The following is a 128,429-nucleotide window of genomic DNA, read 5'->3' on the forward strand; positions in this document are numbered from 1 at the left end:
ACATTTTTCTAAAAATCATGGAGTGCATTTGTATTCATTCCCCTCTACTCTAAAACCATGAAATCTAGTGCAGCCGGGCGTCCCATAATGAGTAAATCAAGTCTAACCTTGCCTGCAAGCTGAATTCATAAATACTGGGCAATCCTAAAATAAAACCTATTTTAATCTCAAAAATCATGGCTGAACTACTGTGAAAAAATAAAATCGGCAACACCTTGGTTCCATCTGTGTTCAACCAGAACCGTTGAATTCCACTTAAGCAGAGCAACTCTCAGACGTCTCCTGAAGGTTTATTACTGAATGCTTTCAACCAGTGGAATCATTCCCCCGTGTGGTTGCAGTTAGTTGAGAAGGCCTGGGAATCAATTAGTTGTGCTCCAGTAGCAGATGTAAGGGATTACAGGCAACTGAATGTCAAATAGTGTGGACACAATTTTGACAGTTACTGTGCTTGTAAGTTGTAAGATCTCATTTTGAAAGATTTCGGCAATCTGAAAACTTGATGGAGCATGTCATAGCAGATCAGAGATTAGTTTCTGTTTACTTCAGAATCAACAAACTGAACTAAACCAACCTGTGGAGCCAGTGTGTGGAGCGTCTATAAAACACAAGTCTCATTCTACATAAAACCCTTCAGACATTACCTTGTTTTGCTGTTCTATTAACCACTTCTCTCCTCTGGTATTTCACACGTAGCAGGGAAAGTGGGCACACATCCAGCAATCTGCAGATGAACTTAGGAGTAATTAATATCTGTTATTTCGGTTCTCCCTTTAGCCCAAGGTGTGGCTGCAGAAAGAACTTCTGCTGCGCCTTCCCACATGTGTTGCAATCAGTCCTTTTTGTTTTGGCACACCTTAAATGCTGGGAAGGGATTTAGACTGATGTGTGTTTAAGACCGTGTGACAGCAGGTAACTTCATTACTCAGGGTTCAACCACACTGCTTGTAGTGGTCAAACAATACATTTAACAAAACATGAGAAGTGTTTATACTTGGTGTTTGGATCATGAGATGAGATTTTAGCGATATTTCTGGGGAAGATTAATAATTACTATTTGCTGTCTTAAAAAGGAAACTTTTTAAGACAGCATAATAATTAGTATAATTATCCACTTCAGGTTTGATTATTCCAAGTGATATTGATTTTTAACTAGACGAGAACAACGACAGGCGAGACACGCCTTTAGTTTACCAACAATAAAATCATTAAAGTTGCCGACATTTAAGTCGTCAGCAGCTTACAGTCAGAAAAGTCTTGATTTTCACAAACTGCTTACAAATAGTTTGGAACATGTTTACCTCTCTGTCAATGTTTCTGTTTGCAAGTAATCAAATATTAACAGTGTTATGCAATTAGACATGTTTTTTAAGTTATTTAATGTTTATCAAAAAAAATCTCTGTCTGTTAGGTATTGTCCGGTGAATATCAGCTCAATCAGCCGACGTTAGGACAATAGTTGAAAGAGTGATTCGAGCACTGGCATTCTTCTAACAAACTCTACACACATAAGTGACAACTTCTCTTCAAGTACAAGAATTTATTAACAGAAACAAATGCACATCCAGGGAGATTAAAGAAACTAAGGAACTATGTACACACAAAAGGTCAAAGGACAAATAAAGATAGTTAGAAACTATCATCATAAGAATGATTCAGTGAATCTTGGGTTCAGTGCAGATCTAAGTTACAGAACCAAAGTTCATCTTAAAGAATATAAAATAAGGTTAAATTAGCTTAACTAATATAGAACACTTTTCCATATGTGTTCAATCAATTCACAATGCAACTCCTAGTTAGATAAAACATTATTTGAGGAAATAATATTTTAAATAATTTACTAAATAAAAATCAATAACCTTTAGGACATTTGCTTTTTATTAAAGTAATTATTTCTTCAGAAATGATTAAGACTCAAATTGGTAACTTAGGAAGCTAGAGGGTGCGGTAGCCAGACGATCGATCAGAAATGATGGGTTGGCGCACATCAGGGCCATGTGACCATTAACTTGATGAGTTATTCTTAAAGTTAAACAAAACACCATTAAATTGACATTCCCTATTAATGCTGTACTAACGCTCTTAGCACTATCGGATGATGGCAGAGCAAAACCAAATCAAGCATTATGTTGAAAAAAACTGTTTTGTTTAACTAGCGTAGTCACAAGTTATTAAAGAGGCTAATAGCAGCTAATGCTAGCAGACGTTCTTAGCTTATCTGGATGGACTTTTAAATTATATATTGGTGAAATGAGCGGACTGGAAAACACAAACATTAATGTCCCATCAGTATTACAAAACCCTTATGGAACTAAACTTTGTCATAACCATTAAATACAACCCAAAACATATCAGCATAGCTTTGTTTCAAAGTTCGCTAGCAGGTCGCTTAGCCTGTTTGCTCCAGGTCTTAACCTCAGTCAAACCTTAAAAACACCTTAAAAGTGAACAATTTTAAATTATTAATCCCAACTTAACTGTACCTGCTCATCATATCTGCCAAGCCTCTGCTTTTGTGTCCATTCAGTTGACTTTGGGGCCAGCATCATTGAAAGCAGTTTGAGCTGGCAGCGAGGAAGTGGCTCGCTCAGGGTGAAGCCCTCGTTTGGGAACTAGGTCTGGATCTCGGCTGCGCTCGGCCTGTGGCATGTCGGGATCTCTGCACAGACTGCAAAAGTGTGGCTTGCTTCCCGGGTCAGCTTTCTCCTGCACATCTTATAGAGATCACTGCTGCTTTGACTTTACCTTTGTTGATTTCACAGAAAACAGACTTTACTCAGCTTGTCCAGCCTGCACATGTTGGCAGATCTCCGAACCCCATGGAGGTCCACGGTCACTTCGTCCCTCCTCGCTGGTGTGCCATGGTCCACGAAAGAGAGGTTGTCTTTCATGCAGCTAGGCATTATAGTTTCAGTAGGCACCATGCTGTGATTCCCTTGGGGAGGGAGTCTCTGCTGATTTAATGTTCCTGATTCGTTTTCCTGATGGAAGTGGGACTAGCAATGCATTGTCCAGTTTGGTGGGATGTGTAGCAATAAATCTGGTCCCTTTCTGGACTTAGGCAACAAAAAACTTGTCCAGATCTTGTAGACAGCATTCCACAATCCCCTGTGCTGATCTCACCACACGTGATACGTCTTTCCTCTCTTGTAACATCCAGCCTCCATACCACACTGTTATGCAGAGACACAAGATGCTTTCTATTGTATCTCTATCAAAAGTTTATTAGCAGTTGAGTAGAAAGTTTAATCCGTTTCAGTTTCCTGAGACAAAAAAAGCCGTTGTTGGGCCTTCTTCACCTGGGAGGAGGCATTCACAGTCCAAGAGAGGTCAGAGAAGATGTGTATACCGTGAACTTAATGATGTCCACACGCTCTGCCACCTCCCCATGTATGCAGAGAGGAGCTTGTTCAGTCTTCCTGGACCTCCTGTAGTCTATTATTACCTCCTTGGTCTTGCTGGTGTTCAGAATGAGGTTGTTTCTGAAGCACTACTGTGTCAGTTTGTGGACTTCCTTTCTGTAGTGGGTCTCATCATTGTTGGATATGAGACTCACCACAGAGGTGTTTTCCGCAAACTTCATAACCATTTTTGTGGGGTGGATACCAGAGCAATCGTGGGTGAAGAGAGCAGGGCTCAGGACACACCCGGCGGTGTTCCAGGGTTGAGGATTGGAGGGGGAGATGTGGGTTCTATCCTCACCACCTGAATCCTGCTGGGTGAGGAAGTCACTGATCCAGGAGCCAAGCAGTGGAGATAATCCCAGGTTGTGGAGCTTCAGGGCCAGAATGTCTGGGAGCACAGTGTTGAAGGCTGTGCTGAAGTCCACAAATAGCATCCTAACATAAGTGCTGGGATGCAGATGTGTTCGAGCCATGTCAAGTGCTAACGAGACAGCATCCTCTCTGGAGCAATTCTCCATATAGGGTAACTGCAGGCTGTCCAGGCGAGCACAGGCACAATGATGGAGGATTTCATGCAGACAGGGACCATGGTTAGCTGCAGGGAGAGGTTAAATATGTCCAAAAGAACTGCAGGTTTGTCCGCACATGATTTTAGTGTCCAACCTGACACTGTTTCTGAACCTGCAGCCTTGTTTATGTTTACCCCCTTTAAAGAGGAGGTCACTTGGTGCAGCTCCAGGATAAGAGGCTGATGCTGCACTTCTGGTTGAGAAGGATATTGTGACCTTCTGCTGCTTTGAGAGTCAAAGCTTGAGAAGAAGCTGTTTAAGGTATCCAGGAGAGCCGGGTCATTGCTGACCAGCTAGTCACTGTGCTTATAGTTTGATTGTCCTGATGCCTCTCCACATTTTGCATGTGTTGTTACTGTTGAAATGTTCATCAAAGCTCTGCTTGTATCTGTGCTTTACCTTCTAGGTGCCCTTTTTCAACTCACTGCTAGGCCTGCTGTAAGCCAGTCTGTCTCCTGATCTGAATGCTGCATTCGGGGGCATTCAGGAGGGACTGCACTGTGCTGTCTACACATTGTTTTCGGTTAGGAAACATTCTGATTGTCTTGTCTGTAGGTAGGACAGCATCAGTGCAGAAGTGAGAACAGGATAGCACAGATGTTGTGAATTCCTCCAGATCAGAACCCTCTTCAAACACCCCCCAGACTGTGTCTTCAAAGCAGTCCTGTAAAGCTGAGCAGGCCTCTTCAGTCCAAACCTGAACAGTTCTGATAACGACTCTTGTTCTGCAGATCAGTGGTTTGGGGGATCAGGTTCACAAAGATGTGATTTGAAAAATGAGGAGCTGCTGCAGCCTTATGTGCCCCTGGGATGTTGCAGTATACCTGATCTAATACACTATGGTCTCTGGTCGTAAACTTTATAAATTTATGGAGTTTGGGGAGGACAGCTTTTTGATGGTTGGGGGCAGAAAGGATCTCCTGTAGCTGTCTGTCTGTTACATCAGACCTGAAGAAGCCTCTGACTGAAGACAGTCTGTTGTTGTATGATAGTCTCGGTAAGAGGGGGCCTGTCTCTTTTTTGCAGACAGCTTCACTGTTTCATTTCCAGTCTAAGTCTGTTGTCCAGGTGAACACTGAGGTATTCATACTACTCCGCAACCTCCACTTTTTGTCCCTTGATGGAAACAGTTTTTGACATATCCCTATTTCTCCTGAACTAATCACGTTTAATCTGTTTACATTTAAAATAACATGATCAATCTGCCATACGTGCAACAACTACAGTCATCCAAGTATTTCTGCACATGACAGGATTCTGGGCTATACTTGAAGTACAGAGCAGAAAAGAATGGTGATAATAAAGTCTCCTATGGCTCTTCTTTGCTGATATATACCTAGTCAGTCTGAAACTGGAGTCTGACAGATAACATTGGTTGCTGGCCTCAGCCTCTGTCTGCTTGAGTTTCTGACAAAGAAAATCAAATGATTTGAATTTTGTTAAATGCACTGGAGAACTCCAAGAACATTATCCTCAAAGTGTGACCTGCTTTGTCCTCTTTGCAACTCAAAAAAGAGGAATAAGAGTTTTTTTGAAAAGATTAAATCAGAGGGAATGTGACGGAGCTACTCTAGGGGTGTGTATTCACACCACGAAAGTCCTTTGGTCTGCTTGTTTGGTCCAGACCAAAAGCTGCACTTTGATTTTGCGTTCTACATTTTGTAAGTCAACTATAACTTGTAATAGAGCCACACGGGATGATTGTTGTTTTCATTGGACAGACATGACTAGGGTGGGACACATTTTCATGGAAGTCCTGTGTGCTGTTATTACAGTGGCAACACCATTTTGAATGTATAGAGCACTTCGTTCAACGCTGATTATATGATGTTATATTTCTGATTTTGGAGTATTGTTGGCGGATGCTTGCCTCCAGGCCGTAGGAGACGAAGAGGTCTGTATTCCTTAACCCACTGTAGCTTTAGGGACACTAAGGGCTAATCTTTGGCAGATGTCCTGCAACGATGGCTCGTTAGGTTCAAAAAGGCATATGTTTCATCTAATAGGGTTGGACTGAGGCCTGGTTTGTGTTCAGATCAGAAGCAAGCCACAACAGAGTCTATTTGGAAGTAGACCGACACCATGTCAGAAATGTGGGTCTTGGTCCGGTTGTTAGGTCCGGATTGAGATAATTTCTGAACAATTTATATCTACAACTGATTTCTTCTTAATTTCGTCTTCATTCCATAAAATTATGATCTGGGAGTTTACAAGTGGTAGTAATCCTCTCACTAGACCGTGTCACCTAAGCTGCTGGAGGAGCTACAGAGCTCTCTATGGTCCTGTTATTTGCTTCTGTGATTAACGCTCTTCTCGCCCATCTTATTGTAAAGCAGCTTGTTTAGGACCTTCAAATGGTTCTACATAAATTCTGGTAATTTACTTACTTCTGTGAGATGTTAAAGTGTGAGTATTTGTGTTATAATCTAAACTTACTTTAAAATTCTCAACAATTTTATCCCTCAGCTATGTGCTATGTCCCTAAGTCTTCCTGATGCTGTCTGTTCGCTAATGCGTTTTTAATGTCTATTCCGTGTTTTTGATTAATTTGGTGTTTTAGTGGCTGTTACCATTGTTCTTTTGTTTGCTTTTAAAGCACTTTGAATTACCCTTTGTATGACTGTTTCTATACAATTGAACTTGCCTTGCTATGCATAATTTTCTCTAAGCTTTAAATAACAGTTTTATTCATATCAAGAATGGATTACACACACTCCGTTGGACTCTATTTATTAATTATCAAACTTTTCAAGGTCATTAGTTGGATTTTATTAAGGGTACAATGCGACCTGCACAATAGTTCACTTATGAGATTTGAATTTACATCCACTTCACAATTATGTGCGATTTTTTTTGCTGGTCTATTTAATAAAAGACATTTAATTTTTATTGAAATTTATGAATGCTTTGGCAAGTTACTGTATTAAAGTGGGTGTTTTTCTATTCTAAAACATCATTCACTTAATTCCATAAAAACAATAGTTACCTGGAGGATTCCTGAATCCTGCATTCCTTGTTATTGAAATCTCTGATCTTTAATTTAAATTTCAAAACAGGTGTCATGATGCTGATATATTTCAAGCGAGATGTTTTACTGAAAGAGCGAACCGAGCCTGGGCAAATTATTACTAAATAAAGGCAAAGATGGGCGCTGACAAGTCAAAATAGAAAGACACTTCAGAGGCAGATTGGGGTATGTCTTTGAACAACAGTAGTCAGGCAGGACCACTAAATCCACCTGGATTCAAACATAATACTGCAAGGGCTTTGAGAGGAATGGTCTGACTGACTTTAACACCCCTGCCTCAAAGTTGTTTTTTTGTTTTACACATTCTGTGGCAGACAGAGTGGAGCTAACAGGCTGCGCCAAGTGCTCCAAATGCAGTTGTGAAAACACGTAGACCTGGGTGCTGGTGATCTCCCAGGGCTTTTTTCAATCAAAACTAAGGAATTCTGGATGACACTGAGGCAGGAATAGGGGTGGTGGAGTGGTGAGAGTGAAGATGAGGGAGTTGATACTGGAGAAGATTATGGTCCAGGGCTTATCGGACCATCTGAAGTAAGACTTGGCGTCTTTAAAGGTTTAGGTGTGGAGTGCAGAACTCCTGTCCAAACAGACTATCGTGAGAATGGAAGGCCTAGCTATAAAAGGAAGAAGAAATTATGCTATAAGATTAGCGTTATTCACATAGAATAAAAATTAATTGATATTTAATACGGTTGAAACAGAAAAAACACAGATGAAGAGCACATTATAGTTTGCCTGCTTAGATGCATTGCTGGACAATTAATTCCACTCCTTTCCAAGCTAATATTTTTTATCTCTTGTGTATTTTGTAGTACATTATATGGAGATAATATTGTTTGTACTGGCTTGGAATCAACCAATAAAGTAAACTAAATTTATGACACACAAAAAGATCTTGAGCTCATTTGAGTCTGCCAGATAAAGCTGCATATATTGAACCAAGAACTTAAGCCTTTTACACATTTTCACATTTAAACTGATTCATTATTTTATTGTCAAGGAAACTGTTCAATTCTGGTCATTTATACAACTTCAATTCTGAACAAATATCATTTTAAGGCATGTTAGAAAATAAAAAAAAAGTCAATTCAATCCATTCACAAAGACAAATTCCAAGTCAATTCCATACATTTTAATTTGATCCTATATCAAACCATGTGGTTAAGGTTGCTTTATTTTTCAAACTGGATAAAATCCGTACAGCATGTATATGCTTTTCTAAGAGAACTCTGTGATCAACTTTTTGAAATATGGCTATAAAATTCAGCAGCACAAGTACACACTTAAGTCCATTTACTGAGGCCAAGAGAAATATTTAGAGTGACTTTCACCAGAGCTATTTCAGTGCTAGGATGAGCTCTGAAAACTGTCTGAAACTCTTCAAACAGTTCTTTACTGTGTAAATGTCCACACACTTCATTAGCAGATATTACTTCAAACATTTAAGATCAGAGATGAAGATTAGATATAGGTCTGTAATTTATTAAGTCATCTTGATTGAGAAGAGATCAATCAAGAAAAGGTTTAATTATAGGTACCTTAAAAACCTGTCGTACAAAAACGGAGTCGGTATAGTCAAAGGGAACACCTTCTTAAATAATTTATTTGGGATTGGGGTGTAAAACATAACTTGAAGGGTTTAGATGGAGCTCATATTTTCGATAACTCAGAAAGATTAACATCAACAAAATAAGAAAGCACACAACATTCCAAAGTTTAATCATCTGAATCTTTTTTTTTTTTTTTACGTGTTTTTCAGTGATATAAAACAGATTATCATACAGTCCAGAGTCTAAAGAAAAGCGGAGGCTTTCCGATCCCATTTTGCTTGGTTTCTGAAATACTGCAACCGGCGTTGTTCATCCAGAAGTGCTCTCAAAGCTCTTTCTATTAGTGTGTTAGTTGCGGTCTTCTATTTTGGATGGAGTCTATTTAAGCGTGCGTGCATGTATTTGCAGTCGCCCCCACAGAAACACTCAGGTTACTATGCCGCCATAATTACGCTCCCTTGCTTTTAGCTGTCATAACAGAAGATGGTTTGGCTCCAGGAGGACAGCAGAGGTGGTCACACTGAGCAAAACCGCTAAGCAGACATGGTGCAGCCATGTTTAACTAGAGCGACTGGCCAGGGCTGCAGTATGCCCTCACTAACAGCAGGAGGGAGCAAGAAATGGACTACTATAAACTCTTGAGAGACAATCAAACAGTTGCAGCGAGAAGATAAATATATCGGTATATAAGATGCACGCGGAGAGGGAGAGGAAGAAAAAGGAGGCCTGCAAAGGACTGACTTTGAACTTGCCCTCAAAGAACGCTTTTGAGCATTGTTTATCACTTTTAAGATTTCCAAAGGCAGACCGACAAACATGAGCGGAAAAAGAGAAAGGCAGCGAGACATAAAAGCAGGCAGAGACGTGAAGACGCATGGTTGGAATGAGAAACAGACAGCAGCGAGAGGACAGAGTTAACAGGAGCAAACGGGGGCAACAGAGCCGATCAGCACCAGTTCCACTCCAGCCAGATGCTTTTTTTTTTTTTTCCTGCAGCCCATCAGGCAGGGTCCGCTGAGGTGTTATTACTTTGTCAGGGCAGACTGGGTTGTTAGCTGATGATGGATGATGCTGAAGACATGCTGGTTCTGTCCCAGCTTTTAATCAGCAGAGCTGTGCCATTTGTGGGCAAGCAGAAATGTGTGTATTGACCCACAAAAAAAAAAAAAAAATGTGAAATGCAGTATCACTTTGCATTTCTGGATTTGAATTCAAAATGATACCACAAGTTTGGTTCTACATTATAGCAAGAGAAAATATGAATTAGCCTAAACATTAGAAGCTTTATAGTTTGTGCTCTGTCATACAGCTTCTTCTGGCAGAGCACAATGTAGCCTGCACTCGGGTGGGATCATACTGCTTACTTTGACAAAAGAAAATCAGTGTTCCCCTCCCTTATTCATCCCTATATATTTATATATTTAACTATCAGGTCATTAAATCTTGAAACCCAGGCAGCACAGGCAGTAAAAGGAAAATGTATGTATCGATACTTAGAAAGTTTTTCATCCTTGTTTAAAATGTTGAACCCTGTCTGACTTTTTCATCATGGAGGTTTTATCAAATTTGGTTTATGGATCCCAAATTAGAGACAAAAATCTGATGGATTAGAGCAGAGGGAACTGAATAGAAATACACAACTCACTTTTCAGATTTATATTCTTAAAACACTGAAAGCTGTGTCTACTTTTCCTTCCATTTCATATGCATGCTCTGCTTTGTACTGGTCCATCACATCCGTCCATCCATCCATCCATTCATCCATCCATTTTCTGACCCGCTTAATCCCTCATGGGGTCGCGGGGGTTGCTGGTGCCTATCTCCAGCGTTCACTGGGCGACAGGCAGGGTACACCCTGGACAGGTCGCCAGTCTGTCTCAGGGTCCATTACATAAAACTGCAATATAGCATAGGGGTACAGTGTCATGCTTCCTGGCTGTCTTTTGTGTTTTAGTTTTGTTTTGTCTTTTTGGGCTGACCGGATGTTCTCCACTCTCTGCGCTGCTCCACCCTGCTAATTAGTGGAAAAGATTCACCTGTGCTCATTATCTGTGAAGGTGTTCCACCTGTTACCCGACCTATAAATACCTGCCACTGACAGCCAGCCTCTGCCAGATTGTCTTATTGCCTTGTGTGAGCTACCTTCCAGTGTTTGTGGTCGGGTCCTGTTTTCCCGTGTTGGATTCTCTGTTCGCCCGGCCCTCACAGGATACCTGATCGGCTTCTGAATCTGGTCACCACCTGGACTGTTTTCTCAAGCACGAGTCCTGCTCTACCTGCTGGATCCGTCTGCTTTTCTGATGCTCCCCTTTCTGTTCATGACCCAGTTTGTCTATCGTACCTGCTTTCAGTCTCCAGCTCATTCAGCCTGTCCATCACCACTCTAAGTTTTTGTGTTTTATTTTACAATAAACATTTTAAGCACAACAGCATTTCCGGTTTGAATATGGGTCTCTCTGCTGATCAGAGCTTAACATACAGTATGTGGTAGTGAAAGGACAAAATGTAAACTATGTGGGTAAAAACCTAAGAGCTATTAATAATTAAGAAAGGTGCTGTAATTTGTTTTTACTTGCAAATACAGATCTAAAATTTGTTTTAAAAAATCCACTATGAATTGCTATTCTTTTAGATATGCTTGTATATTTTCTTTGTCTCCAGGCACATTAAAGTCCAATTTCCAGCCCATTAAAGAACCAATCCTTCTGTTTCCAAGGTAACCAGCAGCTGCCATCCAACAAAACCTCTAAAACAATGCAATATAAAGATTCTTACATGTTCTATATGGATTTCCAATTGAGGAAAATCCACCATTAATCACACTATCCCCCCTGGGAGTCCACGGAATTGGTTGTGATTATTGTTGTTGTGATTTTCTTAATGAGATGGGCTATCGGCTTACGAGGACTACTTGCTGAAGCATTCTGGAAATTCAAAATAATACATTGTTATTTAAACCCTGCTACTGAGTGGTAAAGGCCTTTTGAAGCACATGCTGTTTACAGATGTGCTGGCAGGAAATAGCGGAACAAAAATCACCACATTTATGGGGGAAGTCATTCTCCTGCGTGTTCAGATGGGTGAACTTTCTCTTGATTTGTCGTCACAGGGATCCAGGCAGCGTGTTGCCTGGGACAGAAAGAAAGCACATAAAGAATCTAAAGATTGTCACATATCCGGTTTATCTGTGAAGTAGTTCTCCACCTCTGCGAGACAAAAGGTCTTGGAATCCATACTATGATGCTTCTAATGTTAGATGCTGGCGTGGGAGGCTTGTTTATTTATGTTTGAATTGACAGGATATTTTGCTTTAAATATTTTTGGTACCCCAATCCTAATTAAAAGTCACATTTTTACAATGGCCGCTTCTTACAGCGCAAGTCATTTGTAGGACTGACTGGTTACAAAAAAAATATCAAGTTGTTAGTCAGAGTGTGACCCAATTTATATATAGGCCTACCACACACAAAGCTGCCCTTTAACTTTCTCTACCTCCTTCATTTCAATTCAACAAATTCTTCCTGAGGTGAAATTGATTTCATCGAGTTTTTAATGTGAGGACTACTGATCTGAGTGTTGCGCTCATTATTGCAAGAAAAGCCCTGACACGGTTTTGTGGGTCTGGAGCTATATTCACATAGACAATGTATATGATGCAGTCCAGGAATTTTCCTGAATCCACCCGTCTAACCCACAAACTAACAATCAAAGAAAATTTTGACCCTAACTATCCGTTAAGTATACACGAATTACTGTGTTTTGTAAGCGGGGGGAGATTCATTTTATAGCTTTTATTCATTTGTAACTATTATTTTTATTTCTTGTTGTTAATATGGTGCTTTTATTACTTTCATTTTTCTTGTCTGTTTTACTTATTAAAGGGCATTTCAAGGGCCTCTGTGAGCTCTAGTGGCATACTGAACCATACTGTGGCAAACATTGTTTTAAAGAATGAATTGTTGCCTCCCAGGTAAAATATCATAAAGTGTATTGAAAGGAAAAAATGCACAATGCCTTGCGAAAGCAGTGATACCCTTGAATTTTACCCATTTCTTGTGACACCAACTAGCTGAAGGAAAATATGCATGGTTTCTGGTATTTCTTACACACAAAATCTGAAAAGTGTGTATATAACCTTTTATCACCCAGCTCGTTGTAATTAAGTCAGAGCTTTTTAGTATAGGAACCCTCCAGACTCCAAACATCACTATGGTAAAAGTGACATACTGGTGTATGTAAACTGTGTCTAGGGTAAAATATGATCCTTACCAGTAAAATTGCAAAGTATTAAGCTTCCCAGAAATATTAATATTAGTAGAAATCAAAATATGTACCCTAAATAATAATCACCTTTTGAATTTTATTAAGAGTTAAGTATTACTGACAAAGAAAAAAGACACACACAGCAAACACTTTTTGTTCTTTGTATTGAAATTTTACATGTAATAAACACACACAAAAAATGATTATTCCCCCTGAGAGTCAAAAGTAGGCTTTACCACAAGTGCGCTCGGTTTTAGAAGCTAGCTTGCAAGGCTACGTTGAAGATCATATCCAAAGGAAGAGGCTTTGAATATTCCTACCAGGACAAAAAAACTCACAGTCCAAGCAGGCAAAGAGAGCAAAGATGAGCAGGCACCATGGATCCCCTCTGCTGAATCGTCCTCAATAGAGGTGAGTGCAGATCTCCAGAGGCCACACCGTCTCTCCCCCGTCTAAGTGTGAGTGTCAGTGCCCTGTGTCACAGTTGTGCGTGGTAGACACCAGTGCAAAGCTTTACTAAACAGCAGAGTTTTGCTTTCCTCTTTCTTTAGTATGTAACCCAACAGCGGATTTCTATCAACATTATGCAAAATGCAGAATCGTCACCGATTCTGTTCATAACTTTTATGGACAGAATTTCTAGGCGCAGCCAAGGTGTTAAGGGGATCCGTTTTGGTGGCCTTAGGATTGCGTCTCTGCTATTCGCGGATGACGTGGTCCTATTGGCTTCATCAGGGCGTGATCTACAACTTTCACTGGAGCGGTTCGCAGCCGAGTGCGAAGCGGCCGGGATGAAAATCAGTGCCTCCAAATCCAAGACCATGGTCTTGAGCCGGACAAGGGTAGAGTGCCTCCTCCGGGTTGGGGAAGATGTGCTGCCCCTAGTGGAGGAGTTCAAGTATCTTGTGGCCTTGTTCACGAATGAGGGGAAGATGGAGCGTGAGATCGACAGGCGGATTGGTGCAGCGTCTGCTGTGAAGCGGGCGCTGTACCGATCCGTTGTGGTAAAGAGAGAGCTGAGCCAAAAGGCGAAGCTCTCGATTTACCGGTCGATCTACGTTCCTACCCTCATCTATGGTCACGAATTTTGGGTCGTTACCGAAAGAACAAGATCCCAGATAAAAGCGTCTGAAATGAGTTTTCTCCATAGTGTGTCTGGGCTCTCCCTTAGAGATAGGGTGAGGAGCTCAGTCATCCGGGGAGGACTCAGAGTAGAGCCGCTGCTCCTCCACATAGAGAGGAGCCAGTTGAGGTGGCTCGGGCATCTGGTCAGGATGCCTCCTGGACGCCTCCCTGGTGAGGTGTTCCGGGCACGTCCCACCGGGAGGAGGCCCAGGGGAAGACCCAGGACACGCTGGAGGGACTATGTCTCTACCGGCTGGCCTGGGAACGCCTTGGGATTCCTCCTGAGGAGCTGGCCCAAGTGGCTGGGGAGAGGGATGTCTGGGCCTCCCTACTGAAGCTGCTACCCCCGCGACCCGACCCCGGAAGAGGATGGATGGATGGATGGATGGATGGATGGATGGATGGATGGATGGATGGATGGATGGATGGATGGATGGATGGATGGATGGATGGAAAATGCATATTTTAACATATCAAACCTTTTAACGGAATATACATTTCTCACAGAAAATGAAATTACAAATGCCTGAACATACCTTGACAACAAAATGAAAATTCTTGTTAGAAATTAAATAAAGACAAATATACTGATACGGTCAATAATCAGGTTATTACATGTATATTTATGTTCAGTCCCAAAACATTACCAACTTTTCTAATCACAGCAACAACTTGACCCAAACTCATTCATATCCCTGACAGACTTGGATTTAAAAGATTTAAAGTTTCTCAAAAGATTCAATTTGACAGATTATGATTATTAGGTTGAAAATGAATTTTACCCTTCTCAATAATCAAATGAAATCAATTAGGTCATACTGTCACTACAACAGTCAACCCCTTTTTATAATTGTTGAGCCGCTTTTTACATGTTTTACGTGTTACCATTCCCCACACTGTATTTAACTCTATTGACCAGTTCACGCGTGACGTCACGAGCTACATCCAGGTCCTGCGGGTAGGCAAAAACAGTACTGTTCTCGTCTACTACCATGACAAAACGGGTGAATTAGAGCGTGCTTTTAGTTCGTTTATTTTTGGAATCTAAACAATGCCTACGACTTGTTGTGTTCCCGGTTGCACACAGAGGCATTCCAAATCGTCGGATGTACGTTTCTTTTGTTTACCGAAAGACGAAGAAAGACGAAAGAAATGGATAATTTCAATGAAAAGGGCGCAGGCAGACAATCCCAATCGACTGTGGGAGCCATCATACCACGACAGAATTTGCAGTCTACACTTCATCTCTGGTAAATACAACTTAATTTTGCACTGGTCATTGTTCTACTTAAATAATTATATAAATAAAAAATTAGGATATATACTTAAGTCAAGACGTAAACGTTCCTTTCGTAATAATATACGTACATGTACAATGTATGCAAACCCTCTGGCATGAGTCTGTGAAAAGGATTAATAAGACAAAAACACCAAAATAATCCTTAGTGAACAATGTTGTTGTTTTTTTTAACCTACCGGTGGCGGGTCTTCCTCTCTGCTGAGGCGCTGTCTGTGTCCGACTCCGCTTTCATATGTTACCCAAACATGTCTGAACATCCATCCATCCATCCATCCATCCATCCATCCATCCATCCATCCATCCATCCATCCATTTTCTGACCCGCTTAATCCCCTCATGGGGTCACGGGGGTTGCTGGTGCCTATGTCCCGATATAAAATGATTGTAGCCGTCCAGTGGTTTCATGGCTTCCATGCTCTCTCGTCTGTACTGGCCTGCGTGTTTATAAGGCAGCTGTATATGTCGTGGTACGGAACACTTGGCCGGCATTTCACAGACTCGCTCCGTCCCTTCAGGCTTTTGCTGTGTGGATCTGGCAATCTGATACCATCAACCATCAACTTACTCTTATAATGATCTTGTGATACGTTATCTAAAGAAGAAAAATACTACGAGAACTCGTCGTTTCCTTTGTTTGCGTCCGCCTATTGTGTTCGCCTTTTGCCTACCAGTGCTGCGCGAAAAAATGGATCAAAACAATAACAATGAACTGGTCTATTCAACTCACCAGCAATGCCATACCACTGACCAACGTCTGCTCAGGTCGCTCCTGCTCTAGTTTGGTGGTATTCTCCATGTTGCTCACAGCCAGTGTCAAATGCATACTTTCCAGGTCCAGGAGGACTGTTGTTGAAAAAGTTGCCCTGGTATCTCTGATTAATGTAGATGTATTCCCCAGCCAACTCCATCTTGCCATGTACCCATGTGCCCATGAACTTTACTGCTGTTTCCCCTCTAGTGGTAAAGGTCCTGGCCATGTCTCATGTTGTGCAGCCATTCTCCATCATATGTGTCTCCACTGGGATAGGTGTAGACACTATGGCCTCTTAGGTACTCTACCCAAGATCCTACATATTTGGATCCATCTGGATGATACAACGTTCCCTCCACGCCTTTCTTGTTCTGAGAGTAATCTTGATTGGTTCTTGAAGTGGTATATCCAATGTCCATGTCTTGTTCCGTTCTCGTAGCCTCCTTGGTAAATGTCTCAGTTGGGTAAAAGAGCTTTGCTGGGAAGCAACACAGCATATACAAAAGTGAAATGGGAAAAACAGGCTAGAGGGTCGCTATCAGCATAGAACCGGGAGGAGATCTGTAGGCAACAGTGGCACCTATATGGTGCAGTCCCATATTGGCAGGATTTGAACAAAGAAAGTCTTGAGGGTAAATTTTCCATTGGCTTTTGACATTCTACATAAGGGAAGAGGGATCATAAGGTTAAAAAGTTCAGCTTATAAATGTATGTTTAGCGTCATGTTGGTAGCGAGCAAAAGAGCCATTACTAGGAAATGGCTGAAGACAGAGATCCCTAATAGGGAAGATTGGGTGGAAGTAATGCACGATATTTATTTGATGGAAAGGTTGACTTTTCCTGCCCGATTAGAATCTGGCAAATTTAAGAATTTTCTGGAAAAATTGGATGGATTTTGTAACACCACTTTGAGAAGAGATTGAACAGTTGAAAAGATCTCAAAAGAAAATGAAAGGAAGGAAGGAAATCCTCTTTTGTGTTTGTGGATTTGTAGATGATGAGAAATGTAAAGGATACCAAGGATCGAACTCATGTGCAAAGATTATATGTAGATTCTCTTGGATACAGGACAATTGATACGTGTAAGTGATGGATATGGATATTATAACATTAAGTTAAAATAAAAAAAATGTAATTTAAAATAAGATCTTTCAAGAATCTGTGTGCCTCCATGTGTTATTCCTTGCTTCTGTTCTTTGAGTTTTTCTGTTTCTCTCGAAGAGGAGTTAGTCTTGTCACCAGCTTATTTCCTCTCAGCTCACTCTGCGTACACTCTGTGCTTCCTTGGTTGAGATTGCCACCGGCTTCCACGTCAAGCTCTGCATTCTACCTACAACGCTCTCCACAACAGTGTTCTCCAGGAACGTATTCACTTCACGGTCATCTACTTCAGCTCCAAAATCCCCTGTCATTGTCTCCCTGCCTGCTCTTAAACACTCAACCTGCTCCCAAACCCAGGGGGGACGGTCCGACTTTTTCCAGTCGAGATCCCCGGCCTCAGGCATAGTGGAGCTGACCGTCATCCCATGTCCTACTGTGTGTACTTAGTTGATTTGGCTAAACACTAGATTGGTTGGAATAGCAGGGTGGGTTGCAAAGAATTGTATGTATATTTTATTATTTTCACTTTTCTCCTTGATCAGACCGTCCATATCATTTAGAAAACTACTGTAGACTGCCCACAAGTTCAACGTTCATTCTGAGTACTTTTTTCCAGGTACGCCAGCTTCTTACCACACATCTCCACCACATCCATCTCAGGCTAATATACAGTATATACCTTAGTTGTGAGTGGATGGTCGAGTGTTTCTTTGATGTCCTTGTAATGGGGCAAGATTGATTGGAAATTTTCCATTGGCAAATGAAGGAATCATGTATATTTATGTTTAGATAACTATAGTACACTATAATATTGTGTATAACACTGTGTTTTCTTAACCGTGTCAAGGTCAAAGTAGCTTTAACAGTTTGTTATTTTTCTTTCCCTCTCTGTCCCATTATTATTTCGTTCAAGTTAATCCATTAACCCAGCCTTCTCTGCCAGTCAACAACAGACAGCGAAAATCCTGTTATTATCCAAGTCAAAGTGGTGTTTTCAGCTGATGATAATAACTCTTTGTAAACTTCTCAGACGAAAAGTAATCTTCGCTTTAGAAAAGAAGTGTTTCATTTATCTAAGAGCACAATGGTAAGACTTCACTGAAGCACCCGATCTGTTTGACTGACATCTTAATAAAGCACAAAAAACATCACAGGGATTAGCTCTTAGCAACAAAGATGGAGACCAAACCAAACAGGAATACACAAAGTTTTACTAGACAATGAATTACCAGGAAACTTATGTGAATTTGGAACTATCAGTACATCATTAGCACTGGATACTGTATGTCAATCATTAAAATTGCATAAAAAAAGAGCCTTAAGAAGTTTGTTAATATATTTATTTACTGCATACCATGCAAAAACAGAAAGGAGCTGAATGCTTTGGTTGGTGTTACTGATCCTATTTTGCAATATTTACTCAATTGATTTTTTAGTAAAAAAATGCATTTATAATTTTGTATTTGGAGAAAGGTTCGAATGAATTCCCATCTGATCCTTATTTGATATTGACTCTCTCCAAGTAATACTGGTAGTTCTTCACTAAGCACACTTTCCCACAACATAGCTTATAAAGCTGAGAATGTGCCTAATCCTGTCCAGAGTTATGACATATGGTCAGTGGCTTAAGTGTTCTGGAGCCATCTTAAGATCTAAGTGAAAGGTCATTCCCAAAGGGCAGCTGGAAGGTAAATAAAGGAGACAATGCTCAGCAGATCTGCGAAAATATTGACATGGCTGACTTTATTGCTAAACTGATTAAGGCCAGTAACATCTCACAGATGTTTACCTACCAGAAGCCCACCTAGCCACCAACAGTGGGTTTTCTCAAAGATTTGGACCCTGGCTTTGAATTCTTCCAGCAGGTTTTAGAGAAAAGGTTGCAGGGAAAAAATGTCAATCAGAAAAGAAAGCTTTATTCATCCAGTAGTAATTAACAGGGGTATAACAATACATCCATCAGACTAGGTGAGATAATACACAATATTTGGTTGCAGAGAATGAGACAACATTTTAGCAATATATGGGGGGAAAGTAAAAATATTTTTCTGTTTTTCTAAACAAGGAAGCATTTTCAGACTAAACTTTTAGTTTAATTAATGTAATCTGCAAACAGTGTGGAATATTACAGTCCAGGTTTGGGTATTCCATAACCCTATATCCTGACTCCTGATCCTTGTGCTGTTTTCATGCCAGTGTATTGCTAATGTGGTCCTGATGCCCAGACAAACATTGCAAATGCATGTTCTTACAAGTAGAATACATTTTTCAAAAATTTCATTCTAAGTTTTAGGCCTGACCAAGTCTAAGTAAAAAGTGTTTCTGAACAGGATTACCAGCTACAGCTTTGAGTGATGGTGTATAAGACAAATCATTATCACTTTTCCACATGACACAGTGATCCCTAATGCTGAAACAAACCACAGAAGGTCACCAAAAACTGTACCTGGATTGTTAGGTAGTTTCTCTTGGAGGACACGTAGAGCCCACTCTTCTTTTAGGACAATGTTCTTGGGCTGAATTGTAAGAGACTGCTTCCCTCTGGAAGGAGAGTAGACTAAATGTCACTCCCACCTTATCTTCCATACACCAATGGGTTTACACTGTCCCAAACAATAAGAAAGGTGGATTATCAGTTTTCACCAGGTCGCTGCAAAGTTTTATGCTCACACAACATTAAAATGATTGTTGAGGATTTCTTTGTGCCAAGGCTAAAATACAAACAAAATTGAGTTTTGCCATACAACTTTTTTATGTAATGATCTTTGCTGTAAAGTAGTATGCATTTAAACTGCTCTGCAGAAACGCTGTGTTAGTCTTTGCTGCAAAAACTGAAGCTGCATGATTTGCAACATATATATTTGTTTAATTGCCAAAGTTTTGGGGCAAGATTGTAAGTTGCTTTGCAATCTAAGATTTTTAATTTTTTTATAGAGGTTTAAAACACAGACATAAGATAGCATAAAATCGAGAAGATAAAAAAAATGCTGTGTTTACGTGTGCTATTCGAGCAAGATGCTGTTGTTACTGGTCTGAGATAATGTTGAAGAAAATTCCAGACAACAGAACCAGGATCTAGAGTTGATTCTGGGTGTAGCAAGACCTTTACTTATAGACTTATAAGGTTTGTCTGGAACATATTCTGTAAGCATTTCAGAAACATAGGAAGGGATTGGATCATTACAAATGTAACAGTCTGACAAAACATCCACTTTTCTAAGTGTTTGTTAAAAAAAACTCCAAACAAATGCAATTATTTCATTCAAAAATCTCAGGAAAGCTTTATGTTGAGCAGCAGATATTTCACTCTGCAGCAGCGCACCATCCACCAACAGCGGAACGTCTGCGACAGGTACAACACGTATTTTCAAACTTCAAGGAAACTATCCAATCTAAAAACTATTGATATCGACATGTTCGAAGCATATGCTGCAGAAGTAACTGTCCATACACTAATAAAAAATAAAAAAAAAACGCTCGCAGATGTTTGAGGTTCTGAACTCTAATGAAGGAGACAAAGTGCAACCTCAGCAGAGGCGCTGTTTATAAAGACACGTCTCTAATTGACATTTTGCCCCTCCCCGGGGTTTCGGGATGGCGTCTCGCAGAGGGCTCTGCTCCGTTCCGCCTGTTTTCTCTGCAGCAATCACTCCACACCCACTATCAAAAACACACATTCATAAACTTGGCTTCGCTTGTCTGCACACAGCATGATCATATTGAAGGAGATGCACAGACACCCCAATGCAGACACACACACTTTCTTTTTCTCAGCCCGGTCTGCACACAGGGAAGGAGGAGCCAGCACTAAAAGACTTGTAATTTGTATTTTGCCAACAAAGGCTGGATTATCCTGCAGTGGCCTTTGTTGCAGCTGCTACTGTGTATTTGCTTGTGTGCAACAGAGGGAAAGGGAAAAGAAAGAGAGAGGGGGGGTTTAATGGAAAGACGCTTCGGAGATGGAGAAAAATGGTTAAATCGGTCCATCGTCAAACCAGGGGAAAAAAAAGTCTACAGGAGTGCATTTCACTCTTTGTCCCACCTGTGTGTGCATATCTGTGGGGGGTAGGAGTTAGCATTTGTCACCCCCTCCCCTCCCACAGTTTTCTGCATGACAGAGCTCATTTGAACCAACCTCCAGCTCTTCCCATGGCTGCACCGCCTCTCCGGGACTCAGACCTCTGCTCCCGAGACCACTCATGGTGCCAAGAGGTCAAGGGGGACAAAAGTGGAGGGCTGTGACGCATGTTGGAGTCGTTTAGCTTGAGATGGAAGTGATGTGTCTGATACGTCTGAGGGGGGGGGTTCTGCCAAGTCCCAAATAAAGTTACCAAAATGTGACAGGTGGAAAGAGAGCGAGCTAAACCCATTGGAGCCTCCATTCTCCAACGTCTCCCATTCCATTCACAGATTTAAGAAACAACTGATTCAATCTCACTCCCCACTGACCAGCATAAAAGCAGCCCAGCAGGAGGCTGATCAAAATTAGGCAAATTCATCACATCACAACTTTGCTTGCCTTCTTTCACAGCCACAGAAAGACATTTTGCACTACAGTGGCTGAAAAAAGTTTGCATACTCCCTGAAATGTTTCAAATTTCTTTGCGTTATAACTCCGATGGTACACTTTTTTTACATGTAAAAAATTGAAATGTGTGGTATGGATTTGTATTCATCCTTCTTTGGTCTGACTTGTATATATCTGAATGAAACCCAAAGTGACCAATTACCTTTGAAAGTTGCGCAATTAAGAAAAAGAGTTTTTCTGTTTGTAATCTAATCTCAGTATGAATACAGAGGTTCTGTGAAACACTCTTAGAGAACACGGGAGGCTGCATCGTGCTGTGGGGATCTGTCCATAGGAAAACAGTTACGCTTAAAGGGAACCTATTATGGAAAGGTCTATCTTATGCACGTTTTTTTATTCTTCTAATTTGGGTCTCTACTACTTCTAGAAACAGTCCAAGCAAAAAATCTGCTGTTTTTTTTGTCTGGAAAATGAGCTGTTTCAAAAACATCCCGATTATTACATCACAGTCGGCGAGCACCTAGCAATCCCAGTCGAGCCCAGCCCCTCACCTAGCAACCAAAGCTTTCATGCAGGATTTACCAAAACACTTTTCTGACGGACAGAAAGTTCTGTCCCTGCCGTTTGGTGCAAAACTGCAGATTATAGATATGTAAGTACTTAGTGATGTGTCTTGTGTGTTTTGTATTGCTGTAGTTCAGTATGAATGGGATTTATCACTTACCACAAGTTAACACTAACAATAGACTACTGACTACTGTGTCCATTTAGAAAGTTAGCATTCAGAAACCTCTTGCTGTATCCTTGCTGGTTGTGCAGGAAGCTCAACTTCTTCAGCTTCTGAGTCTGACTCAGGGTCAAAGATGTACGGTTTTACACCTGTTTGCAACCATTTTCCCGGGTATAAAGTGCGAGTGTAAACATAAAAGGGACAGAGCCCTAAAAACAGCCAACTCTGAAAGGAGCTCAAAACAGGCAAAACTGGGGGGTTGGGGCGGGCCAACTCTCCCAAACCCCCCTCCCCTTCATGTGACCGCAAACTCTACCTTTAATAGGTCCCCCCAGACTGCAAATTCTTATTTGCAAAGAAGTTAAAAAATCTGTGAATTTCCTTCAGCACAACTTTCAGCTAGCCTCTCAAAATAAAATCAAAATAATCTACTTTTAGGTTTGGGGCTGTAACACCACCAAATGTGTTATCGTCAAAGTTTAAGGGGTGTGAATACTTTTTTAAGGCTCGGTATTTTTGCAAGACTTCTGCTCAACAGCTTCAGGCGAGCAACCCCCATCAGAGAGCTGAGATCATAATCTGCATGAGTTCTCTATGTCACTAAACGAACAGCTGAGCCAGCATGTGCGTGCGTGTGTGCGTGCCTGCGTGCGTGCCTGCGTGCGTGCGTGCGTGCGCGCAAGCAAACAGTTGTGCAAAATGTGATTTCAGCACTCGCCCACAAGGCAGATAAGAGCTGTTTATCATTAGCGTCCGTGTAACAATAAAGAGGGATAGCTAGACTCTAAACAATCAATAAGCATCCTGCTGCTTTGCTCTCTGCTGCTCCTTCTCTGGAAAGTTTTAAAACTGACATATATTCCGTATTGTTTCTGTCCCTTGTGCTGTTTTTTACTCAACAGATTGAGGTATTTCATTTTTTTTCTTTTTGTTTGTGTGTTTGTTTTGTTTTTATCAGCTAAATTTCAGCATCTCGGTGCAGTCTTTGTGAATCTTGGTCAGTCTTGTTAGCACTGTGAATTGCTGTCTTGCTGTTGGTGGAGCATGAAGTCCTTCGAATGGTGCAACCCACAGAAAAATGCATTTGTGGGTTGACCAACAGAGCTGAGAATGTAGGTTGTTTCAATGATAAATTTATTAAAAACAATCTCTGCCGATGCTAAAGAGCTTATTTGGCTATTGTCTCTTGTTTGGTGATGTTTATTGAATTGGATGATTGAGATTTAAAGCCACAAGATATATTGTCAATCTGAAAATTACTTATGTAACAAAAAAAAAAAAGTTGGGTTTTGAACAGTGCTAGGCAGAAACATGCACAATTACAATAGCCAGGCATTCATCAGGTCACCAGCTTGGTAACACGCTACTGAGTAACAGTGTCCCATTCTTCAACGAGCTTCAGTTACAAGCCAGCGGATGTTCTTGTGCTGGTTGCTTTGGAACAAACAGCACTCCCATGCTGATCTCACAAGATTTCAGTGGTGGGATGAGGTCAGGACTGCAGGGGGCCCACTACATCATCTTAACTCCAAAATTCTGAAGGCAACATCCATCCCCATGCATTAATTAGTTTAAGGAGGGCCTTTTTTTTACTCCATTTATTAAGTGGAAGGGCAAATGTGATTCAGTTCAATTCATTTATATAGTGCCAATTCCCAACACATGTAATTTCAACGCATTTTACAAAGTCAATTCAATCAAATCATACAGAGAGATTGGTCAAAAGGTTTCCTATCTGAGAAAACCCAGCAGATCGCATCAAGTCTTGACAAGCAGCATTCACTCCTCCTGAAAGAGCGTAGAGCCACGGGGACAGTCGTCTGCATTGTTGATAGCTTTGCATCAATCCTTCATATTGAGCATGTATGTAGCAACAGTGGAGAGAAAAACTCCCCTTTAACAGGAAGAAGCCTCCAGCAGAACCAGGCTCAGTCTGCAATCACCGACTAGGGATTTGAGAAGTAAAACTGAGCGTTGAAGTCAACCCCCCTCTGTTACACCTATGACTTATCAAGCAAGACAGTCATTCCTTAAAGCCCAGAGCTGTGTGGGATATTGCCATCTCCACCTTAGATTTATGAATGGCCAGAGGCAGTGCAGACGCAATATTGCCACCAAATACCATCATACTGCCTCCCCAGAAAAGATGCTTGGTAATGGCAGAGAGGATTTGGCTAGTTTTCAATGGAAAGATAGAAAGAAATCTTTATTTGTCATTGCAATTGTACATTCCGAAGAAATTTGTCTTCTGCATTTAACCCATCCTAAGGGAGCAGTGGGCAGCTATCACAGCGCCCGGATAGGCAAAACCCTCAAACCTACAGAAGCATTTTTTTGAGCATGCTTTCCTAATTAAGATTTAGTGCTAAGAAGCATAGGTGCAACAACGAAATAACCAATCAAACCCAAATGTCCTTACTTTTTGGGCTAAGTATCACAGTGCAACACCTGAACAGAAACAACAAATTGATGCTAAAAAAAAAAAAACATGCCTGAATTCTTGAAATGCTTACTCAGGGGAGAGTTCACTATTTCGTAAGCATAGCTTGTCAAACACTGAAGCTCTAACTTCACTGCCAGTGACCTAGCTGAAATTCCACGGCAGGAATTTCTCTGTTTTTATGGCGGATGGGGGCCAGCGGAAGAACAGCGATGACAGATACATGCTGTGACACACCTGAAGTCTGCCGACAACACTTCTTCACTGCACACTGCTGACAGCAGGCAGCTCACAACATCTATGGACCATCTTTATCCCTCTACATGCAAACACTGAAGTTACAGGGAGCCTGGGCATTTGGGTTTTTACCTATACTTATACTCACACCCTCTGTCAGCAATGAGATATGCAACATACTGGATATGTTTGAACAGAAAACAACATATTGACACGGTCATTCCCGTGCTGAATGAAACCTGACCCTTTTGGATTTACTCTAATGAAAATCAACAAAAGGTTGTGTATTGTGCTATTGGCCAACACTGAGATAACATGAGAATACGCTGAAAGTGCTGCAAAGGTTGTTTAGCTGTTGCCCATTTGTAAGAAGAAAGAACAAAATATGCAGATTTCTGTTTCATTTTCTCCTATACATTTGTTTTTACACAATTTTGGCTCCACAGTTAATCCAAAATTACTTCTACGAAAAAGTTACCATGAACCCTTTCTCACTTTCTCACCTCTGCTATTAAGAAAATAATCTTTCATATTTTGTCATATTTTAACAATAAATTTCCATGTATTTTTTAGATACTTTACGTGATAGACCCATACAAGTGTTAAATGGGAAGTTGGAAGGAAATGCAACATGGTTTGCAAAATACTTTAAGAATAAAAATCTGAAAAGTGTGTCATGTGTTTGAATTCAGACCCCTTAAGTCAATACTATGTAGAACCACCATTTGTATCAGTTTGGACTGCAGATATTTTGAGGTATTTCTCTTATAGCTTTGAACAAAATCGTTCAAGCTGGATGGTCATGCTGGATGAAGAACGTTTGTGAACAGCAGTTTTCCAATTTTACCACATTGACTCGATTGGATTTAAGTCTGGACTTTGTCTTCCAGCATATTAATGTAGTGCTGTGAAATTGTATTTGCTTTTGCTCTGCTTTTTTGTTTTTACGACTGCCTTTAAGAGTTTGTGTTAACTTTGTTGATTCGATCTTTTTTTTTTTTTTACAAAGAACAGATTCATGTCACTTGAAAGTTTTTCTGTGCATGAATGGACCGTTTGAAGCCATGCTTAATCATCTCAATCCTATTCAAGTTCAGTCTTTGACTAGGCCACATTTAAACAAATTTTTTTTTTTTTTTGTAATTATTTTTGAGTGATTTACAGGTGGGCTTGTAAGTGTGCGTTGGCTAAAAAAAAAAAAACATCTTAGTAGAGAAATATGGGACTGGTTAAAGTATGTTTAATCCCTTCTTAAAGAAATTTTGAAAAGTTTCCATTAATCTGATAAATGAGCCTCATCGGAACGGTTATTCTAATTTCTTGCTTGTTTGTGTAAAACAACGACTGACGGAGCAGTGGGTTCTTCAAACAATTCCCAAGGAACATTTATTTTATTGCACCTATATATTTGACGTTACGGCGTATAGCTATATTTCCAATAAACTCCTGGTCGCTTCCATGCGACCACCCTTTACAAAACTTACTCGAGGCACCCATGGACATACCCTCTACAAATTCAATATTTCAAAAGGGCAACTGAATAAAAACATAACATTTACAACCACAGTTCGATGACGGTGAGCAGTTCAGTGAAGATGGTTTGTGCATTTAAAGAATCAAAGGACTCACACACCATCGCTACGCATGAAATGGCCTCTTGTCTGACATTAAACCAAGTCTGGCGTAGTTAGTCATTGAGGCGCTCCATGCGCTGCTGTGACCCGGTCTTTACCAACAGGTCTGACTGGCTGCGTGAGTTTCTCCTCCACCTGCACCTCTCCACCTACGCTGCTGCTCTGACAATCCTGCGATCCGCCGACCAAACCCTGCGCTTCTGTGTAAAAACGAGTTCAGAGTTGTGCCTCTCTGCCCTCCCACACAGTTATTAAAAGTGCCTCATGCAGCCAAAGAGAAAAAAAAATATCTCACTCTTGTCAGATGAAGGCAACGTGGCTTCTGATGTCTAGTTAAAAGGGCCCCCCCACTGCAGCGCCACTGAATTATGGGACAAACCTATAGCACCATGGAACCAGCGTTTCCTTTTCACTGTTAACTTCTCCTACGTCACACATTTATGAACAGAAACACACTGACCTGCACCCATCCCCCTCCCGTTTGGTCACCTGTGAGCTGCAGCACAGCTGGCTTAGTGTGAACACACACACACACACACACACACACACCTAAAAGCATATCCTCTGTAACTCATAAATGTATCGGTCTCCAAAACTCTTGGCTGTAGCAGCAGCTTTTTGATGTCAGTAACTGAGGGAGGGGTTATGAATAAAATATCAGGCTAAATATAGGCCGTGGATGAGAAGCAGGCAGAAAATAGCCGTTCATCTGTCTTTGTGGCATGGATCTCACGTTGCCTTTTCTTCTTTACTGACACAAAGTCAACCATAATCACCTAAATGATAGTCGACAATGTAAACAGGGTCCAAAATACATTGAGCAGGTTCCATCTTTATTGCCTCATAGAGCCATGACACTTTCTTTGCTTTTAGCTTTTTTTAATTTATTGGATAAAAAAGAGGTTGCTTATATCCTCTGTCAAACACTCCTGTGGCCTTGATTGATTGATTAATTACAGTGTAGGTAAGTCAAAATATGGCAATGACAAACAGCCTCAGTAGATTGGAAAAATATCTCAACCGTTTTACAAAAGCACAGTTCAGAGCAGCTGATTGTAAACAGATAGTTCAAGATTTGTGAATCTGGGGCTTTGTTGACCGGTTATGAGCAGTTAATATCTTTCCTTCAGTTGTCTTCAGCAAAAATTCCTCATTCACTGATCTCTGAGGCCGAAACTATCAGCTAGTCTTTTGAGAAGCTAAGGCCAAGGCCGTCTTTTTCTTCTTCTTCTTCTTCTTCTTCTTAAAACAACCCAATCTCAAAAAAATCATGGAACGTCAAATGAATCATTGAATTGTACCTATGATTTTATTAGCCAGTAATTTATAAAGACGCTAAATTTCAAAACACAGGAACACAATCGTCTTGTGTGCAACACGTTGTGAGAACATGTAAAGCGTTTCTGGTCAGAGAAACTGCCCCTCTGCTTGGTTATAAGACAATAAGCCCTTCAGGACATGCTTTACGTGTTCCAGTGACACAGGAAGATCATTGGCGGGGGATAATTTACGGGTGGCTCAACTGAAAAAGAGAGAGACATTGTTTGGACTGCCTGCTAACTGTCTTTCTGTCAGACACTATATAAGCAAACTCTTCTTTTTAACCAAACATTTGACACAAGAAATATTTTCTGAACTTTTTGAATTTGTCTGACAGAAACTGTCTAGTTACATTGGAGCAATGTAATATTCTACAGTTTGTTCATACTGGGAGTATAAAGATGTATCATGTTAACAAAAACTGTTCAAATTTCACTCCAGGTACGTTTTGCACCCTTTGGTGGTAAATTATAGAAAGGAGTTTGTTTCCAGTGTTAACTAGTTTAACCACAGCGCTAATGCTAAAGTCAAACTTGCTAGCTAGCTGAGCTTCTTAGCCATCAGGCACCCACAGACATACAGTGTATACAGGGTTTTTATGAAAATATACTAACCAGAAATTACATCACCAGTGGAAGGGGTTGTACTTTCATTATTTTTCTTACATGATCAAAGTTTTTGCATGATGTTCCTCACATTCCTTTCATCTCGCTCATTTCGCTGTCCTTTAAATTCCTCTTAACTGGGCATCCATTCCTTTGTTCCTCTTCCCTGTCACGGTCTCAGCAGCACCCCCGTCCTCTGTGTCATCCCCACTGTGGGGTGATCAGAGCGCGTTGGAGAAAAAGCTCAGAGGCTGTGGTTCTGTGAGACGAGGAAGACAGCTGAGTTTGTGTAACCTCACAAGAAGGGCTAGTGTGGAGTTTTGGCTCGGTGCCCTTTCGACTCAACGTGTATGTTTGTTGGTGAAATAGATAGTCTGCTGGCTGCTGTTCTCTGGAGCTGGGCCTGACATCCTATTCATAAGCAAACCAGATTGACCATGAATGGGAACATGTATTAATAAATCATAATGTGAACACACTATGAGTTGTAAAAGTATTCAAACCTATAGAACACTTCTTTTTTTTTACATTTTGGCACATTACAAATGTGTCTTCTTGCAGATCCAGTGGCTCTAATCAAACAGCCTGAACTACCAGGCAGGGATTTAGATAAAAGCAAATCCATGGTAGAATGGCCCTGCCAAAATTCAAACTTAAACCCAAATGTAAATCTGGGGCAAGGCTCGCTATTGAAAATTAGTATTCACTGATGTTTTCTATATGGTTTGACTGAGCTTGAGCTATTTTGTACAGCTATAATTGCAGTCAAAGGTGTTTCTACAACATATTGACTCAGGGAGGATGAATATGCACACCACATTTTTAGGTTTCTACTTGTGAAAAAATAAGAAGCAGGGGATCTTTTACCTTTAACCTCACCGTAAAATTCAGTTTGTGAAGTTCAAGAGGTATGGCAACTTTTGCAAGGCAAGTCAATCCAAAATGACCCTCAGGCAAAAAAATATTAATACAATTGAAAAATAACTTGAAGAAAAATAACGTGACGAATTCCAGAGTCGGAGTGATGGTTTGAAAAGGAATATAAATGTTAGGGACCCATAAAAAGGAACAGAGAACTTAACGACAACAAAGAAAAATAAGTTCAAATAAAGCAGAACTGATATTGGGATTGTAGAAGGGATTTAATGCCAGTAGAAAGTAGATGACCCTTAGAACTGCTTTGTCAGTGCAGCTCCTCATAACAACTCTGATTTTAATGGGATAGCACCTTCTTGGGTCCACCCCCTCACTGTATCTGCCACCGTCCTGTCTGTCTGTGTCAGAGACAAAGGACTTACTCTGAAAGACAGAGACTGCCAGCCAGACTGGCTTTATTTATGTCAGATCCCTGCCTGACCCCACACAGAACTAATTCTGTCTATCTGATAAGTAACCCAATGTCAGACCTTTGTGTATACATCCTAGCAACCCTTGGAAACTCCAGTGGATCAACAGCAGAGTCTTGATTACTCAGCTTTATTTTCAGCGCAGCGTCGTCTAAAACACGACCTATCGGGTGGGTTTTTCGTGAAGCTAGATTGTTAGGGTGAATGCAGTCTTCACATTGGTTTGGAATCAGACAGCAATAGCAGCTACAGCTTTTAGCAGGATAGATTGCTGTAGAAATCACAGTACACGTCTGGCTTTTACATACATATTAAACTACTATTAACAATTAGAAATATTCTGTTATTACAGTAACAATTATATTGAAATTACAATAACAGCCGTAACTTCAGTTAGTCGGTTTAATGAAGACTTCACTAACTAGTGGGCAACCGCGCTGCCAGTACTTTAACGTACTTTGACCAGAGAAACCGTATGAATCTGTATATCATAAAACAAAGTTAGCGCTTCCTGTACTCTGTGCGAACATAAAGACTCTTCCATATTCTTCTTTAATCCTAACACAGATCACCGTCTGAAGCATCCCCAACCTGTCTGAGTAGAGCACAGGACAGATTTTCCTCTCACAGCCTGGCTGTCATGGAGGCAGCTGGCAAACTGACTGCGCTGATCTGTTAAACAAATGAAAAAAAAAAAGGCAGTCTTTCTGAACGTGTTGCTTTTTAACAGGATTTCTGATTTCATTTGATCAGATTTTAACATCTTGGCTTTAATTCTAGCAGCAAGGATCCGTGAAAGCTAAGAGTTGTTGATGTGCTACCTGAATATGTGGTGCAGTACGTCTGTTTTCATTTCCTTCTAAACACCAACTTTTCTTCCTCACTGAATTAAGGGGAGATTAATGAAACTCTTTATTGACTTGCAGAATTGTTTTAATTATATTTTGACTGAGTTCCAATTCAAATGCAGCTGAGAGTTGTTGTTTTTCAGGGGTGTTGGGGGGGGGGGGGTTCTGTTTACTCCCTGCTTTCTTTCCTCAGCTTATAATCAGAGCAGATGGGAGGTAAAGGCAAAGTTAGAAAAAGACAGACACACAAAGAGTGCCAAGGCTGAGACACGGAACAACTAGCCACTGTGTGCTGGCACAAAGGAGAGAAGATCTGAAGTTGCTAAGCTTCTGTGCCAAAACAGCTTGGGATAGTTCTTTACATTTACAGATTGTTTCTGAGCCGCACCTGGATCATTCAAATCCTGTTCAAACGTCAGGAAGATTTGCATTAGCGGCGAATAGCCACAGGTGCCTACAGATGTTTAGATACACCTTTATCATCAGCGTGAATGTTAGGTCCACGTTTGTTTTTCAGTCATGCAATGGAACCAATGTTATTTGGGGCTGAAATATTTATGCAACAAACAACTTCAATAGAGCCGTAAAACGAGAACTGAGTGTGCATGTTTGAGTTTGTTTGGTATTGCTTTAACAAGCAGGCTCAGTAGACATATGAAAAGTATGTACACCCCAGACATTATCTAACATTTAAAAACCTTTCCAGCGAAACTAGCATCAAGCCTTTTGCAAAATTTCTGGTTTGGTATTTTGCCACTTTTCTTCTTCTGGAATGGCTCAAATTGCCATTTAAGATTGGCCATAAATTTCCAGTCCAATTGAAGTTGATGCCACAAGAGAAGCTTGATAGGTTGCATTTTTACAGATCCCAAAACCAGTTTAGATATTTGTTTGAGAATATTTTCCTGCTAGAATACCCAAGTGTGATAAAGTTTCAACCATCTGCCCCAAACTGCCAATATCAGGTAAAAAAAATAATTTGGTTTAGGAGGTTCAGGTACAAGAACCATCAGGGCTCAAGCCTGTCATGATGATTGATTTGCAGTGCCGCTGTACACAGTTTAAAGCCAGTTTAACAGTAACATGGAATGAGACACAGCTGACCAAGAAAGAAGTGCCTGCTCAAAGGTCCTAACCCTAGCTACCCACATGGACAAGCCAAGTTTCTTGTGGAGAAAAGCTTTAAGATTAACAAATGTGTACTTTGATTCAGCAATCACAAGAAATGTCAAGGTAAAACTTTCAAATCAAGGACCACTATACCAACTATGTAGAATAATGATAGAAGCATCAATCTGAGAGTCTGTTTTGCTGCCAGTGCACAAAGTGGATGGAATGATGAAAGAGAAGAAGTACGTCCAAAGCCCTTAAAGCAGCACCGTGTAAGTTTTGACCCAGGTATCGGCTTAATTTGAAATATATCAAATTATTTTTCAGGTCAATATACAGCATTTAGCACATTGCCCTTCTCAAAAACTGGCCTATGTAAATAGAGAGGATCGAATGCGTCACTGAATAGGTGGGGACACTAAATCTGGACGTTACAAGTCTAGCACCCCTAGTTGCCAAATGTTACACAGTGCTGCTTTAAGCTCATCTCAAATTAACTGCTTGCAATTTTTAACCAACAATGATTTCAAACAAAAATCAAAACTGATTTTGGACTGAAAGAATGCTTTGTGCTCCTGGATTTGCCTTGACCACGGCTCTTGCAGGAAGACTTGCAGGGTATTTCAGTTTAAACTAATTGTGCCATTTCTGAGAGGACCATTAAATCACCACAAGCCAAACATTAAAATTACATTCATATTAAAATTACATTGATAGTTTCTGTAAACTCCTGAGCTGTGCTGTACGTTTTCTTCCCTCCCAGTGTCCAACATGCCATCACTGTTAGTGTGAGAACAGAATTAGTTACCTTCTTTATCATTGATAGCCTCCGCTTTTTATTTCATTTAATCAGCCACTCATGATCTCACAGTCAAGTCAGAGCTTTGTCACATCACCAGCTACCTGTGCCCACTCACAACTGCAAAGTGAAAGTGTCTCGCGGCTCATTGGTTTTCAGAAGGGGTCAAATGAAAGTGACTGTGCAGCTGAACAGAAACACTTCTCTGCCACCTCCACCAAACATCTCCCGCTGCTGAGGTCCTGCAGCTCTTTGGGAGACACGCTGTGTGCTGGAACCCTGCAGAACCTCAGCACAGAGTTTAAAAGTCAAATTATGGCGATTCATTTAAAAAGAAAAAGAATTAATCTCCAATGCATTTACTGTGTTAGATGCATTGCTATGCCTATGCATCCACCAATTTTTTTTCTATTCTCACTGTCGTCATTATATTATTATATTACACCATAATGTACAGTAATTAAAAGAAAATCAAGCAAAGAAAAATAAAGTCCTGAGTTTTTGAACAGTATCTCATAGCGATGTGACTCCCAGTTATGTCTAAACATTAACTATTTGACCCAATCTGTGATCCTTAAATAAAAGGAAATTAGTCAAGCCTCCTATTGCCTGGAAACTGCTGGAACACCAGAGTAACTGTCCACAGCGAAGGGATTTTTACATCCTCATGGATTCAGATGCTGTGCAGAAAGAAGTGTCTGCCCCGTGCTAAGGCTCAGAGGATACCCACACCACAATGACAAGTTTTCTGGAGGAGTCAAAATAAGTCCTGACGTTAGCCCTGTAGAAACGATTGTGACTACTGTGTCAGGACACCAAAGGACACCAAATATTTTGAAACTGAAACGTTAAGCCAGAATTATAAGTGTGTAGGTGTCAGCAGCCTTCATGTGGTTTGGAAGTCTCATGCTGACGGTTAAAGAGTGTTCTGTAAAGGCCGGAACACATCGGGTACAGAAAAACGCATCGTATGTATACATAGTACGCAATTAGATCAGGTTGAAGTGAATTGGTCCGGTGTCATGCCTGTCAGACGGTGTGAAGTTCTACGCCGCTGTGTATGAGTGGTTGGAGCTACGCAGCTATTTGATGGGAAAGTCACGAGTCAGACAGGAAGGGATAAACCTTAGCAAAGTCAAACACATCCGCTTTGGGGAAAATAAAAAAAAAATAATAAATCTACGAACCGCAAAGTAAACGGTACACAATATCCAGCCAGGTTTGTCCCCATGTAAGTTAGTTTATCCCGGAAACACACAGATCAAAATGTTTGAGTGATACAGCAACCTTTGTTGAGCTTGTTCGAGCAGCTACTACAGCTTTATATTTACTATTTACAGCTTGTTTAAGGTGGCATAATTACCAGAATTTGCAGCACATACTTTCACATGAATACTCGATCTTGTGCACCTGGTAGTCCATAGAGGGACCCTCTACGCAGCCTGTATGTCAGAAAGTAAAATCTGCACAGAGCGTGGAGGTTCGTGCACCAGCAGCACATCTTGGCCTTAATAGTACAGGACGACCGTAGCTTAGAATGACGTTGGAAAACTATTGATCAAAGGATGTAGCAGGCCTTCAGTCTGCTGGGCTAAGTCAGCCGTTCTGACTTTGTAGGGCATACTTGTGAGACTGACATGTTTAGCAAAGAGGTTGGGTTGGATGTAGCGTTTATGAAAGAATTTATTTGCAGTTGTGTTGGGATCGTTTTCTTTCTTTTGTCTTCAGTTTCCAAAGGTCATCAGATGCCAGGAAATGATGTATTAGCAATGGCGCTTTGTTGCCTTGACATTTCAAAAAATACCCCTGACACCGCGGGGAAACCATTTCATTCGTCACACAAGTTATTGTAACAAATCATTTTAGGCAGCAAACCTTGCATGGATTCACGACGTCCATCGTCACTGGTTCCGAGTGCATTCCTCTCAGTTTGAAACTATATTATTAATTACTTTCATTGCCACACATTTCCGCACTTTTACTTATATTTGGTTTATACTGTTGTGTATTCGATCTTCTGCTTGTTGATGTGTGGTGATGCTGTAGACGCTAGCAGTAGTCCTATACCTTTTTTAAAATATTGATTTTGGGAGGATTTTTTGTGGCACTTGTGTTTTACTGAAAGTAGGCTGACAGGAAAGGTGGGTTGAGAGAGGGGGAAGACATGCGGCAAAGGAACCTGGGTCAGCCGTGTCGAGGACTAAAGCCTCCGTACATGGGTTGCTCATGCTACCCCTGCACCACCTGTGCTCCCACAAGTCACCCTCTACCTTCACTATTCCACCCAGTATTGCCACCACTGGCAGAACAACTGCTCATCAATATCATGCTGTCAACATCATGCTTATCAGTTGGTACAGTTTTATTTGAAAGCCTCCCTTGGACCCCTCCAAATAAACTATGGCTAACTAGCTCAATCTTTGTCTCATCTGCCCAGAATTTTTCTCCAAAAAAATGTTGCTTGTCCACGTGGGGAGCAGTAAATTTACGCCATGCAACACTTCTTCCTCTCTCAGGTCCCTCTAAGTCCACGGTGATTTTACAACCATTGCAGAGTGGACAGTAAAACCGGTGCTCCAGCCCATTCAAGGTTATGGTAGGCTTGAATCCTCAGTGGTTCCTGGGTTGTTTCTAAACATCATGACCATCATCTCAGGGCGACTGGGTCAGATGAGTGAAACTTGAGGACTGTCGGGTGCTCCAACTGGACAAGGATCCCAAACATCCTTTTTTTTTGGGTGGGATAAGGCAGGCAAACACTAAGCTTCTGGAATGTACCCAACCTCAGCCTGGTGAACGTTTATGGACTACGTTGAGAAGCTCAGTCCAAACCAGTAATCCAACCAATCTGAGAGTCTCCGGTTATGATAAGAAGGGTGATCCAATGTCCAGCCAAAAATAATGACAGACGTTTGCTGAGGGCTAAACAAATGGTTTGTTTCTCTGCAAGTTAATATATGAAGATTTTCCCAACTATTAGTTGGGGCGTATACATGTGAGCCTTTGTGGGTTTGATGAAAATCTGCCATGGATTGCAACTTTTGTAGGCAAAGGGTTTTTTTTTTTATACACTTGTTTCCTTCATTCGATTCTCTTCATGATATCATCATTGCTCTCTGGGATGAGAAAGGAAATGCATCATTCATACAAACTCATGCTGTTGATGAGTGAATGCAAAGCTCTGACCGGCACTCCACCTCTGGCAGAGGGGAGAGCAACATGTAGCTGAGTGCAAAGTTCCCTCAGCGATCATCTCGCTCCCTTTGTGCTGCATCTTTGTCTCGCGTTAATGATTAGCTCCTGTGCTTTTGTCCACCCCAGTGCGAGTCAATTGGCAGTTGCCCACACAAGCCGCGTGCACAGAGGGAAGGGAAATCACTCCACGCCACCAGCTCTGCGGGGTTATCAGGAAAAACATGCACCTCGATAGCAGCAGCCACGCAATCCGCTGAGCACCGACGGCTCCATTCGGGTTTTCACATTTCTCCTCTGGACGTCTCCGTCCTGGATAATCAAACTAAACTCAGTGCCTTTCTTCTTCGTGTTTAATTTTTAACTCCATTTTAAATGAAAAGGCTTCACCTTTCATCTCCTGCTGATCACTTCCCTGGGGGGCTTGGAAGGGGGGGGGAGGAATGCAAGTGGAGGGGAGGGGATGGGAGTGTGTGTGTGTGAGAGAGAGAGGGACAGAGACTAAACATGTTTGTCTGTGCTGTGAGAATTCATTAGAAGTTAGGGTGTCGTTGGGGTGTCGGGAGAGGTTTTTTGTTGTGCGTGTGTGTGTGTGTGTGTGTGTGTGTGTGTGTGTGTGTGTGTGTGTGTGTGTGTGTGTGTGTGTGTGTGTGTGTGTGTGTGTGTGTGTGTGTGTGTGTGTGTGTGTAGGGGTCATTTGGTCAGTTTGCCCATCAGTACTCGAGCTGTCTGAGTGAGCATTCTCACCATCTGCATGACCTCTCCTCCTGACCGGCTGGCTTTTGTTCCCGGGCTCGGTTCCCTCCCACCAACATCTCTCATGCGGCACTGTAAGTCCAAAGGGTCGCCGAGCCCGGTCTTCATCATCATCATCAGTCTGCTCTCCTCCTAATGCAGCTTGTGTGTTTTTTTTTTCTCCCTAACATGATGCTGAGCACCGATGCAATATGCCAGGACTTAGTTGGAAGCCGTTTTTCGTTTTTTCCCTTTTTTTTTTTTTTTTTTTGCAAGCCTGGCAAAACGAAGCCACAGGGATAAATCCAGGCCACTTAAAAAAAGAAAGTTGTTTAAAATAAACTCTCATACAAAAGCTTTAGATTCCTGTATTAAATATTTTGGACTGTCGGTCCTACCAGAAAACATAAAAACCTTATAATTTTCTTTTTATCATTGACATCTTCTGATGTTTTGGGTTTTGTTTTGTGGTTGCTTTTTAAATTGAACATGACTTATCTAAAGAAGCCCTATTAAAAACACATTTGTTTAAGGATTAGCCTTTAACTGTTCTAGGTAAACTATTTTACTGAAACATCATTAGTTGAAGTTTGCAGTCCAACTGTTTTTAATATTTGCTTTTCGTTTCCATTTTCCCATGTTTTATTTTATTTTTTCTACATTTTATTCCAACTTGCTTTTATTTATATGTTTTTATTGCTTTTGTTCAGTTTTATTTTTCGTATATTTTAAACATGTATAGCACTTTGCATTGTCTTTGTACTGAAATGTGCTATACAAATAAATCTGCCTTACCTATTAGACTAATTGACAGAAAATACACCTAACCAGTCATGTAAATTAGCAATTTACTCTATAATGTTGATGGTAAATGGAGGAAAAGCCCCACTTAGAATAAATGCGTGTTATTTATTTCTGTATTTGAAAGGCTGAGAAAGAGTAATTCAGACCTGCTTTCAACATTGATTTGATATTCTTGAAAGTGAATCTAGAGATTTCTGACCTGAAGCTTATTCCATATGTGTTGTGTTGCTGGTAAATGCTAAATAATATTGCGTCTGTCGCTAAGAGTCATAGAGATATTTGATCTGACGATGCAGGTGCACTGGCCATCCTTTTCTACTTCATCCATGATGCCTTGACAGAACTTGTCATAAATCGTGTAAAAGGACGCACCACTACGACCTGGGCGACAGCGGCACACTCCTTCAGCCTCCTGATGGTCACTTAGCAGTGTGCCGCTTCGCCTTTATGGTGCCATAAAAGCAGCTTACGCAAAACAGTTTTATTAGATGACAGCAATTAGCGTGTCGTTTAAAGGTTTGCTGGGTGCCATCACTGATGGCAGCGAAATGAGCCCAGCAGCTGCAGAAGACTGCAGAATAAATGAGTGTTAAAGGCAAGCAGAGCCGTACAGACAGCGGCAAAACAAACAGAAGGGAGTCATGTTGTAGTAACTAAATCCACCTTGGTAAAGTTTTTGTTTTCATTCAAAAGTACTTCTTAAACTATTTCACATTGGCAGGAATGTAAAAGATTGTCACGTAGACTGAAATTTAGCCCAATTCTATTTTTTTCCCCAAAAATTTGCAGATTTTGCAAGATTTGCAGGTGAGGAACAAATTCTTAGTCTTGCCACAAACTTGCAGTTGGATTCTGATCTGGCGTTTTTGACCAGGATGATGCTGATTTATTAACATGCTTAGTATGTTAATAAATCAGCAGCTTTCTTCCTTCAAGGATTGCCCTTTATTTGGTTCCCTCTGTTCTCCTATCCTCGGTGACCAGATTCCCCCGTCGCCGTTTAAGATGCTTCCGCCACCAAACAAATCCCTCAGACCTCCTCACATAAATTGTATTTATACAGAGAATAAATAACAGCAGGGGTGAGCTCAAATGCGTGCCACATGTTAGAGGTTTTCTTTGTCAACAATTATGTTTGTAGAAAATAATTTTGCAGAGCCATGGAAATGTTTTTCCTTCAGCAGGACATCATAGGATTTTTTTTTTCTACATGAGTGAAATATTTCAGTGAAATAAATCAGAACCCTGAGGTGTATGGGGGTCCTTTTTTATTCTGTGAGATCTAATTGACATGACAAATCCAGCATGAGTAAACATGGCAAAACTTTTCACTGGTTCGTTCAGCGTGTAGTTTTGTGTAGAATTAGTTGAACCAGACCAATTAAATTGAAGCTTAGGGTTAGGGTTTGGGTTAGCAAACGCAGATACAACTGTGGGACCTCAAGCTGACTGTTTATGCAGGGTTTAAGATTAAAAATAACATCCAGCTGCTTGATTGATGAATGATCATGAGCAAGTGTGACAGGGGAGGGACAAATTTGTGTTTTTCCAGACCCCCGTGAATTCCGTCCATGGGAAGGTGGTTCTATAAGCTATCTAATCACAGGGTGTAAGCTTTTTTCAATGACACTGGACACGTGATTTTTCCGATGAATAGATTAAACTAAAACATCTGTAAAGCTTTTCAACAAGTATCCCATTAACTGTTTTTCAACTGTCACAAGTCAAAAGTTTTTATTTATTTTTTACCTTTGCAAAGATAGTTAAGTAGTGAAACAAGCTGTTTTGCATCAACCCCAAAATAATGATCAATTATCCCCCGAGCCCACCGGAGCCAGACATGATATCAGGCTCACCCCACACCTCTGGGTTCTTAGCCTTGGGGGGTCTCGAATTAAAGAAAAAGAGCCCTTCATCACTTCATTCCCTCGGCGGAGCCAAGAGGGGGTCGAAGTCGGGCTCTAACGGTCCTGCTCAGCAGCGCGCGTGTGTCCTGCTGAAAGCGGGAGGTGCTGCGGACCGCGGCGAGCGCGAGGTGCGTCAAGCCCGCAAGAAACCCGCTGACGTAAACGTGCTGCGTTTTCAAAAATAAAAGCCCAAAACCTGAGAAGAGATAGATGACTTCACTTCGTCCTTCTGACTTAATAATAATAATAATAATAATAATAATAATAATAATAATAATAATAATAATAATAATAATAATAATAATAATAATAATAATAATAATAATATCTGTAGTAGTAGCCTGTTCATATTTTAAAAGAGTGGAGTGAGGAGAGAACAAAAATTAACTAAAATGTTCTGGTCCATTCTAGCACACGAGTATGCTCGTATCTAAACCACTGCAGCTCTGGATATTTATTGTACATGTCCCGTTGCAAAGTGAATCCCCACCCCACTTCCAGCTCCTTTAGTCTCCAAAAGGGTTTCTCATCCACGATTGCCCTTTATCCAACTCCATATAGCATGTTTCCAGAATCAGCCTAAACTTTTCTGGATCGAATAGCTGCTCACTGATCGATCCTGGGCGAGCACCTCATCAGCGCGCGGTCGGAACGCGCGAGTGTAGGTTTCAGTGCCAGCGATTTATTCTGAAAATAAAACCGCGGATGTGTCTGACGTGTCTGAACGGAGCCGACTTTACGACAACACCTTGCCAACTCCCACCACTACTTGACAGAGGAGCAGTCAGCGGAGACTACCAGTCCGAGTGGATTGCTCAACGGCGACGAAGCGCGCCAGAGTCATCCCCCTCTGGAGAGCCGCCTTCACCTCTCCTCGCGCGCACTTTCCAGTCTTCCGAGTCCGCTGCACGTGCAGGAGTAGATGAGCTTATTTCGGACCGTTTGGACTATGTGAGCAGCAGGCAGCGCGAAGCCGAGCTGCTGGCTGTGGCAGTGGCACAGCGCGAGCACGCTTTCAGTAAAGTCGCGAGGAGAGTTTCGGACACTGCTTTGTGGGGTTCTAGAGTCTGTTTTGAGATCGGCAGACTCTGACAACAGATTGGTGGATTTTTCTAAAGCTTACTGGTCAATAAAGGTTGATTTTCTTCTTATGAAAGCTGGGGGACATCTGGAGACCAAAGACTGAGTTTCTGTCAAAGCTGAATCATTTAGGTAAGATTATTATTATTATTATTATTATTATTATTATTATTATTATTATTATTATTATTATTATTATTATTGCTGTTTTGCTAGTTAGACAGTGAAATACAGCCTCACTTCCTTGTACTAGGATTGTGACAGGTTGGACCTCTTGGTGCAAGTGGCCCTGCGCAATTCCGATTCCAACTTGAATTTGACGGGATCGGCGCTGCGTAATGGCCCAAAGCAGAGGCTCGTTTTCTTCGCAGTCCGTGCGCGTTTTGCGCGTCATTATGTCGCCATGGGTTGGAAGATTCGGACGACTTTTTGAGTGTTATGCTGGCTGGAAAATTTAATGTTATTGGGGGGGGGGGGGGAACGCATATTTGAGAAAAGGTGTATCTTTTATGATGTTTGATTCGAGTTTAAAAGCTGCTTTCTTTAATAATTCCGGGAAATGACTTCAAAGTCAGCGTTTGGTTCCAGAAAAATCCTGGAGGACGCATGAACCACGGATGCAGGTATATGGGAATGTGGAAGTTTATTACGCACTCTTCCATTCCAGTCTAGAGATATCCTCAAATATCCTAATATGCGTTAAGGATTAGGTCCATTCGCAAAAGATAAAACATATCTCTGTTAAAAATAAAAATCCAGTGATGATTTTCAGAAATGTAAAACGCCATGGCATCCTCCGCTGGGTGGGTGAAGCGGTCTCCTCTGCAGCGGTGACGTCTTCCCCGGCTTACAGGAGCCCCTCGCCCCCACTCCCCCCTCATGTTCTCCGATGCTCCTTGATCCTGTCTGAAGTTTCTCCAGAAAGCAGCAATTTTCCCCGTTTTTTTTCTCCAGCTCTTTGATGTGAGCCTTCTCTCCCTACAGCAGTACATGCGCTGATAAAACAATGTTAGAAATTCACCAATAAAGCTGCAGTAACAATTTGCATTTATTTAATCCGGGTAGACTTTGGGCAATATCTTTTGAACTTTAACAGCCAAAGGACCAAAGAAAATTTTATATATATATATATATATATATATATATATATATATATATATATATATATATATATATATATACTTACAGGAATTGTTTACCAGTGTGGCATTTTTAATATTCAATTGGAAGAACAGAATCTGCAGAATCAACAGTTTAACAGGATGACAGCATACATGACAAATTTCTCATTGTACTTAATATGACTTTAAAACATACACTGGACAGATCAAGCAGCCAGTTTCATAGCTGCAGTCAGTAGTGCATTGAACATTGTTTTATGGATGCAGAGCATCTCTTTATTCACACAGACTCCTGCTGGGTCCTGCTTGATAAGAGGATCATGACCAGCGAGAGTTTTATTTTCTCATCCATGTTAAAAGGGAGCAAAAATAACTGCTGGTTGTGATTAAGGCTAAAATGAGGCTAAAACAGTATTGATTGCGTTGCAGTTTGCGTTTTGATTGCATTTGAATCATCATCTCCGGGTAAAGTTTGAAAGTTTATCAGTGAAGATATTTTTTATAGATCTTCATTTCTAAAATGTTCTTGCTCATCTAAATGAGTTAAAATCTCTCGATTATGGTCGTTCTTCTGGACTTTTTTATCTGATCTGTAATCCCATTTTGAACAAGATAAGATTGTGTTGGTATTAGGGCATAAAATGTTACTGAAAGAGTGTTAAATCTGTTAAATTTGTTAAATCTGTGGGCTTTTCTCAGGGAACCACCGACTGCCACAGGGTTAGGAGACTCAGCTCGCTAGCAGCCTTGACTTCAGTATTTTCTCTGTCATTAAAGCCTCTAAAGCTGGATGCAAACCCAAACTCTCGCTCTAGCACAGAAACGTGCTCAGCCACAAGTCATGTGACAGCTCTTAGCTTTTTCAAAGTAGATAATTCCATTCTTAATAAACATATCAACCTCACCGTTTACCTGACCTCCGACTAAGCCAATATCTACCGATAAATTCTAACCAGGATTTCTTCCCAAAATGAAGCAAATGTCGTTAAAACCATTGCTGAACATTATGTTAATCAAATGCTTGGTTAAAATGTAAAGAATTTTAGGGACTAAAGTCCAAGACCCTCAAAAAAAGTCCCTTTTATAGTGTATACTGCTCTCTGTGAGAGGACTGTCGCGTCCATGTGAGAGCGGTATGCTGCAGCCGCAGAACGAGCGTGCAGATGATAACGGTTTAACTAATGCTGTAAATTAATTGCACGTATTGACCCAAGGAGTGCCGCCTGCCAGCATGCTCAGACACATTTCGCCTCCAAATGAGAAACTAATTGCCTCTTTTTATTACTGAAATTGCTTTAAGATTGTCGTTCAGCTTGTAGTTACGGTGCCTCCTCGTTTCTTCCTTTCATTTAGGAATTAGGTGGCCTCAACTTTTCTTATTCGCAAGAGAAAAGGCTGAACTCTGTCACTAACCCTAACTTCTGCAGACCAAAACCAAGAGCTGTGACAGCCCTTCAGGATTTTTCATTACACTGTCATCTTATAATAAATACAATGCCCTGTTGGAAAATTTATTATTTTTGTCACTTCAATGCTGTATTTTTCTGTGTTTTCTGTGACAGACCAGCACAAAGTAGTGAATAACTGCGAACTGGGAGGAAAACGGTCTTCAAAGTTTTTTTTACAGATGAGAATCTGAAAGGCGAGCAGCGTGTTTGCATTCTTGTCTAGTCTTTTGCGACATACCTCAGGCTTGGTCAGATTGGGTAGATAGCTTCTGTAAACATCAGTTTCTAAGTTTTGTCCAATTGTTTTTCAGTGGATTTAAGTTTGGGCTTTGATTAGGCCATTCTGATCATACAAATCTGTTTTAATCCAAAGGATCGCAGTGTTACTCTGGCTGTAAAATCAGGGTTATTGCCCTGCTAGAAGGTGAACCTCCGCCCTAGCCTCGGGTCTTCTGCAGCCCCCTTACAGGTTTCTTCTAGGATTGGTCTGGATTTAGCTCATTTTATGTTGCAGCCAGCTCTCACCTGCATCCCTGTCCTTCCTAAAGAAAAGCAACCTGTGACCCGTATTGAGTTTTTCATGCAGGCTAAAAAGTTCCGTTTGAGTCTCATTTGACCAGAGAGCCTTCTTCCACAGGTTTACTCAAAGCGACAAATTTTAAGAGGTACTTCTGATTGTGGTCCTATTAAGTTTTACTATCAGTTGTTCTATGCCAAATAAAAGATGAGGATAACTGTCGGGCGTGTGAACGTGTAGAGGAGTGTCAGCCAGAGGTGAGCCTGAGTCTCCTCAGTCGGAGGTCTCTGCAGATTGAAGTAGAACGCTACCCCACACCCCCCCCACGCCTTCCAGCTGATCAATATCTCTTCTCACTTCAGGCTGCCGCTCTGATGTGAGGGTGGCTGAGCGGTTGGAGCTTGAAGATGCAGCGAGGTGACAAGAAAGGAAAAGAGCTGTGCATAATAGAAGGGAATGTAGGATGAACCGGGCCTGATGTCAGGCTGAGATGCGTCTGACTCTGTTTCTCTTCTGTTTGGCTGCCCCCCAAAAAAAACCTTTAAGCACCAAAGTGGGCAAAGTCGACCACTCTTCTGCTGATGATCGTTCAGCCTAATTATTGAATTTTACTCCATCTGTGGAGAAGTGTAACTTTCTGGGATTGATCCTCACTGAGGAGGTGGGAGGGGAAGGTGTGGGGGGGGGGGGGGGTGCTAACTGGGATCTGAACCGTGCTCTGAGCCCCTTTTTCTGCCCTTGAGCCTTAACAGTGTGAAAATAGTTCTGCATGATTAATGTTCATGTTTTATTCACAGCTTTGGTTCTGTTTTCTTTTTCATGCTTCACGAAAAATATTAGCATAAAAACACTTTTGAGCTTTTGAACTCCTCACTGAGTCAGTGTGGGTTCCTTTTTTGTAAGAATTTGATGAGTTAATTGAGATTATCTCTAGACTTGCAGGTTTTTCTCTGGCCATTGCAGATGTCAGATTTAGACTGATTTCTATAAGGACTTCATATTCCATGTCACCTATATTGGATTTTTTTTTTTTTATTAAACTCACAAAAAGTGCCTCAAAGTGAATGAATGCTGTTTGTTGATGCATTCATTGAATGAAAATGTGGTACTCCGTTTTAAAGCGTTTATTAATAGGAATAAAAATCCGACTTTGTTAGTGTTTGACCTGCCAATCAAAAATGAAAGCTGACAAAAGACAAACCGGTTCTCTGTGCAGTTGATCGACGCGTCTCTATTTATCTCTCCGTGCTTGTTAAAAAGCTCCCGTTTTGTCAGGGGGAGTCTTAAATGACCTGCTCCTCTTACAGGCAACGATCATTCATCTCAGTGTAATGCTATCTGTCACACTGCAACACTTGGCTTCTCCTCAGCTTCGTCGTCTAATCTACCTGTCCCGACGCACGATTAGTCAATCAGAGCTGTTATCGTCTCCCAGTTTCTTCTCACATGGCTGAGAGGCTGTCATGCAACTTGTCCAAACAGATCTGCACTTTGACAAGAGTCACGTCGGAGTCGGCTCCGGAGTGAAAAAGAAAGCTGAGATTATTCTGCTTTTATTATTATTGCTGTATGTGTGTGTGTGTATGTGTTCCTGTGCTTGCCAAGGCAAACAAAGCTGCGATTTAGACGGGCCTTTAATGAGCGCCTGGAGTACGCGGGTCTTATCGCGCTGTATAAACAAAGCGCAACAGCGTATAGGCGTCCCTGGCTGCAAGACACCGAGGCCGGGCTCTGAGAGGAGGAGAAGAAGAGCTCCCTGTAGTAACTGCAGAAAATATGAAAAGCTGCAGGACGTGGAAGCATGAAAGGTGCAGTGTTTAGATTAGGACCGTGTGTGTGTGTGTGTGTGTGTGTGTGTGTGTGTGTGTGTCTCGTTAAGTGGTTTTAAGTTGGTGTTTGCTGTGCAGAAAACTGATAAGGTGCAACCAAAGTCTCACAGTTTGTGCTGAGCAAGGAATGTGTCACAAGTCCTCCAAAGGGAAAGAAAAACAGCACCGTTGGGAGTAAAGACAACACAGCCTTTTTTCTGGACTGTGTGTGTGCAGTAAACACACCTCAGTGTGTGTGTGTGTGTGTGAGACTAAAGTCCACGCTGAGATGTCCACAATTTGTCACGTTAAAACCAGAATCTTCTTGGCATTTTTCTGTGATAGATAGATTAGTTCTTAACGGTGAAGTGGGTGAGTTGTCTTGTACGCGTTGCTTTTAGAGCCACCTTTCACTGCGAGCTGCGCTGCAAGTGATCTGGGGTGTGTCTTTGGCTGTTGTGCACATCTAGAGTCTGGCATTTTTGACAATTCTTTGCAACAACAAAAAAAAAAAAAGAAAAGAACTTAAGCTCAGTCAGATTGGATGGACACTTAAGTCTTGACAGATTCCCGGTTGCATTTAGGTTTGGACTTTGACCTGGCCGTCCTGAAGCCTGAATATGCTTCGACCCAAAGCATTCCAGTGTAGCTCTGGCTTTAATCTTTTGAGTCGTTGTCCTGCTGGAAGGAAAACCTTTGCTCCAGTCTCTAGTTTTTTTCTCAGCCTGAAACAGGTTTTCTTTAAAAACTCTCCAGTACTCACCTCCTTCATCCACCCCATCACCTCCGTCCAGCTTCCTTGTTCCTGCCAAAGACAAGCATCCCCGCAGCATTGTCTTGCTGCTGTGGGGGTCTCACGGTGGGGGGGGGCACACAAAGCATTTGACTTGCGGGCCAGAGAGTCAAATATAGACTCCGTCTGATCAGACCTGCTGTTTTTCGCTTCATGACTTGTGGCAAACTTTGAGCAGAACATCTCAATGCTTTCTTTTAAATATGCCTCTCTTTTTGTCTCTCTTCATAACATGGAAAATTGTAAGGCGTATGAATGCTTTTGCTCTGGGAATTCCAACTCAGCAGAATCTGCCTGTTCATTTTTCCCCATATTGAAACTTGGGAATCCTATGAGTAAAAAAAACAAAAAACGAACACACATTGGAATCATGCAGAAAAAGAAGGCGTTATTATAACACAACAACCTGAATAATTCCTGCTCCACCCCTGTTTTCTGTACTCAGAAACTTGGTATTTAACTCAGGTGGGACTTGGTAGAAAAACATTTCAGAACCACTAGTCTAAAGCATACTAAGCACAGGGAGACCTGCTAAGGTTAAAGCTACCAGTGGTAGTAGGAGTGTTTGCCTTGGACGGTTTGTACTTTGCTTTTTTTTTTTTTTTTTTTTTGGGCACTTCACTCAGAGCCTTCAGTACATTCCAGCCTCTCCCAGCTTAGGCAAACACAGGGCAGAGCTCTTCACCATCTCGCTCTGTACCTGCCGTGTCTCTGCCTCCCTCCTGCTGCTCACGCTTAGCTCATACTCGCCTCTAAACTTGGGGATTCCTTGCTGGAGGAGCACTACATTTGCATCAATCAGCTGCCTGACCACGCAGAGGAACTTCCCCGGCAGAAGTGAGCCCTGTGAAAGGTTGTTTGGGTCTGAAAATACACAACTCCGCTCTGTTTTCCGTTAATAAACTTTCGTTGTAGATTTGGGATTTGGCACACGGGTCTTTGTTATGAGCAGAACCGTGTTCAACCCACCTTAGCATCCAGGGGTGCTGAGAGAGTTTCTGAGCAAAACAGCGAAGAGGGATTTCCACCCTAATCTTTCAAATCTGTGCGGAATGTCATGTCAAAATATTCGATTATGTGCACAGAGCCTAAGGCCTTTTCTCCGTTCATGTTCAGGTTGACGTGTATTTCTCTCATGGAGCACACCCAGAAGTTTGCATACAGTGTTCTCTCCAAACCGATTCCTAACTTTGTGTTTGTTGTTTGAAGGTGCGAGGCGGGGGCGTTGCTGGACCCTCCTCTGTCTTTTTTTTTTTTTTGCGGCGTCTGTGGCCGGCGTTCAGCGGGACAGCATGCGGATGGTGGAGGATGGTGCCTGAGTTGGAGTCGGTCCTTGCTGATCTGCGTCGGACCTCTCCGTCCAGAGGAATGACGGCTCTGTGGTGCTCACTCTGGCTTTCCCTCCTGCTGCCTCTCTGCGTCTCACCGGCCAGACTGCCCACCGCTCAGCCCACAGGTAGGACACACTTTCCCACCTTGACTTGTGTGTTGTTGTTGTTGTTTTTTTCTTCTTACCTTTACAACTGTTCAAACACTTTGGGGAGAGCAGAAAAGCACTCCAGAAAAATAACATTTTATATACTGTTTGTGCTAAAATGCCAAGACAACTGTCTGGGTGAGTCTTTTTTTAACCGGCAAACACCGGTTAAAAAAAGTTAGAAAACTGTTTCCATAACCTTGTGCTCCTCTGGGTGATTTCTTGCTCTACGTTACGTTGGTTGAGGGTGTAATGTGACAAAACGGGGAAAGAAAGAATAAAGAGGTGTGAGCAGCTCCTGTGCAGCTCAGGTCGGCCTCACACTCAACTATCGTCTTCGTTTGCATCATTTTCCATGCGGGCGACATCTCAGCGCTGCGCTGTTTTTCTGCGTTCATCACTTCAAACAAAAAGAAGTGTTTTATAAGACACTTATTGTTAATGTAAATGTTGTTTCCCCCCCCCCCCCTCTTTACAAAGAGGATTTAATTGGACAGCTCTTGGTTTGCTGAGCTTAGCGTGATTTTTTTTTTCTATCTTCCCGCTTTGTTCTTGAGGCGGAGGCGTGCCCAAAGATCAATCCAAAGCAAACGTCGACGATGTTTTCTTTAATCTCTCCATATTGCGCAGAAAAGAAAAACATAAAGAGCGCGGTAATCTTTTTTTTTCTGAGGCATTAGCCAAGAGTTATTTTTTCCCCTCCCTCCCCCCTTATTTTTCCTCTCTCTTTAAGTCAAAAGCCATTTGAAACGATCTTTTGACACACTCTAGATGCTGTAGTTGCATTAAGCGCGATGAGGAGCGGTGTGTTTTCTGGAGAGGATCCAGATGTGTTGTGTAAGGCAGGTTGTTCGTGTGTGTGTGTGTGTGTGTGTGTGTGTGTGTGTGTGTGTGTGTGTGTGTGTGTGTGTGTGTGTTTGTGTTAGAACGCGTCGGGGCTATCTTCCAGATAACCCAGCTCAGTGGAGGGATATGGACCGCAACCCCCCCGTGCTTTTAAAACGTGCACGTGTGATCGTAGAGTGAAAAACCCTGATAAACTCAGCGTCGGACGGACATTTCTTAAATGTGATGTAATGTGAAGGATTCCATCGCTGCAGCTCACTCAGAGGTTGCAGACAGAGAGGAGTGAAAAGGCCTCTGCCCTCTCTCAGTCGGAAACCCCGACGTTTTTGCGACAGAGCTGCTGCGACTCTGCGCGTCCGATTGGCCGTCCCTGCTGGGAGCCCTCGCGGCGTATCGAGCGCGTTCCCCGAAGCCGAGGCCGCGTTTTTTTTTTTTTGTTTTCTGCTTTCTTCAACCGCTCCGTATACTTGCAGAGACGCAGCGGAGGCGCCCGTCTCTGAGGAGCATGACTGTTTTTTTTCACGTCGCTGCAGGTTCCACGCATGACTGTGTGATGGTTGGGTTGATGTGCAAGGGATGGAACCATGTTTTCTGCTGAAATAACAGGGTTTTATCTCGCCGTCGTCAATGTCGGCATTGTTGGTTGCTTTCACCGGTGTTGAAATGACAGACACAACTTAAATGGACAATGTTATCCCACAGTTACAGTGAAGTTATCCCCCATGGAGACTAAATACGCAAGCGATAGGACTTAAAGGAGCCTTTTTAGAGATACTGCGGCGTGGCAAGTAAGGGAAATATATTTCTGCATTTGTCTAAGAGAAAACACAAAATGGATTAGAGGTGTAAATGCAGAAATAAGCTACTTTTACAACAATACTGCCTAAATGTTACGTTGACACATCAAAATACATAAATAATAAAAACTTCAAAATAAATAAAACTTATTATGCAGACACGTTAAATGTTTTCACATTTTTTGTTTAGCTACAACTACTGACTGAAGAGCATATTCCCCACAGCATGATGCTGCCGCCATGTTCTCTAACCCACCTCCTGAGGTTAAACTTTATTTAGGCACTACAGGACTTCTCAAGGCAGTTAGTTACACGGGATTCTGTTAAAGGGGTGTACATGTATGGTACTTTTTCAGATTTTTATTTGTGAAAACTTTTGAAATCCTTGTTTCATTTTCCGTCCACCCCACAATTCCGCACTACTTTGTGTTGATCTGTCACACCACGGGTACGTCTGCGAGGCACTTTAGTGCAAATGTTTTAAATGTCTGTTGTGGTCCGAGGAGTTTAGGAGAACACAAGAAAACACATGCAGAGCTGCCTAAATTTGCTTACTTATTTTTACACTTTTTATATTATTTTAAGCTATATTGCAAGTTTAGAAGTTATTTCTTCCCATCCACTCTAATCAGAAGTCCCATGTTTCATCCCGTCAGGAGGAATTGTTTGGTATTAGTACTTAGAATTAGCGATGCACTGACTAGAACTCTGTTGGATTACTGATCCTCTAGTTTTGACCTGGCAATAAAATCTTTTAGCCAATTCTGAGCTGTCTTTAACAGCCAAAAAAAGATATAAGAACTTCATTTAAATAATTTTTTATGTAGCCTTTTTGCCAGTGAGCATTATTTATATTAGGAGCTGAGATGACATTAGTAGGTGGTTAGTGTAGTTAGTTGGTTTGCATTAATAAAATAGCAGTATGAGTGTGTATTCCCTTTTTACAATCCAGCAGGTTCCCTGGCAGACAGATGTTGAAACCTCAAAAGGAGAAAACAAAAAATAACTTTACTCCAATACATGCAGCCTTCCTCTTATCTGATGCAAGTCCTGCTCTCTCTCTCTCACAGCCTGAATGAACCGCAGACTTTTCATTCACTCTACTAAAGATGTTCTTGATGGTTACATTAACCTTTTTAGAGTTAACTCCATCACCTACTGCCAGTCGTCCAGCTGCAGTGTTTTGCTTGTCATGGAGAGACTAGGATTCCCGCGTGCCTGCCGGGCATGGCTGGCCATCGGCCCGCCTCCCTCTCGGCCCCCGGGCCTCCAGCAGAGTTCCCCCACGTCCACAGATGGATGAGCAGTGGGGGCAAAATGACTGTCGTTTAATGGCAGATGGCATGATGTCCCCTCAGCCACCACATCCCTGAGCTGCGAGGTTGTTCCTTAGGTCCGTGCTCTCTGGTGGATGTTGGATCCATAGGTATAAATGTGTGTGTTCTGGTACTTGCAGCTGAGCGAGAAATAGTTTTTCTAATTTAACGAGAAAAGTGAAGACTCTGGTGTAAATGAGGAAATTTTTTTGGTCATCACTTTTTTTCTGCACTAGGTTTAGCACTAAGGTGTCAATTAGGTTTAGGTTATGGTTAGGCTTGAAAATGAATGGAAGTCTATGGAAGTCAAGGCATGGTCCTCACTTTGTATTTTAAACAAGTGTGTGTGTGTCAGGCACAGCAATCAAAAGGGGGCCGAGGACTGAAACGTCCTTGAAAGCTTACGGGTTATAAGTATTAACATGAAGGTAAATGGGCTGCAAGCTACACAACAGCTTTAAAAATGTTGTCTTGTGAGTTTTTTTTCTCTTGTTTTTTTCTTGTTTATATTCACTTTTGACCACTGAGCGTGGGTGATGAATATTTTGGCTGGAAGTGAAACGGCTTAAAAACCGTAATGGCCGCCTTTCGCTTATGGAAGATTTTAAATATAAAACCTGTAATTATTTAGATGCGGGGTTCACTCCGCTGAAGGCCCTGAAAGCATGTAATTTCATTTATAAAAAAAAAAAAAAAAAAAAAAACTCACCCAAAGTACAAAACTGCCCATTAAAAAATAATCATGAAATGAGCTTTAAAAAGCCTCCTAGAGTCATTTCCAGACCTATTCCCTGCTTTTTCTACGTGTGCATTAGTAAAGCAAGGCGGTCCTGTGGTCTGTCTGTGAGGGAGTGTGACGTGCAGTTCCCCCGTTTCCATTAAGTCTGTGCCGCTGTTTATTTCTCCAAAAAGCTGGTGGTATTCCTAAATGTTGGAAAAGAAGGGGAAAAAAAGCATTTTTGAAAGCCGTGTTAACTGACGTGAGAGACTACTGACAAAGAACAGAGGCTGTATGTACGTGTGGCTCATTCTCCCACCTTTATTCACTGACCACACACACACACACACACACACACACACACACATCTCCTGCTGGTGGCCTTTTGTGGTTATAATATTACACTTTGTCACGACCACAAACTATGATGTATTTCTGTAGCTTTTTTGTGACAGTGAAACAGCAATTACTGTTGGAAGCCTTTAGGGTATATCTCTACCAGCTCTACTAAGTAGATTTTGCCCATTCTTCTTCATAGAAAGTGCTGGAAAGTTAACCACCTCGTCAGTCTTCCTTATTTTGCACCTTTCAGGATTGGCCTGCATTAACTTCACCCATCACCCTTTCATTTCTGCCAAGGTCTCTTGTCCCTGCCGTCAGGGGCGGTTCTAGACCAAATTTACCAGGGGGGCCAAGGTGGGGCCAGTGTTTTTTCACAGGGGCACAGAACAAAAAAAATAAAAAACAATAAAATGGCAATATTTAACTGTGTAATAATATTAAGTGAGCCACTTGTGGCTCTGGAACTGCAGGTTTCAGACCCCTGATCTAGCAGTTGAAAACTTTGCCCTCTGCTCAATACGGCTAAACGTGAAACATCTTAAGTTTTAAATTCTTTTTAGAGTAAAGCTGTATAGGTAAAAAATAATATTGGTCAAAGTGACCAATCAGTTATGGTTTCTTTGCCATTGCAAATAATTATGAGAAGTTTATTTAACATCATGCTTTCAGTACAGGGGCCATAACAGGGGCCAGGGCCATCTCTACAGGGGCATGGGCCCCTGTTGGCCCCTGTCTAGAACCGCCCCTGCCTGCCGTAGAAAAGCATCCCCACAGCATTATCCTGCCGCCACCATGTTTTCACTGTCGGCCATGTGGAGCGTAGGCTGTAGTTTTCCATCATAGGAAGGATTTTATGTACAGGCCAATGACCAGAGCACCTTCTTCAACGCGTTTGACGTGCCATCAACATGGGCTATGGCAATCTCCTTGAAGTTTTATTCTCGTGGGCTGCAGGATATTTTATAGATGGGCCATTGCAATATCAATATTGAATTTTGGTTGTATTGGTATCAGTTTAATCCAGATTTTCTTCACAAGTTTCTGTATTTTCCAAGATCACAATGTCCCTATCCCTCAGCCTGAGCCCGTTGGTTCTTGATGGCCATCTCCTGTTTGGTTTGGCGTTTTATTAATCGACCCTGGTTTAAACTTCCCTTCTGTATCACCGAGCTGTAGCTGCTTCCACTAGATTTTATTTAGGGGTTTTAGAGCAGAGAGAGTGGAGTGCATAACTCAGATGGAGATGTGTGTGAGATCAGTGACACCTCTAAGTACAGTAGATGTCAGCTTGGGTCAACAAGAAATTTGTTTTCACACACCCTCACATACACACAGCGCCAATCCCCTTGCTGTCATTGTCTCAAACCATCTTCTTCTCTGTCAAATAAAATCTTTCCTGCATATCTTATTCTCCTCTGGCCCGCACATGGACATTTGTTCTCTGTAGCCGGTAAAAAGCCTCTGCTGCACTCACGAAGTCTTTGATGATCAGTGTGTGTGTGTGTGTGTGTGTGTGTGTGTGTGTGTGTGTGTGTGTGTGTGTGTGTGTGTGTGTGTGTGTGTGTGTGCAGTTTTGCTGAAGTCCTTCACAGTAAAAACATGATTCTTTCCTTCAGCTCTCAATTTCAAAAAGATTTGATGTTTTTCCTTCTGCTTGTTTTTTTTTATCAGCTTGTTTTAAGATTCGCCATCTTTAGCACTCCGTAAGAAAAAGCTTGAGAAAAGTCATCTCTTCATATAAGTTGATTTAATGCTCTTGTATGAAGATGCAACTCAACCCAGAGTCACAGGTATTGGTCTTCTTCTGTAGGCCTTTTTTTAAGTACAGAGAGGAAGCCATTCTGGATTTAGTTGCTGAGCGACTATTCCAGACAACAGACTTGAATGTCTCCAGAAGTTTTCAGAGCAAGATTAATAATGAGACAGGGGAATCTCCTATAAACACCTCTGAGGACCTATTCTGCAGTTGTTTTTCACACTACTAGTACAGAGGCAGTTTCAAAACATCCAGTAAAATACTGGATAATGAGTAGACATGCACCGATCAGTGATTTGAAGGCAATCTTTGGTGTCCAGTTTTTGTAAATCTGTGGCCCATACAAAATTTAGCTGTTTCTAATTTCTCTCAGAGAACAATAATTACCTAAATTTCTACTGTGAAGGCAGATGGGTAGATGGGTGCTTGGTTCTGGAATAACACAAAATAAAATCTGAAACACCAGCACTCCGGCTTACTTCATTTAATCGGGGGCAAAAGAACGTGTTTTGTAGCAGAAACACGTTCTCTTGCCCTTGATTAAATTTATGGAGAACCTGTGAGTGCTGGTTTTCAAGATGTTTTATTTGCTCAGTTAGCCAGACTTTCGCTCATAGCTTGCTGACTCTAGTTATAAAACAGCATTAATGATAGGTTGCACTCCTGTCCTCTAGGTCTAAAACACAGCTATCCATGTGATTTAAAGTGAAATAAGTGTAACACATCTGATCAGAACTATTTCCAAACCAAGAACTCAGTCTTTCTTTTTAGTAAGGGAAACAGTAGTAGCCTTTTTAGCCAGCTGAACAGCAGTGTGCAGCAGCAAATAGGGGAATTTCCTCTCACCAAGTCTCCATTAGATGAAAACTCAGTTTGTCAGAAAATGTTAGTTTGCTCTTTTACAACTGCTTGTTTTTTTTGGATTCATGGGATTCTTCTTCCTTTCCTCTATGCATGTGGTGGGCTGTTTTCCAGAGTATCATCATTCACGTATGTATTATGAAGTACCCTACATCACTGCCCTGTAATCATCACTCTATGTGCTCCATGTGTGGGCTTAAAAACAGCCACCAGAAATCTACCCATTCGTCACAATTTAGGCTTAACGTGTCTCTAAGCGGGTCCTCCTCTTCAGTGAAAAGACGTTAGCTGTTTCAGTCCCAGCGTTATGTACATTTCCCTGGCAACGTTATCAGGAAATCATTTGGCAAGCGTGGGAAGCATACAGGTCAAACAAGCTTTAGCGAACACTGATTTTCTCAAACAATGGCTGCTTTGTGTTGACTCTGTGATGCAAGTAATCCAGTAGACACTTGGGACACTTTTCAGTAAAGGAATCAAACTGTGAACACTGTCCCCGTTTAGCACAGGATCAAAGAGAAGTTCTTAAACGCCTATAGTTCAGGTGAAAAGAGCTTGAGGCAAAAATATTCTTATGCAGTAATATTATGTTGAGTGTGTGTTTTGCTTTTAAATAAATGTTGTCTAATTATTCACTAATTTGCTTAATCTGGAGTGGAAAAGCATCATTCTTCAAGCGTTGCGATATATATACCCACACTAAATCTGGGGGGAAAAAAATCCCTTACTGTGAAAAAGTATTCTTCCTGTTACTAATTTGTTGTGGTTTTGCTTTTCGGGCACATTTTAAAGTTTCAGATCCATCAAATAACTCTGAATATGACACAACGATTACCTAAGCCAATACAAAACACAGCTTTCCATTGATTGTTTCATTTATTAAGGGGGAAAAGAAAACAATTTAAACCAACCTGGTCTTATGACTATGTGACCACCCTAGTGTGGGCCTGACATACCTCAGTTTACACCACTATTCATTATTCAGCAACATAGGAGAGTCCCAGGGGGCAAACCGCTGCTGAGCAAAACAGACCGGTCTCACATTTGCCTAAAACATTTGCCAAAAATATTCTATGGATTGAAATCAAAGTGAAACCTTTGGAAAAGTGTGTTCAAGAACTTTGTGCACTATGCAGAGAGTCAAACGTGGTGATGGGATTCAGAAGAGGTAGGGCTGCTTTGCTGCGGTAATTGATGGAACCATAAATAATGTTCTCTACCTGAAAACCTCTGAAGGAGATTGTCCCATCATCAGTTCATAGCTTTAAGCTTAGGCTCTCCTGGGGTTTGCAGCAGGACAATGATCCAAAGTACACAAAGTGTATCTATAGAAGGCAAAACAACAACAAACTAAATCAAAGTTTGGGTTGGCCTAGTCAAAGCCTGGACTTTAATCTGATTGAGAGGCTGTAGCATGACGTTAAACAGGGCTTGAAAACCCTGCGTTGTGGCTGAATCTTTAAGGGGAAGAATACTTTATGGCTGCACTGGAACTTGAATCGTTCCTGGTCACTCATTCACAAACTTAAGCTGCGGCCCAGGATGGGGATAGATTTGGTTTAGTTTTTATTTGTTGCAGAAAATCACTGCAAATACCTCTCTGGCTTTAAATTTCCACTTAGGAAAACCTTCTTTATTAAATCTGAGCTGGCAGCTGCAGAACAGCGGGTCACTTTCAGCCAGCAGGCCTCATACAGACCCTGACTGCTGCTCTCACCTGTCTCTGTATTATGTACCTCATTAATGCCCTTTGAAATCTTCTCCACGAGCCATTCCATGAATTATGGATGAAAAAAACAGCTCTATCTGTGTGCTCTGCCCGTATTTAAACCGTGCCATCTTCATATTCCTGTTGGTGTCTTTTTTGTGTGTGCGTGTGTGTGTGTGTGTACTTTCAATGCACATATATTGAATAAGAAACATATTGTAAGGCTTAAATCTTCCCAGAAATCCGCTTACTTTCTCTTTTCTGATATGTTTTGAAGTTCCTATCAGCTTTCAGGCGCCTCTCGTAGCTGCATGTACTCCGTAGCAGCGTAATAATGTCTTTGAGGCATGTACACGCACTTCTCTGTTTCATACACACCTGTGCCTGCCCTCTGCTCTACCCCTGGCTGCGGTTCAGGGCAGCTCTTGGCCCGCAGGCTGACAGTGGGGCTGACATACGGCGGGTTTTTAATTACAAAGCTCCCCTTTAAGGCAATTGTTGAGACACTTAACAGATCAAGCAGGCAACACGGGGAAAAGAAGGCCTCTTGTCCTATCAGACTATTTTAGAATCGGCGCATCAGTCCTTTTTTTTTTTTTTAGCAGCTGAAACTGGAGTTAAATCTTGCTGTTTCACTTCTGTCTTTTATTAAAAGTTATCCGTCTTCTCACCCTGTCTTTATCGTTGTTTGCATCTGTCCCACTGTCATCTAGATTTACGGCCACCGCTTATTGAGCTGCATGTTTTTCAATGAACGGTCTGAACGGATTTGCAGTTGCATAAAGCAGCCAATAAATCTTGCGCATGTTTAAACTAGTTCGAGACGCCGTGTTTTCATGCTTGGAGCTAACTTTGATACAAAAGCGTTTTTTTATGTATTTATTTATTCTTTTTTTTTTTATTGATAAGGTGTCATGTAACGGCTTCATTCTGTCAGATACATCTACAGGAATGACATGTACCTATAAACCTGCATACCAGTGCCCTTTGCTATATTTACACACATAGGATTTGCATTTACTGCCCTTTTGGGGCAGCGTACACATTTTTCAGCAGCAATGAGTTATGACGGTCACTCCTCACTGAATGGATTTAATCACCTGTAACAGCATCGAGGTGAATATGAACACCCCTGGCACTGGAGGAGAATCAGTTCGGGTCCAAATCCAGCCGCCTGGAGCGTTCAGCCAGTGAAACACTGCACAGCATATATGATGCAACAACACACTGGTACTGATGCGGGGAGTCCCTGTGACCAGAGGGGATTTCTCAACAGCTACACTTTATGGTGCGTTCAAGTTCATCTCCTACACGGGATTGTCTAAATATCAATAGAACTCTGAAGTGATTTAACGTTTTCTATTTTCAAATGTCTGCACAATCTTGTCAAACATTCCTGAGCAGCATTCATTTCTTTAAAGTGGTTTTAATGTTGTGTAATCCATCCATCCATCCATCCATCCATCCATCCAATCAGTGGTTAGATTATCTTTTATTAAGGGAAAAACAAACAAAATCTCCTGTCCGTTTTTATACTGGCACCTTTTTATTGGTTTCTCTTGATTGAAGCGAGCCAAAAACATACTGAACCGTGAATTTCAAACTAAAGTTTGTAGCAAACCGTACCCCTGCTTATTGGCATATAGAATGTGTGTTTCTTTGCACGCTGTAGTTAATGAGCAGTGTTTTAGCAGAATGCTGCTCTGTTCTCTTCTCACTCACACTTGGGTGAGCGTGCCTCATTCACATGTAGAAAGATAGAGAGAAGCAGACAAGGCAAAAGCTCTTTTCCTGCAGTTTCACTGTGAGCATCGACGTAAAGGGAACGCCTGTGTCAGACTTAGATTGTTGGATAACTCCAGATTTGTTGCACAAATTGCCTATTGTGTTTTTTATATTCCCCCAATTTGGCAATTCCCTCACCTTTGCAACACGTGGGGTAGATGGTCCGAGTCTGGAACAGAGTCCAGGCTTTGAGAAGGCCCGGTCTTACTTCACCATTCTGTAAGAATCTCATGCTAGATGATGTCCATCAATACTCCAGGATGCCGGCTAACCCTGAATATGCGGTTAATTTGGACTCTATCACTACCTCTGGGCCACTAAGAGCTCTAGCCATTGCAGGTTAATGTTCGGCATCCTCTGTCTTTATGCCGAGACTGCAAGAAGGCGTGTCAGGCTCAGTGTGAAAGGCTGTTGTAAAAATGAACTGCAGAGGATCGTTCTCCCTGTGTCTCTGTCTTACTGACCCCTAACCAGGGAAACATGCTCATGCTCTGCTGTGCTTCATTTACCTTTCTATGAATGAAAAACTTAGAGCCAACTGACAAGGGCTAAGTAAGTGTCAGAGGGTGAGGCAGGGAGGCAACGATGTGTGTGTACTTCCTGGCCTGTAAGTGTGGCCGCTCTCTTTCATCTTCATCCTCTTTGTCTCTCCACAACTTCCCTTCCCTTTCCTCCCTCTTTTCCATCCCTCTCTCTTGTCCCCTCTTTCCCCATGCATGCTCCCACACATCTGCTCACTGTGCCTTCGCCCTTCTCCTTAATACAGTCTAATTAGGTCACCTAGTTCTCTCTCTGTCTTTATTTCCTCTCCTTTCTTTCTCTGGTGCTTCCTCCATCTATCTTTGTGCGCTGCTGTAAAGGTCCAGGGGCCTGTGCTCTCACCCTCATATGTGCTTCTGTTTAAAGCTCCCCCACATCCAGCACAGCTGACACATCTAATATTGAAACCAAATTCCCTCCCTCAGCCCCCCCCCCCCCCCCCCCCCGGTATTCCCTTATGTTATTTTGCCAGGAGAGCTAAAATAATAAACCCTTGTGCCGTCTGCAGAGTGTAATGGAAGCCTTCTTCACCCTGGAAAGAAAAGAGAGAGCGTGATGTTGTGTTGGCTAACAGCGGCGCAGTGACAGTAGAGCTGACTGCATTTTTCTTTTCTTTTTAGAATAACTTACATCAGAAGAGTTTTTTTTTTTTTGTTTTTTTTTTATTATTGTTGTTTTTGTTCCCTGTGGTATTTTTCCATTAGCTACATTTTCCCCCACTAATGTGAAGGGTTTCTCCTCATCACCACAAACAAGAGTCTATGATGATGTGTATAATAATAAAAAACCAAAATCACTGGACAAAAGTCTGCTGACTTTTTATAATTCACAAAGCTCGTTTCAGGCTGGGGTAGCTATCTGAGTGCTCAGGGGCCTCAAGACGAAGGCCGATGCTGGTGTCTATCTTGAAGGAGCAACTTAAGCAGCTGTGATAGAGCTGCTTTGTTTTTGCTGATAATGCGGGCTCTAACCGACAGAAACGATGGAACCAGTCCTCCACAGGAAAGAAAGCACAGATATAACTGATAGCGACACAGAGGCAAAGCTACGATACCAGACAAGACTAATTAAAGCTGAATACCCCCCTGAATTTATACTCCTTCAACTTTTTTTTGCATTTTTCATGTGATAAGCACAAACATCTGTGGATTTTCTTGAGATTTTATGTTACATCACATGGTGCCTTCCATTTAAATGGAAGGAAATGATACGGGGTTATCAATTTCTTTTCCAAATATAAAACAAAAATCTAAAATGTGAGTCCTTGCCTTTGTTTTCAGCCCTACGAATCTAGATGATGGAACATGGTGGTGGTGCCATCATGCTGTGGGATACTGAGAACGCAGAGTAGATGGAAGGTTGGAGCTAAATACAGAACAATCCTGAAAGAGAATCTGTTTAGAGGCTGCATAAGACTGGAGACCCGGGCAGAGCTTTGACCATCATTAGGACACAGCCAGAGCTACAATCATACAGTTTACATTAAAGCATATTTATTTTGTTCAAAGGGCTTTAAGGTCCTCCTCTACATTCAGTTCAGAACAAGTGACAAGACTTAAAAAATGTACACACAAATTTCCCATCCAATACTATTTAGAATATGTTATTTTTCAAAGAAAAACTGTCAAAGATTTCATTTTTGCTTCCATTAATTAGTCACCTTCCAGCTGTAATTGTGATGAAAGGGGTTCTACCAAGTAATGACTAAAGATCAGGCTGAATACAACAGAATGTTCAGAATGCTTTAAGACCGCAAGCCCTCTCTCAGGTGGCTTTAGCTCTTTAACAACAATAACATGTAGCTAACTAACCAACACACACTTATCATATGTCCAGATCTTCATCTGAAACTCCTCTACTAAGGTATCTACCAAATATATAATAGCATCCCACATTTTCAATTTCAAGAATAAATTCTATATTTCAGAAATTGTGGCAAAACTGTGCCAAAATGCCACAAAAACATGTATACCTTCTCAATTGCTTGTTGTGTGTACACCACACTGGCTACAGATGTAACCAAAATGTAATTACAATTTATTGTGTTTATCGCCTTCTTTACAGCAAAAGTAAGAAGTTTTGTATGCAAACATGTTTTTGTTTTTAGGCCAAATAAAAAATTTGGGCATTTAAATCTAATTTGCTCCGGCACAGAAAAATTTACTCTCAAATTTTTGCATCCACATGATCCTTCAGGGCCTCTATGTTACTCGATAACAAGATTAGCAGTTCAGGCATTGTGCAAATTGAGAAATGCCTTATAAAGTATGATTATACATATTTTTGGAAAATAGACCCTCAGGCTTGAGAGTTTTAATGAAAGCTTCATAGATCCTGTACACTTAAAGAATTGAAATTGTTAGCTTATACTGTAGTCTTAAGAAGTGAATTGTTTAACTCAAATGTTTTGCTCAATGGCACTTTGGAATGAGGAAATAATTGAACGTTTCTTTTTAAGCCTGAGGTGTTGTTTGGGGAAACTCACTCCTTGGAAAGTCCCATTCATTTCTGACAGTGACTGACGGTACCTGTTGTGGGACGCACTACAATAATTCGGACTTATTTGGATTTGGAAACAGAACAAGACAGAGTAAAGTGTTACTTAGAGGTGAAAGGAAAAACATGGTTTCCTTTTTTTCATATAAAGATCTGTAAAGTGCAGCATTTAGTTGTGTTACCCTTCACTGAACCAACACTCTGTAGAAGTTGTGGTTACAGCTGCAGATTTTTTGGGGTATCCTATGTCACTACCGACTTTGTAATTGTACCGGCCAGAACTTCTGCAGATTCTTATTTGCATAAAGAAAGATTGGATGGAGACTGTCTGTGAACAGCAGTTTTCAAACCCTGCCACAGATTCTCAATTGGATTTAGGTCTGGACTTTAACTTGGCCAGTCTTGCACAAGAATATGCTTTGATCTTAAGCGTTCTATAGTAGCTCTGGCTGCATGTTTAGGGCCTTCATCCAGCTGGAAGGTGGACTTCCTCCCCAGTCATTTGCAGGTTGTCTTCCTGGTTTGCCCTGTATTTAGCACTCTCCATCCTCTCATCAACGCCAAACATCTTCCTTGTCCCTGCTGCTGAGAAGTATCCCCACAGCATAGTGTTGCCACTAAAATGTTTCACCGAGGAAGGGTTGAGTTCAGAGTGATTCGCATTGGTAGTTGTCCACCACATCCAGCATTTTGCCTCTCAGCCCAAACTTCTTATGTCATCTGATGGAAGTGCCGTCTTCCAAATGACTCTCATCGCCACAGCAAACAGGCTTAAATCAGAGGCAACCTGATTTCACTTCTTTCTGAAAACGTTTCGACACCTATCCAGGAGGCTGTCAATTCTGGTGGCTCGCACTTCTTCCGAATGTTATCTGTGTCCCCTACGTGGCTGGCTGGTGGCAAACCGAAAGTAGTGGTGACACCTCGCAGGTTTTTAATTACAAAGCTCCCCCTCAGTTATATTGTGAACCATGGCTTTAAGGACTTGCTGTGTTTGCATTCAAGGTACGCTAGAATGTCCTTTAGCATAAACAAAATAAAAGGCCACTTTAAATTTGCAGAACAAATATACTCTATATCTAGATAGATAGATAGATAGATAGATAGATAGATAGATAGATAGATAGATAGATAGATAGATAGATAGATAGATAGATAGATAGATAGATAGATATACTAGTGGAATTCTAACAAAAATGTAAAGCGCTAAGCACTGTCACCAGCACCAATGAATAAGTTTAATATACTTAAAAACCTTCAGCAGCATGCTTCTGATGCATTTAAATGAATAAAAAGCAGGTGACAGGTCAGTATAATCTGCCGTTCCTGACAGATTAATTAACTAAGGGCTGTTGAGTTTTAACTTCTGAATTGTTGTCAACTTCCTGTCAGACAGTCATTGTTATAGAGAGGAGATGTGAACTCGACTCAAGTTTTCACATTTTATCCGTGTGTGTGTGTGTGTGTGTGTGTGTGTGTGTGTGTGTGTGTGTGTGTGTGTGTGTGTGTGTGTGTGTGTGTGCGTGTGTGTGTGTGTGTGTGTGTGTGTGTGTGTTCTACATGCAAGCTCATCTGGCCTCCGATCACACTTCATAAACCCGTGATCTCTTTCACCTTCCACTCAGATGCACGCCGCTATCTCTGGCGTTATCTGTGGGTACTTCAGAAGGTCCCTGTGCATGTGTGTGCTTGTGAGGGGGGTCCCCGCTTGGTACCCTTAGGAGGTCAGGGCAGGGTTCTAGTGGGGGTCATGTGAGGTCAGAGTTGAACATTTCAATCAGCCAGCTCCTCATGCTGTGTCAGTGTGTTTGAAGACGGTTCCCATCAGATGTTTCTTGTCTCTGGAGCTCCGGATAAGAGGCCTTCTAACATTACTTTGAACTTTGAAAAGTTATTTTCTTTCTTATTAGGTCCGATCACCCGGCGTCCAACTTCTACACTGTGACAATTTTATAACTCACTTTTATAACCTTCAGACAGCTTTCCAAAAGTTGTTACAAACATTCCGTCAACGTTGCCAGTCGCTATCAACCCCCCCCCCCCCCCCCACTCCCCCCCATCATCTGGAGTTGTTAGTCATTTGACTTTTCCAATGACATTCCCAGTTCATCTTGGCTGTCATTAGACGCGGTGCTGTAAATCCCAATCAGAACGCTGTAAAATCACCTCTGCTCCCTGAACACGAAGTGATCCTGCTGCCTAAACGAGAGGCTCTGTGCTTTACATTCATACCTCATAAAGCCGCCTTGTAATCAGATTGGTTCCTTCTTGTTGTCCTGAGACGTGTGATTATGTTGTCCGGTGGCCCCCCCCCTCCCCCACGCTGCACTTCGCAGACATCTTGGCGTTTTGTGGGCCCAGCTTCTTACTCTCGTCTGCTGAATTGAAACTAGGCCAGTTCGTCTTCGGAATGACAATTACCATGGGCCAGACCCACGCCCCGTTCTGAGGCAGGAGCCATGGAGGGGAGTAGGGGGTGACGGCGAGGGTCTGAAAAGGGCCGAAGACGATTGGTCTCGGCCCAAAAAAGCCCTGGATGTACAGTCGCTTCCGATGCTCGTTAGAGCCGCTGAGCAGAGGTCCAGGCTTGAGCGGGAGAGGGGGGGGTTCATGCTGGCACAGGCTGGGTCGGGATGTTTGGAGGCAATGTCTATCTTTAACTTGATTTTGAAGGCTCTTTTGATGAAGCAGCACAGCTTGGTGGAGACACCCTTCCCCCCCCTTCCTCCTCCCACCTCCTCTCCCCTCTCCTCCTTGATCTCCGCCGAGCCGTCCCCCGTCTCTCCCGTAGCCGCTCTCCTCTTTGGCAGGCTTCCCCTCCATCGGTGTGAGGTTGTCAGGCCGGCCCAGATTAAAGGCATTGTCCGAAGGTATTTACATCCGGCCAAACCATATTAAACAGAGATTAGGGGGTTTTCACTGCACGTTTGAGAAAAGGAGAGGAGAAAAGAGAGAGGAGTGAAAGGAGAGGGAAACTTTCCAGAGGAGCAGGATTTACAATTTGAGTAGTTTTGAAATGGGGGGGAAGAAGAATTTGCTCTTTATTGAGGGGGGTGGAGATGGTTGTTGTTGTTGGTGGCGGGTGGTGCGATCTGGAGGGGGGGGGGAGGGGGGGCTGGGCTCTATAGATCCTGTTTGAAGGTCATATGATACTGGCTAGTCTGACGGGTTGTTGAGCGTGCCAAACAGTTGGCAGCCGGTGCCGTTTTTTCGGCATAGGAAGTAGAAGCTAAAGAATCTGTTGGCGGGAGCAGAGAGTAGACGGGCTGCTGCTGCTGCTGCTGAGGACATCACAGTCTGATGCAGGCTGTCTGTCTAAAAAGCTTCAGCACTTTGCAACGTTTTGTATAAAAGACGTTTATAGTGAATTTCCAATGGGTTTTGTAAGTGCAGCTAAAGTAGAAATGTGATAGAATTCATACCAAGCCTTGCAAATGTATTCACACCCCTTGAACGTTTTCCTAATTTCTGTAATTGGGAGTTTGTTTGTTTGTCTGACCTAAGGGAGTGCATAATTATGAGGTTTTATATTTAAAATAAAAATCTGAAAAGTGTGCCGTGCACCACTAGGTGAACATTGTATCTGCTTAGGACATCTAGAGGTTGGGTCAGCAACACTTACAGTCCAAAGAGCCGTTCTGCCTTCACTGCTAATAAATAAGGTTTGTGTACAGCCAAATAAAAAAACGAAAAAAACGACAGACCCCTTTTCATTGAAGGTAACATTTCAAGTTTTATCGGCACCAGTTTTATTTTTTAACAGTTCATACTGTTAAAAAGTGCTGTAAAAGTAACGTTGTTATTGACAAGGTTTTCAGAACAAAATGAAACATGACACTTGTACAAGAAGAGAACAAATAAAATAAAGCATTTCATATTTTGTGAACAATGACAAAAAAAGAACACAGTTTGTAGTCTAATAAAAAGCTTTTCTTCGTATCCAGTTAGTTCTGTGGTGTAAATCATTTGGGGCTATTACATGAAAACCTTTTTTTCACCTTTATATGTAAAATCAGTGTTCTAGTATTCTTGTCAATGTTATTAACAGCATTCAGACTGAAAAGTGAAACATTTACCCATTTTTATTTGTAAAAAAAGCTCAAGGTCCACCCGATTAAATGTAGACCTCCTGTTTAACATCACATTTCACATCTTGTACCCGGTTCTCTATTGTTGAGAGCTCTAGACCTTTGTGGGACAGTCGTACACATGACTATGCTTTGATAAGGCATTTCACTGTGGCTCTAGCTGTGAGTTTATAGCCGTTGTCCTGCTATCAAGCGTTTCATTGTGCAGGAATGCACAACACAATTTAAAAAATAGCAACTCTTAAAAGCAGGGAATATTAATAAGTAAACGAATAAATAAATTTAAATAAATATGAAAATAAATTAATAATTAGTGTAATTAAAAACAGGATGTTAAAGAAAATGATGATCGGGGTTTTGATGAATTTGCGGTGTTCAGGGCAACAACAACAGCCCTCGGGTAGAAACTGTTTTTCAGTCTGTTTGTTTTTGACTTTATTGCCCTGAAACACCTCCCTGAGGGTGAGGGTTTGAAGTGGCGGTGAAATCCCTGATGATGCTCTGGGCTCTCCATAAATCTCCTCTAGAGATGGAAGAGGGCAGCCAATCAGTCTCTGAATGTCTGGTTTACACCTCCTAAAATCAACAATCGGTTCCTTCGACTTGGAGGTGTTTAAAATTAGGTTGTTGGTGGTGCACCAGACAGACAGCCGTACCACCTCCACTCTGTACGCAGTCTCATCTTCTCCGGAAATGAGCCCCACCACCGCGGTATCATCAGCAAACTTTATGATGGTATTGTTCGGGTGGATGGGTGCAGAGTAGGGGGCTTAGGACACAGCCTTGAGTCTACAGGTCTATATGGACTATATAGCTAATGTCTGAATATTATGCATTAATTAGCCTCTAAACAAAGATGACCACATGTTCAGGATTTTTACTGGATTTTATTCCTATTTCACAGAACAATGTCACAAAGTGAAGTTGCGATAAACGCTAAAAAATAAAAGTGAAACAGAAGAGCAACGTTAATCAAGCGCTTAATCAACTCTTATGACAGCAAAAGCTGTGAAAAAAAATGTCCATGGACTCGAACATTTGTCAGTGATCTAGGTTACGTGAAGCATAAGCTCAAATAATTATGGCAGCCCTTTTGGGAACCTCGCTATATTAAACACCGTTAGCTGATTAGCTGTGAGTTATTATTATATTTGCAGAAAGTCCATGTCTGTTGCATCTGAGGTGGAACATTTGACCTCAAGTACAGCTGCGAGGGTTAATGAGTCAGAACATGCAAATCACATTCGTCTGTAAATGCACATATCGTCCCCAGTGCCAGCTCCGCAGACATCTGGAATGAAGACCCACCCCCCCCCCCCCCCCCCCCCCCACACACCACCCCACCCCACTCAGATAGAGGGAATCCAGCTTAGTACAGTAGTAGAAGCAAACTAATTACCTGCAACAGGCCATTTGTTGCTGAATTGTTTGCTGCTGCTTTGGGAGCAGCCTGCTCTGCACATGTGGGGAAACACGGCCTTGTCGTATGATTAGTTAAATGTAGTGAGGAGGAGGAAAACAGGAGGCCTGATAAAGATAAATGTCTCCCCGGAGCATCTGGAATCCATCGCTTTCAAAAGCAGTTTAAACCCAGATATGGCTTAAATAAGGTATGTGTGCTGCTGCTTTTCTACTCGACTCAATCAAAGTACCTGTTAGGAAAGCCAGTCTTGTTATCTGTTACTGTTAACGATTCAGGTTGCCAGCCTTTTTGACCCTGTGTAGATGATTCGGGGGGGGGGGCAAAGATCTTCCACTCTCTAATCTGAAAGAGAAGCATATCAGCATCTCTCGTACATTTATCTAATATTAAAACAACAGCAGAGGGAGCTTCCACCTCAACATAAATGACATAAAAATGGACAACATTATTTACAGTGTCGTTTTCATATTCTGTCACATTCCATCCACAGACTTCAATTAATTTTATTGGGATCTCATGTTATAGACCAACACAATGCAGTGAGATATTGTAAACTCTGAGCAGCTTCCCTCTCCCTGAAAAAAATAAATAAAATCCCACAGTATAATGCTGCCCCCATCGTGTTTCATGGCGGGGATGGTGTGAGTGCAGCAGTGTTTGGCACAACAATAAACACAAGTTCTTATTGCTCTCTTTTCACAATGGCTTCCTTCTTACCACTTTTCCATAAAGCACAGGTTTCATGGCAGAACGTGAAATAGCTTCTCGGGCTCCAGATCCCACCTGAACTCTTAATCCCTGCAGCTCCCACAGAGTCACCAAATTTTGCGATTAAAGTTCTATTTGCTTGACCTGGCAGTACAGGTCGATGGGCGAGGTCCTGATGGGATTAATATTTTAGATTTGGATTTTTTTTTTTTCAAGCCATCTCTCATTTGCCTTTCACCTAACAATTATGGACTACTTTGTGCTGCTCTGGTAAATAAAAATCCATTTAAAACATGTTACTGTTTGTGGTTGTGAGAAAATGTCAAACATTTCCTACGTACGAATGCTTATGCAGAACATCAAACAGACTACAGTCCTTCATATAGTCAGTTTCATTTAAAATCCTTCAAACCTTAGCTGTTAAATCAACGTGATGTGACTGACATCACAGAGACGGCTCTGTAGTCTAGTCTATACCTCTTCCTGTTCTTCCATGGTGTGTGTGAGATTGTGTGTGTGTGTGTGGGTGGGGGGGGGGGTGTTAGAGAAGGATAAGACTTCCCACATAAAAAGGCCTTTTTATCCCTGGGGCCATGGCCTGCCCACTGGCCCCTGGAGAAGTTTGTCGAGGATAAATAAACCTCTTCAGGCACACAGAAAAGATGGAGGCTCTGAACAGCACTTTAACAGACAACGCACCCCAGTATCTCAGAGACAGACTTTATATTATTCTGAGGGGCCATTTGTTATGATATTGCTCTGAAAGGGTAAGAAGGGCCAGGAGGGCGAGGGCCTCTTGATTTATGGAGTGACTGTCCAGCCAGGGCCACAGGACTACACACACTAACACGCAGTACCTCGTTTACAATCGCATATACACGCACATGTCTGAGCCCCCATCCACGTTAGCACACACACACACACTGAAAAGTAGATCTCACACTTTGCTTCCAGCTGGTGCTCTTTTCCGGCGATAGTGCTGCAACCCCTCTGCTCAAACAGCTTACACATGCTGCGCCGGACGGGAAAGCAGCGGGAATGTCGAGATGTTGATACGAAGCTGGACGTCACCAGAAAGCCAGAACCCAACTTTGGTCAATCTGCCTTGTGCGCTTCGGTTTCTCTATCGGGCGTCTTTAGCATCTTGCGTTTACAGTTTAAACTGTGCTAATAGTTGGAAACAAAATCTTCAGCACAGTAACTTTACACCATAACTAATACATACAGTGTTTGTAGACTGATTAATCAGGAGAGCTTTGGGCTCAAGAAAACCTAAACGAGAAAGTTCCAGTGTTCTGTTGTAAAACAAAAAAAATAGGTTTGCTTTCAATTGTTTTGCAGTAAGGTTCCTTGATCCTTTAGTAGAAAAAAAAAGGTTATTCTGCTTTGAGTTTGTAAAAAATTAAGGAAATCCTACCTGAAAGTAGAAAAGCACCTATAAAAAAATATCTCAATCCTAATTTTCTGTAAAACCTTTCACCTGCCAATACTGATTTCAGACCATTATGATTTCTGTTTAGAAATTATTTAATAAGAACAGCAAACAAAATATTTTTCTAGGTGTTGTCACACTGGGTTTTATGGCAGTCATGGAAAAACAGGGATAAGTATTTTGCAGCGAATGCCAAATGACTGCAGACATGTTAAACGGTCTTTTAGTATCTCATATTAGCAACTAGCATTTCTATTGTGGCTAGCATTATTAAATGAGCAGTCACCACGTGTATTCCCTCGAGAACTCTGGAGTGTTCCCTGAGACTCCCAAAAGGCTTCCAACATTAATCCAGATTGCGCCATGACAGACTGAGGAGGAAAAGTGGTCTCCTTCCAGCTTTTTTGCTATCTTCTTTAAGTCTTACTCTCTTTTGCTGAGTTGCATCTTGAAAGATCTGCAAAAATTTCTTGACAAACAAAAAGAAACAGCCACTTAGGTCTCTGCTCTTACTCTGGTGTCCTTTTTAAACATCTGATTTTAAAAATATGTGCATAACCTTAGGTAATTTTCACTCAGTAATAACTTTTGGAAACAAAGAGTGTTGTTGCTTCATTTGTGTGGCGCACTCACTTTTCGGAAAAAGATTGGATTTTTGATTTTCCAACAGGTCAATCACTTGTGACATTCTTCCAGTTTCAGTGATCAGCCTTTTTTTTTTTTTGCTATGTTTCCAGCTGCTAGCTAGACAGGAGACCTCATTTCCTAGCTCAGTTTAGCCAATGTAAAACTACATTGCAGTTTGATTTTAACATTTTTTTATTTAGCCACACGAGGGTGTTGGATTAAAAATCTCATTCAGATTCATTCTCTTCCATACGTTCCCACCTGGGATCCTCTCAGTACAAACACAGATCGGCGCAGCTGGCCACACAGCTGCAGATTTAGTTTTTTTGTGTTTGTTTTCCTATAGGGACTGAAAATGCCCAGATGCTAATTAGGAATTCCTTTATGCCTACGTCGCTGCGGCTCGCTCAAAGATCAGCCACTTTTCAAACCTCGGGCCTAACACTACAGGATATTCACCATGAAGGAGTCTGGACCAAAGGCTCCGTCAGTCGTACATCTGACGCGGAACGGTTGAGCTTTTTGCTAAATGTGTCGTCTTTCAGAACCCGAGACACTTTAATGCACATCAACGGTGAATCTGCATTTCAAAGTTCGGAACCAGGAAGCGGCAACAGATATTTCAGCCTTGAAGCCGAACCAGAAAAGTGGGTTTTGCTTTGTTTTCGTATAACACCTGAAAAATGGCATTCTTTAGAACATGTTTTTTTTTTTGTTTTGCTTTGCTTTCTCTGTACATTGCTTTTGCTCAGCTTCTGGCTGTGTAAATATCACAGTGTTTAATGAATATTCTTCTTAAGTATTTTTCCCAAGATCAAAGCAAGAGGTTCACGTATGCGTTGTACCATCCTGACTTGCTGTTAACAAATGCTAATTGGATATTTTCTGCTGCTAAAACTGTCACGATTGGAAATCTTTTATACGAGCCTGGCTGAGCCATGCGTTTAGAGAGAAAATGGCATGCTGAATACGTAGAATGCTGCAATCTACTCAGAAGAGGCTCTGTTGGAGGGGTTTAGCTCCATAAAGTCCAATATGAGCAAGGACTCTTGGGAGAATTTTATATCTACTTCATAAAGCCCCGTTCTGCATGTTTAGGACCTGAAAATCCTCCGCAGCCCATTTTCTCAGGTTTCTTTCTCAAACATATACAAAGGTAGAGAGTCATTCATGCTGGGCTTGAATTTATGTGCTGTGCACTGTTGCCTCAGTTTTTTTTTTTCTTCTTCTTCTCCTGAATGGAGCTTTTTCTTTTAACAAGAAAACTGTTGTAAATCTGGCTGTCGAAGCCAGAGGCCACTGAACGACCCCGGTTGGTATATTATTGACTCAGCATCTCTACCGTGCATTGAGACAAAACACTATTTTCTTTTAAATCCTTGAGACGCTTTGAAGAAACATTTTGGGTTTCTATAAATGTTACAGGCTCTTATCCTGCAGTCGCTGAGGCAGCATTGCCTATTACCATCACAGTGAACTAACTCCTCTATAAGGTTTGAATGCTGTGTGCAGTGCAAAAGTATTCACACCCTTTTGGACTTTTTAATTGTTTATATGTCTCCTATCGACCCCGCCTCTCGCCCATTGACAGCTGGACATAGGCGTGTTAGAAAGTGGATGGATGTCTCCAATCCTAACCTACTATTGGGATTTATCGGGATTTTATATGACAGACAGACACAGTGGCCTGTAATTTTGGATGTTGTTTTTTTTTTTTTTCAGAGTGGTGTTCATTTGTACTCACCTTTCCTCTTATAGATCTAAATATTTATGGACTGAACAATTACATTACTGTTTTATGACCTAGCCCTGCTTTAAAGTCTAAGCGATCTCCTTGGTCCTCGTGATGCTGTTTGCTCTCTGACGTTCTCTAACAACCCTCTGAGGCCTTCACAGAACACCGGGACTCACGCTGAGACTAAAGTACACACAGGTGGACTGTAATTATTAATTGGGGGACCTTAGGAGACAATTTGGCCAGAGTGAAGTTTATTTTGGGGCGTCAGAGTAAATGTTGGAAACCACGAATGCTTTTCCCTGCTCTTGCTTTGAGGTCATCTTTTGGGTGTCTGCTTGCTCAGTCGTTGCTCAAGGACGTTTTTGTCCTTTCTGCCATTTTTGGTAGTGGTGGTCTTTGCCATCGTAAATCACACACTCAATACTTTAAGTGCTGGTGGGGGGGGGGATGGCTGGGGGTGGACGGTTTACTGTGTTTTGTGTTTGCGAACAGGTGCGTGTTGAGTAATTTGTTGCAAAAGCTTTTAAAGACAAATGCTTGTGGGAAAGTATGCAATCACGGTAGCCTTTACAAGTGGCCTTGTGTCCATGTGCACAGCAGAACATTCAGCTCAATTGTTCCCATTAGGCTACGGTAAATCTTTATGATTGCACGAATATGTATGTGAAATATAAATGAGACGACACGCCTCTGATGAATGAACAAAGAGCCTCAGTGTCATACCCAAGCCTATCTTTCCCCCTCCGTCCTCGGTGCTAGTCTGCATCCTTAGCGAAGCTGGTAAACACGTTTTATTTTTCCAGGCAGGAATAAATGAGTTGGTGTTTTTGACAGAGGAAGCTTTCCTCACAGCCAAGATCTGTCTTCTTTTAAAAGCTGCACTTTGCCTGATGGCTTGACAGCAGCTTTTCCTGTTTGTAGCAAACACCACGACTCTGTTTTTCTTTCTGAGAGAGGATTTGGAAAAATGCAAAAGGAACATTTATGTAAAATAGTAAAAACTAGGAATGTCACAAGGAGCATTGCTGTACTGGGAATCTTCATAGCATTGACAAATCTTTGTTAATGCTAGATCCCAGTCTGAAGCATCATCTAAATGGATGCTTTCAAACTCATTGGTATTAAAGTGTGGTTAAAAACATAAATTGGTGATTAACATTTTATTGATATTGTGTCCCATTTAACTCAATCTCCTGGGGATCCACCGGTCAGACGTTTATGGCTGAATTCAGACATGACTTTAAATGTAGCCTTTGGCCTGTTTCTGTTTGCCAGCTGGAGCGTAGACGATATTCAACAGATTTCTCTTATCCTGACTACACCTACAGCTGACACAGACAGACCAGAATGTCCCGCAGCCAATACAGTTTCTTTTTAACCATCAAGCATCATTGTATAGGATGAAGAACACTTTGTTGGGGGAAAAACCCCAGAGTTATTAGATCAACAAAAGAATTTGTCCGGCCCATAAGACAGTTCTGCGAGCTGTGCACCAGAACATAGACTGATTGTTAAAAATTGGCCAAGCAAACAGAGGCTGTGTCGGTGAAGCAAGCTGTGGATGTGGCCGACAGAGTCAGAGACAGCAGTGCAGCAGGAGGTAACAGGATCTGAGCTGATCGGGTACTTTGCATTGAAAAATCTCTTCAGTCGAAGGTGGCGTTTGAGATCGGCTTCCAAATTACTTTTCTTTCACCTCGCACGCTGCAGCTGTGTGAGGTGATTGAATTTATGTCATTCAAAACAGAATATAGATGCTCCCACTTCTCCCACTGCTGCTAAAATATAATTGATATTATTGTAACTAAGGGAAACTGACAGACAGTCTGCAGGGAACAGGAGGGAGAGGAGCAACACTGCGCAACATTGTGCTCCAGACACCTGGAGAAAAGTCCAGCCGCGCTCCGGCATCTCATTAAATAGACTATAAACAGAGAAGCAGTATGAAGGAAAATATCAGCCCTTTTTAAACTGGAACTTCTTTAAAGCCTCGATAAACCTTGACAGCGGTGAACGGCCATGTCAGCCGCTATATTCCGTGATGTTTTTAATCAAGTGTCGCTGGTTTGTTTTTAAAAAGGCTTTTTCATTTCTGTTTCCAGACTCTGTGTCAAGCGAAAGCGCATTCCTGGGAGACTTTGTTTTGGCCGTGGGGGACACCCTGGAGAGGACCTGCAACCCGGAGGATCCCTCGGAGCCCGTCGTCTGGTCCAAAGACGGCGCCGGGCTCGTGTCGGGCAACCGGACGCGAGTGGGCCAGCGCGTGTTGCGCATCATCAACGTGTCGTACGAGGACTCCGGAGTGTACACCTGCCGGCTCGCCCGTACCAACGCGCTGCTCAGAAACTACACGGTCAGGGTGACAGGTGAATGTCGCCCATCGATCACTGCAGCAATGTCCCATCATGGCGGCTCCTTGTTACGGCTCGCAGTACGCTGAGGCGGAGAGCTAGGTTGTTTTTTTGGCGCTTTACGGACCGTCCACACAGACACACATAGTAACGTGTGCTGTAGATGCACCTAGCGCTGGCACGGGCGTTCAGCCGTAAACGCCCGGCCAACTTTCACACAGATCTCCCCTCCTGATGCGCAGTCAAAGGTGAAATTCATTAGCATAGCTCTGCGGTGAAAGCAGAGAGCTAATAGGAATGCAAGGAGAGGAGGAAGTGAGGGCGGGACTGTGGGTGGTGGTGGAGGGGTCAGAAGGCGGCGAGCGGCAGCTTAAAAGCCAGGAGGCGTTTTACCGTAAAACTGGGGACACCAGCTGAGTCTGCTATTGACAACTAATTAGAAAGCAGTTGCCTTGAAACATTTCGGCATTGAAAACAGATGGGGTGGCAGTAAATGGACAAGTGTGCTTCCTCTTAATTCACCCTCTTACCTCCTGATAAACCCGCATATATGAGTGCGTGTGGCACAGCTTCTCCTTTATGTCTAAAATATCTGTTCCAGACTCAGAATATGTTTTATCACGCTATCCACTCAGTTGACGCCTAAGCAAAAAGTGCTTGCTGTAATACTATTTTCCCTAAATTAATTTCTTAAATAAAACAAAAGAGGCACGTTAGCTTCCAGCTCCGCTCAGCATGTCTCCAGGATTAAGATATTTGATTCAATTTGGTTGCGAGCTGCTGTGAAGTGAATCATTTGAATGCTCCCATGCCTGCTTGAATCAGCTGAGAAGTTTGACATTGAACAGCACGTGGCAACAATATCCTGTTTTCCCCTGCAGTGCTGTCGCTTCCCCTCCCGCTACGTTAAACACTCCACCTTAAGTCTAGCTGAAAACACACATGGCACTATTGTGTTGGTCCTCAAATATTTGAGCAAGGTGCCGACACCCCGGAACCAGGGCTGCACCGATACCTCAAGCTTAGGAGGCATGATGACGCACGATGTTGGGTTCATGGAAGTGAGATGAGACTTTTCAGATAATTAAGAATCCCCATGTTTTCCTGTTGCACCCAGTACAGAGTAAAGGTTCATTAATCAGAACCTGATATGTTCACAATAATCCTGGGAAATCCCTGTGATTAAAAACCTGAGAGAAAACTACACGGTTTGACATTATAATAGTGCTGGCAACAAAATCTTTAACCAAAACATGTAAGATAATCTTTTTCATTGATTTCAAACAGAAGAGGAATGTTTATTCCTATTGCAGAAATATAGAACAATAATGCAATAAAATAATCAATGAAATTTATGTTGATAATATTTGGATATTAATGTGTAGAACGGTATGATTTACAATAAACACCTGCTGAATTTGCCAAGGAAACCTTCTTAGTGCACAATATCACCTCTCTTAGTTGGGCTTCTTTGCAAAGAATACTAGGAGTATAGCAGTGAAGTTATTATTGAAGTATGTTATTGAGTTATGGGTAGAAGACTGCAGTAGCGGGTATAAACAGTCTACGGATTTTTAAGAGCTGGTTGTTAACTTTAGTACTGTTTTCTTCAGCCGAGCAACCTCTGATCCTTTCAGAATTAAGGTGAATGCATGTAAAACCCCAAATCCACTGTGAGCTGTCAGTCCACTTTACCTCCACCAAGTGTGGAGGGAACATCTACTTTTTATTAGACCGTTAGTTGTGTACCGGTATCAAAGCTGGTATGTTACTAAACTTTCCACATCTTGGAGTGGTTTGAACTCAGGGGACCCGTGATCAGATGATGGCCTAAATCCGGTGGCTTGCTTATCTTTTTTAACCCCGACCAACACTCTGATGATATACAACAAGCTCATGGTGATATGACATCATTTTAGTACAAGTAAGGGAATAATTACAGATTTTTGCTGCCCTCACTCCCAAAATCTGAACTAACTCCAATGATGGATGCCAGCTGACTGGCAGTGTGCAGAACTAGGCGGTGGTGATACTCTATGCTCTACACAGCCTAGAGCAATCTTTTGTCCTTAAAACACTTTCTTTGAGATCTCATTCAGTGGACCTGGAACTATTGGAACACAATGGCGGAACATTTCCGCTTTTCTTAGGCTTTTGTAACTTTTGAAATCTTCGTTATATCTTGATATTGGTCACCGACCCCTAGGGTCAGGCTCAAATCTCTCACGGTTCATTGTTTACACTTCACAACAGATCCATTCAAAAAAAAAAAAAAGGTAATTTCCCCCACAGCTGTTCGTATTAGAAAACGAAGCTGGTAGTAAGAGACGAGAGGAGCTGTCATGCAGCATCGGCCCATGACACCATGAGCGCTACGCGTACAGTCTGCTGTGGGATCCTCTCTGTATCATTCTTTTCATTAATGGCAACGTGACAAAGTCAGTGCAGCCATCCTGTCCTTGGCTCCGCAAAGGCTTCAGATTTCAATCATATCTCTGCTTCTGGCGCTCCTCCTCAGAATTGATTTCCACGTCTTGTTTGCTAAATCCTGCTGATCATACACACATCATTGACCAGCGAGGACTGCCTGCCCTCATCCGAGTCAGTGCGTGCAGACCTGTTACTACCTCGCTTGGTGTGTCAGAGGCGTAACATGTCCTTTCACAGAACACATAGATGGCAAAAAAGTTGCCTTAATCCCACCTTGACTTTTGTTGGTGCAGGAGCATTGTGGCGTTTTAATATCGTGATTTATGTCGGATTTGGCAACCAGAGACATTCGAGCTGGAGACGGAGGTGGAATGATGTTCTTCAAACAAATGTACACATTTTGTAGACGAGGAGTTCCCAAGTCTTACACCAACTAGTACACAGACAGACTATATTATTAGAGTATTTTCCCTTTTTTTTCCCTTTCATCTCTGCTCATTTAAAGTATGTCATCCTGAAATATCATGAACTTGTTTTCAGGTGCAATTCCAATCATGTTCCTGCTACTGCTCCGGGAGCGTTTTCTCTGCTGAGTCGACGGCAGTGGTACCGCGTTCTGGGCTCAGGTGTCAAATAATAGAAACAAAAAGCTGCTAGTCAGGAATTTCAGGAGCATTTTTAGCTCGCCGGGGCTGTCGAGGTAACAGCTGGCTCTCATTAACCAGGCCTGTGGACCTGATCTGGAGAAGTCCAAGGTCACATGGAAAACAGTTACCACGCTGCTGGCAAAGAAAAAGAGGCGCTACGGCAAATCTTAACAGAATCTGAGGCTGCAAAGTGATTAGTCTGACATGCAAGGCTTCCAGCAGAAAGTTAGTGTATGCTGCAGCCATAGCGAGGACGTGGTGTGTGTTTGTGGATCCGCTCGTAGACGTGTGACGCCGCAGCACTAATCACCCCCTGATTTCTATCGTCTATGGAAATGTTTAGGTTGTAATACCTGAGAGTCGACACGCTCCGCAGAACTGTAGACTCATTCAGGACTTTCTCAATGAACAGCCCGCTGTAATGTGCATTCACGCATCTGTGAATCTGTACGGAGGAACATTTGCACAATCACCAGAGTTATTGGACACACACCATTTCATCTTTAACTCACACACATTTCTGGGCTGCGGACTTTATAGATGTGATTCATGAAATGTAACAAACTGTAAAAATGAGGTTCCCAAATGTAGTATTGGGTCTATATATATATATATATATATGACTGATGTTATTCTAAACCTCCTGTGTTTCTGATTTTTCAGATTCTCTGTCATCTGGTGATGATGAAGATTATGACGAAGATCCAGAAGATGATGCAGGTAATGGAAACAGTAAATTATTTTCTACTCTCATCTGGCAGAAAACTTCATCAAGGAGAAAACAAATATAGTTTCATGCCCAAACCTTTTGCCCCTCCTCAGCCACTTATGTGTGGACGAAACAGCACCAGAAACTGCTCGTCATTGCCATGTACACCCCCATTCTCTTTGCGTTTTACCTGCTTTTAGATTATTTGTCAAGATGGAGTTGCACTGCACTCATGCATTTCGTAATAAGCGCAAACGGGGCCGTTGCTTGGGCTGAGCGAACTGTGCAACCGCACAGGGCCTCACGATACTAGGGGGCCTCGTGCCTGCAATTATTTCTCATCATTTTTTTAAATGAATGCGTTTCTTATATATGATTGTGTCTGTTTCTGTCAAGGAAACATAAAAAATGTAAAAGAAAATCGTACAAATTTTGCGGGTTTTTATTGTTGCTATCATTGATGAATGATTGCTGTCATTACGCCTCCCTGAGGACGGTAGAGGGGGGGAAGCCAACATGCCAGCTACAAGAGAACTAGACCAATTTTGCAAGCACCTATCTGGTTCTGAGAGAAAAGGGGAAAAAAGAAAAAGGAGTAATTCAATAGGTCACTACGGGGTTTGCTGGATACTTCCAGAGATGCGGTGGTTGAGCTGATGCCCATAGCGCGTCTGATGAATATGCACTGCGCTGAATATGCTAATTGTGGTGAAACCAACTATCTTCACCTTTACCGACACAGCAGAAGAGCCTAGCGGGGTTCAACAACTGAAGGACCGGAGCGTGGGCACCGAGGATCACGACAAGTTCCGAGGTGAGGAAAAAAGAAATAGCTGTACTTTATTTTATGATGAGGCTAGACTGACCAGACGTCCCGATCTGTGCGGGACTGTGCCGCATTTTTCATTCTAGTCCCACTAACTGAAACGATGCCCCGCATTTGACTGGGTCAAATTTGAAAAAGTCAAAAACTTGATGGACAGGCACTTTTCAGAAATAAGGCACAGCTGAAGCTATCGTCAATAAAAGCTGCGTCGGCTGCCAGGACGCTCGTAAAATGAAGCGAAAAATGATTGTGATGCATGCACCAAACTGCGTCAAAGTAAAGAAAATGCTGCTACAAAGACTGGGGAACAGTTTCTAAACGGGCGAGGCCGGAGAACGGAGATTCTCTGAGAGATTTTTGGGAAGTTTACCAAAGTTATTTTTCAGTTTCACACGGAGAAGAACGCGATGTAAAGCTACTCTGTAGAAGTGAGTCGCACAAGAAAAACACAGCTGAAAAAGCCCCGTGCCGAACTATGCACTCGTTTTTACTCAAAGCCAAAAATACCTGCCAGACACACAATGTTCAGAAACCCTTCAACATACTCACTGTAAAAAAAAAACCTTGGATGAACCATTGCAGTGGAAGTTCACAATTGTTCTTCATGGCCATGGCTAGAAGTGTTGGGCTTGATGAAAATGATGCATTTAATCTGTTTTTTATGTCTGTTTTTTTTTTAATTATGAGCATCTCAGTTCTGTTAGAGCACCTTGTTCCAAGTTTATCTGTCATTGATTCAGATAAAGTTCAGAGATTAGAATGTAGTTCCTTCTTTGTACCCTTTACATACCATTTGGACATCTTCACCTGCATATGTTCATGTCAGTGATGTAGAAATACCCAATCCATAGGAAACATAACCCTCCACCATCATCTTAGTACACATTTGACACTGTAGCTTTCTGAGTCTGCCACATAAATGCTGCGATTAGCACACACCCTGTGTACCGCATCAGTGCGTCTTAGAATTGATGCAACCGCAACTCAAATATCGCACCAGTGACCGTTTGAATTAGATAACTTAGATTCATGCTACACTATCTTGTCTGATCCCTGCCTGATGAAAAGTCTGGATGATGAACTTTCGGCTGGATGCCCAAGACGGAAAGTGAGTCTGACATTTGCTACTTCATGATCAAGCTGCCTGATAATTACCTGACCACTTGAAGGCAATCAGAGTGCATTGAAGTGCGATTCCTAAATGATCAGTTGATCCTTATACATAAATAAATATATAAACCAAGATGATGGCGTCGTAGCACACATAACATACCCCCAAAGCACACCCCTGATCCAGGTAAACGTACACTATTCCAAACGAGAAAACATCAAATGCGATTTACGTACTTTAACTAAAACAACTTGAGGTTCCACATAATGCCTTTCATTTTCTCCTGTATAGATTTGTTTAAAATGTATTTTTCAACATGCCAGCATATAAAGCATGGGAAGAAACAATGCAGCAACAGCTTTATTCTTCCCTCCGCTTTGTGCAGTCCCCAATGTATCTCTGACAGCAACTGCTCCATGGCATGAATGACAGCGGGTATGGCGCTCTGAATTTTTGAAAGCACCAAATGTAATTCATTTAGTTTATAATATAATATAGAAAATGTTGTCTGAGCAGAAAGCTTATCTTGGGAAAGTATGTGGCTTGTCCATGTGCTCCACTGGAGTTTTTGGTTGGTGCCCTCTCGGGGCATGGTGATGTGTAGCCTTGGGGTTCCAGCAGTTTGCAGACCACAGCAGGTCTGTTGGGTCGTGGACTGTTATTGATCATTCTAACAAGATTGAAACTCGGACACAGTTGGGGTTTTTCAGCAGGTCAGAGAGCCCAAAAACGTGCCGAGGCACACATTAGAATGTGATTCAAAGATTGAAAAGGATAAACCGCGTTAGCTAGCGTACCCGGTATACAGCAACTGGTTCCTTCACTTTCTTCTTCTTCCCTCTTTAAACAACTCTCTATTATATGTTTGTACCGTTATGTTTCAGGACCTAATTATACAGGTTTCTTTTATTCAGGAGCAAAACCATGTTTAGTGAAAGATTTTATGGCGGGTCTGCTGGTTGTCTAATCCAGAGTTTTACACCTGAGCATGCCATCAAATGGCTCCAATAACCTCTAACTATCTTGCTGGGCTCATATTAAACCTTTACCGCACAGCACTCAACTAAATACCACTGTTGCACAGATCAAAAGCTCTGAGGTTTTTTTAGCAGGTAACAGCCCGCTAAGTGCTCTGCTGGGATGTGAGCTGATTTGGCATTCAGGAGCGCGCCGGGTTCAGGTGTAGGCTAACAAAGAACAATGAGGGCTGGCTTCTGCCGACTTCGCAGACTTCACACGCTCCTTTCTGTCAGCGAGCGCGGCTGCAGAGAGACTGAAAGCGTCTCCTCCCCTCCGACAGCCCCGGACCAGCCAGACGACACACTGCGCTGCCTTTATTCTACCATATGGAGGGAGACAGCAGGAAGGTGAGGCACAGACAGGTGTAGCGGACTCGGAGAAGAGAATTGGCATTGTAGAACTACTGTGAAGGACCAGAGACAAAAGGAGAGAAAGAAAGAAAGAAAGAAAGAAAGAAATAAAGAATGAAAGAGTGTGCAAAGAGAGAGACGTGAGCGGATGTGTGCATTCTAGACTCTGTACTGAAAAGGTTCTGGCAGGGCCAAAGTAGGAATATTTAATCTGACATTTTTACAGTGAAACCAAACTAGAAAACAACCCGTTGCTTGAACAATGAAAGAGATAAGTTCTAGAAGCAGATACTGGCACTGTTCTGATGACAGATGTTCTGATGACGTGTGGTGATGCAGCATGGGAAATCTCTAGAAGAAAAAGTATGAAATCTAATTGTTTCTGAAAGGATGTTCCGTTGCAAAAACATCCTGCTACAATGCTCCATGAAACGTAAAGTTTTCACCTGGTTATTTCTATTTGGACCTATTCGGATTTTTCTTTTAGGAAGTATCACACAAGACGATATAAGAACACCATCCAAACGTCTTCTCTCTGACTCTGAACACTGCACTGCTAACTAATAATTACAAGGCCTTTGTTTGCCAATTGTATAAAGCTTGTTACTCCACATTACTCCAGACTTTTTGAATTGAGAAAGCTTCCTGGAGAGGAAGCGAAACGTCTTCAACTACGGAAAACAAGTCCAGTTGCTTTGTTTTTTACCTTTTTTTGGAACTAATAACTCATTTAGTCTCATTATCATTCAGTAACAGATCCCACACCGAAGAGTGTTGTTGCGTGCTCAACATGGAAGAGTTCAGTTGTAGCTGTAGAATGCAGCCGCTGAATGCAGAGACAACCTTCCTGTTGTCTCTGTTGCGTGTCTGAGCGAGTGAGCCGAACACCTTCGGTGTTGAGCCTGAACGTGCTGAACAAACCGCCTCGCTTAGCGGTGAAAGCCCGGACCGTCTTCCAAACGGACGTAAGTGGCAGCAAAGGCAGCGGCTTTTCGGCAGACATCCTGCACGCCGGTGAATACCCTCTGACTGCCAGACTTAATCTCTGGGTGTAAGCCCACCTCATGACATACGAGGCTCCGATTTCCCGGCCAAAAGGAGAGGGATTAGCTCAGAAACATTAAACCCCTATCACAGCTTAATGTCCGCTAAGCCTCGGCTAATTAGCAGGCTGCAGCAGGAAGGAGCCATGTGACGAGCCGCGCGGAGAGTCCCCCGATGCTGAGCGGAAGGACATCCGCGCACGGTGAACTGTACTAAGGATGCAGATGATTAACCCACTTGGTGGAAGAATCTGAAAGTAGACGTAATCATTAAAGTCCAAAACAATCTGGCACAGTTCTTAAAACGTGCGCTTTAGCCAAAAAGATGGATTTTTCAGGGAGGGCAGGATGGGATTTAGGTTCCCTCCTTGTGAAGCATTTTTCTGTTGGCCATAGCGTCTAATGTAAATAAAATACAGGAGTTTGTTTGTGGTAACGTCTCAAAATGGGGGAGGGGTTCAAAGCGCGAGAATATTCTTGTCAGGCCGTGTAGCAACTCAAACCTCTGGAACACCGAAGGCTACATGTAAGAAGACACAATTCAAGATTAGGATTCAATGTTTCCATCTTTGCTGTTGTTTCACCCTTTGAAGTCTTGAAACACCTCAGTGACTGAGGTGTCGAAAGCCAACCAATGTTCTTTTAAAATAAAATAAAAAATAAAATAAAAAGATCTGGTGATTGTCCACACTCACACAATGAACAGGACATGGAAAAGGGTCCTGTTTTATTTTAGTGGCCGGGCAGTGCCCACGCTCCAAGCTTTCGTAGAGTTAAAGTACAGCGCAGTGTGTGTGTGTGTGTGTGTGTGTGTGTGTGTGTGTGTATGTTAACAGAGCCTAATCTGTGCTGTGCTCCTGAGCTATGCAGCCTCCTTGTTTACCCTGGCAGGAGAGCAGAGAGCCGGACGCCGGGCCACGCAACGCTGCCCCGCAGCCGCCATTCCTCCAGCTCTGTTTTCCTTGCGTCCCCGCAGGCCCTCTGGCGCAGCGTTGCCTTCAAAGAGCCCCAGTGTAATCTGTAATGAAATCTGCCTGTGTGCTCGCAGGCGTCAGTGAGGGCAAATTATACAATTACGCAATTAAAACACCCTCTTTGCTTTCACCCGGAGCGGAGTCTCCGCTACGGCGGAGCTTGGGCCCCAGCCGGCGGCCGCTCTCTCCGCGCCCTGCTCCGTCTAATTGCCGCTGCGCTGAAGCTGGGTCGACAGAAGTGCCAGAGTCACGCCTCTCTGACCTGGAGCACGCAGCCAGAAGCCAGAGAGAAAGGGAGGATAGGGATGCAGGGATGGATGCTCTATAGGGTAGGACAGTTAGAACAGCAGGGCCTAAAGGAAAGGGAATCCGTTTATAACCCTGCTAAGGTTGCACAATCCCCCAATCTTTGTATTTTAATTATATTTGATATGTAAAAAGTGCTCATCTATCAGTGGAGCAGCATTAGACAACATCTGTTCTTCAAATGTGAGGGAGGGAAGTGTGTAGTTTTCCAAAAATGTTAGCAAATAAGAATCTGATGTATTCTGGCTCACTGCTTTTCTTTTGCGGCCTTTAGTAGGTTTCCCTGCATTGCTGCTCCACCTGTAATTACCTCCATCCATCCTCCCATTAACCCTGACCAGCTTCCCTGTCCCTGCTGACGAAAGGCATAGCCATGGCAGGTTTGCACCATCACTGTTCCAACGTAGAGAGTCGGGTTTAGGATCTATGACGTGTCTAGAGTCATGGATCTCTACAGCTCCTCAAGAGTTACCATGCTTTTAAAAGCAGTAGATTTGATAAGATTTGGAAAAGTTGTTGTTATATATATTAAAAAAACTGAAATGTATATGTACTATGTCATTTCTTGGGTTTTGTTAAATGGAGCGATAACTCTTTGTAAAACCACCCAAGACTCCTCCCACTAACTAACTCCTCCGTTCTGTGTTCAGGAATTCCCGCTGCCATGCTTCAGAATAAGTTTTGTAATAAAAAATGAAAAAAACTGAAACTCAGTCGTGTAGTTTTAGGCTTTGGGAGTGCTTTCCCTCCTCTGCAGCTGTCAGGTGGACATGTTTCTGCAGATGCAGCGCTGAAACCGCCTGTTATATTGAAGGAGTTTCCACTGCAGCAAATGTTCACATAGGAAAGGCTTCTGTGGGTCTGGTGCCTCTTTAGAGGTTCCCTCCTCGCTCCTCAGCCCCCTTCGTCATCTCAAGAACAACCTGCCTCTGCTGAGGAAATGCCATCCTGCCAATTAGACATGGGATATAATTCCTGTGTGTTGCAGAGCACATAAAGCAGGAAAACTATGTAAAAGGAAAACCATATTGGAATTGCTTTTATACTGAAGGAGTGCCAGAATATTGTTCTCCACCCCTTGATAAAATTACTGAGAATCTGCGTCGGACACATTGTGTTCTAGCTAGGCTGACCAACAGATGAGTAATTTAAAGATGGCAAATTGTCTCTCCGTATACGAATAATTTGAACATTTTAGTGGGTCTGCTGTGACTTAGATTCACTTCACCCTCATTCATGCAGACTCCGTCACTCATGTATTTGTCCCTCCGTCGCAAATAGGAGCCATTCTAGTCGATGTGGTAAGTCCCACTTTATCTCTATTTTTGTGTTTTTGCTCTTTCTATATAACGGCAGCGTAAGCCGATTCTGGTTTCGCTTTAACAACAATAAATACATATAAGGGGAAAAAGTTCTGCCCATCTTGCCCTTAGTTTAAATGAATTATTTATAATAAAAGTAGAGTTGAAATCACACACCAGTGTCAAACAGTACACTAAAAGTTGTTTTCACTATTTAAACAAACAGAAAACAACATAATTGACATTTCAGCATCTTAAATGAACAAGGGGTAGTGCGCACGACCCACGTATGGAGCCTTTAGTCCCCAACGCGGCCGACCTGGGTTCGACTGCCCCATGTCTTCCACCCTCTCTCTCAAACCCCCTTTCCTGTCAGCATGCTGTGCAAAACTGAGCCACTAGTGCTGTGAAAAACCCAGAAAAAGATCTCAGGTTGTATATTCAAGATAATGTAGATTTTTCTTTTTTTTTTCTCTGTGATTTCCAAGCTTGCGTGTTTCATGACAGGCAGAGGTTAAAATAGGGTGACCAAACGTCCCTGATATTCCCTGGCTAAAGCTGTCCCCAGAAATGTCCCAGGTTTCAGCGTTTTATGAATGAGAAAAAAAGTTGCGCACAACACCAGCTATTAAGGTACCTGGTTGTGCTGCTGGTAGCGTCACAGGCGGAGTATTAGATAAAGAGCCAAGTGTTGGTCACTATGGGGCTGGGTCAGACTGAAAATCTGCAAATTCTCATCACCAGTCAACCTCCTGCTGCATATCACTGTCGGAGAAAAAAACTTTTAGGGGCAGAATCCGCAAGGATGTTATTTTTGGGCTAGAATCGATTGGAAAGTATGAACTGTATTACTATAAAGGACGTTTCCATGACCGAACAAGAAGTTATAAGAGAAAAAAAAAAAAACAAGTTGAGGAGGAAACCACGGAGACTCCTCCAGCGTATTGAATCCACATCTATTCTGGGTCCGAGACATCACTGTGGCCGAGGGATCAGCAGCAGGGAAGAGAGTTCAGGCTCAGATGCGTTCAGGAGCAGAAGGACCACACATTAGGAAAGCAACTGTTTAAAAACTCTCTGTGTGTGTGCGTTACTTTCCTTTTCTTTTCTTTTTTTTTCTTTTTTTTTTAACCGAATGCGTGTGATGCCAAGAAAACAATGTGTTCAGACTCCTCAGAGGGCAGTCCCACGCGGAGAGGGAGCGACGATTTGCTACAGCTACGGCGAGATAGAGGGGAGACGATGGGGAGGGAAGTCATGAAGCCTCACCGTTTCTTTACTTCATTGTGGAAGGTGGTTTGTGAGCGGCCCTTATGTGGGAGGGTGTTTGTCTTCGCAAGCCGAGGAGGGTGGAAGGCTGTGCTCCACACACACACACACACACACACACACACACACACACACACACACACACACACACAGATTACTGTCTGTCTGATAGACTTTAGTAACCTACTGTTTGCTTTCTCAGAGAATACGTCTGTGTCTCTCAACGCCGAATGTCTCTCTCGGTCTGGTTGCAATTACTCTGTGAAGCCGATGCCAGTGTTTGAAAGCCGACGCCAAAAAAATGTGTGTCAGAAATGTATCAGAAGACCGCAGGCATGGCGATAAAAGCACACGGAGCTGATCTGACGTGGAGATCCTCATTTGGCAGTGACCGTCGTCCCACCTGAAGTAAAACCATCTCCTTTTTCTGTCGAGGGGTTGGATTACTTTTTAACAATTATCTCATCCGAGCCCGATGGAGAACACACACGGACAGAAGTCCTACCATTCAGATGCTAATTAGCTCCTCTCTCCCCTCCTGCGTTTGGAAAAAGTAAAAGAGACATCTGATGACCGGTCAGCCACCTCCCCAGCTTTTGTTCAGGAAAACACACACACACACACACACACACACTGATATAGAGAGGGAGCGGACCATGCCTCAGTGCTCTCACCCTCGCAGATGGGACAAAGAGCTGGTCGCACTGACTGCACCCTCTTTGTCCGCCGTCCTCTCAATACAGCTCAATAAATCGCGCTGACAGGTTTCCAAACTCCCCGGATCGCACAATTCAGATGGACTCTTGTATTGTTTGGGAGGCGAAGGAGATGCGTTTTGTTCGGAGCTCGGAGCGCTTCAGGCACCAGTTTTAATGCTTTTTCAATTTCTGTCAAACCGTTTCTGCGTTTGTCCGTGTTAGGGAACTGAAAAACATCCCTTTGTAAAGCAAGTGGGGCTTGAAATGGGATAAAATGGGAATAGATGAGAACTTTATCCACAGGTTTCTGTAACTACCAACAGCAACAAATTACCTGTTTTCCATGCAGTGCGTTGCAAAACACAGTTCGGTGCCTTGTCATTCTTCTCGGGCAAAATAAGTCAAGTTGGGTCCGATTGGTGTGGAGCACCAATCTGCGAGCAGCAATTTTACAAGTCTTGCCGCAGATTCCCCAGCAAAATTTAGTTCTGGACTTTGACTGGGCCAGTCTAACCTGACTAGGCTTTGGGTCCAGGTACGCTATTGGAGCTCAGACTGTGTGCTGTGGGTTGTTGTCTCTCTGGAAGCTGAACCTCCCGCCCAGTCAGAGGTCTTTTCCGATCTGTGACAGGGGCTGGTATCTGTGGAGCTCCTTTAGTTACCATGGGCCTCTTTAAACTTGTTCTACGTTTCTTAGTCTTTCTGTCCACTGATATTCTCCAACAAACCTCTGATGCCTTCACAGAACGGCATACAAATGCATGCAGGCATGACATTCTGAAAGCCATATATTGCTTCAAGTCTATGCACTGCTTTGTGTTGACCTGTCGCTTTAAATCCGGGGACGATAAACTGAAGGTTGTGGTTGTAATGTCACAAAATCTGAGTTCAGAAGGGGTGTGATTACTTTTTGCAAAGCGTTGTGTGTTCAAAACCACCTAAAGCAGGTTGTCTTTTGTTCTTTGCGTGATTTTTGATTTCCTGCCACTGCTCTTTTTACGTTGTTGTTATGGAAGATCTTTTGGAATCTAGAATTTCACATTTTTTCTGGCAAAGCGCATACGAAACCCATCCAAGCTGCATCACTTTCAAAACGGGGCAAGAGAGCAAGTTTTCCCATCTGGGCCATCTTTTTGTAATTATAGCAGCATGTATGTATGTATATAAAGGGTCATTCCTCAGATGTTCTACGATCCAAAAATACTAAAGAAAATTGAAAACAATCAGCAGAAAATGACCAGCTTCCCTGTTGCATAATTCATTCATGAAATTTGAATCTCTTTATTTTTTCAAGATCGAGCTCGATCCGATCTTTAACACTGTTTCCTGTTTGGATCCACAGCTCCGTATTGGACCAGGCCTGAACGGATGGACAAGAAGCTCCTGGCCGTCCCCGCTGCCAACACCGTCAAGTTCCGCTGCGCCGCGGACGGAAAGCCCATGCCGACCATCAGCTGGCTCAAGAACGGCAAAGAGTTCAAGGGCGAGCAGAGAATGGGCGGCATCAAGGTGAGGGGAAGAGCATGTTGGCACGTAAAGGGCATAGGAGCGAGACTGTGATTTATAGATTCCAACCTTCACACTCACAACTCTGCCAGACAGAGGTCACAATCTGCCTGCTTAAGGTGCTACCAGAATGTCCTTTAGCAAGGCATTTTAATCCCCAGGGAGGGTATCAAAGCCGCTGTCTGTCCGTCTGTGGGGGAGCGCTGCGGTGCTCCTCGACGTGGATTTCCGTAACCGAAGGAGAGTGAGGCGTGAGTGCTGAAAGAAAGCCGTGCCCGGCGAATCTTCTCACGGTGAATAAAGGTCGGGAAAGACGCCACGGAGTCATACGCGGCCAACTAACGACCAAAATACATTTGGGAGGGGGGGGTTTAAACTGCAATCCTGAAACCAGAGCGGGACACATGCATGCTTGCATGATAGTTCAGCGTTGACAGTGAAGCGCTGCAGCAAACAGCTGCTGCGTTCACTTTTGTCATCAGATTCACTTCAAGCTGGGCTCTGGTGTGGAACGGCTCCGCTCACCATTACCAGGCTACGTTTACCTAATAACAAGTAACGCACAGTCCAAATATGTGCAGAAACAAAGTCCTGCTAAACATCTTCCTGTTTTGCTTGTAATGAGCCATGATATCGAAATTAAAAAAATAAAAAATGCATAGTTTCAGGATAACGGTCAGATGTTTAGAGTTTTTGGATTTGTTGTGAAGACTTCATTACCCAGTCACACGTGAACACAAAGTTGTGGGAGGACATTTTCATCTCGTTTTCAAACGAAATGTCGTGAAGTTCAGATCTGGGGCAACTGGCGAAAGAAAGATTGCCGCGTGGTTGTATATTTGCATCTTCTAATCTCAGTAAAGATGTCTCACGGGGGCAGCGAAGCCCTCAAGCACATTTCTTCCCCAAGTGGAACTTTGGCCTTTAAAGAGTTAAATGTAATGAGATCCTGCAGCTATTAACAGTTTACAGAGATCTCCAACATCTGCTCCCAGCAGACCAACAGCAGTTGTCTCCCTCGCTCTGTCCCCACTCTCCGTTGCTCTATCTCTCCCTCCCTCCCTCTCACACACACACGCAGATCCACAAACACCTGTCAGCAGCTCTCAGGACACCCTAACTTTGACTGGAGTGGCTCCCCGACAGCAGCTTTTAGCGTATGTAGTATACATGATGATTTGCTGATGATAAGGTTGGTTCCACGTTGTTAGCAGCAGATTAATCCCCAGCTGACTGCTCAGAGTACGTACATGTTTATCCCACCTGTTCGTCCAATCTTCAACTTCTCCTTCAAACCCTCCAGAGAGTCTGTTCTTGGGAAAAGCTCCGATTGCAAGGCTGTGGAAAAGTATCCCCCCCACACACACTTCACAAAAAGCTAATTTTTTTGTCAAATAGCTTCCATTTCTGAAAATCTATGTAGAAAAAATCATGTTTTAACTCCTTTTTTTAGAATATTTTTTTTATTTGGCGGAGCTAAAATTGTATTACCATTGTATTACCTATCCTCCCCCAGCAGGTGGCGATAACTTGGAAATTGGCGTCAGAATTCAAATTTCATTCTGAACATGCCTAAAGTGCTTCTAGGCTATAGCTACAGCAATAGCAGCTTGTGTTTATTTATATTTAACATATTCCTCTTAATTGTTAATTATTTCTGTAGGACATGTAATTAATGTTTTACTAACTAGCTTACTTTCCAAACTGATATATTACAGCCATCTTACTCCTACTTCGCCATAATTCAAATTTAGATCTTCAGAGGTGGCTTGTGACTTATTAAGATGTCCCTCTGTTCTTGCCTAAAAAAGTGGCACATCTTCTTTTACGTCCGTGTTGGGTAATTAAGACGTTCTCCCATGTGTCTTTATTGAGTGATATTCACACGCTCCACCCCTCCCTTCTGTCTCAGAACTGTTTTAAAGTCCAGTTAGCTAATCGCCATGTGGCCAGTGTCGGCCCTCACAGGGGTGAAGGGAGAGGTCATCCTCCACAGAACGGTGGTGATGGGTGACAGACCCCAATGTGACACGGCCAGGCCTCAGGGAGATCAGGCGAAATTTCAAAATCTCTGCTGACCACATCAAGTTGTCCTGACTCCAACCTGGGGCATGTTTTCTTTTTTTTACTTTTTAATTTGTTGGGAATTAATAGAACTTCTGGTTTTCTTTCCCTTTTTTGGGGTCTAGTTATTGAGGAAGATCTAGACATGCAACAGTTCCTTTTGGTCTGACGCATTTTAACAAATGTCCTACATCCTCATTCCTAGCTTCTCCCTCTGGTCTTCTGTTTTTGTTCTCTTCAGACGTCTGCGTTAATGCTGCCAACTATCAGATATTAAAAACACCTAAAGTCTAAAGTTTAGCTTAACATGGTGAAGAATAACAATACAAATGCAGCAGTCGTGTGACATTATTTGTTTTTGTTCTATCTAGCCTTCTACATGTCGAAGCTGTCAGCCAAGAACTTTGCCTTAAAAAAACGTAACTTTTCTTCAAATGAAAAAGTAACTTTCTTTTAAATCTCAATTCATGCCGCTTGCTAGAAAGTTACATGATGTTTTCAATACTTTTCAATCGATAGGGTTATAGAGGGTCGATGAAGTTGTTTTTCGTAAGAAAACAGAGATGTAAATAGTTTTTACATTTTTTCTGCCACACAGCAAAATCCGTGTCATGACACCTAAGAGGTGCATTTTAAAGTTTAAAACACGAGACGTGTTCATTTAGAAAGGAGACTTGATTCCTGTTTTGGAATAAAAACAACTGTCTAAAAAGTCCAAGACTAAAGAGACAACCAATCAATCATGATTCACCCCATTTACTCTAATACCTCTAAATAAAAACAAACATTTAAAGTCAAAAGTCACCTAATTAGTAAATGAAAATCTCTGGGTGAAATGGTTTTCTTATCAATACTGAAATTAAATAAATAAATATAGAAATAAATAATGAGTTATTTAAAACAGAGCCGCCACAGATTGAATTGTCTGTGTGTCGGCATGAGCAATGGACAGACTGACGGCATTCTGTCACCATGTGTCACAGACCTTAGAACCACATCTTCCATGTGGACGTGATGAGTTCATCTGGGAAGGCTGGGGTTGCATGAGTAGAAGCCAGGGGGCGGCTCAGTCCTGACAGCACAACAATGGCACTCTAAAGACTCTATTGCCCCATCGGGGTCCTCAAGGTGAAGCCATCTTCCTCCCGCAGGAGGAAGATGGCTTGACAACATCATCTCTATACTGACAGCCATGGTTAATTTTGGCTGAATGAATCGCAGCCATGCTGATTTCTACCCTTTGGACCGGTTTATAGGAGGACCGCGTCACTCTGGGAGTGAGGGGCGTGTTTGTCGGACTGTAGACGGCCAGCTAACCGAGCCATGCCGACGGGCCCGGTGGAGTTTTATCCAGTTATCGGCGCCTAGCAGACAGTTTACTGTGTCTTCTGAGTTCTTTCAGAGCGCAGAAGTGTGACAAAAAGCCCTTGAGTGAACACGCCATAATGGCCCATTAGCCCAGCTCCAAAAAGACCTGCAGAGTCTGCAAACCAGTGTTTTAAAGATAAGATACCGTCAGTTGTCAACTTTGAAACCATACTTGATCCAGAATTGAATGGCTCTCAGCTAATTATACTCGAATGCTTTCACTGCTGTCTGTTTTATCCTGGTCCCACAATTGCACCTTAATGAATCCCCACAACTTTCAACCTCGACCGTTGGCCCAGTTCAGATGAAAGGCAACAAAATAAAACAGAGGTCTTATTCCCTCAAACCTAGCTGCAGGTAGGTATGAGGATAGGTATGAGCTTTTACCGTTTTCAACGGTAAAAGCTAGCAGCATCGAGGTAGGCGTGAGTTCGGTCAGACGGTGGGTTGTCGGCTCGATCGTGAGATCCAGGCCTGTACTTTTTAACTGCAGCACATTCAAGATATGCCACTGGAGCTGGAATTATTATTCCAATCAAAACATATTTTTACCTTAATTTTTCAGACAATGCAAGTTTTTTGCTCAGTAGGTTCTTGAAATTCAACTTTTGTGATAACAGCTTTTAAAAGAGCGTGTACTGTAGTAAACATTAGGAGAGTCCCGTCATGGAAAGCAACATCTAAAACGAATCTGTTTATTTATTTCTATTTGAAACACAGATTACTCTTTTTTTTTTTTAGCTGAAATGGTCCAAAACGTGAGCTTGTTGGTCAGCAACTCCATTTAAAAAGCTGCTGACAAAACCTTTGTGGGTGAGTTGGGCAGGTCAGCTGGACGCTCTACATTTGTCTAGAAAAATGCTGACCGTGTTGCCGTCAAATGGTTATGTTCCGCTTTAATAAGAAAGCACTTCAGCTTCACAATCATCAGTCGTCTCTCGTCCGTTAGGTTCACGTTTTTCTACTAAAAGGTTTTTTTTTTTCATTCCTTTTCCTAAGCCAAGTGTGTCTTTTCAGGCGTTTAACTCTCACACACGAGCACTTTGCAGAATGAAAGCGTAAAACACTAAATGGGATGGTTGATAAGATGCGTGGCTCATTTGTTAAAACGGAAAAGAAGATTCCAGCAGAGCGCTGCGATAGAGCGCCATGCGCCTTCCCAGACAACTGTGGAGCGCTCCATTATGGAAGGCCAGGGCCTGAAGGTCAGAGTTGAACCCTCCATTGAGCTGTCACATGGACATGGCAGGAGATAGGCGTGCCGTTAGCCTATTGAGCCATCCCGGGTCTCCGACACATAAAGCCAACGCTGCTGTGTGCAGCCACATAAAGCGGAGGAGGGGGTTTCATTGTGTTCTTGACAGTGTTATTACTGGATTTTTTTTTTTTTTTTCCATCCGCAACTTTCAATCCCTGTTTTGACAGGTTTGCATGGGAGGGGCTCTTAAACTGCCTCCACGCTGTTACTTTTTAAGACTTTAAGCACTTCAAAAAAATCCTTGAGTTTTCCGCTGCAGTTTTTAGCACAGTCTCTGCTGGGCGCGCAGGAATTTCTCCGCTTGTAAGGGTATTTTTAGACCCTTTTTTTTCTCCCCCCTTCCCAATCTAATTTTAGACCTCCCAGCACCACAACATTCACTTTGCTCACCTGTTGTTTTATTAAGATGCACCGATTATGTTAGAAGACAGGTCTCGGCGTTTACGGGCTTTTATGTCCCTTTTTGTCACTTTCACACGTCCGGTGTTTACAACCCCGTCCTCTTTGTTGATACAGTGTCAAGCCGAGGCAAAAGTCGGGCGGCACACTAACAGAACTTTCCCAATTTTAATAGCAAGCCCGCGGGGCCACATCTTTCTGCTTCCGCCCTCTCTCTGTGGGTCAAATTAGACGGCAGCGTGGATCCAGGCGGCTGGTCCGCTCTGACACAGCCATAAATTCTGCTAACTGGCCCCACTTGTTCTGACAGGGCTGTTTTGCGAGGTGAAGACAGAGGGGTTTGGACTATAAAGGGAACAGCGCTTCCTGTGTTTTCTCAGACAACTACTGCGCTACCAAAAAAAAACGCGTCGCGTTTTGCATCCATCAAGGATAATTCCTTCTGTCTGTGGAAACGCAGGAACTGGCCAGCCGCTGGGATGAGCTAACTGAAGTGTACTTCAGCGGCTTCACTCTGTAAGGGAAGCAACAAAACATTCAAATGAGATGGATTGGTGTCCTCGAACGCCTCCTTTAGCATCCCTCCTAACACCGTGACAGTTTCTGCCTCCTTTAGATGCAGACTTTTTGCAGGGCGAAGCCCCCCGTCCATTCCCATGGCCCACGCTCCCCCTGTACATCCACGGCCAAAGCCCTAAAACCTTTAAAGCCTCGTATGACTCGGAACATAAGCTGCTTAATAATTTAATTCTGCTTGGAATCTGGCATGATGAAGCTGGATGGGATTATCACGTTTAGGGACTAATGCTACAGCTTCACCAGGGTTTAGCCAGTGTGACACATTAATAAAAAACCAACGGCACGCACGTAGGAAATAATTAAAGTGACCAATGAAAGGCAGAGGAATGTTAAAGTTGAGAATCGCTGAAAGTTAATTTTTAATGAATAGCAGAAATTCAATTTCATAAAGCGAGTGGTGAAAGGCAGCTGGTTACAGTGTCTCGCAAAGTTTTTGAACCCCTTTTGTCACAAACAGAAACTTCAACGTCATTGTTGAAATTTAGTTTTAAGAGGGGCAAATAAAAAAAATTAAAAAAAGGTCTTTGTTTGTTTGTTTGAGAGCTACAGAGGATAGTTTCCAAGAGGTCATAAAAGACCTAAAACCACTACTGTGTTGTCATGATATTGTCAACATGGTAGGTTATGAACGGCTTCTAAATGAAGTGTACTGAGAGGTATAAGTTTCAGCACAAACACAGATTCAATTCTTGAGATTTATATGTAAGAGCATTCCTCCGCAAATGCAGAAAACAAAATACAGTCAACCCTGATCTGTCCAGACTGAAAGCTGGTTTAGAAACAACAGCTGGGTGCTAGAAACGCACGGACCCTAACGCGACACGATCAACTCCTGCAAACATGTATGACGAAGTTTCGAGAGCACATATCCTGATGCTAAATGGACTGCAAACATAACAGCGGTCCTTACATTTACAAGTAGTCTTAAGCTGTTCTTTCACAAAGACTGCAAAAACAAATCTCTCTCATACAAAAGCATTACAAATGTCCGTTCCATATTTTACACATTTTAGATGCTAAACTGTAAACAGAGTAACAGCAAAATATTTGAACCATCTCAACAAGGCCGTGCAAGTATTATGTTTTGGTTAAAATATCAGTTTTTAGGGATTTTTGGCATGTCACACATTTTTGATTGTGTTGTCAGTGAAAACAGAATAACGCCGCTGTGATTTGGCTATATCTCTGTAATTTGGCTGATTACTAGCGAGAGTAATCCTAAGGTGCTTCTCATAACTGGAATAAGAGGAATGATGTTTTGTTGGCATTGATATGAGAAAAGGCTTGATTCACAGCGGATGCAAACATTGTGAGTGTCGCAGAGGCTGCTTTTCTTGCCGAGAGGTGCTGACAGTGGCTAACCTTCCTAGCCCAAATGTCCTCTGCACCACTTGACTGAAAGCGCTGTTTAAAAGCAATGGACGACTGCAAATCCACCATCTCCATCTGAAAGGTTCCTTCATCGTGCATGGCACTACCTCTTTGGCTTTGAGAGCAAATGGAGAATGGGTCACGAACAAACTGCAGCACCTTAATAGGTTATATTCCTGGGAATCCTCAATAAACTTCTGGTTCACTTTTGTAATGAAATCTGTCATTTATATTTCATCTGCTCACTTTATAAATTTGTAACTGCACAGAAAAGTGCAACATTGTGTCAGACATGGAATCTGTTTTTAGAAGTCAGATTTTTCCTAAAAGCAGAAAGCATGTCAACCAAATGAGCTATGGACCTTTCCCATCCTTGCATGTCCAGGTCCATTGTGTTGATATGTCAAAAAATGTCATTCGGAAAGGGCATGTCTGCCATAAACTCTTTATCCGGCATGCCGTCCAAAAAACGTTGCTGCTCTCTTGTTTTCACATTCTCGGAGAAATGACACAATCTCTTGACGGGGTTCACAGAAACGGTCCTGAACTCTCCCTTTGCTGAGCCATCTGAAATCATTATGAGCCAGCAGGTTATGCAAACGCCTCGGCTACCTGCTTATGGAGCAGCCAGTGCTGTAAGCACCTAGCCGATCTTAGCGGGAGCATCATCAGCAAACAGCGGACAAACCTTTTACAACTCAGTATGGTGCTCATTAAAAAAAGTCACAATATTTTAAAAAAATGATGTCACCTATTATGTGTCCTTCAAACAGAATAAGAAGTTATTTCCGAAAATAAACTGCATCAAAAAATCTTAACACGGATGCAAAGATGGGCTGTGTCTGTGCGATCTGTTGGTTTATCCACTCCAACAGACATGACTTTCTGAATTCTTCAAATAGCGTTTTTGAGACATTGTCTGCATGTAACTCCACTTTGCGCAGGGCCGTTGTGTCCCATGGAGCACTTTTTTGGTAGATGAAACCATGATCTCCTCAAAGTTTGTGTCAACCACAACGTCATCGAGGACAGATATCTCTCACAGTTTCAGTCTCAGTGGAAAATGAGTCAGGGCTTGTGTTGTTGTGTCTTTTATCATCACAGCAGAGCTTTCAGTGCACAAACTGTGTAATTTTGTATTTTAGATTCTTCCCTTTATTTTGATTACTGCATTATGCAGTCTTGGCATTGGGTTTCAAAAGGTCTTAGATGGTTTTCCAACAGCCTTGAAGGAGTTCTCAAAGTTAGTAATAAAAATAAAGAGAGACGGATAAATTTAGAAATTGTCTCCAAACGTTTGACTGCTAGTGGATGTATTTAATAATTTTAAAACCACAGTTCTGCAATCTAGTCAAAATTTCTGGCAATTTTCTATTGGGGGGCACAAGAAGTTTTAAAAGGGTGGTATTCTACATAAATAGGTCTGTTAAAGACCAAAACAAAGTTGTTTTCAGGTTTTTTCTTTACAAATAAATAGCTGAAAAGTGAGGCGTACACTTGAGTCATTACATTGTTTATCCCGCTTTCACTGTAATTACTGCCAGCTAAGTGAAATTATGACTTCATCCAACCAGAGTAAGTCAAAATGGCTTGTGGAGAACTGGCTGTCTTTGTAACTTTATCTATTTCACACCAGTAGATTCGATTTACTAATTACGTAACTTTTTAATGTAACTGGTTGACTTTATTTAAGGGTATTCGAGTAGAGGGAGCTATATAGAAATAAAGCCCATTTTTTTTTCAGGTTTGTAGTTCTAATACATGATTTCTTTTGAATCATGTATTCTTTTCCTTCCAAATCCCGATTATTTTATATTTTATGTTGGTAAATTATATACAACCCTGATAAAACACATGACAAAATGTGGAAAAAGTCATGAAATGCCACATTTAAAAGCAATACAGTATTTCAGGCCCAGGGCATCAATCAAAATGTAACATCTAAAGTGAAACTTTGCACATCAAAGACCCAGAACTAGAGAAAGTATGGTAAATGTATGGCATAACTCTGATTATAGTCTCCCCGGTTCTGTTGGTGGTCCTGGCTTTTACTGAATATCAGCTTCAGCTCATATTTTACCACATTTTAGCCTCCTCCCTTCTCCTCCACCGCTTTTTTTTCCCCCCCTCCCCTCAGCGACTACAGCACAAGGCGTCACTCATCTGCTCATGAGAGCAGCCATTGACTCGAGTTTGACTCCTCATTTCTGAGAGGGGGTAGACGGGGTGGAGCCAGCCATTCCACAAAAAAAAACCATTTGCCAACGCTGAGTGGGCGGCCTGGTTTATGTTACCACGCAACAGCAAAAAAAAAAAAAAAAAAAAGCACACTCAGGCATAATATTTACACTGTTGCTTTATTTTCCGAATAAACCTCCAAGAGAGAGAGAGAGGGTGAAGAAGTGTGTACTCTAAGACGTAGAGGAGAAGAAGAACGGTCAGAACGCATGCTTGTACCGTGGCCGCCTGTCCCCCACCGAGCATGTGGAATGAAATGTTTGTGAAAACACCAAGTCCTCTCCGGGTCGGCACATTTTCCTACATAGGTGAGGTTAAGTGTTCCACCCCCGAGAAGTCACCTTGTTGACATCACTCGTTCCCCTCATTAGTAATTCTGTTCTCCTCCAGAGAAGTTCACCCTGCTCTTGTCCAGCAGTGGCATCTGTGGTGCACGTCCCCCCCCCCCCCTTAAACCGCGCAGGTCATCCCCGCCGGCCCGTGGAGACTCTGCCTGTCGATGCGCGGCAGCTTTTCTGCTCTCGCCGTGCTACGCCAGGATCGCTAACTCCTCCTTTCGTTTGCCTTCAGAGCCTGTCAAGTTAGTATCTGTCGTGCGTTCCAGCTCAACCTGCTTTAAATTACTGAGCAAAATATAGCCTTTGAGACTCTGCCGACGGATTGCTCTTGAGTGGTACAGTGGAACCAATTTCAGAGGTGCAAAAGAAAAAAAACTCTGTCTGCCCTCAGAGCCGGCAGACAGAGAAATGGTTTGAAAGACTCTTCTGAACAATCTCCTTTGAAAGTAATCCAATGTGAAAACAGCTTGTCTTGCAGGGTTATGATAATAATGATAATAACCTAACCGTCATTGTTTACAAATGCTTTGTAATCAGGTTTAGAATCAAAGACCAGTCATAAAGTCTCATAGTGATTCAAAGTCAGAACTAAACTGTACTGTATGCTGTAAAAAAGCACTTTCATTGTATACTTAAATGTGTTATGCCTGTACCTGTTGTTAGCTTGTTTATGTATTATTCATTACTCCTTGTTAAACGACACCACTCCCTTACATTTGTTCAAATGGACATTTGAATATGTTGTAATGACACATTCCTTCTCTCATCAGCTGAGACATCAGCAGTGGAGCTTGGTTATGGAAAGTGCCGTGCCATCGGACCGGGGTAACTACACCTGCGTGGTGAGGAACAAGTACGGCACTATTAGTCACACCTACCAGCTGGATGTTTTAGGTAAACTTTTACTTTTTATTTAATTCATAAAAGCTCATATGTAACCTTTTGTTAATTCTTTTTAACTGTGGGGGTCCCCAAAGCTCGATAAGTGGTAAATTGTTTTTATTATTTTTACTATGTACTTTCTGTTGTGGGTATTTTTGCTCTTTTAATTCCATTTTATGCCGATGATATTCTCTTGTACATATGTTTTAAACAGCTCCAGTTTGAAAAGTGAGTCACCTTTATATCTGCCACTACTATTTAAATTCCAGTAAAACAGAAGCAGTGATTGTAGCTCCACCTGAAATATACTCCAACATCAGCCCAGCTGTTGCCTCCATCTGTACTGTATATCCACCAAATCTATTGTTTGGAACTTGGGACTTTTTGAGTTAGACCTGCTTTAGATCTACATGGAAAATTCATCTCATTTTGTTGATACTTACAATGAGGAGCATTGCTAAGCTCAGACCATTTGTGTTGTCTACTAAACGAGACAAAATTGCTCATAACTGTGTTTGGTGCTTAAACTACTGCAACACCTTTTTTACTGGACTAAACATAGCGTTTACTTAAACATTTACGGTAAACATTTAAGTATTTTTAAATTCTGTGGCTAGGTTATTAACTGCTTCTAACAAGAGTGCTCATACACCCTCTGTTTTCTACGCATGGAGTTTATAATTAGTTTATAATTAGTTTTGAATTATTACGTCTCGCATATAAATCAGTATATTTTCGGGGAATGGCTTATCTGTCTAATCTGGTTAAAATGATTTCAACTATTGTGTACATTTCCTGCAGCAGATATTTTTTACTGAAAAAACTAATGCCTCCACGTTTCCCTCAGAGCGTTCCCCTCACCGGCCAATTCTCCAGGCGGGCTTACCAGCCAATCAGACGGTAGTGGTGGGCAGCAACGTGGAGTTTCACTGTAAGGTTTACAGCGACGCCCAGCCGCACATCCAGTGGCTCAAACACATCGAGGTGAACGGCAGCCGCTACGGGCCTGATGGCGCTCCCTACGTCAACGTTCTGAAGGTGGGTTCTGGGCCCCCAGACCGTGTTTTTTTTTTTTTTTATATATCTAATGAGCCTGCCTGGAGCCAGGCTCAGCTCGTGATAATTTTATTCACAGTTAATCTTTCCTAAATGTCTTGTTTAATGAGCCTTTGCAGAAGGTGGTTCTGCAGGGCCCACAGGCTTGCTTCGCTGCATTTAATTGAAGAGCTCATTTCTCGAAACACTGAAGCATCATTACAAGATACTGGAGCGTATGGAAGTGTAAACCCATTAAGCTAATGATATCACAGCGAATCAAAACAGATTTTTTTTCTGCTCTTACTGCGAATGTGGCATGTGCACTTAGTCTGATGAAGCATCTTGTTGCTGTTTGGAAAGAGTTTCCTCTCAGAGTTCCCCATTATTGAAAGGTCTCATCTCATCCCGTGGAAGTTTGGTTCTCAAGAATGGAGCAGAAAATATTCTGCCAAGACTGGAAAACACCTTAAAGCCACTAATAACCCAGTGTCTTTATGTTATGGGGTTCATCAGAGGAAGACTTCTGTCGCAAACCAACAGGGCTTTTGCCCCGCCAAGCTTCTTTTTTTTTTTTTTGTCTTTCCCTCTGGAGAGCAGGAATAAAAACAAACATCTGGTTTGGACTAAGTTAACTGCTGTGGTGGCGGCAACACAGGGAGGGAGACGGGTTCAGCTAACCGCCGCTGCCGTCAGATGTGCTGCGTCGCGTGGTTTGAGGAGGAGGAGGAGAGAATGAGAGAGCAGAGAGGCACCCAAAAAAAGCCATGGAAAAAATGAGTGGGGGAACTGAAGGAAGGGCAAAGTCAGCAGGGAGAGAGAGAACGTGTGACAGAGTGCTGGGGTTAGATGAAGGCTTGTGTGAGAAAAAAAAAAGAGGCAAAAAGGGTATTAGACCAAAGAGTTAGAGATAGCAACGTAGCAAATGGAACGGAGACATGAGGAGGAAAGGTCATGGGCTGTTTTCCCTGCAACTTTCCAGACAGATTCCGTCAACAACAAAATTCAAAGTAGCAACATAAAAGAAGAAAAGATCTTCTTCAGCTGTAGTCATCAATTATTTTGCTTATGTGTCAAATAATTTGTCGGAACCACTTGCGATTCCTCCGAACAATTTGTCATAATGATACATCCAGATCACTTGAGACAAATCTATTTGGTTTATTTTTATTTCTTTTTTTTTTTAATCTAGATATTGCGATGGGATGAAATGTTAGCAATATTTGTTCTGTAAACTAAGAATTTCAATTTTCCCCCAAGGAAGAAATACCAAACGGCATTTTAAAGAAACTGCCAGCAGTGTGGAAGATTCCAGTCCTGGCCCATTTGTAGCAGTTATTATATGTGTGTAATCCAAAGGTCACCATAACACCAGAGAAACTTTTAAAATGCTCTCTTTTATTCATTCTCACTAGACTTGGGCCAGTACGTCTTCTCAAACAATGAAATTTATTAAAAAGTATATATTTTCACGCTATTACTGTATTAACACATATTCAGCAATTTTAAACAAAAGCTTAATGGGCTTGAAATGACTGAAATGATAAAAGCAAGAATTGTCCCTTCTGTAGCTAAAAATTTGTAAAAAAAAAATTAACCCCTATTTTATTTTTATATTAGTAATAAAAACAAATATGTGGAAGGAATAACCTCTAAATATAGTTCTTTTTAAGTATTTGTACCATTCTGATGTAACAGAGTACAGAGTAACATAAATATAACAAGATACTGATGCCACCTCTCCTGTTTATGCTAGCTTTGCATAATCATGATTGCAGTTGCTTGTTCCTTTACAATCAATTTTAATATACAGCCATAAGTTTAATGGAAAGATTATTTGAGCCCACAAGTTAGTGTATAAATCATCCGGCAGACTTGGGGAGAGTGTGTGTGAGAACCCGATTGATTATAAAAACACCAAGCTGAACTCAGATGGGCAGAGAGAGTGTGAAGGAAAGAGAGAGAAAGAGGGGGAAAGCGGGTCTGTCGGACCAGACTGTGGCTCCAGGCTCTATTTTCGACTACCGCATAATTGAAACAGTATTTACAGAAACTTATGTGTGCCTTTCTATCTGGACTCACCACAGCTCATTCAGACATGATATATTTTCCCATGTGTGGCATAGACCATAGCATTTAAGCTCAGCTCGGGGGGTGGGAGGAGTGTCTCTCTGTTTCTGCGAGATCCGCCTGAATTGATCTCCGGTGCCTGGAAAAAGACTCAACGACGAGGCACTGCCTCTGCATGGTGAAGAAGAGGAGTCAAACCCTGGATGTTCGTTTAATGACAATAAAACATGGCTTGCTCTTTTTATGGACTTTGGTAGGTTAATAATTGAAGTGTGTCTAGGTGGTATGTGATCACAGATGCACTAGTGTGCATGAGCTTTTATACCAGAGATGTTCACAAGTTTCCAGTGTGCAAGTCTAAGTCAAACCTCTAGCGTCAGACCATGAGTTCAAGTCAAGTCCCATCACTTTAGAGTGAGAGTCAAGGTCACATCTGAAGTCTTGGTTCTGGTGTAACTCAGGGATGTCCAAACTTTTTGGCTCGTGGGCCAAAATTGTCATGTCAAAAGCACTTGATGGCAAAAAAAATAAACATTAAATAACATCGCCAAGTATTTGATAAAATAACCTGCTTTACAAAATATGACAATTTTAGATAAACAAATTAAACTATTTGGTTTTAGCCAATTTTAATAAATGAATTTCAGTCAGATTTAATGCACCAAAGTCTGCATTGGAGTAAAAGCTGTGGGCTAGATGTGGCCCTAATTACTGTGAAATTAAAGCAATGTAAAAAGTGTGGTTATTAAAAGACAAATGTTTCGTGTTGTACCTAACATTCAATTCAACATTCAGATTTGAACTTGTCTGGAATAATTTTGCCCTAATTAAATCCGGCGAAATCTGTCTTAATATGGAGTTGGAGGGGCAGCATAAAATCAGTACGGGGTCTGCAGATGGCCGCCTTACTGCACTCTGGACACGCCTGGAGTAACTCAAGTCTTAGACTGAGACTCGGAGTCACCATCTCGGTAAAGACTTCACCGCTAAAGCCTAGATTTTTCCGTGTGCTCCTGCTGTTCCATCCGTTCCGACTCAAACAAATAAGAAAATTGTAGCTTTTTCTGGAGCTGCTGCAGGTTTTTGTGACAGTATGTTCTTGCCAGACTTTCTAAGGCCTCACCGTGCCTCTCAACTTTCCCTTCACAGAGTAATGTCAGTAAACACACGGTGGCTCACAGCATGCTGAAACTGTCCAACGTGACAGAGAAAGATGCCGGGAAGTACTGGTGTCGTGCCTCGAACTTTGTAGGCAAGTCGGAGAAAGCTTTCTTTCTCATGGTACACAAACCAGGTAAATACGGAGCTCCTCGCAGGAATCGCCTTCGTCACCTCTAAAGCTCTCCGCCGCCCGCCCTCCCCCTGCGGTGTTCCTCTTGGTTGTGGGTCTGCTTGACTTGCTAATAGGACAAAACATGCGCACACAGACACGCACAACCCTCCACTGAGTTCAAGTAATCACATCTCGCTAGTGAGTAGCTATCACTCATTTTAACTCGGGAGTGCCACGTTGACCCAGATCAATAGCAAACACAACATTGCATTCTTAATTGCCACTATCGCTTCAAAAGTCTCTCCCTCACACACAAATACGCCATAAATCTAAAAGCCGGCAATAAACCCTCACTGACCAAGCCTCCCTCAAACACGCACAGATTAGTATTGATTTCCCAGGGAGGGCGTTCTCCCGAAATATTAATGGGCTTTTTTATCAAAGCATGCAGCGTCGGCCTGTGATAGCAGTGTTCATTACTGAGGCGCTTTGACTGGTCCTCGCTGCTACAGCGTTAGCTAAAGCAGACAAATCGGGACTGCAGTGATGCATATTTTTGATATGTTCCATATTAAAGTGTGCTAATAGTACAGCCTAGCAAACTACTTTTAAAGGGACAGCTCAGGATTTTTGAAGAGAGGGTTTTTTTAGGCTGTAAATGGGACGTGTGAAGCACACACTGAGAACGCTACGGCGTGTTCTGGCCGTAGTTACGTCCTAATAAAAAAAATAGGGCTTTATGCCCACAGAATGATGCTTCCACCACCAGGTGTCCCCACAGGAAGGCTGTTTACAGGGACACAGGAAAGATAGTTGGTTGCTTTCATCAATAATCACCAGCTTGGATGTAGATAGCTGTTTAATGCAAGGTAAAAAAAAAAAAATAGCATTTCCCATTCCCCATCAAATTTTTGTGGTTGCATTTGTTTTAGCTGCTTTCAAACGAGCTTGTTAGAAACAGCTCACAGGACCAATGAATGAAAAGGTATTCCGAAGACACCAAAAGAGAAATCTACAGCATGTAAGAAATTCAACACTTTGGACCTTTAAACCAAAGTGCCCAGGATTTGAGGATTACTTTGCTGCCATATTCCCTTCACTTCCAGGTGTTTTTCCTCCCCTCTATGTATCCTGATTGAATGGGGAATGGATAACTTTTAAATCCCGTTAAAGGTTCTGCTGTCAATACATCCCAGATACATGCACCCTTTACCTTATACAGACAAATGCTGCTGAGAGATTGCACATTTCTTCAGATGTTGACCTCTAAGTCAACATCTGAATGTTGAATGTTGAAAAAGCCCCACTGACACCCTAAAGGAGGAATCTCATTCTGTTGAACTCAGAGTAAAAGACGTCTGTTCCTCACAGCGGGGTAACGGTGCTTCTTTCAGCTGGCTGTTGTTGTGGTGGTGGTGGTGGCGAAGCTGACTCCTCAGTCCTCTCCTTTCCTCCAGGTTGTGTAGTAGGGCATTTACTTTAAAAAACCTCTGGGCTCATGGACTCTCCCCTCCCCGTCCTTCTCTTCTATCTCTGTCCCTCTTTCCTCCTCCACAGACGGCCGGTATTAACACAACGTATAAGGAGCTAGAGGTTCTCTTCTTGACCAATGTGTCTTTTGAGGACGCGGGCGAGTACACTTGTCTGGCGGGGAACTCTATCGGCTATACTCACCACTCCGCTTGGCTCACGGTGCTTCCAGGTATATTCCTCCCCTCCAAACGGGACTCCCTCTTCATCTCTTTCATCTCTCTCTCTCTCTCATGCAAATGTTTACTCGAGTATTTATACAGTGTGATGTGTTGCGATGTGCTTTAGTCTGATTACTGTGCATTCTTAGTGGATCATTAGCAACACTTTGAATTTGTTGCCGTTATGTCATTTTGTCTTTATTTAAAAGGACGAGGCATGAAATTGAAAGCCTTCCCCGCTCTTTGATCAGTTTAAATCATCTGTTCAAACATCTTCAGGGTATGAGACACTTTAAAACCTCCCTGTGCTGGATGTTAAAGACTATAATTGCTTCCATGAATGGGAACGGCTACAGTTACACGCTGCGAGGTCTAAATCAGGAGTGATGCATGCTTCTTTACTCTGCTAAAGCGTCTTTCGCATTTGATTGTGCAGCTCATAAAACCATTTTCTTTAACGGGACCTAAACTGCGTCTTCTTTGTGTTCCAAACCTCCTCCTTCGGCAGCAGTTAACTCGGGCAAAGACGACTACTACGCCGACATCCTCATCTACCTGACGGGCTGCGTGCTCTTCGTCTTCGCCGTGGTCATTGTCTTCCTCTGCCGCATGCGGATGACCACGCAGAAGACTCTCCCCACGCCTCCTGTGCAGAAACTGTCAAAGTTCCCCCTCAAGAGACAGGTAACAGAAAGTAGATACAAGATTTGCACAACACTTCTGCCTCCTTTCCTCTCCACACGGCTGTTCGGTTTTGGCACTAAAACTCCTAACGGGCCTAGTAGGACGTAGATAATCGGGGCGGGGGGTTATGTGGCAGTGGGCAAAGAAACTGTCAAATGGCAACACCGTCTGAGGTTAAAGTTATGTTCAACCGATTCATGTTACGACAACTTTACATCCCAAGTCACATATTTTTCACCACAAACGTTTTATTGACATTTTATATGAAAGAGTAGGAAAGCGCATGGCATTCAATTCTATTTTGCTAGATTCAATCTGATTCCCATAAATAATTTTTGGGTTAATTAATGTAAAAGCAGCATCATGAAAACACAATCCCCACTGTGTTATATGGCGGTGGCAGCCTCATGCTGTGAAGATACGTTTCTTCAGAGACAGAGAAGCTGATCGGAGTTGATGGGAAGATGTATGATGCTAGATCCTGAAGTGAACCCTGCTTCCAGCGGCTGTGATGGAAGGCTTTATAAACGGCCCAGTCAAAGTCCAGAGCTTGAGGTTCTGCTGCAAGACTTGTATACTGCCATTCACAGAGGCTCCTCGTCCAATCAGCTTGAGTTATTTTGCAAAGAGAAGCAGGCCAAACGATCAGTTTCTGCACGGGAAAAGCTGGTGGAAACACGTCAAAAGACCTGCAGCTGTGGTCGCAGCCAAAGGGAGATCTACGAAGTTTAGGGATGCTTCACAGTTTTCCTTCTTTTTATTGTAAAACATCTGAAAACCCCGCACCTTTTTCCTTTGACATCACAAGTATGTACAGCTTTGTTTTAGTCTATCACATCAAATCCCTGAGTTTTGTCAAAGTTAGGGATTCTACATACGGCCCGAATGGACCTGGTAGGGATCACACACCTGTCTGTCATGGATCTTCTCCTTGTCTGGCTGGGATACTGTAAGGCATCACTCTGGGGACATGTGTTCACATTTATCTTGGAGCAGATTCAGCACAGGGATATTTATGCCGTCCTCCGACTGTCAGTGTCAGTTTTAGATTTCACTGTGTGCGTAGCACACTCTCTCTCTCACTCAACTGTTTGGAGAGAAACACCAAGTGGAGCAGCTGCTCCGCTGCAACCTGCAGTTGGAGGGACCCTTTATGTCTTTTTCTGCCGGGGCTTCATTGGAAACCAGCAGGGGTTGAGTCCATGGCCCTGTTCTAACTTACGAGGAGCATGTCTTACAGAAAGAAGGAACAATTGGACCATTTTGAAACCAGGTTCAATATCAAAGAGGAAGTTGCATATCACAGCCAGAATCTGTCTCAAAGCGGGATGCAGTTTTTCCATTAATTCCTAATCAACTGAGTTTAGGGTTCTTTATTTTTAAAAAGCACGAGAATCTGTAAAATATGAACATTTCAGCTCATAGAAACTCCCAATCTGACTGCTTAATTTAGCCGTCACACCCAGCTGAACTCTGTGTGTTGGGAAAAGTCATCGTGAGGCGATTCTGTGCAAAATCCAGCTTTCCAGCTTTGTAACTCAAAGGCGGTTCTCTTCAAAACGCATATTTCTGGAAGCACAAGCTTGGCCGTCATGATTCAGTTCTTGGAAAACAACAAAGTAGACTTTTAGCTGGAAACATTGTCTTTTTGAGACATAATGAAGTCTGTCCTGGTTCAGGTAGATCCACAAACCGGAGCTTCTAAGATTTGTCTAATTTTTTTTTTCCACCTCCACGTACACGGTCTTATAAGGTAGCGGAGGGAGAAGTTCTTATTGCATTTTTCTATAATCTCTGCTTCAATTTTGTAAGGCTAATCTCCCAGTTCTCTCCTCTCCTTTTCATAACTCAAAGTAAATCTCCTGTAAACCTCCAGGCATGTTCTGTCAGATATTACTTTCATGCTTTTCAAATTGGGCTTTTTTTCCTTTTTTCTTTTTTCCTTTTTGCTTAACATCATATTTCTCGTTTTCTTACAGTCATGACTTGTTGTAAATAGACTTGGTGTTGCAAAGCCCCACCTGAAGGGGCCAGTCCTGCAGGTTGACAGGTACATATCTATCAAAAAGCAGGAGAGGGCCCTCAGCTCCCCCCAGCGGTTAGATAAATGGTGGAAGGATGCCGAGAAACCCGGGTCAGAGGCAGGACCGAAAATCTGGGTCTGGACCTTATTAATGGATGGTGATGGCTGTCCAGTCTCCAGACCCTTTCGCCCTCTTCTGCATCCTGCTTCCTTCGTCTTTATTGCCTCCTGCTTCGTCTTGCACTCAGCAGTCTGTAATAGCAATGGTCAGCACTGGAAGAGTCCTGACAGACTAGCTGGTGATGCTCCAGAAGATAATATTTGGAGTATTATTAGACAGCATCAAGATTAATTTCAGTTCCTTTAATGAATGCAGTATGATTTTTATAATCAAACACAACATTTAAACAGAAAATACAGTTTTATGACAGAAAAAAAGGATGAAACTTTTCCCTCTATCTCCTTCTTAAGCAGATTTTGCCTTACTTTTTTCAGAGACTATAACAGATTTTTTTTCCCTTTGCACCCAAGCAGGTTTCCTTGGATTCTAACTCCTCCATGAACTCAAACACCCCCCTGGTCCGGATCGCTCGGCTGTCGTCCAGCGACGGGCCCATGTTGGCCAACGTCTCGGAGCTGGAGCTGCCCTCCGACCCCAAGTGGGAGTTTCCTCGGACGAGGTAAGAAGGAGCAGACCCTCCACCCCCACCGCCCCCAGGGGCATGTTTTTAGCACAGGCAGGCTCAAACGGTGAATGCAGGAAATCATTGATCTGTTTGACATTTTGCCGCGTTACAACCGCAAAGCCCAATGTGTTTTAGGTTCTGCATGATTGTGAAGTGGAAGGGAGAAGATATGTGGCTTTCAAGTTCTGTACAAATACATTTTTCCGGTTCATTGGTTTTCAGTTAATACTTACTGAATATAACCTCCACATTAACACTGTTGCTGCCTGCTGAAGAAAAGCTCCCCCAGAGCATGATGTTGCCACCGCCGTGTTGCAACATAATCATGGTGCATTAGGGGATATGTGCTGTTTTAGTTTTCCAAAGCCAGAATATGTGGAGCATATGACTAAAAGCTGTCCTGTTGGTAGACTCTCCCACCTGAGCGCTGCAGCTCCTCCAGAGTTACTGTGGACCTATTGGCAGCTTCTCTGAATCATGCTCCCTTTGCCCAGTCTGTCCGTTTAGGCTGACGTGTAGGTTTGGGCTGCATTGGATTTTATTTGGTGGTATTGGAGTACATGGGGGTGAATAAAAAAAAGCATGCCACACTTTTTAGATTGTGTGAAATATTTGTGAAAAACTGCATTTTATTTTCTTTTGCACTTTTTTGTTCTACTTAGTGTTGGCATTTCACATAAAGCTACTGATAAAACATTGAACTTCACAGTTGTTCACGGTGAAAAAATGAAAAACGTCAGGAGGTGGGGATACACTGCAAAAAGAGAACTAAAAATAATTAAAATTGTCCTGAAATTAATGTATTTGCCCTTGATTTGAGCAGGTAAATAAGATCGTTTGCCAATGGTATGAGTATTTTTACCCCTAAAATAAGATAATTAGATATACTGCACTTCAAATAAGGTGATGGAGATGAATTGTTCCTATTTTAAGTGCAAAGATCTTATTCCATTGGCAAATAGTCCTATTTAACTGCTCAAACCAAGGAAAAATACTTTAATTTCAGGAAAAAAATTCTTATTTTTAGGTCTATTTTTGCAGTGTACTCCTGAAAGCTGCTGCGGGGGTGGCCATTAGCTGCAGCTCCTGGGGAATTTTAAAAACAAGTAGTCCAGAGCTCGGGGTTCAAACGGCTTTGTGTTTGCAGGTTAACCCTGGGCAAACCTCTGGGGGAGGGTTGCTTCGGTCAGGTGGTGATGGCGGAGGCAGTCGGCATTGACAAGGAGAAGCCCAACAAACCTCTCACCGTGGCTGTGAAAATGCTAAAAGGTCAGCTTTACAGAATATTCTATGTGCCATCTATGATATCAATAGTAGGGATACTGTTGTTGTTTATCACCAGAAAGATATCAGCAACATTTCTAATTTGGCTTTGCTTTTTTTTTTTTCCAAGATGATGCAACAGATAAAGATTTGTCAGACTTGGTGTCAGAGATGGAGATGATGAAGATGATAGGCAAACACAAAAACATCATCAACCTGCTGGGAGCGTGCACTCAGGATGGTGAGCCCTGAAGAAAACGCTGAGAATTAGAAGATCAACACAATGAAGGCCTGTCTTAAAAGAGATGCTGTCCTCTGCCTTACAGGTCCTCTGTATGTCTTGGTGGAATATGCTTCAAAAGGGAACCTGAGGGAGTACCTGAGGGCCCGGCGTCCTCCAGGCATGGATTACTCCTTTGACACCTGCAAAATCCCCGACGAGCAGCTAACATTTAAAGACCTGCTGTCCTGCGCCTACCAGGTGGCCCGAGGCATGGAGTATCTGGCCTCGCAGAAGGTCAGACACTCCACTCTCTCTCTTTCAATCAAGAAAGACATATAATTAATGTTTTTTATGCTGTATGTTTTTGTTAATGTATAGGTTTCTGTTTTGCAGCAAAAACAAACGCTGCATGGAAGTGATAGGAATTTAAATTGTGCTTTTAAGTGGATGCAAATAGATAATTGCATTCAAATGGCAGATGCTTGAGCTTTGATCAGAATGAGGTAGAGTGAGAGTTACCTAAGGTTTTAAATCTTCATTAGAAAAACGTTTAGATATTAGTATTTCCTAAGACTGTTATGTTTCCTACATCATTTTAAAGGCAGGAAGAATAGAAGCAAAAATTTGGATTTGAGACCAAGTTCAGATTTTTGTGAAGTTTTGAGCTACTGATACCAGTTTAAGTCATTTCCAGGTTTTTTAAAGAACTACAGAAGAATAATAACAGTAATCAAAATGTTTCTTAAAGGCAGACAGCCTTATTATTTCTAAAGTTGTGGCTGTAAAATAGGATTTTACTCATTTAAAAAAAGAAAGAATGATTTGGATTTGGCATTTTAAATGGATTTTAACATCTTATACTGGCAATTAGCACGATTTACACATGTTGATCCTTTAACGTGACTTTTGAGGTTGAACCTTCCTGTCAAACAAAAGTCACGTATTCTCAAAAATTTTATTTTCAGGAATTTGTGAGGGGGTGGGGTGGTGGTAGAAAATCTAATTTTTTTTCTACATGTAAATCCACCACACTGTTTGGTCAAATTCTGATTAAATTCAGTTCTGGGTAAATTCACCCCTTTGTCCATGTGACAAAATATCACCTATGCTGCAACACGTTGCTGTCAAGTAGCAGACAGCACTTGACAGCTCCTCTTTTCTTAGAAAAGTTCAGGTACAAAACAACAAAACTGCAAAAATCAAAAAAAGAACATGAAGGAACACATATGCCAGTAAACTCTGTTAAATCTGGGTTTGTGATTTTTGTTTTTTCCTGCAGTGTATCCACAGAGATCTGGCAGCCAGAAACGTTCTAGTGACCGAAGACAACGTCATGAAGATTGCTGACTTCGGCCTCGCCAGAGACGTGCACAACATAGACTACTACAAAAAGACCACAAATGTGAGTACGATGCTGTCAAGAAAAGTCAGGAAAAACTCTGGACAGCATGGAAAATCTAGAGTAAAAGAAATGCAAAACACATTTGGCAATCTTACATTAACTTATTTTTTTTATTCTGGAATAAACCCCAGTTATTTCATGTTTGGTGTCATTTAATTTAGTAGCTTAAATGGATTCCTGCATTATTATGGCAGTTATGATAAAGACTAATAGAGTACCTTGCAAAATTCAAATGTCTTAGATTTTAGTTACATTTTGTCATTTTGTATTTTATTGGAACTTTACAAGATACCCCATATAATGTAGCAAATCATTTTTAACACGTCCTCCTTCATAGTCTTGAGCCTCTGACAGAAAATATATAAGGTTAGGGTGAGGCCATTTATCTTCTCATCAAACCTGAAGAAACTTGCCTCTCCGTGAAGTGAAACCCTCCCACAGCACGATGCTGTTGGACAAACTGTGCAACCTCCTAAGGCAGACACGTGAAAATGTCACTTTAAGTAGAAGTGGAATGAAACTTTGCAAAAGCAACACATTTCTACCGTTTTAATCCAAATAGATGTCGCTGAAAATCTCCAGGCTGATGCATTGTAACAGACGATCCGCTGTGTGTTAGCAGCTATTAGCTTACAGCAGGCCGGTGGCAGGATATGGCTGAACATGGTCTGTCTGACCCGTACAGAAAGGTTCTGCTGACTAACACGGTTCTGTTGTACCTCTTTTGTTTCAGGGCCGTCTGCCCGTGAAATGGATGGCTCCGGAGGCCCTGTTCGACCGGGTCTACACGCACCAGAGCGATGTGTGAGTTTGCACAAACTAACCGTCACATGCCGACCGCCCGCTCATGTGGAGCTGCTGTACAGCCGAGGAATGTGGGGGTTGAAATGTTGCGACGGAGCATCTTAGCATCAAGCACCGGACCTGTGCTTATGAATACTAAACCGATGGCTACCTGTGCCAAATATCTCCCGTCAGCTGCCCTCGCCTGGTTACCCTGATCTTCTTGAGGATCGGCGACTCTGCCTTTCTTGTTCTTAAATCTCCCAAAAATGACATCAGACAGAGACAGAAACATTTTATCAGGCTGAATCCGAAAGACGGGGAGATAAGAAAGCCAGCGGCTTCATTGCAACGTTCTCCCTCAGGTCGCGTTTCTTTACCATAAACACACCTTGCGCCGCCTCCGCCTGCGTTTGTGTTGGCTCTGATCTAAAGGAGACGGGCCTTTTCAGACGGGGAGGTCACAAAGTCAATCTATCCTGCAGTAGCTCCAACAGCCTAAACTGCTCCTTTCTCCCCGCCAGCTACAGCCAGACGCTGTGTCCCCAGCACAGCCATCCAAGCCAAACAAGGGCCCCTGTCAACACGGCCGGGCCGTGTGATTACTGCAGACTGGGAACGGGCTGAGGGGAGAATCAGCCCGCTCTGTTATTTCAGCAGGTCTGGATTACAGACTCCAAATCCCCCCCCCCCCCCCTCCCTTTATACAGTAGTCACTCTGAGCCAGTTTATCCTCCTGCACCGTGGAGGGCCTTTTGACGTCTGGGCATACAGTCTGATAGGAAAACAGCTAGAAACGTTAAAACAAACCTGTCAAAAACTCCAAACTACAAAGAACAGATGATCGGCATACGGAGTTTAAAAAAAAAAAAGCACGTTTCAATCCGACACACCTTGTCGCTATTCGCGATTGCTGAGGAAGTGGGGAAAACAAGTGAAAACAGGTGGCATGTTCGGCACTCCCACAGCTGAACAGGGCGAGTACAGTGTCTTAGACTGATATTTTTCTTTGAGCATTTTGAACACCCTATCTCAAACCCTGCTGCACTTCAATTCTATTTGGCAGCCATTACCAAATTTTGCTGATCTTAGTAGAACAAAAGCTACTTTAGTTAGCAATGCAGGCTTGATTTGAGCTCAAAAAACCAAAGTAGATCAAACAAATCCTTATTTGCAAAAAGGATCTAACAGTTGTTTTTTTAGATATATTGTTCTTGCATATGTTCTTCATGCAATGCTGGTGGCTTTGAACCCCTGGCTGAAAACATTTCTTAAAGTTCATTAAAATGAGCAAACTTTGTTGTGAGTTTCTATGAGCTGAAATGTTCATATTTTACAGATTCTCATGCTTTTTAAAAATAAAGAACCCTCAATTCAGTTGATTAGGAATTAATGGAAAAACTGCATCCCGCTTTGAGACAGATTCTGGCTGTGATATGCAACTTCCTCTTTGATATTGAACCTGGTTTCAAAATGGTCCAATTGTGCCTTCTTTCTGTAAGACATGCTCCTCGTAAGTTAGAACAGGGCCATGGACTCTCTAAGCAGATCTGGTCGGTTGAAGCTGTCCATCACTATTTTTGCCTCATCCCAGCCTTCCTGCAGCCTTCTGTCCAGCTCTGCACTCAGAGGGTGGACCAGCCGGGTCGGCCAGCGGCGGCTGTTTTCCACCCAGCGGAACAGAGCGTGGATAATTAGATTAAAGGGAGGAGGGCATCTTATTGTGATTCACAGGATGAACGGCCCAACAATAGTAGACTGGGTTAATTGACCGGCCATTATGCGATTACCTCCCCTCTTTTTTTTTTCTTTTTTTTTTGGAGTAACTCAACAGTTTTATGAAACCGCTGCCACAGAGAGAGAAAGAAAGAGAGATGATGGCTTGGTTTAGAGGCACAATAGATAACGGATCGGACTGCAGCTGGGATGGAAATGTTCAGCCTCTGTTAATCCATACCACCTCCTCCCAATAACGTTCTTGTCGGTGTTAGATCCTGGTTGTAAGCGGGCCTCTCTTGGGTTCTAATGTCCTTCGCAAGGCTGGAAGTCTTCGATTCGCTCTTAGAATAAGAAATCGTGGCATAATAACAAGCAAAACACTCGGCTGGTCCACCTGCAGACAATTCTCAGTGGAGAGCAAAAAATAGATCAGCTCACAGCTGGAGACGCTCCATAAAAATGCCCCATCCGTACTGAGCAATATCTGTGAAAACTGGAGCGATCCGCTACCACTAAATCACCCGCTTAATGACTTTATTCCAGGTTAGTATTTTGGACCTTGTTTTTTTGTGAAGAACATTTTAAAAGAATCACTCTTTAAAATTCTGTGCACTCAGTTTTTTTTTTTTTTTATGCCTCATGAGGATGATGTAATTTCTGTAACTAACAGTCAATCAGTGTTTGTGTCAGGGTGCAGAACAGAACAAACACAACCTACCCTTGGTTCTATGTTTCTGATGTCTTTTTTTTGCTATTTTACTTTTTTTTTACCCTTGCTCGCTTCAGGGTAAAGACAATTATGACCTTCAAAAATCCAGCAGCAAGAAGAATATCAAACTGATTTTCCAAACGTTGTTCATGGACCATAATAGTATTTAAGATAAAACAATTATCTCTGAAATCATAGGATTAGAGTCTGTCAGCATTAAATGGACTTGAAGCCAATAGGGTGGTTTTGAAACCATAAGTTTTAAAAACCATAGTCTACCTTTAAAACCGGGTTACCTATCCATGCTTAATGGAGGTGTTTTAATAAGTGAAATATACCGTGCCACAAGTTACACCCCTACTAATCAGTGTTTATTATGTACCTGTGTGTTTTGTGTTGCTCAGGTGGTCTTACGGGGTTTTGCTATGGGAGATATTCACCCTGGGAGGTTCACCGTACCCAGGAATCCCGGTGGAGGAACTCTTCAAACTGTTGAAAGAAGGTCATCGGATGGACAAACCTGCCAACTGCACGCACGAATTGTACGTGTCTAAAACAAAGATGCCGCTGTTTTATCACAATGTTAACAGGAAGCTAAATTCATCACATGATTCCTAAATAATTAGACTGGGGCAGGATGTCATCAGCGGCAGGATTTTGGGTTTTGAGTAACTTGCGTTTAGTGGCTGCAGAGTAATGAGGCTTTAACCTACCGCCTTTCAGGTACATGATCATGAGGGAGTGCTGGCATGCGGTCCCGTCTCAGAGGCCGACGTTCAGACAGCTGGTTGAAGATCTGGACCGGATTTTATCGATGACCTCCACAGACGTAAGTTGGTCTTCAAAGCTGCTGTTCATGCAGAGTCAAGGCATACATGAAGCTGTCGGTGTCACCGAAGACTTATTGTTGCTGCGCAAAATGTCAATATTGCATGGGTAATGGCACCTAGTTCTAGTTAAAAAAACAGTTTTATCAAAGTAAAAGGTATGACTGAATAAAACCAATTTCATCATAAACTTTTCCTTTTTACATAAGGTAAATGTTTAGATGCTTGAAAACCCTTCAAAAGCTTCATTCAGGAAAATGCCATTATATTTTCACCCCAAGCTATAAAAGTTGTATTATTTTTGCCTTCTGAAAAAACAAAATGGTCTGTTGGTGGTGTTATGTAATTTTTGGTTTTGCTAAGCTTGATCACAGGTAAATGAGACCTAGAAAGTCCTTCATCACAATATTTTTATTACTTTTTTTGCCAAAAGAGATTAAAGGAGCATTAAGTGAAGTTTCCCCACAAGGTGTGCTCTTGAGCACTGCCTGTAGACCAAAACAAGATGTGTGGCAGGCAACGCCTCTCTCTACTTCCAAAATCTAAGCACCATACCAGTTATCCTCTTCAATCTGACATTTACTATCAGAACAAGAATGCCCTGAATGTACACAAGAATGACGGTGGGCAGCTCACACGCCTGCAGGGCTGCGTTAAACAATGCTAACTGTGTTAGCTGGGCTAGCGGCTACTCACCTCACATAACAGTAAAACCTGGCACAGTGCTGGTCAAACCAACGATTAACCCCCATGCCACAACTGCAGCATTACATTAAATCAAATCAACATAGCAACACAAGTCTAACAAGACTGTAACACCAACATTTGACTGCATGCTGTTACTCACCTGTCCAGAGGAGATAAGCTAGCTTAGAGTCAAACTGGAGCTGCTTCTGCTCTCCAAATGCTCTTCACCTTGGAGACATGAGGCCAGTGTTAATCCTTATTTTTGGCTCTTTCTTTATCTGACAACTTCTTTGCCAAAGATCCTTGTTTTTTGTGGTAAAAATGAGTCTTAATCGAACACGGCGGTGGCATTTTATGGGCAGAGAGGGGCTAAGTGGCAGCTGTTCACATGGATGTACATGCACACGTAGCTGGCCCAGCATTATAAACAAGAGACTGGGGAACAACACATAGAGATGGTGTGTGACATCATACCATATTTGATCTAAAAAGATACTTTTAGTTCTTCACAAAACATTTTTTGTGTCTTTTTCTATCTAAAATAATGAATTATTGCTTACTGCTCCTTTAAACATATTAAAATCAAATTTTATATCAAAACTAAAACGTACATCATGGTGAAATATGTTAAACCATTCACAGTGTCAAATTAATACAGGACGTGACTTTTAGTGCCTTGCAAATGTCTTTTTTCCTATTGTGTCAGTTTACAACTACAAACTACAGACTCCCTCATAGGAACTTATACTATACAATATCGTCAAATTGTAGTTCATAAACATGAGGGGGAATGAAGTCGTACCTGGCTTTCATAACATTTTACAAATAAAACAGAAAATCCATTACTGCATTTATAGTCAGCCCTCTTTACTCTGATAAAATGCATATTTAACACACAGATCTGTTGCTGTTATTTTGGGTTCATCCATCTTCCTGTAAACTCTAACCAGCTTTTATACGCTGGCTGAAGAAAAGTATCCCACAGTATGACGCTACCCCCACCATGTTGTCAATAGGCACTACTTTCCATTATTCAATCACCTAAACATAAAGTGTAAATAAAAAATGACATTGCTGTCTGTGGATTTAACCTAGCACAATGGGCAAAGGTTCAAAGGGTGCGATTACTTTTGCATGGCACTGTAGGAATGGGATTCACATGTTCAAACAGTGCAGATGATCGCATTGTTTCTATGCAGGATGTCTAAGCTAAGATCTCATTTTTTCTCTTAATTATGTGAACATAGAAGGGATGAAATAATGCCATCCGAGTGTAACCTTTGAGCCTTCCTCTGACAGGAGTACCTGGACCTGTCGGTGCCTTTCGAGCAGTACTCTCCGACCTGTCAGGACTCCAACAGCACCTGCTCCTCCGGAGACGACTCCGTGTTCGCCCACGACCCGCTGCCTGACGAGCCCTGTCTTCCCAAACAGCTTCCCAGCAACGGGGCGATAAGGACATAAGCCCTGAACTCGGGGAGGTCACGTCCGGACCTCCTCTCACGGTTTGTGACGAACCGTCGCCTCTCAGTGACTCAAGATTCCTCAAGATATGGAAATAAAGACTTCATGCAATACTTCTGCAGCTCATCAGCCCGTCTTAAACTCTTGGTTTGGCATTCTCTCTGGGTTTGTCTTCTCCAGTTCCCCAAGAGACGTTTTTGACGTTGAAGGATTTTATTTTTTTTTTCTTCCTTTTTTCTTTTCGCCGTTGAACCATATTTGTGCTCTTTTCAGGAATGAAATTATATTTTTTTACTCTGGCCAGTCTTTTGCTACAAACGGTTGTGTGGTGAAACCATTCCGTGCCTCCTGGGATTTAAAGCTCCAGGGACCCGAATTCAGAAACCTTAGAGGCGGACATGAAGGGCATTTTAAAAGCGACCAGTTAACGGTGATGGACGACATGGGATTTTTATCCTCTGATCTGCACGCCGCCCCTAGATCACAACCAAATGCTCCGTTTTAAAAAGTTATCCGGCAAGGCGTTGCTCGCAAAAACCGGACTCGAGGTCGGAGAAGGAACTCCCGCTGAGTACGATTTTACAGGAGGCCTGCAGCCACAGAGTGGATTTCATCAGCGTTCGCTTTTCCACGTTTTTGCATCCTAAGAACAGTTTTGTAAGAGTCTGCGAACATGTGGGGAGTTTCAGGGCCTTTCAGTAAAAAAGAGCGGTGGTGTTTGGAGGACTTTTGTTTCTATATCTAGAAAGTGGTTTATTGTAAATATATAAAATGCAAATATGTATCATAATGCTGTACACAGCCATGTACGTAAAAGACAAAAAAAAAAACATGTTAAAATTTTTATTTGAGGACGGACGACACTGTCTGAGCGTTAAAAGCATCGAATCATTTTGGGTCCTGCGGAAAAGTTTTATTTGAATAATTAACATGTATATTTGTAAAGGTATTTATAGACTTAACATGTTGTTCTTAAGTTTGAAAAGGTCTAGTTTAGGGTTTTAGTACTGTACACAAAGATTTTTATTTCAAGTTTTTTGTAACTTATTCTACAACAGAAATTAGACGTTTTTGTCACAAACTGGCAGTCTTTTTTTTGTCTTTTTTTTTCTTTGCTGGTTTGTTTTGATCCACCTTTTTTTTCTTTTTTTTTTTTGGTTTGTTTACAGTTTGAAAGAGAAAAATCCGAATGTATGACAGAGGGTGATATTTATAAGGGCAACGGCCGGAGAAGAACTTTGTGAAGGCTGAGGTTTCCGTTGAGTTGGTCTCAAATGTTGCCGTTTGCGTAATGAAAGGAATGATTAACTCTTGCTGGGCAAGAAATAGCAGCGTGTCACGGAGACCTTTCATTTCTACAGACGTGGCAAAAACAACGCGCACCTTCTGTCAGTCCGAAAGGTTTGACTTACAAAACCAGATGATAAAAGTACTTCAGTCTAAGCTTACAAAAAAGACACACCGCAGATCACATCATGTTTATTGAACAAAGATGGAGTCAAAATGGAGGATTTGTGAAAAGTATAACATCCCAAAAGTCCAACATACGTACAAACTGTGTTAAACTTTTGCATTTAAAGCAGGCGTGCGTTCTACTTTAACTGCGTTTACGCTTTAAGCATCAACAGTGAGCTGTGAAACATAAGAAGCCTTCAGAGAACCTTTTCAATGACAACCAAATTAGAGATGCACCGATCAGAATGTCTTTGGTCAACTTCCAATCCTGTTTATGTTTTTATTTTTATTTTTTTATTGCTCTGACTGCGCCAACACCGATTTTAGCCAAATTCCACTTTAGAGCGACAACAGAAGTAAATATCTAAAAGCAGCAGGTGAAAGTATTTGTGTCTAGCCTCCATGCTGTGTGTTGCATTTTATGAAGGGGAACAAGCGAATTCACACCGTGTGTGTGGTTTCACATTGAAACTGTTTTTAAAACAAGATACATTTGGTCTAAGAGTGAACGTTTTAAAGTCTAATGTGGGGTTTTAGTGATTTTATTATGAGTCTAAACGTAGAACTGGGTCAGCTCAGATTAATAGGCATTAAAAAAGAAAAAAAAAAGAGGACTGAGATTGGAACCAGGACCTCTCAGGTACCAATAAATCTTTAGCAGGAGCGCTACACGTCGGCACACTTTCTAGTGTGCAAATGACTTTTTATGTGCACTAGTGATTATTTAACTCTCCCTTCTGACATATTTATTTTCTACAGATACAAATTAAACTCTGTCCTTAATCTGCCTTCGAGACGGTCTGAGAAAGCTGTCATTCCTCTGCAACGAGCCGCTGAGTCTTTATGAGTCTGTGTTAGTTGTGTTAGGAAATCAAACCTAAATTTGACTTTTGTGGGAACAAACCGAACATTGTCTCGGATGATATCAAGAAACCATCCTGTTGTCAGTGCACAGTTTCAGTGGTTAATTATTAATCTTTTTCATTAAATATCACATTGCTCACTATTCTTAATAAAAAAACAAAGATGTTATATTTTTGCATGTTAATATTATTACCGCAATTTTACAACAGAAAAACAGACAAAATGCATCAGATACTGAATCTACTGAACTGGTTTCTGAGTGTCTGTTTAACATTTTGTATTTTGGAATGAAACCCAAATATCCTACATAAATGTCTCAGCTCAGATGCCATTAGATCAACTAGTTTGTCTTGGTCTAAACAAAGACACAACACTTGCCTATAAATCAGTGTCTGTGTACGTACTTTTATTGATTTATGTCTAAGCGAGTTCAGGTCCAACACTCAGCGCACGGTTTCCTTTTAAATAGCTTTTTAAACGTTTCTTGCTTCCTCTGATTTCTTGTTAAACTCCTCAATAATGTTGGAAGTAGCCTACTTTGAGTAGTACTCCATCAGTAAATCATTTCCGACCTGCTGGTCAGTCACAAACTTTGAAAATCCAACCCAACGATCGGATTTCTGATTTCCATCAAAAGAGGATTGTTGAAAATCTGCCTGACCGCTCACCGAGGCTCAGCCGATTCCAGTCACCATAAGATCGGTGCATCTCTTTAAAAATATATATATATTAAACAAAGAGTAATTTTATTCACCTTTTGGAGCTGTGCCATTTGCTAAACAGCACACAAACCCTTCCGCACCTTTTTGTGTCGCCTCAGTCCACACTGCTCCTCCTATACCTCTGAGGTTCCCTGTAGTTTATTCAAATATTCAGATAAAATGACTAGAATGGGCTGTACACTTCGGTTTCCTGCACGTTTAGTAGCAGCAGTCAGAAAATAGAAATGTAACTCATAAGTCTTTTTCAGGGCTAGGACATTGTTTTGAGGTTTCTATTCAGTGCAGTCCACCTATAAGCCCAATTAGGATACTGTCAGAGCCCTTAAGTGTTTGACACAAAGCATCCGAGTTAGAGAGGTCTTCAAAAAAGTTAGCATTAAAGAGGTGCGTCGCAGGGTTTTCATCACAGAACTCTCAGAGATCAAAGAGGTGATAATGCTAAGCGCTCGTTTCGATACTCATTGGTGAAAGATTTAGCTTCAGGGGTAAATGTAAAACTGCCCAGCTGTTTTCTGCTGGTGAAACAAAAGAGGAACTATGAAAATACCCATTTTATTTCCTCTCTATAGTGTTATTACTGTATGAAATGAAGGTGTGCTGTGTGACTCAGACCACACAGCCAAGAAATTAAATATATATGTATATCTATATGAGAGAATTGGAAGTCTGTGGTATGTCCTTCGACCGTGTGGAGAAAAGTGCCAAGTTAGTCTTAAAAGCCTGAATCCATCCAATCTCTGAACCAAATGCTGCGCTGGTCAACGTAGGCGGCCAGAAGACACGCGTGCACGGAGTGGGGAGAGAATAACAATATGATCTTAGTATGAGTATTGAGTTTTTTTTTTTTTTTTTTCTTTTTCCAACTGACCCCTCGATAGAAAAGCATTCAGTCTGAAATGTTGGCCGAATCTGTTTTTAGCAAAGTCTCAGAAGGGAAAGGACTTTTTACGGCATTGGAGGGTTCCCAGATTCACTCGCTGCTAAATGGGAACCGAGGGAACAAGTTGCTGTGCAATGAGAAATGAGCATGAATTCACCAACAAGTTTGTGCCAGTATCCTATTTAGACAATTTTATATTTGAAGGACTTAAAGTGATAAAAACCTGGACTATAACTTTGCCACAGTGAAAGCTTGTTTTGTCATTGGCACCGAATTCTGTCCATAGTTAATGAGATCAATCAGAAAGCTTTTATTGGAGACGTCATTTGTGCCTCAATTACATAAATCAGTAGGGGGGGGGGGCTTGATTTTTTTATTTTATCACATTGTGAATTTATAAATACATTTAAAAAAGTGTTTAAAAAGTGTAGACCTTAAATGATGGATTCTAGGTCTAATTGGCCTGCTTTGTTCACTAATGTTATTAATATTATTAAGTGAGCCAAACGGACAAAAAAGCACTTCTGTAAAGAACGGATGGATATAATGAAACAGATGTTTGTTTTGTTCTTATTTATTCTTCCATGTTGGGTAAAAGCTTTCCCTATGGTGAGAGTATTTTATTCAGAGCTGTTTGCTTTTCTGTGTTTTTATTAAGAGCCAGAGGAAGAGAATTGTGATGTTGAGTCGGAATTCTGTTAGACACTCAAAAAGCTTTCCTTCTGGTTTAGTTTCTGTTCTGTCCTCCTCCTCTTCGTCAGGTCTCTTTTGAAATGGATTTTATTTTTGTTCTGGCAGCAAATGTTCAGACTTTCCTCACTCATATTTCTTTTTGTCTTTTTTTTAATCATTATTTTATGTTTTAAATGGGAAAGCATTGACCTAGCTTACTAACATTAGAAATGACTCCAAATGCGTAGTTTTATTTATGCAGCAGGGTTGGAAATAAATGCATTTCATTAGACATCGACCGTACTTTTTGTGACTTACATTGTTCTCTCTCCATTAAAATCAAATGAAAATAATATTCCCGCCTGTCTAGTTTGGTAAAGTTCTCATGATGTTTCACATTATTCATTAATATGAGTTGTATGCTGCTGCGATTGGCTCACATCTTCAATTAGTTAACAACGTTATTCACACACCCACGTTTCTGTGCCAGCTCTTAAAAAGAGAGAGGTCTGTCAAGAGGTCACCACCAACAGGAAGTATCTTAGCCCCAGTTATTAACTCTATTTATGTCTTTATTTTGATGAAACAGAGATTAGGGGCTGAGACATAAGCAGACCTCTGTCCAAACATGTTAGGATGAATCCGATTCGCAGCAAATTCACAGTAATTGTTTCAGAAATCACATGTACAAATTCTGGTAGATGATACCCATCTTTTTCTAAACCAGCATTCAGATGGAGGTGGCTGTGGGACGTTCAATCAGCAGGATTGAAAAATCTTTTTTCCCTGTGCCCCGTTTTTCTGCTGTGCATTAAAGGCATCACACCGAAGAATTCCCACCATTTGCAGTCTTTAAATGCATCAGCCAGCACCGTGTCCCGTTATATACTTTGAGTTCCACAACAATCTGTCCAAAGTTATAGATAAATATTTGTGCTGAACAAATAGGGATAATCTTGTAATTCCCTCATTTTCTTTAGAATTTAAAACTGCTACCTGCATGGTCCGTGTATCTTTTGGTCATTTGGATTTTCGTTTCAGTGACAGGAAGTAAACAACCAAAAACAAATGCCGATTTGATTTTTGTTTTAACATAAAAAAAATGAAAATCGAAATATAAAGCATTTCTCTTTTTCATTGTCAAAAAGGGAAAAGGGAAATTTGAAAAATTATTTGAGTTTAATTTTCCATTTCGGGAAACAAAAAACAAAAATGCTTTTGAACAGGAACGAAAAAAGGGTCGTTTGTTCATATTCCGAGACCGGATGTGATTACTTAATTGTGGCAAAAGCGCCAGTGTTAAAGTAGAACAAAATGTCTTTAGAACCTTACGGAGATCTGATTTTAGACATGGCAAAACAACGCTTGTCATCCATTGAAATCGCAGCGCTAATAGGCCAGGTGAGTGGGGGAGCTACTGCATCAAAGACCCTGCAGCAGTTTTTGTGTCTTAAAAAACAAACAAAAAAAACTGAAATCAGAGAGATCGGTATCAGCCAGAAAAATAATCTTGGATCGGTGCATCTCTGATTTGAAAGTTTCACATCTTTAAGCTTTGAGTAAAGGTTTTGTTGTGGTGATGCTCTATAAAACCTTGGCTGAAAACCCCCTGACTATTCATAACTTCTGCATGGCGACAGCCCCTTGAAACAAAACATCCGATTCTGCTACGAGGCTTTTTTTTTGTGGTAGTATTTCATGTTGTTTGAATACAAATACTTCAGAAAAATCAAGAGGTTCCGATTGCTTGTGAATAAACACACCCCCACATATTCTGCAGAGACAGTATGTCCAGGCCTGAACTGACCTCAAACCAGCTTTGTGGATGATTTCTTCTTTGTTTTGTTCAGCCACCTGTTGATCTGGAGACCATGGAACTAGCAGATTAAAATATGTACACATATTCTTTAAGTTTTGCTTTTAACTCTTAATTCCAGGCTGAAACAGCTTTCACACAACTCTTCATTCTTCTGTTTGCTCCCCCCAACAGTCAGGTGTGGATTTACCTGTAGTTTGACACATTAATGTTGCAGCTTCAAGGTGAGCGGATATTCATGCCGTTATGTGAGCTGTTTTGTTATTTTTGTTTTGTTTCCTTGTGATTGCTGTTATTTTCCTCGCACCCATATGATTTATTTCTCTCCGCTTGTATTCAGATCTCTAACATAGAAAGGTGGAACCAACTGGCATTATTTGATTATTTTGTTTGCGTTCACAGCTTGTTTGCTGCAGTCTACACGATGTAACATTCCACCACAACAACCCCCTCTGGGCAGACATTTTCCCACATGGGAGGTGGGGGGGCGGGGGGGGTGGAGACACAAAAAAGGAGCAATTTCACAACAGCTCTCAGTCTCCATCGTTCTGTCTGTGCCTGACAGACGGTGCTGTCGAGCCCCGCTCTGAATAAACACGTTATAACAGAACTTTCTGTCAGCAGAGTTTCTGTTTCAGTGTGTTTTCAAAGCAAACACTTCTGGTCTGTAGGCAAAAAACAAAACTCTGGCAGAAGTTGCCATCCTGAAGTTCAGAAGAATATTTATATGAACTGGAACCAAAAATACCACAGAGTACAAATGTTAGCCGGCTTGTCCGAGTATGTTTTGTCTCGGTAAAGCTGCAACAGGGTTTGTTTTTGCTCGACGCAAACTGTTGGTAGGAGTGGATTACTGTGGGTTTTAGAAACAGTAAAAAGTAGCGTACGGAGGGACAGGAAGGACGGACAGGACCGATACCTTATTTTATATCTAGTCGTAAGATTAGAGATTGAAACAAAACAAATAATGAATTTTATAAAGCTTTCATCTGCATATAACAATGTTAGCCAATTCTGATTCGTCTTTAAAAGTTTAAATATGAGCTGATCTGACAACAGCATTTAAAAAAGACTTTTTGCAGTAGGTGGTCCATCATTATTTACATGAGAAGAAATATACATTTAAGACAAAATAGTTACAGAATTGGCATTTGAGACTCTTTAGCAATAAACACGGCATGGTCAGCATTACAAAAACAGCAGCCTCCTTTCTGTAATCCTGTATAATGTAAATCCTTACCATAGCTTTTATCATAGAGACTTCTAAAGGGTCTTCAACATTTGCAAATCCAGCATGTTACTCATCAGACAGATATTGAAACCTTAAAGGGGCTTTGAGGAAGATTTCACCACTAGGTGTGCTGTTGAGCACTGTCTGCAAACCAAAACATTGCCTTGTACGCGTATATTTGCAATGAATAAAGACAGCAAAACAGCATCACCTTTTGGAGGAACGTTTGTAGTGAACAAGTAATTAACTCATAAATTTATAAAGTTGTTAGCAAGAGAACATTTCAATCTGCTGGATGCGCTAGCCGCCATTTTGCTCCTACGCTACACTGCTCTGACGGTGACATTTTACAGGCGGGGATGGGTTAAGCCCTGAGTGGCAGCTGTTCACATGGACGCACATGCAAGAGACTGGAGAACAACACAGAGAGATGGTGTGTCATACCGTAGTCCATCGAAAAAGATACCTTTAGTCCTTCACAAAACTATTTTTAGCTCTTTCTATCTAAAATAATGAAATTTTACATTTTACTCCTTTAAAAGGATAAATCAGATTAGCTTTGCTCCAAAATGTTGAGCCTTCCTATTATCTGCTGATAGTCTAGCTCTCTCCCATAGCCTAAATGAACTGCAGACAAGGCAAATTGTTGCACAAAATACAACTTTATAGGCCTTATCTCACCCTATGCACATCTTTTTGATGTTTTGTGTTTCTTAGAATAATATTGTCTTATAGCTGTTTAAATTAGTACGTGGGTTTTAAAAAAATAACAAAAACATGACCTGGCTATGAAAATAGTTAGGTCGCCCTAGGTCACAGAAGGGGAGCAAAATAATGAAGACAGGACATCCCAGTGGTCAAAACCGTAGCATAACGGCTGCTATAAAGACAGAGAAGGAAAGGAAAAGGAAAAGTACAGCTAAAACACTGAAAGGCCTTTACAGGGTACAGATAGAGAGCAATCAGTTGTCAGGACTCATAAGAGTAAGCAGCAACAATGGAAACATTTAGTTGATTTCGACATTGATTTGTTGCCATATTTGTTAATATGTGGGAGAGAAAAAAGCAGCAATTTTATGTTGTAACTTTGTGATTTAATAATTGATCATTTTAACTTATAATTTTCCAGTGCATGGTTAACTAAACTAACAGCTGTGGGTCCTCCAGAGCAGCGGTGGTGTTCACAACATAGTCTGACTACACATCTCATTGGAACAGGGTGAGAATCATTGTTGTCATTAGTCAGATATTAGCTTAATAATACATATAACTCAGGAAAATGTAAAAAATCTTCTGGTTGCATAGCTGATCACAAGGTGCAGCTTAGACCACAGAATAGTTAAAGCGCGGCTTCTCCCAAATCTCCGTTGTGGCTCTGATCAGCTTGCCCCTACGACCCTACAGAGGAAGTAAAATTCAACTCGCGTTTTTCTATTTTCTTCTTTTCTTTTTCTTTTTTGTGTCCTGTCTGGTAATGTGGCAATAAGAATTGTTGTCCTAATGCCAAAAAGAGCCCAACAGATTTCACTTTCACAAGTGGAGCCTTACTGCTTTCACCATAGTGCTCCGCTTGAATTATATATATGCAAAAAGCTTTATTAGATTTTGTGCTGGAACTTTTTAGCATTCAATGGACACTGAAACAGGAGGGTATAAGAGGGGGGAAAGGACAGAAACAAATTAGACGAAATGCTAAAAGGGAGAAAAGAGGAGAGGAAAGGGAGAGAGCAATACAACATCCTCTGAGTCTGCTACTTCATCTGCAAAGAGAGATATTAAAAAAACAGCAAAACCAACCAATAAAGTATTACAGGTACAAACAACCAACACCTTGATACCATCACTGAAGAATTTACAGTACGGTTTAATATGAAATGTATAAAGTAACAGCTGAAGATAATAATAATAGGCGTTTTCTGTATAGAAGTGAATCTCTAAATACCTGAATCCAAGCACTTGTAGGTGTTTGCGAGTGTGTGCTTGTGTCAGTAAGGTTTGTCCATGAAAAAAATGCTCAATAGTGGTTGTGAGGAGCCAAAGACCTGCCCTCCAGAGCATCGAGGCAGACGCCAGGGGAACCAAAACCCTAGATGCCCGAAGAGACCCTCCGAGCAAAGGTGCCCAAGAGGGGCCGACACAGAGAAAGCTACCTTCCCTTCCCAGGGAAGAGAAGAGATGGGCCCTAAGAACGCCCCCCCCCCTCCCCCCAACAGCCACAACGCCAAAGCCCCCGGAAGCCGCAGGACAAGCCCGCGAGCTTCGCCGGCAGCCAGCTACGCCAGAACGGATCCAGCCATGAGCTCCTGGAACCTGAGGCCCCAGGGTGCCCGCCCCCCAGCGGGACCCTCGACAGAGCCACAGAGGCCAAGTCCCCGCGAAGCAGCCGCCTGGAGAGAGCCGGCGCCCACCCGAGCACACAGCCCTGGACACAGAGAACCACCAACACACCAGCACCCTCAATATTCCAGGGCAGAGGTGGCCCGCTCCTCCTCCAGGCCCAGGACTCCGGGTGGCAATTGGAGAACAGTGGTGTGAAAAAGACTCCAAGTCTGCCTCCGCCTGCTCAAATGTCATGGGCCAAAAAGGGGGGTACCCGGCACAGTCCACCTCCCCTCTCTGTAACGTAGCAGGTGCCAGCGCACCCCCTCCCCCCACCCCCATGCACCCTACCCAGAACACCCTCAATGTCTAAATGTAAATGGGGGCAGAGGAAGCCACCAGGGGTGAGCACCCCCCATATATATGTGTGTTGTAGGAATGTTATAAATGAAAGTGTCTAGGATTTATAATAATATTGGGGTCAAGGACATCACCAGACAGCAGGGCAGGGAAATCCTCCCCTCTCCCAGCGATCACCCCACCCCCCCAAGGTCCTACATGTGTGGTAGCGTGATGGAGCAGGCAGAGGGAGGTGTCCAGGGACCCACGTCTGTATAACATTGGGCATCTTTTAACTCAAACCAGAAACAGGAGTGAAAGCGTAACGGTGCAGCCATGACATCAGGAGCTGTGAGAGACACTGCTCGGTCGGTGTATACTGACACCATTTTTCAGTGGTCGCACAAAACTCAGCAGGACAAGGTTTCCGCACAAGTCCAAACTTTGGGAGAAAACCGTAAAGTACTCTGTCTTTCCTCTTCATCACTTAATTTTTAAACGCCTCATTGATACATGGCTACATTTGGATCTTCCTCACTTGGTAACAGCATCCACACTGTGTTGATGTTATTAATCTGGGATATTTAATCCTGCAAGAATGATAACCCAAACGGTATTACATCATAGGTTGTGTGTAGGATTCCGAAATCAAAAGTTTTGTTCCAGGGCTAAATAACTAGTATTTCACTTTAAACCAGTGCAGAAAATTTAAGCCCCAGACTGTTTTGCACCCAGTTCCTGTTGATTCTGTCAGAAGGTGAACAAATTAGTCTCTCATAGCATCTTAACTGCTCTTTAATCACAGAAAGTCTTTGCCTCCCTGTCTTTGTTTGCCGAGTACAGCTCCACGCCCTCCCTTGCCGCCTCGCTGGCTGCAGCTCTGTAAACGGTTGGTAGGAGGGGATGGAGTGGGCAAGCAGGCAGGGTAGAGTGTGGGCTTCTTTTTCTGTCTTTTCTACTCGGCCAGAGAAGGAGGGCAAAGCTAGACAGTGACAGAAGGAGAGAGAGAGACGGGTCTATGTAAACACACTTTTGGCCCACAGCCCGTCTCAAGAGCGTCCTGAGGAGAACATCCTGCCCCTCGTTGGAACTTCCTCAGCCGGCTGAAGTGGCCCATTCATGGACGTCTTGTGAGGGGAGCTTGTTTTCGCTGCTAAATGGATGTTTCTGTTTCAGAGAGGCTTGCTGCAGTGGCTGGTTTCCACAGACCCAGCCTCCCGCGTCCCCCTCTTCTTTTCCTCCTCCTCTGCCATACCTCCTTTTTTTTTCCTCCTCTGTCCTGCTGCCTACTTCCCTTTCTGCTAACTGCACCTATCAGCTCCTTGGGCCCCTGTGCAACCGTTAAATCTCCTGGAGAGGAGGAGCATGAGGTGGTGATGTAAAGTAAATATGATCGTTTCCGGGGAAGGCGACTGTGAGGGAGCCACACACAGAGCCTCGCCAAAGTCGTCATAACCCCTGACCTTTTTTTGCACTTTCTCACTTACAGTCGCAGCCCCTGCCTGCAACTCAATGATGGTACAAACTTGGCCAGGTAACACAACCGAATGACGCAGATGCACACTTTGGCCCAGTCTTTAATCTGCAAATTCAAATCTTCTTTAAAAAAATTTAAAGAACCAGCCGAATCATTTATTTAAGCCGGGCTAAATACAGCAAACGTTTTCAAAGAAAAGGGTGATCCGTGTCCTGTTCCTGTTGCTGGGAGAAAACCAAAAGATATTCTTACACCAAGGAGCTAGAACAAATTGACCCAAAGAAAATTAATTGAATTCCTTTCTTTAAATGAGGTAATCATGTCTT

At 42.1% G+C, this 128,429-nt stretch overlaps 1 protein-coding gene and 1 pseudogene across 11 annotated transcripts; one reads left to right on the plus strand and one right to left on the minus strand.

Moving 5' to 3' along the window:
- Positions 1-15,903: 15,903 nt before the first annotated feature.
- On the minus strand, positions 15,904-17,513 carry LOC118567030 (annotated as a pseudogene).
- Positions 17,514-40,101: 22,588 nt separating this feature from the next.
- On the plus strand, positions 40,102-121,274 carry fgfr3 (fibroblast growth factor receptor 3). 11 transcript variants are annotated; one of them, XM_036151091.1, is made up of 19 exons: positions 40,102-40,538; positions 47,303-47,549; positions 72,854-73,117; positions 76,843-76,899; positions 77,631-77,702; positions 87,129-87,295; positions 97,678-97,801; positions 98,637-98,827; positions 102,044-102,188; positions 104,367-104,548; positions 107,100-107,245; positions 108,399-108,520; positions 108,645-108,755; positions 108,841-109,031; positions 110,017-110,139; positions 110,873-110,943; positions 113,755-113,892; positions 114,074-114,179; positions 116,164-121,274. In XM_036151091.1, the coding sequence occupies exons 2-19, from the start codon at positions 47,402-47,404 to the stop codon at positions 116,326-116,328; spliced, it is 2,523 nt and encodes an 840-aa protein (XP_036006984.1). In that variant the 5' UTR covers positions 40,102-40,538; positions 47,303-47,401; the 3' UTR covers positions 116,329-121,274. The 11 variants fall into 11 exon arrangements, with proteins under 11 accessions (XP_036006984.1, XP_036006987.1, XP_036006989.1 ...); XM_036151094.1 differs by having other exon boundaries at positions 104,370-104,548; XM_036151090.1 differs by lacking the exon at positions 102,044-102,188 and adding an exon at positions 103,725-103,869 and having other exon boundaries at positions 40,103-40,538.
- The last annotated feature ends 7,155 nt before the right edge of the window (positions 121,275-128,429 follow it).

The sequence above is a fragment of the Fundulus heteroclitus genome, chromosome 19 (genome assembly GCF_011125445.2).
Source record: "Fundulus heteroclitus isolate FHET01 chromosome 19, MU-UCD_Fhet_4.1, whole genome shotgun sequence".
NCBI lineage: Eukaryota > Metazoa > Chordata > Actinopteri > Cyprinodontiformes > Fundulidae > Fundulus > Fundulus heteroclitus.

Bases quoted from the DNA above. Each gene is read 5' to 3' on its own strand.
- fgfr3 (XM_036151091.1), top strand. From the start codon at position 47,402: ATGGTGCCTGAGTTGGAGTCGGTCCTTGCTGATCTGCGTCGGACCTCT. The intron at 73,118-76,842 runs GTGAATGTCGCC...CTGATTTTTCAG, and splicing joins CTACACGGTCAGGGTGACAG to ATTCTCTGTCATCTGGTGAT. The intron at 107,246-108,398 runs GTAAGAAGGAGC...TTGTGTTTGCAG, and splicing joins TGGGAGTTTCCTCGGACGAG to GTTAACCCTGGGCAAACCTC.